Source organism: Acomys minous (genome assembly GCF_964271855.1).
Source record: "Acomys minous genome assembly, chromosome: 8".
Taxonomy (NCBI): domain Eukaryota; kingdom Metazoa; phylum Chordata; class Mammalia; order Rodentia; family Muridae; genus Acomys; species Acomys minous.
The window spans coordinates 32414327-32536197 of record NC_140489.1 but is presented as its reverse complement, the minus strand read 5'-3'; the positions used below and the strand labels follow the sequence as shown (position 1 = coordinate 32536197).

At 42.3% G+C, this 121871-nt stretch overlaps 2 protein-coding genes and 2 long non-coding RNA genes across 13 annotated transcripts; 1 reads left to right on the top strand and 3 right to left on the bottom strand.

Moving 5' to 3' along the window:
• Window positions 1-1514: 1514 nt before the first annotated feature.
• On the bottom strand, window positions 1515-20331 carry LOC311602860. Its single transcript, XR_014780881.1, has 3 exons — window positions 19901-20331; window positions 7547-7685; window positions 1515-2175 (listed from the first exon to the last, which is right to left on the bottom strand). It is a non-coding gene; the product is annotated as an uncharacterized lncRNA (long non-coding RNA).
• On the top strand, window positions 18733-92324 carry YLPM1 (YLP motif containing 1). 9 transcript variants are annotated; one of them, XM_084791456.1, is made up of 22 exons: window positions 21370-21500; window positions 23702-23783; window positions 37175-37411; window positions 38271-38450; window positions 39904-40880; window positions 54992-57085; window positions 60286-60403; window positions 64399-64816; window positions 65647-65739; window positions 65958-66147; window positions 66796-66914; window positions 68064-68218; window positions 70228-70290; window positions 70560-70679; window positions 71275-71451; window positions 71532-71615; window positions 71887-71970; window positions 78747-78827; window positions 81786-81837; window positions 86550-86680; window positions 91438-91620; window positions 91929-92324. In XM_084791456.1, the coding sequence occupies exons 4-21, from the start codon at window positions 38376-38378 to the stop codon at window positions 91582-91584; spliced, it is 5178 nt and encodes a 1725-aa protein (XP_084647582.1). In that variant the 5' UTR covers window positions 21370-21500; window positions 23702-23783; window positions 37175-37411; window positions 38271-38375; the 3' UTR covers window positions 91585-91620; window positions 91929-92324. The 9 variants fall into 9 exon arrangements, with proteins under 9 accessions (XP_084647581.1, XP_084647576.1, XP_084647575.1 ...); XM_084791454.1 differs by lacking the exon at window positions 23702-23783 and adding an exon at window positions 31401-31503 and having other exon boundaries at window positions 21428-21500; XM_084791455.1 differs by lacking the exons at window positions 21370-21500; window positions 23702-23783 and adding an exon at window positions 18733-18848.
• Window positions 46803-60263, bottom strand: LOC311602858. 2 transcript variants are annotated; one of them, XR_014780878.1, is made up of 3 exons: window positions 58471-60263; window positions 46956-51658; window positions 46803-46835 (listed from the first exon to the last, which is right to left on the bottom strand). It is a non-coding gene; the product is annotated as an uncharacterized lncRNA (long non-coding RNA). The 2 variants fall into 2 exon arrangements; XR_014780879.1 differs by lacking the exon at window positions 46803-46835 and having other exon boundaries at window positions 50897-51033; window positions 51553-51658.
• Window positions 92325-109608: 17284 nt separating the features above from the next.
• On the bottom strand, window positions 109609-120512 carry PROX2 (prospero homeobox 2; the record flags this gene model as incomplete). Its single annotated transcript, XM_084791471.1, has 4 exons — window positions 109609-110245; window positions 111627-111821; window positions 113287-113388; window positions 119217-120512. 4 exons carry the CDS (start codon window positions 120510-120512, stop codon window positions 110060-110062), a joined length of 1779 nt encoding a protein of 592 aa, XP_084647597.1. The 3' UTR covers window positions 109609-110059.
• Between the last annotated feature and the right edge of the window lie 1359 nt (window positions 120513-121871).

Below are 121871 nucleotides of genomic sequence, written 5' to 3'. Positions count from 1 at the left end.
GCACTTGAAAGGCAGTGGATCTCTGTGGGTTTCAAGGCCGTTCTGGTCTGTATAGTGTCTAGAACAGCTAAGGCTACATAGGAAGCCCCTGTAGTTTTTTTGTTGTTGATTGGTTGGTTGAGGGTTTTTTGTTTGTTTGTTTTTCTTTGGTTTTGTTTTAGTTAGTTTGTTGGTTAGTTGGTTGGTTGGTTTGTTGGTTTTCCAAGACAAGGTTTCTCTGTGTATCCTTGGCTGTCATGGATTCACTTTGTAGACCAGGCTGGCCTTGAACTCACAGTGATCCTCCTGCCTCTGCCTCCCAAGTGCTGGGATTAAAGGTGTGTGCCACCACCGCCCAACTGGTTTTGTTTGTTTGGGGGGGGGGTTGTTTTTTTGTTGTTGTTTTGGTTTTGGTTTTTCGAGACAGGGGCTTCTCTGTGTATCCTTGGCTGTCCTGGACTCACTGTGTAGACCAGGCTGGCCTCGAACTCACAGCGATCGCTTGCCTCTGCCTCCCAAGTGCTGGGATTAAAGGTGTGCGCCACCAGGCCTGGCTTGTTTTTTGTTTTTTTAAGTAATTTCTTTTTACTCCATTTGGTTAGAAAGGAAGGAAAAGATGTTTGAGTAATTTTGGGGTTTTTTGTTGTTGTTGTTACCTAGTTTAGTTTTGGTTTTTCCAAGTGTCATGTATGCTAGACAGGCCACGAACTCCTGTGTACCTGAAGATTATGCTTAAACTCCACATCCTCCTGCCTCTACCCGCTTCATTGGGATTATGGGCACACACCACCACAGCCGTGTGAATGTGGTGCTAAAGACCAAACCCAGTGCTTCTTGCTTTCCTGGCAAGCACTCCTACCAACTGAGCTCCATCTTCAGCTCCTGTTTGGGTGAGTCTTAAAAGTCAGTGAGGCAAAGCAGGTGAGACACAGGGGGCAGGTTGGGCAAAAGCTTGGAGACATGGCACTGGAGGACATGAGAAGAGAATTTTTACAACTAGGTGTTTTCAGATAAGACTTCCCCCCGGGGAGCTGAAACACACATGTCTACTCCCCCCAGATAAGGAATGTTGGGGACAGTAGGCCATATGGCCCATGTTCAGCCATCTTGTCAGAGCCTGTACCTTTAAGTCTCTGTTTTTCCTAGAGCTTGCCTTTCACCAGAAACTAGCTGACCCTGTTGTGGTAAGACTAAAGACAGATAGAGATGGAGCAACCCTGTTATGGGTCAGCAGTTAGACTAGACAAAGAGGGAGCCAGATACCCTGTATGGCAGGACATTATGACTCTGCCTGGAATTCCCTATGTTTTGAGAAAAGCCTGCGGCTAGGTTGCCATAGCAATATGCTTCCCTGCCTTCTGACTATAAAAGCTGCTGCCTGATTAATAAAGATTGAGAGTTTGATCAATCAGACTTGCTCTACTTTCTTGTGTCTTGAATTCTCAACAGGTGACCTCTCTCCCGAGTTTTAGTCGAACCCCGCAGGTTGGGTCAACCCACAACGGACCAAAGTATGGATGACACCAAGGACCGACTTGATCAAACTATGAGTTTTATTGGGGTTACTTGCAAGAATATGGGTGAGGGGTTACAGGAGCAGAGGGCTTCCAGCTACATCACCAAAGCCTGTCCCAACATGGCTGACAGCTCCCAAAAGCTGGGACCATGGAGCACACTGTATACACATCCTGCAGGCAACTCAACAGACTGGAGAGGGTACTTTCATGGTGCCTGTGTTAGTTTCCACTTTCGGTTTTTTTGGTTTCTGTTTTCTTGCTTTTTCAACACAGGGTTTCTCTGTGTAGCCATGGCTGTCCCGGACTCACTTTGTAGACCAGGTTGTACTTTCGATTTTTTCATGACATGGTTTCTCTGTGTATTCCTGGCTGTAGTGGAACTTGCTCTGTAGACCGACCTACAGATTCAAAGATCTGCTTTCCTCTGCTTTCTGAGAGCGAGAATTGAAGGCATGTGCCACAATGCACTGCTGGTTTGTACTTCTTTAGGGGTGCTTGCCTGGTCTCTGCTTCTGATGACTGGGTTTGTCTGAGAGTAGCTTTCATCAGTCTTTTATTCAAGGGAAGGGGCCTTGTGAATCTGACCACTTCCTGAAGCTATTTTGAATTGTTCTTAAAGAACTTCCCTGAAGGATGGAATGTTTCAATGTTGGAGAAAACTGTTACACGATACTAGTACCTAGAAAAATTACAGGGGATGAGACAGGTAGCCATTATCTGAGATCCCAGAGATGACATGGAGGAGCCTTTGTGTGGCATGCCAGAGGGTTTGGCTTGAGTCTGAGGTCAGCAAAGTATTATTAAAATTTCAGGCAGGATGGATAACATGATCAGTGTAGATTTTTATTTTTTTTCAGAGTAGATTTTTAAAATATGAATAGATGAACTTGGTCAAGCTTAGTGGCCTTTATCTGTTATTCCAGCACTTGGGAAGCCAAATGCACAGGTTAAGAAAAAAATAAAAACCCTGTCTCGAAAAACAAAACAAAAAAAAACCCTTAAACTCTTTGAGAGCCGGGCGTGGTGGTGCACGCCTTTAATCTCAGCACTCGGGAGGCAGAGGCGGGTGGATCGCCGTGAGTTCGAGGCCAGCCTGGTCTACAAAGTGAGTCCAGGACAGCCAAGGCTACACAGAAACCTTGTCTCGAAAAACAAAAAACAAAATGAAACAAAACAAAACAAAACAAAAAACCCTAAAGGTGTGTCTTCCCACCTCAAATATCAGGATAAGAAGTGGATCTTCCTACTTAAAAAAAAAAAAGCAAAAATCCTTCACAGATATGCCCAGCCATTTTGAGGTTTTTAGTTAATTACAGATGTAACCAAATTGACAAATCAAGAATAGCCACCCCAGGGTGTAAGGGGGAAAAAGCTGAGCCATTTCCATAGCCCAACATTTCCATTTTGTAACTTCTTTGGTAGGAGGAGGCAGTACTAGGATCAAACCCCTGGGACCTTGCACGTGCTAAAGATGTGCTGGGGGTGGGGATGAGGCGTGCACGGCTTTAATTGGGTGGATCGCTGTGAGTTCAAGACCAGCCTGGTCGACAAAGCAAGTCCAGGATATCCAGGACTGTTACACAGAGAAACCCTGTCTAAAAAAAAAAAAAAAAAAAGACATGCTCAAAGACTGAATTGTACCCCCATCTCACCGCTTTTTGACATTAAGGCTCTGGGAATTCAGCTCAGATCCTTGAGCACAGAGGTGGGGGTTCTACCTCTGAGCTACACCCTGAGTCTTTCTGGGGATTTTTGCTTTGTTTTTGAGACAGGTCCTTACTCTGTAGCCCAGGCTAGCCTCTAACTCTTGATTCTCCTACCTGCCTCTAAGTGCTGGGATTGGGGTATACTCCACCACACCTACCTCATTTTAATTATTTTTAAGTACAGATTTAGTAGCTTGACGTCATGGGGATGAAGATGCTCATTAAATAATAATTCATTCCCTTGCCCTTGACAACTAATTCTGCTTTGTCTCAATGCGCTTCACTATTATAGATGTAAGTGAAAGTAAAATTATAGACTATAATGCACCAATCTTTGGTTTTAGACAAGGTCTCCTGTAGACCCACCAGGACACACTGTGAAGCCAAATATGAGCTTGAACTCCTAATCTTCCTACTTCTATCCCACAGTGCCGAAGTATAGGCATGTTCCATCATGTACTCAACATGATTACCAGGGCTTTTGTTTGTTTGGTTGGTTTGTTTTGTGTTTTGAAGTAGTGTCAAACTATCCTGGAATTTTGCTATAGACCAGGCTGGCCTCAAACTCACAGAGATCTGCCTGCCTCTGCCTTCTGAGTGCTGAGATTAAAGCATGCACCACCATGACATAACACACACACACACACACACACACACACACACACACACCATGTGTTCTGATAGTTGTGATTATGATTTTTTGTTGTTGTTTGGTTTGGTTCTTTCAAGACAGGGTTTCTCTGCATCCTAGAGTCCTAGAGTCCCTTTGTAGACCAGGCTGGCCTCAAACTTACAGAGATCCTCCTGCCTCTGCCTCCCAAGTGCTGCTGAGTGCTGAGATTAACGGGGTGCACCACCACGCTCAGCCATAGTTGTGATTTTTGAAAAGTAACTGTATAAGCTAGAAACTTTGCCTTAATATATTCTAACTCCCTGAGACCTACAATGTAGGGAATAAGATTCCATAGAACATAGCAGTATCTTAATTTGTCTTCAAGAATAAGGAGAATGTGAAAGGGCTTGTTTAAACAGTAGTGCGGGGAGAGGATGGCTCAGCGGTTAAAAAGCACTCGCCACAAACCGCTGATTCCATCCCCAGAACCTATGTAAAAGTGGAAGCAGAGAACTGGCTCAGCAAAGTCACCCTCTGACCTGACACTCACACAGTGATGTGCACATCTCTCTCTCTCTCTCTCTCTCTCTCTCTCTCTCTCTCTCTCTCTCTCTCTCTCTCTCTCACACACACACACACACACACACACACAAATAATAATATTTAAAGCATATAAACAATGGGTGCTAGAGCAGCAAGATGGCCACGAAGTCTGATAATCTCTCTCTCTGTTCAGTGCCCAGCAACCACATAATGAAAGAAGGGAACCAACTACTGAAAACTCTCCTCTGACCTCCAGACACACACACCATGGCATGTGTTACCACAGAAAATAAATAAAATGTATTAAACAAAATTAAATAGCACTGTCCCCTAGTAGGTGCTGGAAAAGGCCTCTTAGGTTGAGGGATGTTCTGGTAGAGAGCTGGACAGAAAGAAGGAAAAGGGAGAAGCATAAGAAGCTGATTTCTATGCCCCCCCATACCTGGTTGCAATCTCCTGTTTCAATGTTATGAAAACACTACTCTCCAATAGTCCCCTGATGTACCAATAAAGTAGCTTATAGCCAATCACCGAGCAGGGAAGAGAATAGGACTTCCTGCCTTCCAGTGGGGAGGAGTTAGAGGTGGAAGTAAAGGATTCAGCCACAGGCAGAGGTCCAGGAGACGGCAGGAAAGGGGAGCTGCAGCAAGGAAAGCCATAAAGTGCAAGTATCTCTGTAGGCTTTCAACCTTTATTTGGGGTTCTTTAATGCTTATACCGCCCTTCCCCTTCCCATCTACCTACCCTAAATAGGAGAGAAAGGAGGTTAATGGGAACAGGAGAAGTAGACCTTTTTAGACTCAGATTCCATTCTTTGAAGTCAGGATTTCAGCAGATCCGTTAAACAGCAAACCAGCAATTCACCAAAGGTGACTGCAAGTGCAGCAGCTGGAATCTGGAGCAGCAGCCAGAGCCTGGAACCTCAAAAGTTCTCTGGGACATTGCTCTCTAGGAGTGTCTTGAAGCAGATAGACAAACAACCAAATGATAAGAAACGATGCCAAGACCAAAAAGCCCAAACTCTCTTGTTTTGGGACTCATATATATATACCCATCCTCTCAGAGTCAACACTAGGATGTGTATCAGTTGGCAAGGACCATGCCCCGGCAAGAGGCAGTTCCTCTTCTAGTGGACAAACACCACATGTTCTCTCACAAGTCTGTTTCACATCCCACACTTGGAATCAAAACAAAAACATGTTTACATCCACTACATAGCTCAGGGATTTACGCTGGGAGAAAGCCAAACTAGCTTAAAGGGATAAGAACAAATTAAAACTGCTCAGTATTGTGCTGTAAAGCTTGACAAACAAATAACATAATAGAGTCTCAATTATTTGGGTGATAGCTGGGTTCAGAGAGAAACTGAGAAACAAACACAATTTTATAAAAACTTTAATAACCTTCCTCTCCTAATCTGCTTCATTTATTTCCACTATCATCTTTTTTTCTACCCTACTTTGTTTTACAAACAAGAAGGCATAAGCCATAAATGTGTACCTCCATAAATTCCACATAGTAAATATCTATGAAATTACCACTTGGTACAAGAAATAGAATGTGTCAATTGGGCGTGGTAGTGTGGACCTGTACTCCCAGCACTTGGGAGGCAGAGGCAGGGGGATCACTATGAATTTGAGGCCAGCCTGCTCTACCAAGCAAGTCCAGTACAGCCAAGGCTATACAAAGAAACCCTGTCTCATAAACAAAAAACAAAAATGAAAGAAAGAAAGAGAACATGTCAGCATCACAGAACCCTGACTAGTCTCTTTCTTCCTCTGGAAAGGCAGCTTGAAACACTGCATTTCCCTCTACCATAATTTCTCAGCTGGGCAAGGTGGCTCACACATTTAATTCCAGCACTCCAGAGGGCAGCTGGAAGAGGATCTCTGACTACAAAGTCAGCCTGGTCTACAAACTTAAGTTCTAGGATAGCCAGGGCTACACAGAGAAACTCTGTTTGGAAAAACCAAATTAACTAATTCTCTATTGCAACAAAGTCTCATGCGCTACATCTGCCATCAAATCTGCTGTATGTCCAAGGATGAACTAACTGGAAGGCCTGATCCTTTTTTCGATTTTACCTTCTACACACTGGGATTGTAGGCATGCGTCACCACAACCAGCTGTATGCAGCGCTGGGGATCAAATAGCTTCTTCATTCATGTTAGGCAAGATTTTTTTTTTCCTGAGACAGGTTTCTCTGTGTAATATCCCTGGCTGTCCTGGGCTAGCTTTGTAGACCAGGCTGTCCTCGAACTCACAGCGATCCACCTGCCTCTGGCTCCCAAGTGCTGAGATTAAAGGTGTACACCACCACACCTGGCCCTCCAAGCTTTTATTTAATTCCTTTTCATAAAATGGAAACTGAGCTGGGTGGGATCTTGCCCAAAAGTCACCACTCCCTTAATTCCATTTAGTAATCTTGAATACAAGATTGAGTTCCATTACACTTTGATCATTGAACCACACATTCTTGCTTTTTTTTTCCCCCCAGACAGGGTTTCTCTGTGTAACCTTGGCTGTCCTGGACTCACTTTGTAGTACAAGTTGGCCTCAAACTCACAGAGATCCATCTGCCTCTGCTTCTTGAGTGCTGGGACTGGCTGAACCACATATTCTTTGTTTGTCTATTTCTTGTGCAACTTGCTCCATTTGTCAAGCAGTCTTCATGAGAGGAAACCACAGGACAGAGTCTATACTAGGATGTTTTGAGATTTCCTTTGCCACAGGACAGAGTCTATGATAAGCTGTTTTCAGATTTCCTTTGCCAATGCATTTAATCTAAATCTCTTCACCTTAACCTCAGGCAGACTTCTCAGACAAGGACAAAAAGCAGCCACAATTGTCACCAAAATATCACAAGAATGATCTCTAGAAAACATACTAAAATTCTTCTCCTCTGAAACCTCTTGAGCCAGGCCCCCACAGTTCAAATCACCCTCAGCACCGCTGCCTTCCGTGTCCCTCCTAGTATCGTCCTTTAAGCCCTGATTAAATCATTCCACTGCTTTCCTAATCCAAAGTCCCTAAATCCATATTCCTGCAAACCAAACCACGGTCAGGCCTTACAGCAATACCCTGGTCCCTGGTTCAAACTTCTGTCTTAGGGTTTCCATTGCTATGAAGGGATAGCATGACCAAGACAAACACTTATAAAGAAGATCATTTCATTGGGAGTGGCTTACAGTTTCAGAGGTTTAGTCCATTATCATCATGGTGGGAAGCATGGCAGCATCCAGGCAGGCATGGTGCTACAGTGACATACTTGCTCCAACAAGGCCACATCTACTCCAACAAGGCCACACCTCCTAATAGCGCAACTCCCTGTAGGCCAAGCATTCAAACACATGAGTCTATTGTGGGAGGCCATACCTACTCAAACCACCACAGCCCCTTATACGCAGCCTTCCTCAGTGGATTCCTGTAGTCCTGGCATCACCATCATTCTGGGTTTGTGCTGACTTGTGCTTTGTCAACTTGACACAAGCTAGTCAATGGGACCATGGGAACCTCAGTTGAAAAAAAATGCCTCCACCAGATTGATCTGTGGGAAAGAAAGACTGTGGGGCTGCAGGTTCCTGGCCTGCTTTAGTCCCCCAGTGCTGGGCTATTCTAGAGGTGTAAGCTGAAAGAATCCCCTTTCCTCCTCAGGGTACTTTTGGTCATGGTGTTTTGTCACAGCAATAGAACCCCTAATAAAGACGGGCCCTAGCATCTGAGGAGGTGGATCTCTGTGAGTTCGAGGCCATCCTGGTCTCCAGGCGTGTCTAGGACAGCTAAGGCTACACAGAGAAACTCTGTCTTGAAAACTCAAAACTCAACCCCCCTTCCCCTCCCCACAAAAAAAAAGGACCAGTCTCCTTTAAGCTTCACACATTGGCCTCTGAAGCCCTCCTTGCAGGGACTCAGACCCTACTGCACATTGCTTGACTTCTGGCTTTCTAGAACTGTAGCACAAATCCCTGTAACTTCTTCAATGCTGTACTTTTCATGCATGAAAAAATCTAGTACTAAGTGGACAACCCTGCGAACTTCTGCTGTCAGTTCACGATGGAGCCTGTCCTACTGGGCGGGGCTTTAGCGTCTGTGTACTGTCCTTGGGTAACCAATTCCCAAGGCAGCTTTTTTCCTAGTAATAGCGGGTCCCTCTCAATGGCATTCTCAGTTTAGGCCCTTTCCTTTTAAATGAACTTTCACTTGTATAGGATGCAGACTTTGATGAGTGGGGCCTTACACTCAGGACAGCTTTGTTCCAGTTCAACGAATCAGGCTTCTCTTTAATGGAGATAATCTATTCAACAATAATTACACATGCTTTCAAACTTGCCCGTCTTTAAGATTGAACTTAATTTTTTTCCATTCGAAGCTGCATACTTTTCATATCTCCGGCTCTGGTAAACAATAGCTCTAACGAAGCCTGAATGCTATCCTGGCTTGTAATTTCCTCCACTAAGCAAATTGGTCCGTTACCTGTAACTGAATCGTCACTCAAACTGGCAGAACACAAGCATACTAGAGACAGATTGCTGGGCAGTGGTGGCCCACACCTTTAATCTCAGCACTCGGGAGGCCAAGGCAGGTAAATCTCTGAGTTTGAGGCCAGCCTGGTCTAGAGAGTAAGTTCCAGTACAGCCAGAGTTACAGAGAGGAAACCCTGTCTGGGAAAACAAAAACAAAACAAAAAGAATACAGCCAGACTGTAACAAGAAGGGCCTCTCGCCTGGTCCCCAAGTCTTGTGCCGCCCCCCTTTTTTTGTTTTGTTTTGTTTTGTTTTTTGTTTTTCTGTTTTGTTTTTTGAGACAGGGTCTCTCTGTGTTAGCCTTGGATGTCCTGGACTTACTTTGTAGACCAGGCTGGCCTCGAACTCACAGTGATCTACCTGCCTCTGCCTCCTGAGTGCTAGGATTAAAGGTGTGCGCCACCACGCCCGGCCAGTCTTGTTCCTCTTTAAAATCTCATGAGCCTGGCCTGGACTATGGTTTTTTTGGCATTCTGCTTAGAGCTTTCAAGAGCTTTTCTAGGCTAACATTTTAAATTCTACAACCCCTCTCACAAAGCTGTTCCAATGCATGTTTGGGTTTATCGCTGCCAAATTTCTAAATTACTTTCGTGCCTTGCTGTGACTAGATGCACCTTCAGGGAAGAGTAGTTTGTTTCAACTGAGCATTCGTTACTGTGTCGAAGGCATGGTGGCAGGAAGGGGAGTAGGCTGGTCACTCTGCATCTGTCACCAGGAAGCAGAGATCCTCCTAGAGGGTGGGCCCTTCGCACCTCAATTCACCTGGTCTAGAAACTTTCACAGAACTAATCCCAAGTTCTCAACCAAGCTCAACCGTCACAAACACAAACCAAAGTGCATAACTTGTAAGTCCTTTCGCCTGTTGGATTTTTCTAAACTAAACTTAGCTATGTAAATAACTTCCCCAGAGTAAGACGCAAACATGTACCTGAGCATGATAACACACATCTACACTCCCAGAACTTGGGAGGTAGACATAGGGAGACTAGAAGTTCGGGGTCATCTTTGACTACATAGCAAGTTCCAGGCCCAGCCTGGGATACATGAACCCTTGTCTCAACAAACAGAGTGAGGGGGGTGGGGGTGAATAAAAAAAAAAAAGCTCCTTTTGTTATTCCCCCATCATTGTTATGTTAGTCAGCATTGTCTAAGATTGTGTGTGAGTGGGTGTGGGTGAGAGAGAGAGAGAGAGAGAGAGAGAGAGAGAGAGAGAGAGAGTGTGTGTGTGTGTGTGTGTGTGTGTAATATAAAAGGAGGTGGTTGACTTTACGGTGGCACTCCACCATTCTCTGTGTTGTCTCAGGCCCCTTCATACGGCCGTATTAGTATGAGAACTCCCATTGGAGGAGATTACGTGCTCATTAGTCTCCCGTTTCACCTCATCTGTAACTATCCTATTTCCAAATACAGTCACATTCTGGGGTACTGGAGTTAGGACTTCAGTTGTTTGTTTGTTGGGTTGGTTTTGGTATTTTTCCAGTGCTGGGGCCCGGCCTTCAATATGTCTTTTTAGGGAGTACAAAATTCAACTAATCTCAAATGTGATTGCCATGGTTGTCTGCTCTTGGTCTTAGTGAGAAAACTAAACCTTAAACCGTTCAGACTGGGGTCTGCTGTAGGTTTTCGTGTTTGTTTTGGTTTTGGTTTTGAGATCTTGGAGACAAGTTCTTGAAGGGACTGCACCCAGCCCAAGCATGGCAAACATGGGTCTGGCAGGCCTTGCTCTTTCTCCCCCTTTCCCATATCCCTTGCTAAAAACCATTAGATCACATTCCTAAAGCTAGCTCCTAAGGTCTATTCCCTTATCTGGCCACTTCCTCCTCCTAAGACTGACTACCAAGCTCCACCTATCAAAAGCCCCCCTGGGCTCACCCTAATTAACATGCCCAATTAAAATTAAACACCTCATGCTAACTTGGGGTTTCCCTTTTTACCTTTATAAGCAGCCATTTGTCGGGCCGGGCGTGGTGGCGCACGCCTTTAATCCCAGCACTCGGGAGGCAGAGTTGGGTGGATCGCTGTGAGTTCGAGGCCAGCCTGGTCTACAAAGTGAGTCCAGAACAGCCAAGGCTACAAAGAGACCCTGACTCGAAAAACCAAAAAAAAAAAAAAAAAAAAAAGCAGCCATTTGCCTATGGGCCATGTCTAGCTTCTCTCTATCCAGAGAAAGTCCTTTGCCCTCCCCCCCCATTGTTCCTTTCCCCTCCACCTCTATCTCCTGTCCTTGTCTCTTATTCCCTGCCTTTTGTCCCTCTGGGACCAATAAATCAATCTCCTTTGAGCTGAGAACTTCCTGAACTTCAGAAGACCTGGAACTTTCTAGGTCTCACTATGTAGCCCAGGTTAGACTCCCAAGGGCTGAGATTTCAAGTGAAGAGATAAAAAAGTTGTTTTTCAACCCTGGCTACTCGTACTTTCCAAGATGGCCTCAGGGCTGTTGTATTCTATCCAGAAAAAACACATCCTTACACCTATCCTGAGCACCTGACAACAAGTGATGTCCCACGCTGAGCTCTTGCCCCCTCAGCTAGTAACCAATCATTTTAAAGGTCAATTAAGCAATTATGTTCGTACTAAGTTCTGAGTCTGTAAGGGTATTTAAACCCTCTGCCATTACAGAACGGGGTCTTTCCATCTCCCCGGAGTATGGGGGGCCCTGAAGCGTCAGCTTAATAAATTCCTTTGCTTTTGCATCGACTCTGGACTCTGGCTCTCAATCGGGCTTCCAGGAATAGACTCTGGCGATCAGACAAATGGAGGTCCTACCGAGATGTGAAGCCCCTTGAGAATCAGACTCCTGTCTAGGAATAACAGGTACTATTACTGCTGCAGCTTGTGTCACTTTCTCCTTTACTCTGAATCTGGTTCGGGAACGATTGGTCTGGGTTGAGGAAGCAACGTAATCACGTTGCCTAGGATAAGGATGCAGCTTAATTGTCTCACCCTGGACTGAGGAAGCAACCACGTTGCTTTCAGTGTCCTCACAAAAGTTGGGGTCCCCAGCAAGAGCTATCCCCATCGGGGAATAGTGTCCCCGCCTGGATGGACTGAAAGGACGCTCTAAGTTCCAGGAGCATGGTGAAATAGTCCCTCTCCGACCTGTGCGTGAGCGCTTTGCTCTTGCCCAAGAGGATTCAAGAACTCCACTCAAGGTCCGGGCCACGTGGGGGCAGGAGCGTGGCCTGTGTGTGGTTTCCCTGTCTGTTCTGTGGTGTCTGTGGCAGAGGTGCTGGGGGGGTGTGTGCGCGCGCGCGTGTGCGTGTGTGTGTTTTGTCTCTGATTTCTGCTGTGCCCAAGGCAAGGGCGCTGGTTTATGAAGAATCTTTTGTAGGAATTCCAGACCAGGTCTGGTTTTCTGATTCAGGAAGAGCCCGGTTATGGATAGGCTGCTTGGAATTTGGTTTCTGGTAGAACGGAGCCTGGTGGCTCTCAGGACAGTGGCAGTTCTGAATTTTGGTCTTTTTTCTCACCGTACTGGTACATTTGTTTTGTCTTTCTGTTTGCTTGTAACATTCGGTTTGGAAATAGGCCCGGTCTCAAACATGGTGACTTGAGTCTAGTGCCGCCCACTTCCTGCTTGAACACTTGGCTGCTGCTGAGTGCTTGGTAGAGAAGCCCTCTGGGGACCCCTGGGGCTATGAGGTCCTTGCTAGATCCACCTGAGTCCTCAGCCAAGAGGCAGGCCCTGCTCCCCACCTGCTTACACTCTGGCTTGAGTGTGGAACCAGGATTGCTAAGGTCTGCCTACTTCCTCCTTGTCTTTTAAAATGTCCCACCACTTGCGCTGAACAAGCACCAAGATGACACTGGAAAACTGCAGGGTTTTGGGGGCGGCTGCTGTTTGGCCTTGGTGAAAGCTTTTTCCAGCTTGCAGTCTGGTCGCCAGCCTGGCCCTCCAAGCATGGTTTGTCTGCCTATCTTAAAGTGTATTCATGTGTGTGGCCACTATATGTTTGATTTTAAATGTACAAATTTATTATGTTCTGCACATCTTGTTTATAAATTGCTGGTTATTGAGGATGGTTAACAAAAAAAAAATTCTTTAACATTGGTAACCAAAGGTTAACTTAAACTTTTTAAAAAAAGATTTATTTATTATGTATACAGTATACATCAGATCACATTATAGATGGTTGTGAGCCACCATGTGGTTGCTGGGAATTGAACTCAGGACCTCTGGAAGAGCAGTCAGTGCTCTTAACTGCTGAGCCATCTCTCCAGCCCTGTTAACTTAAACTTTTAAGTTAGAGTTGGAGCCATTCTAAGCAGCAAAAGGCATAAGCCAACAGGTCTGTAAAGGTACTTTTAAATGAAGGTTTTTGTGTAATTATTGTGCTGATTTAAAACTAGACTTATAAAAGATAAGATTAATAAAGTATTAAAGCTGCATATCCAGACTATATACTGTGAACTTTTATCTAAAGATTTGTAATTCGCTTATTGGGTGTGGTGTTTAAATTTTAAGTTCAAATGCTTGTTTAGAACATATGTGTGCATATGTGTTTGAAACACAGATGTTTTTAAATAACCATGTGGTTCTATATCCTTCCATGTGATTCCACCATCTTGAGATAGCCACATGGTATACAGCAATAATTTTAGAACCTCTTGGTCCTAATGAGCTCTCTGCTTGTTATGAAGGTCTATTCAGGTGAACAGACTGCTGTAGTGCAGACTTTAAAAATGGTAAATTTTTTAAAAAGGGTAATTCTAAAAGATAGCTAATTTTAGAGCTATTCAACTGAATTGTTTACACTGTTAAGATTTGAGTTTTATCTTCTAAATTTATGGTTATTATGTTCTGCCTTCACTCAAAAAGTTAAAAATCGCTGCCTTAGGAATATGTTTGGCTTTATTTTCTAAATATGGCTAAGGGCAGTCATGTGGCTGGGATCCACCTTGCCGTAGCCTCACCACCATCTTGGCTAAGGGTAGCCACGTGGCTGGGATCCGCCTTGCTGTAGCTCCTTGCTGTATGTTTTAAGGTACATAAGTACAAGTTATAGATTTAAAATGAGATCAATAAGCTGGAAGAGTGAGTACTGGTTGCTTATTCATCAGTCCCATGCTCAAGATTCAATTTCCCTTTGGTTGTATTCTGAATATAGACGTATGGGTGCTTCTCGTCATGCTAAAAACGAGTCTGTCCAGTGTGTATATCAAGTCCTCTGGACTGAGAAAAAAGTGTTCATGCTTTTACTGGGTTTCAAAGGCACACAATTTTAACTTCTGTCCCTAGTCTGAATTTGTCTCAGCAGATTTTTACCTGGCTAACAGACTCCATCCAGAGCTGCTGAGATCTGGACTTGCTGGAAGCTGATGTAAACCAGTCCCATAGATATGACTACTCCCTGTTTCTTCAACTGGATCAGCTAAACAGATGCTTTTTTTTTTTTTTAAAGATTTATTTATTTATCATTATGTATACAATACTCTGCCTCCATGTTCACCTGCAGGCCAGAAGAGGGCATCAGAACTCATTATAGATGGTTGTGAGCCACCATGTGCTTGCTGGGAATTGAACTCAGGACTTCTGAGAAACCACATCCTCATACCTATCCCGAGCACCTGACAACAAGTGATGTCCCAAGCTGAGCTCTTGCCCCCTCAGGGATAAAATAACTAGTAACCAATCATTTTAAAGGTCAATTAACCAATCATGTTTGTACTAAGTTCTGAGTCTGTAAGGGTATTTAAACCCTCCACCATTACAGAACAGGGTCTTTCCATCTCCCCGGAGGATGGGGGGCCCTGATGCGTCAGCTTAATAAATTCCTTTGCTTTTGCATCGACTCTGGACTCTGGCTCTCAATCGGGCTTCCAGGAATAGACTCTGGCGATCAGAGTCTAACACAAGCACGTGCCACCACAAGAGCATCTAGGTGTTTTTCAAATACTCTAGTAGATGAAAGACATTCTCCTATGTCTTGTTTGCTTAGTGTATTAGCATTCTGTTACTGAGACAAATACTAAAGATAAAGCAAATTTAGCTGGTGGGGTAGCACATATCTTTAATCCCAGCACTTGAATGCAGAAGCAGGTGGATTTCTGAGTTCGAATCTAGTCTGATCTACAGAGTGAGCTCCAGGACCGCAAGAAGTACTCAGAGAAACCCTGTCTCAAAACAAAAAAAAAAAAAAAAAAAAAAACAAAAACAAACAAACAAACCAAACAAACCAAACAAACAAACAAACAAAAAAACCCCCCAAAACCAAGACAGGTGCTGGAGAGATGGCTCAGAGGTTAAGAGCACTGTCTGTTCTTCCAAAGGTCCTGAGTTCAATTCCCAGCAACCACATGGTGGCTCACAATCATCTACAATGAGATCTGGTGCCCTCTTCCGGTGGGCAGGCACACATGTGAGCAGAATGTATAAATAAATAAATAAATAAATATTTTTAAAAAACCAAAACAGTAGGGCATGGTGGTGCACACCTTGAATCCCAGCACTCTGGAGGCAGAGGCAGGAGGATCACTGAGTTCAAGGCCAGCCTGATCTACAAGTTAAGTCCAGAGGGGGTGGGGATTGAAAGTGGGGTACAGAGATGTGAGAAATAACAAGACAGGTCTGGAAATTTCTGGTCAAGACTCCCTTTAATGCTGACAAGTAAGACTTTTTATAGCAAGGTCAATAGGATCTATTCTGATCCCTCTCCCTAGCTCCCAAGGCAAGAAGAACACAATAGCCTGAGTAGCTCTCTGTAAGGACTTCCTTAATCCTCTGGGTGTCTCTCAGTAGGGACTTCCCTGCTTCTTTCAAAGATAAATAGTCCAAGGATGGCCTGGAACACAAAGACCTCCGGCAAAGCTCAGCAACTGGAAGCCTAAGCACGGGATTTCTGACATGGCAGAATTTAGCATGGCTCCCTACAACCCTGTCTCCAAAAACAAAACAAAACAAAAATCAAAACAAACAAGGCTGGGGCATGGTGGCGCACACCTTTAATCCCAGCACTCATACTTGGGAGGCAGAGGCAGGCCGATTTCTGTAAGCCTGGTCTACAAAGAGTTCCAGGACAGCCAGGGCTATTACACAGAGAAACCCTGTCTTAAAAAACCAAAAACCAAAACAGATAATCAAACAAGTAAATAAACTCATAGGGAATAAAGATTTATTTTAACTCACAGTTTTAGAGGTTTCTGTCTATGGGCCTTGTTGCTTTGGGCAGACATCTGTTCATTGTGGCTGCCAAGAAGCAAAAAGGGAGGGCCAGGGTCCCGATCTCCCCTTAAAGAGTAAGTTCCCAGTCACCTAATTTTACTTACTGTTCTCATTGTTGAGACAAACACCTGACCAAAGTAACCTAAAGAAGCAAGGATGGCTTTCCTCTGGGACATGCTTTATGAATATAGTCCATAGAGACAGCATGGCAGCAGGACCGCCAGGGGGCAGCAGTCAAGGATCAGAGAGAGAAGGCGGCTTACACTCACTCAACTGTTTGCTTTAGTCAGGGACTCCAGCCTGTGAAGGATGCCAGCTGGGGTTGACCTTTTTACTTAAGTAAACCTTTCTGGAAACACCTAACAAATGCTTAGAGCTGTGGCTTCTACGCGATCCTAAACCCTGGCAAGTTGACAGCCAAGAGTCATCATCCCAAGTCTCACCTCTGGAAGTCCCACCACTTCCTACTGCTCACAAGATGACTACCAAGTCTTCAGCATCTGGGCCTTTGGGAGATACCTCACATCAAAGTGACAACCTGAGCTTTTACAAAAAGTCATGAAAACTTAATCTTAACTTTATTGAAGTCTTCTTCTGTGTCTAAGATGGCAATTATGTGATTTTTCTATTAACTACCATAAATTATATATTTCCAAAAGAGAACTTTAGTAGAAAATACTAAGAGTACAATTAACTGTGTAGTGGTCTAGCTTTTTTTTTTAAGACATGGTTTCTCTATGTAGCCTTGGCTATACTGGAACTCTCTTTGTAGACTACTATGATCTAGCTTTTATTTTTGTTTTTCACCATTATACAAAAGCCAGCCATGGTGACACTTGCTGTTTTTTCTTTTCTTAATTCTGAGACAGGGTTTTTCTGTATAACCGTGGCTATTCTGGACTTGCTTTGTAGACCAGGCTGGCCTCGAACTCACAGTGATCCACCTGCCTCTGCCTCCTGTTTGTCTGACTGATTGTTTTTTGAGACGTGTGTCACTCGCTTTTAATCCTAGTACAATGGATCTCTCAGTTTGAGGCTAGCCTGTCCTACCTAGCAGGTTTCAGGCTAGCGAGGGCTACACAGTGAGAACCTATTTAAAAACCAAACCAGGAGCCAGGAGGCATTTAAACCAAGCACCCAGAATGCTAGCACATGCATCTTCAGGTCAGGATCTGGCCAGCATGCCTGGAATCAATGTTCTGGGTTGTTTTGTTTTTATTTTTCTGCAGTCTTTGCTTTCTTGGTGGTATCCTGTTATGTAACACAGGCTGGCCTAGAGAATACTTTGTAGGCTACATTCAACTTGGAATTGTTCTGCCTCAGCCTCCTGAATGCTGGGATTATAGACATATGCTACCAAGTCCATTTCTGTAGCTGTTTTGTTTGTTTTGAAGCAGGGTCTAATGTAGCTCATGCAACTACTATGTAGCAGAGGATGACCTTGAACTTCTGATCCTTCTGCTTCCACTTGCAGACGGCTGGGAAGGGATTGCACTTGTGTACCATGACACCCAGTTCTATGTGATGCTGAGGAACTGAACCCAGGATATCACGCATAGTAGACAAAGCACTCTACCAACTGAACTACGTCCCAAGGTGTTGTGTAGCAGTTTTCCTAAATAAACCACACAAAATAGCTTCCGGAAGTCCCTGATACTGACCAGATTCACTAAGCTCCTCCCTCCCATGAGTAAACACTAAAGACTTTGGAGAGTCACTCTCAGACAAGCCTAACCGAGCCTGAACACTAAGAAGACTCAGACAAGAAAAGCAGCCTGGAAGAAGAGAAACCAGCTAAGTTGTCTGGAAGAAGAATAGACCAAGTGTTGGAGGTTGACACTCTCTGGCCTGTTGAGTAGCCTGCAGGCTGTGCTCTGGGTTTTCCAGCTCTTGGGAGCTGTTACCCATGCTGGGGTGAGCCTCGGTGATGCAGTTGTCTTTGCTCCTGAACCTCCTCACCAATATTTCTTTAAGTAACTCCAATAAAACTCATTTTATTGGACTTTGGCGTTATCCACACTTGGTTCTATTGTGGACTCCCTCTCTGAGCTGAGTAGATGTGTGTTGTATCCCCCTAGGAAAAGACTTGTCAAAAAACACATGGCTGTTTCTTCAGCTGGGGCAAATTATTTCTGTGCTACTTCAGTAAAAATGTCAAAAGAACAAAATTCCTAGTCCGATACCTACCACCCATACCTACCCAAGACAGGTGACGATCTGGTTGCTAGGAAGAAAGCAAGGTCACGTCTTCAAAATTGACATGTTGATACATTCTTTAAAAAATGTATACAGTACTCTGCCTGCCTGTACACCTGCAGGCCAGAGAAGGGTATCAGATCACATTACAGATGGTTGTGAGCCACCATGTGGTTGCTGGGAATTGAACTCAGGACCTCTAGAAGAGCAGTCAGTGCTCTTAACCTCTGAGCCATCTCTCCAGCCTCATGTTGCTACATTTAATAGTCTTAAAATTAGGTCTACATGTTGCTACATTTAATAGTCTTAAAATCAGGTCTTTCTGTGGAAAGGATTGTAAGTTTTGTCACAGGTGAAAGCTGTCTTGGCGGGCTTTGCACTTGCACACACCACGGATAATCCCTGAGATTAACCTTGAGATAGACTGGGTGGGGCCATCCTGGGCCTGGAATTCAGGAAGTGGACCAGGGGACTCCACCAGGATTACTGTGTTTCTAATCGACCCTCAGTGGGAGGAGGAGATCGGCCCTTGCACGTGAGAGACAGAGAAGACTGGCAGGTTCAGACTGGGCTCCAGGGCACATGGCTCGGGAAAGGATCAGCCTACAGGTGAGACCAGCGTGCAATCCAGAGAGACACCTAGGGACCTATGCCGTGGAACAGATACCAGAAGGTTCACTCTTGTTTTCATTTAACCTTTTTTCCCTCTTGTGTAAGATATTGGGTTGTATAATAAGGTTTAATTGTTAAGAAACAGAGCCAACACATGCTTTCCCTTCCTCTTCTAATCCAATTAGCTTTTAAGTTACCTTTCTCTGGCTTTGCCTTAGGTTCTTTTGTTTCGGTTTGGTTTTGGTTTGGTTTTTTGAGATAGGGTTTCTCTGTGTTAACCCTAGCTGTCCTGGACTCGCTTTGTAGACCAGGCTGGCCTTGAACTCCCAGAGATCCGCCTGCCTCTGCCTCCTTAGTGCTGGGATTAAAGGCGTGCACCACCACCCCCAGCTCTGCTTTACGCCTTTAATCCCAGCACTCGGGAGGCAGAGGCAGGCAGATCGCTGGGAGTTCGAGGCCAGGCTGGTCTACAAAGTGAGTCCAGGATGGCCAAGGCTACACAGAGAAACCCTGTCTCGAAAAACAAACAAACAAACAAACAAAAAAAGAATTCTCCAACAAGAAAAATTCCCGGGTTAAAAGATTCAGTCTAAGAGCTGGAGAGATGGCTCAGTGGATAAGAGTACTGTCTGCTCTTGCAGAGGTCCTGAGTTCAAATCCCAGTAACCACATGGTGGCTCACAACTACCTATAATGCAATTGATACCCTCTTCTGGCATGCAGGTGTACATGTAGATAGAGCACTCATACATTAAAAAAAAAAAAAAAAAGATTCAATCTAAGCCAGGCAGTGGCTACACAGAGAAATCTTTTCTCAAAAAACTAAACGATTCAATCTAAGGTGGGCGTGGTGGTGTATGCCTTTAATCCCAGCTCTGGGGAGGCATAGTCCGGAGGACATCTGTGAGTTCGAGGCCAGCCTGGTCTACAAAGTGAGTTCCAGGATAGCCAGGAAGGTTACACAGAGAAACCCTGTTTCGAAAAACCAAAAATTAAGGGATTCCCTCCCCTTCAATCTAAACAATTCCATTTCCTTCCTTTTATAGTACCTGTAGATGTTATCTGAAGGAAAGAACCAGGGTCGTTTTCACATTCTTCCTTCAGAATGCATTTTCATTCTTCATACCTTTGTTCCCAGACGGACTGTGGGTTGGCTTTGTTAAATCAATTTATTTAACTTGAAAGAACTGTCATTTTTACAGAATTACCTCTTTTTCACTCAGGACTTCGGTAAGCCTGCCTCTCCGTTATTTCAAGTTTAATTTTATTCTCAGATGTGACTCTGCAGCTTTTTTTCATATAATTTCTAGATTTTTCTTACTGGAGCTATTATTTGTTGTTTTATGTTCTTGCGGCTACTGTGAATGGAATCGTTCCTTTTTGCTCCTATTCAAAACTGAACCCGTAGGACGATAGGCTCTCTACCACTCCTTTTGGCTGTGATACTCTATGGTTTCTTGGTTCTATGACAACATTCTATTCCCGCCTACATTTCCCGAGCCTGACGGAAGGCGGCAACAGCGAGTAGCCATGCACCGGTCCTCTCTATCTAGCCTTTGTTCGCTTCTCGGTGCTACAGCGCAGGCGCAGTTGCCTCAGGAAGGTCCCCGCCTTCGCGACCGCGGGCCCCGCTCCGTAGCGCCGGCGCAGTGGCGCGCTCCGTTCACACGCTCCGCGGCCTGTAGGCGCCGCGAGTTCCGGCTGTCGCCGTCACCGCCGGGGCTCCTGGAGGTCGGTTGCGACGAGTAACGGCGCCGGGACGAGCCCCGAGCTTTTGTTTCCGATATGTACCCGAATTGGGGCCGGTATGGCGGGAACAGCCACTATCCGCCGCCGCCAGTCCCGCCGCCGCCGCCGCCGGTGGCGCTTCCTGAGGCCTCCCCGGGGCCGGGGTACTCCAGTTCGACGGCTCCCGCGGCCCCTTCCTCTTCGGGCTTCATGAGCTTCCGAGAGCAACACTTGGCGCAGCTCCAGCAGCTGCAGCAGATGCACCAGAAGCAAATGCAGTGCGTTCTCCAGCCCCACCACCTTCCTCCGCCCCCGCTGCCGCCCCCGCCGGTGATGCCCGGGGGCGGCTACGGAGACTGGCAGCCGCCACCGCCACCGATGCCCCCGCCACCCGGGCCAGCCCCCAGCTATCAGAAGCAGCAGCAGTACAAACACCAGATGCTCCACCACCAACGAGATGGGCCTCCTGGTTTGGTTCCAATGGAGCTGGAGTCACCTCCTGAATCTCCCCCTGTACCTCCAGGACCCTATATGCCCCCGTCTCAGCCGTACATCCCTCCACCTCAGCCCTCGTACTATCCCCCTTCCTCCGCTCAGCCCTACCTGCCTCCTGCTCAGCCGTCCCCTTCACAGTCCCCACCTTCCCAATCCTATCTGGCGCCCAACCCTTCTTATTCTTCCTCCTCTTCCTCCTCGCAACCCTATTTGAGCCATTCCCAGCCCTACTTACCCCCTTCTCAGGCATCTCCTTCCCGCTCCTCCCAGGGCCATTCTAAATCCCAGCTACCACCACCATCGTCTGTCCCTTCTGGGAATAAGACAAGTGTCCAGCAAGAGCCTTTGGAGAGTGGGTCCAAGAGCAAGAGTGCTGAACAGAAGCAAGCTGCTCCTGAGCCAGACCCCTCTACAATGACTCCACAGGTAAGAAATCAACCTGCCGGAGTCAACATCTTTCACTTAGGCCTTACTTGAGCGGGTCTTGGGGCTTTAACCAGCTAGTGCCTGTCCTAATTCCAGCACACAACGACTAGCTCATTCTTAACTCCAAGAGATCCCTTAAGGATCAGGCCCGAAAGCCAGGTTTTTAATTAACTGTGGATTCCTAAAAGAACAGTAAAGGTAAGACTAGACACTTGAAGAGTAGTGGGTTGGTACTAGATTGATTTCTCAGATGCATGCCTTGTGTGTGTGTGTGTGTGTGTGTGTGTTTTGCTTGTTTGTTTTTACCAGCACTCTACATTTATTGCAAAGAGCTCTGTTTTAAAATTGATTTTAAAGTAAGCTTTTCCTAGGCGAGGCAGTATAAAAAGGAAAATTAGCAAAGAGCTAATGTTTAAATGCATGTAAATTATGACCAATTAATTTTTTAAAACAAACAAAACATGCAGGTGTCAGAGAGAGCTGTGAGTTTCCAGAATTGAGTTGTCAACATATGCAGGATGGAAGTCTCATCATGAGCATCCTAATTGGTGTTCTGAGTTCATAGGTCTCTAGATACTTGGTCCTTTGGAATCTGTTGGTATATTTTAGGAATCCATTCATAGATCACCATCTCCTAAAGATAATTTTAACACATGGTTAATTTGTTACATTTCATCTTTATTACCATTAACTCCAAAAGAATAGCCTTGGAATTTGGCTGAGGTTTAAAAGGGAAAGTTCTGTGATAGATGCACCTGCAAGAGCCATCCCTTTAGATAGCTCTTTGAAGAGACTGCTTTGAATAGAACAGTAGGAGGTTGACAGGGTTGCAAGAACATGTGACTTTTTCTTAGGAGGGAAGATGAAGGGACATAGAAGCTGGACGTGGTAACCTGTGCCTACATTCCAGGATTTGGGTGACGGAAGCAAGAGGATGGAGAATTTGAAGCCAGCCTGGGCTACATAGTGAGACCCTGTCTCAAAAATAAATACATAAATAATTATCTGTTATGGTTCGGATACACAATAATTACTTATCTACCTTAGGTTCACTAAGAAAAAACCTGTAACCTTATGATATGCAAACCCGGGTAATAAGATTCCAAAAGTTAAGCATATATTATTCTAATTGTGTGGTGGTTTGGTATTGAAGAGAAGTGGGTTCTGCACAGGAGACACTGATAGAACAGTAGGAAAAGTGATTTTGCTATCTTACACCAAATTTGCACTAGCTCATCAGGATTATTTCCTCCAATTGCCCAGTTAATTCAAGCCAAACTATGACCTCAGTCTGACTTTTTCTGGCCATGTAGAAAAACAAATGAATAGTATATTTGGCTTGTTGTTGTTCTTGAGATTGAACTCATTTGGTTAAGTGTTTGCTTGGCATCCCCAAAACCCTGGATTACATTTCTAGCACTGCATAAACTGGGCATAGTAATTCAAACCTGCAATCCCAACACGTAGGTGGTAGAGGCAGGAGGATCAGGAGTTCAAGGCCGGCCTGGGATGCAGAGAGAGAGGTGGGGCTTTGCATGCCCTTGGCTTTCTTAACTCCATGGAGCTTATCGCAATGTCCTTAACTTCTCTCTTCCCTTTAAATTGGGTACTTTGAAGGCACATTTCCATGAGCCATACATGCGTTCACCCATGTGATTTGGTGCTGTTTGTCTTAATGCTCTGCAGCACCTAGGACAGTGCCTTGCAGTTTCTAGGCTCACTTTAAAGATTTGTTGCATAAGAGTCAAGAGTTAATGATTCTTTAAACCTAAGGTATTTAGTTGATAAGATGATAAGCATTGTATATGCTTCTGAATATTTAGCATTCATATTTTAGTTTTGGAAAATGTTATTAAATATATTATGATTGTATATTTTGGGAGTGTGGACTTGCACATCCCATAGTGTGCATGTAGAGGTCAGGAGATGAGAGGACAAGTTTTGGGAGTTAGTTGGTGTTCAGTGGATTGATTGCATTCAGGTCATTAGGATTGTTTGTCATGTGCTGTTACCCACTGCCCCTAAAACTTTGTTGGTGAAGGGTTTAAGCATTAAGTAGAGAAAACATCATGAATACCCATCATTCAGGTTGCTATTGCAATTTTGATGTAGTCTTTAAAATGTTTTAAAGCAAATCTTACATCTTCTATTTCATCATAGTTTTTCTTTCTTTCTTTTTTTTTTTTCCTACTGGGATCAAGCCCCAAGGCCTTGTGCATGCTAGTTAAGTATTCTACTACAAAGCCACAGCCTCATCGACATTGTTCCTGCAATCTTAATTAGGTACCTAATTGTTTTTCTTTTTTTTAACATTTTTCTACCACATTTTATCAATGTGTGTATGTGTGTGTGTGTGTGTGTGTGTGTGTGTGTGTGTGTGTGTGTCAGGGGCAGAGGGTGCAAATTTGCTGCTGTGTGCATACGGAGGAGATTAGAGGACCACCTGTGGGTGTCTGGCTCTCTCAAACAAATGCCTTTACCTGCTGAGCCATCTCTCAGGCCTCAGCTACCTAGTTTTAAAAAGACAGAGAAGAAGGGGATAGAGGCGTCCTTACTGTCCTTAAAAAATCAAACAGCCTCAGTGTGTAGCCCTGGCAGGCCTGAGACTTGCTATATAAACAGGCTGGTCTCCAGCTTGCAGAGATCTACCTGCCTCTGTTTACCTCCAAGGCATGCACCATCATGCTAGGCCAAGATCTTAAGTACATTATACAAACTTAGGTTTTTGTAGAATCTAGTTCTCAATCCCTTTAGATTTCCCTCTTGTCTCATACTGGCAGAATTTAGAGGAATTCCTTGTGAAGTTCTCCAATTTTTTCAGTAATAATTTGTTGATTTGTTCAAATTAAGATCCAACATAGAGGAGCTAGAGAGATGGCTCAGTGGTTAAGAGCACTGTCTGTTCTTCCAGAGGTCCTAAGTTCAATTCCCAGCAAGCACATGGTGGCTCACAACCATCTATAATGAGATCTTGTGGACAGTCACACATGCAGACAGAACATTGTATACATAATAAAATAAATAAATTAGGATGAGTAGAAGATTCTTTTTTTTTTTAAATCTTTAATTTTAACTTATGTGCATTGGTGTGAGGGTGTCAGATCTTGGCGTTACAGACAGTTGTGAGCTGCCACGTGGATGCTGGGAATTGAACCCAGGTCCTTTGGAAGAGCAGGCAGTGCTCTTAACCACTGAGCCATCTCTCCAGCCCGAGTAGAAGATTCTTACTGTGTAGAATAGGGTTTCTGAGTCTGAGCACTATAAAGGTTGGCAATCTTTTTGTTATGGGATGTTTTTTCCTTTGCATTGCAGGGTGGTTATTAGTGTCTGTAAGAACGGCCTATTAGGTCCCAGTAGTGATCTCCCAGTTGTGAGAGCCAGAAATGTTTTTAGATATTTCGAGGTGCACCACCATAACTCCTGGAGGAAAGAGCCACCCTTCTTTGAGAACCCCTGGTCTACGTCACTATTTCCTATTTTCTTCTTTCTACCTTAAGCCCTGAATTGATGAGTCTGTCGTTCTGTAGAATATCCCACATTCTAACTCTGCTTCTATCTTGATATTATGTCATTTTACTTGCTCCCTAGTGTTCTATTTCCTTTTTACAAACCAGAAGTTAACTCCAAAACACTAGACTGAAGTTCACAGTTGTTATTTGTCAAGTGTAGTGTACAGGTGTTATTTATCTTTATTTGCACCTTTCCCGAGTGTCTGGTTGCCCCACTGTTGCTGATCAGTGGACTTAGGTGGGGGCAGTCTGGTCCCCTCACTGTTAAGCTCCTGTCAGTCTTGCATCTAGTGTTTCATCCAGTGACTCACTCATGGATAGTCTTTGTATGAGTAAATCATTTCATTGGAGTTTTCAGCAAATGTGATTTTAAATCTCCTCTGCAGTTTCTAACTTAGTATGTGGAATTATATAAAGAAAACTTACACTTCTGAAATAGAGCTGTTTGATTGGAAATACAGTTAGCATAGGAAAATAGGACAAATACATCACTATTTTCCCATTTAGTCTCTGTATACCGGAGTAAAGCATTGGTAACTTAATGGAATAGTCTTCTTGGAGAGTTAGTTTTTCTGTGTTTAAAGGGTTGACTAGTTAAAGTGTATAGTAGTCTTTCAATGAATTGTAGTTTTGTTTCCTTCATTCTCCAAATAACTCATAAAATATTGACATTAAGTATAGCCTTTAGAGGTATCATTTAATGTGAAATACTGTGCTTAGTACTATAGATAAAATGGTGAGCAACATAGATACGGTGCTTGGTACTTTTTAAAAAATTTTTATTTCTTTTTTAAAAATTTATATATTCACCTTACATTCCAATAGTATATCCTTCTCTTCCCTCTTGGCCTCACCTTCCTACCTCCCTCACCCCCTTCTCAGAAAAGGGGAGCCACCTACCTCAGCACATCAAGTCACATCAGGATTGAGTTCATCCTCAACCACTGAAGCCAAGCAAGGCAGCCCTGTTAGGGAGAAGTAATTGAAAAGATCACAACAGAGTTCGTGCCATAAGGCAACACCTGCCTGCCTTACTAGGGGACCCACATGAAAACCAAGCTGCCCATCAGTTACATATGTATAAGGGGCCTAGGTCTAGTCCGTGCATGCTCTTTGGTTGGTGCTTCCATCTCTGTAAGCCCCCATGGGCCTAGGTTAGTTGACTTTGTTGATCTTTTTTGTGGTGTTCTCGTCTTGTTCCTCTATCCTTTAACAGAGTCTCCCAGTTCCACCTAATGCTTGGCTGTGAGTCTCAGCATCTAATTTGATCCACTGCTGAATGGGGCCTCTCAGAGGGCAGTTATGCTAGGCTCCTGTCTATAAACATAGCAGAGTCTCTTTAATGGTGTCAGGGGTTGGCTCTCTCCCATGAAGTGGGTCTCAGGTTAGGCCAGGCATTGGTTGGACATTCCCTCTCTGCTCTGTCTTTATCTCTGCACATTTATAGGCAGGGTAAATTTTAGGTAGAAGGTTTTGTGGGTGGATTGGTGTTCCCCTCCCACCTCTGTAAGTCCTGCCTGGCTAGAAGGTGGCATCCACCTGCCTCTGCCTCCCTGAGTGCTGCGATTAAAGGTGTGCACCACCCTACCTGGCTGGTTTAAAGTTTTCTTGTTGGCTTTTTGCGATAGTGTCTCTTGTAGCCCAAGAGTTTGGCTTGGGTTTTAAACTTGTTATGTAGGCAAGAATGACCCTGAACTCTAGGTCCTGCTGTGTTATCTTCCTGAGAATTGGAATTACAGGAGTCCACTAATACAAACACACCCCACTGTATTCACAGTGCTTTGTATGCATTGGAAGTGAAAAATAGATAGGTACCTTTTAAATAATTGACTGTTGCTAAGAGCTCTAGCCTAAGTAAAGAGACCACTTTTATAAGGTCATATTTAGCTGGTCTTGGTGGCATACCTCCTTATTCCAACAATTAGAAGGGTCAGAGTTCAGGGCTATATAGAGAGCTTGAGGCCAGCTTGAGCTACATGAGACCCTGTTTCAGAGGGGGAGGGGAGGAAGGGGAGGGAAGAGAGGAAGAGGGAGAAATGAAACCTAAAAAGTAGATAGGAATTATCCAAAACAAGTTCAATAAGGGTCTCTGACAGCACAGGTTGAAAATAATAGGCATGTAATAGAAGTGGGGGAGCTTTAAAGACTTTCTATTAAAGATAGTATTTAGCCATTGAGGGATTTTATAAAGGCAAGTGTGATAAATTGATCATTTTCCACTGAGCTACTCCTCCCATCCTAGGTTGGCATTTATAATTTTATTAATTTTTGTTTTACACATATATGAGTGTCTTACCTGCATATGTATCTGTTTGCTACCTATATACCTATCACCTGTGGAGCTAGAAGAGGGTGTCAGATCTGTTGTGAGCCATCATGGCTGCTGGGAATGGAACCTGGGTTTAATGCAAGAGCAGCCAGTGCTCTTAACCACTGAGTTATCACTCTATCTCTAGCATAAAAAAAAAAAGATTTCTTTTTATTTTATGTGTATAACACGTATGCACTCCCTGCAGAGGCCAGAATTAGGTATCAGATTATGTGAGTGCCGGAAACCAGCCCCAGGTCCTCTGCAAGTGCAACAGGTACTCTTAACTTCTGAGCCATTTCTCTAGCCCCTAGATTGGCATTTTTGAAAGCTTGCCCTGCTTTCAGTGTGGAGAGTGAAATTAAAAAGCAAATGATTTAGGATAAGCAGTTGTTAAGTAATTCAGGCAAGAGATATTGGTGGCTTGGACATGGATGGTATTAGCGGAGATGGAAAAAAGTAGAAGGCCAGGTGTGGTGGCGCACGCCTTTAATCCCAGCACTTGGGAGGCAGAGGCAGGCGGATCGCTGTGAGTTCAAGGCCAGCCTGGTCTACAAAGCAAGTCCAGGACAGCCAAGGCTACACAGAGAGACCCTGTCTCGAAAAACCAAAAAAAAAAAAAAAAAAAGAAAAAAAAGAAAAAAAGAAAAAAGTAGAAGGACTGAAGACATGTTTAGCTGCTAGAATTCACCCAGTTGGAGATTACTCACATAGTCATGGCAAAGGAGGCATCAAGGATTTGTGGGCTTGGGAGCAGGCTGCTGAGTGCTTAATAGTACCTCTTACTAAAATAGGAAAGCCTAGGGGAAGAGAAGGAAGAAAAGACTTAGGGGTGATGAGGAAGGTAGGAGTTAAGTTGTATGTATATTTAGTTTGAGGTCTTCTTTGGCCATAAATTCCAAATGTAGATATCCATGTAGAAGTTAGATTCAGGTGTAGAGTCTAGAAGCAAGATCTGGTGAATTACTAGTATAAAAATGGTAATCTAAGACATATTAATAGATAAACTTTTCTGGGGAAGGTAAGAATGGAGGCTAAAAGACCTTATGGCTAGCCCCAGAATCACCCAGTTCAAATAACCAGTGGAGGAAAGGCCAAAATTAGGTGGATGGAAAATCAAAACAGAGCAGTGCTACCAATTGTTAAGGGAAGACACTTCTGGAGCAAGGAGTAGCCAGCTGTGTCAGGTACTGCTAAGTGGTCAAGCAAGATAAAGTTGGTGACCTTAGTTTCTAAAGGAGAATGTGAACCTTAATGATATGTAGTCATTTTAAATCAATTTCAAAAATCAGTATCTGATTCCTCCAACATTTAAGATCTACACTGAGGACATGCAGCTATTGTTACTGGTGTTGATAATAACCTAGACAGGGACAGTAACTTTGCATTATTAGTCTTTAGAATTCACACATGGACACACTTTGTAACATTTCCCTTCTTGCAAAATCATTTAGTCTGGTTTTATGGCTGTGCCAGTAGCAGGTAGTAAAGTGCTGCCTGAATAAATTAGTGTCTTAATTAGAAACAATATTTGTGGCAAATAGTTCTGGAGTTGTTTATGTCTCAGATCCCTTCATTCAATTTCTTTGTGTTGAATGGTGGTGGTGGTAGTGTGTGTGCACTTGTGTGCATGCATGGTGCAGGCTAGAGGTTGACGTTGGCTGTCTTCTTAATTGTTCTCCACCACATATATAGATAGAGGCAGGATCCCTTACTGAACCAAGAATTGTGATGTGGCTAGTCTAGCTAGCTAGCTTGTTCCTTGTTTTCCAAGGGCTGGGATGGCAGGCAAGTCATCATGCCCATCCTCATTTACATGAGTGCTGGCAAGCGAGCGCAGGCCCTTGTGTTTCTACAGCAAGTGCTTTACTTGCTGAACCATCTCTCTGGCTCCCATTCAGTCTCTTAAAGGTAGCGTGTGCTCTGATTTTCCTCCCAAGCCATAATGAATGTTGGGACATTCAGAAGAACTGGCTCATAGTCTGTTGTTAGCAAGTTCAGACTTTTTCTTTCTAATATAGAGATACTCACTCTTGAGGCACTGAGGGCGTTTCTGAGTGATGCCATCCTTATTCACTGCAGAGCTTCAGAGGCATGCTGAAGCCTAATGGTAAGACTGAATTAGTTGTGTCTCTTGCCTACAGGGTTCTTAATAAATAGGAAATGACCTACAAAGCATACTGTCAGTGAGTCAACGTCTACTTCAGCCCTTACAAAGCTTATATACTGGATTAGATCTAAGATAAAGATGGGAGGCGTAAGAAGAGGCGGCTGTGGTCTTTATTAGAGAATCTGAACCTGTGTTGTGGGCCGCTGGCTTAGTAGGTAAAGCGTGAGGACCTTCCTCCAGAGTCCATGTAAAAGCCAGGGTGGAGGACCCCAGTGATCCCAGTTACTGCTGTGATTCTGCCTCCTCCTGTTGAGGTTTGCTACTCAGCCAACCAGACACAGCTTAGCCGAGTTGGCTTGCTCTAGGTTCAGTAAGGGACCCTGTTTTAAAAAAAGTGGTTTGGAGAGATATGGCCCCGTAAACTCATGTGTTTGAATGTTTGGCCCACAGGGAATGGCACTATTAGGGGGTGTGGCCTTGTTGGAGGAAGTGTGTCACTGTGGGGGTGGGCTTGGAGGTCTCTGATGCTTAATCTCTGCCTAATACAGAAGGCAATTTCCTGGTTGCCTTCAGATCAAGATCTAGAACTCTCAGCTCCTTCAGCACCATGTCTGCCTACATGCTGCCATGCTTCTCGCCATGATGATAATTGACAGAACCTCAATAACTGTAAGACAGCCCCCATTAAATGTTTTCCTTTGTCAGAGTTGCCTTGGTCATGGTGTTTCTTGACAGCAATAAAACCCTAATAAGACTTTATCTGACATTAACCTCTGCCATGTTCCTCTGTATCTGTTAATCTTCCTCTTTGTAGCCACTATCTTTTAATTTGTGAAAGAGTTGGCATCTTTGTGTCTTTTAGTGCTCCTTTAAGCAACTGAAAGAGCCACACACGGCAGTCCAGTCTCCAATGCCAGTATTAGGAGACAGGCGAGAGTCTGAGGCCAATTTCTCACAAACAAAAAATGAAGAGTGTCCTTGGTTTCAGTTGCTTTTCTCTCTTTCCCCCTTCCTCCTCTTTTTCCGAGACAGAGTTTCTCTGTGTAGCCTTGGCTGTCCTGCACTCATTTTGTAGACCATGCTGGCCTCAAACTCACAGAGATCCGCCTGCCTCTGCCTCCTGAGTGCTGGGGTTAAAGGCGTGTGCCACCATGCCCAGCCTTTCTCATATTTTTGTTCTTCTTTTTTTTTTTTTTTTTCCTGGGACAGTTTCTCTTTGTTATAGCCCTGGTTGTTCTGGAACTTGCTCTGTAGACCAGGCTGGGCTTGAACTCAAAGATTCCTGCCTGCCTCTGCTTCCCAAGTGCTGGGATTAAAGGCGTGCACCACCACTGCCCAGCTTTGTTGTTGTTGTTGTTAAAGATTTATTTGTTTATGTATGTATTTAATGTATGAGTGCTCTGTCTGCATGTATCATGTCAAAAGAGGGCACCAGATCCTAGCATAGATGGTTGTGAGCCACCATGTGGTTGCTGGGAATTGAACTCAGGATCTTTGGAAGAGCAGCCAGTGATCTTAACCTCTCAGCCATCTCTCCAGCTCATATATCTTTATTCTTTTAAAAATATTAATTTATGTGTATGGGTGTTTTGGCTGCATGCATATCTGTGAACTGTGGCCATGCCTGATGCTTACAGAGGCCAGAAGAGAGTGTCAGATCCCTTGGAACTGGCGTTACAGATGGTTATGAGCCACCATGTGTGTGTACTGGGAACTTAATCCAGGTCTACTGGAACAGTAACTAGTATTCTTAACCACTGAGCAATCTCTCTAGCCCCCATGCCCCATTGGAGGCACATTCTCCATGTAGACCTGGTTAGCCTTGGCTATTAAGCTTAGGATGACCCACGACCTTTTAAAAAATTGTCTGTGTCTTGTGTGTGTGTCTGTCTGGATATGGGCACATGCTCTGTGGTGCATGTGGATGTTGAAAGACAATTTCCTGGAGTCAGTTTTTTCCTGTTTACATGTAGGTTCCTGGGATCAAACTTAAGTCCCTAGTTTTTGCTCAGCAAGCACCTTTATCCTATTTGCTGTCTCATGACCTTGAACTTCACATTCTTCTACCTCCACTTGGTAAGTGCCGATCATAGGCCAGCACCCTGCTTTATCTCATCCTGTGCCACCAATAGAATTCGGGACTTGATGCATGCTTAGCAAGCAAATACTCTATTAACTGATGAGTTACATTATCAGACCCTGATTTAGTTTTTTGGTTTTTTTTGTTTTTCGAGACAGGGTTTCTCTGTGTAGCCTTGGCTATCCTGAACTTCTTTTGTAGACTGTGCTGGCCTCGAACTCACAGTGATCCACCTGCCTGGGCCTCCCGAGTTCTGGGATTAAAGGTGTGTGCCACCATGCCGTTCTCTTAGTGTTTTCTTAAAGAAGAGAAAGTCTTTCTCTTGTTTTTCTGTGATTTGGATTTGTGTAGCTAAGGCTGATAGTGAACTGACTGTATAATAAAAATGGCCTTGAACTCCTCATCCTTTTGCCTCTTCTACCACATGCATGGTACCATGCCTGACCCCCCTCTCCAAGTTTTAATATTACACTATTGCTAACTTGTAAGTTCTTTTCTTTTATTATTATTAGTAGTAGTATTTTGAGACAGGGCTTCTCTATGTAGTTTTGGCTGGCCTGGAATTGGGTATGTAGACCAGAGTGATCTGGAACTCAGAAGAGACCTGCCTGCCTCTGTCTCTAATAACTTTGTTGTTGTTGTTTGTTTGTTTGTTTGTTTTTTGAAACAGGGTTTCTCTGTGTAGCCTTGGCTGTCTTGCACTCACTTTGTAGACCGGGCTGGCCTTGAACTCACAGAGATCCGCTTGCCTCTGCCTCCCAAGTGCTGCAATTAAAGGCATGAGCCATCACTGCCCAGCTCTTTTTTAATGTTGGATAGTAAAAGTAATCTTGTTTGGGGGACAGATGGTTATATCTATGATAATAAGAGCCAAAACAGAGTTAGTAAGATAAATTTTTTGTTTTTTGTTTTTGGAGACAGGGTTTCTCTGTATAGCCTTGGCTATCCTGAACTCTCTTTGTAGACCAGGCTGGCCTAAAACTCACAGATATCCACCTGCCTCTGCATCCCAAGTTTTGGGTGGGATTAAAGGTGTGTGCTATCAACTCTAAGCTGTAAGATAAAATTTATTCTTGCCAATAAATTAGAAAAGTTTTAGGTCAAAATGAGTGGTTTATGCTAGCCAGTATCATTTATTGATATCCTATCATGTCCTTTAGCACTTTGCCAAAGTTATAAGATTAGATAAAAGTAGCAGATGATGATCCTGGGTCATAGTGACGCAGGTCTTTAATCCCAGCACATGGGAAGCAGAGGCAGGCAGGTCTCCGTGAGTTCAAGGCTACAGAGTGAGACCCTGTCTCAAAGGAAACAAAACAAAACAAAGCAAAAACAGATGTCTTTTCCCTAAGAAAATTACACTCTGTAAGTGAACAGGTAACAAATCAGTCTTTTTGGGGAAAAAAATAAGAATATATAATATGTATATTTTATACATCTCATTACACACAGAAAATTGGAAGAGATTATAAAATAAAATATTAACAATATAGGAAGTTGAAAGAGAAGGTAATTGGATTACAAAATGGGCATGTAGCCAGGTGTGGCAGCACTGGAAAGCAGAAGCAGGTGGATCTCTCTCTTCAGTTGGAGGCCAGCCTGTTCTATAGAACTAGTTTCAGGATACCTAGGACTATGTAGGGACCCTGCCTCAAAAGAAAGCAAACCCTGGCTGGAGAGATGGCTCAGAGGTTAAGACCACTGTCTGTTGTTCCAGAGGTCCTGAGTTCCAATTCCCAGCAACCACAGGGTGGCTCACAACCACCTGTAATGAGATCTGGTACCTTCTTCTGGCCTTCAGGTATACATATTGCAGACAGAGCACTGTATACTTAATAAATAAATACATCTTAAAAAAATAAACAAATAAATCTTTAAAGAAAAGATGAACCCATAAAGTTTCCAAAATAAGTGGATTGATAAATAAGTAAATAACTAGATAAAAATTTTAAAAATAATAAATAAGCAAATAAATAACTAAATTTGGTTAATCTAGATAAACAAGGTTCAAAATTATAACAATGATAGATTGCTTTTTAATGGGTTTGTTTTCTTTTTTTAATTTATTGTCATATTATAGATGGCTGTGAGCCACCATGTGGTTCCTGGGAATTGAACTCAGGACCTCTGGAAGAGCAGTCAGTTCTCTCCAGCCCTGTATTTATTTATTTATTTATTTATTTATTTATTTATTTATTTATAGACTGGGATGTAATGCCCAAGTTGTGAAACCCTGAAAGACTCCCAGGAATCAGCTAGATGCAAATTACACAGGGTCTTGTTTACCTCAAGCACAGAGCTTGGACAGGCAGCCCTCTTGCTAGGGGGGAAGATGGCGAGCCCCTAGTTCTCGGGGAACAGGGTTTTCAAAGGAAAAAACTACAGGTGGGGAAATGAAGGGATGGGGAAATAGGAGGGGGTGGGTTTCCAAGCCTTGCTGTTACATGATAGGCTAGAGGGGTACAGGAAAGTTGCCCTTTGAGCTGATTGGCTAGGGGACCAGGGCCAAACCGCAGGAGGAAACTTTTCATTTGTCCTGGTCTCAGTGACCTATAGCTCTGATTGGTTGGCCCCAGCTTAGGAACAGTTACTAGCTGTATGTTTGTGGCTCTCCCTGGAAACTCAGGCGGGGGTCAAGTTCTCAGGCCCTGAACACAAAAATGACGTTGCTTTGGTCTCTACAGGGTCTCTCTGTGTTAGCCTTGGCTGTCCCAGACTCACTTTGTAGACCAGGCTGGCCTCGAACTCACAGCGATCCTCCAGCCTCAGCCTCCCAAGTGTTGGGATTACAGGCATGCGCCACCACGCCCAGCTTATTTATGTATTTATTTAGTGTTTGGTTTTTCAAGAAAGGGTCTCTCTTTCTAGCCCTGGTTGTCCTGGAACTCACTCTGTACACCATGCTGGCCTTGAAATCAGATCTGATGTCCTCTGCCTTCCTAGTGCTGGGATTAAAGGTGTATACCACCACCACCTGGCTAAAATGTTTTATTTTATTTATGTTTTTCAACACAGGGTCTTTCTGAATAGCCCTAATTGTTCTGCAACTCACTTTGTAGTCCAGGCTAGTCTTAAACTCTGCCTGCCTCTGCCTACCAAAGGCGTAAAGGCTTTGATCCTACAATTTCATGACAAATATTTACATCAGCATAGCCTATTATCTTTAATCTTTAGCATATTTTAAAGATTTTTCAGCTTTCCTTAACCATTGTATGTAGATTGTATCCTTTTTTGTTTTGTTTTGTTTGTTTTTGGTTATTTGAGACAGAGTTTCTGTGTAGCTTTGGCTGTCCTGGACTCAGGCTGGCCTCGAACTCACAGCAACATGCCTACCTCTGCCTCCCAAGTGCTAGGATTACAGGCGTGCACCACCATGCCACATGGTGTGCCTTTTGTTGTTGTTGTTTGTTTGAGACAAGGTCTTACCATGCAACTTTGGCTTGCTTGAAACTTAACTTTTCTTTCATAAAAATCTTTCTTATAATTATAGGGCAAATATGTACTAATGTTAATCATAAAAGTATACAGAGTAGTTCTTTAGTGTATCTTTCAATACTGTGAAAACAATTTTTTGGAGAGTGACAGAGTCCAGTGTAGCCTAGACTAGTCTCTAACTCACTATTTAGGTGAGGATGACTTTGAGCTCCTGTTTGGCCTGTTCCACCTCCAGGGCTACTATACAGCGGTGTGCCAGCACATACAGCGTATTGGTTTTCTTTATTGAGCCTTGTAGTCTATGGGAGATTATATAATAAAATAGTAGGGTGTGAAAAAATTTCAGCTAAATAGTGAACTTTTTAAAAATTAATTTTCAATTGTACAGCTTAATTTTTATTTCTACATGTACAGTTAGTTCTCTCTCTCTCTCTCTCTCTCTCTCTCTCTCTCTCTCTCTCTCTCTCTCTCCTTGGTTTTTCAAGGCAGGGTTTTCCTGTGTGGCCTTGGCTGTCCTGGAACTTACTCTGTTTACCAAGCTGCCTTAAAATGAGAGATCTGCCTGCCTCTGCCTTCCCAGCGTTGGGATTAAAGGTGTGTGCCACCACCAATATCAGAGCTTTGCTCTAAGGAAAGCACAGATGGATCTGAGTTTCTGATCATATTTTTATCAACATATAACCATGTATATGTGTCCTGTTTTCCCTTTATAGACACTTTATTTTATTGTTAATTCATTAGTATTCAGCTCTTGGTAAACAGAGTAATGGAACATATATTTTCTTTGTAAGGGCAATCATAGCCTCCTTATGAATAGTGGACAGCACTCAATATTATGACTGGGGAGCTTTGCACTTTTTTCTTTTTTCTGTCTGTCTTTCTTGGTTTTTCATCCCAGGGTCTGTCTTGTAGTCCTGGCTGTCTTGCACTTGCTTTGTAGACCAGTTGGTCTCGAACTCAGAGATCTGCTACCCTCTGCCTCCCAAGTGCAGGGATTCCAGGCCTGCGTCACCACGCCCAGCTCTACTTCTTCTTTGTTGGGTTTTGAGATGGGGTCTCACTGTAGACCAGGCTGGGCTGGTCACCTGCCAACATTCCTGAATGATTGGTGGGGAGGTGATGAAATGACAAAATAACAAAAATTAGTTGGAGTTTGTGGCACTAACTACAATGTGCAGATGGCACTATAGCCTAAGGCAGAATACCACCTTGTTCTACTTCAACAGGGACACACCTATCAAGCCACTCAGATTTTTCTCTGTTCTTTACCTGTTTGTAAATGACTGGAAAAACTCAGCAAGTACTGTTACTGGAGTTGGAAATAAATTTTAGCAGATGAGCAAATTTACATATGTAGAATCTACACATAATGAGAATTAACTTTATTCTATTTCTATATGGATGTGCATGTATTCAGAGGGACCTGATGGCAAAGGGTTGGTTGATATTAGTCTGTTTTTGTTTGTTTGTTGAGGCAGGGTTTCTTTGTGTAATAGCCTTGGCTGTCCTGGAGCTCTCTTTTTTCACCTCTTTTTTTTTTTTTTTTTGGTTTTTCGAGACAGGGTTTCTCTGTGTAGTTTTGCCTGTCCTGGACTCACTTTGTAGACCAGGCTGGCCTCGAACTCACAGCGATCCGCCTGCCTCTGCCTCCCAAGTGCTGGGATTAAAGGCGTGTGCCACCACACCCGGTCCTTTTCACCTCATTTTTGAGACAGGGCCTCTCACTGAACCTGCAGCTGGGAATTCTAGTTACACTGATTTGCTAGAGTGCTTCCAGGGACCCTCTTGTCTGTGCCTCCAGCGGTCAGGTTGCAGACCAGCACTGCAATGCCTGCCTTGTTTGTGAGTCTAGGGATCCAAACCCAGGTCGCCATTCTTCATAGCAAACATTTTCCACACTAAACTATCTCCCCAGTCCCTTTCTCTCCTGGGTTTTGCTTTGTTTTGTTTGACATACTCATAGATCAATCTGACACACCCTTCTAAATTCTGGGATTTAAGAGTTGTGCCACCACACTCCTCCTCAGAAGCATAGATTTCTTTTACTTGATGTGTATCCGTGATTTGCCTGGATGTATGTGTGTGTACCAAGTGCTTGCCTGGTGTCAAAGGAGGTCAGCATAGAGCATCAGATCCCCTGGAGCTGGAGGTAAAGATGGTTGTGAGCTACCATGTGTAGCTCACACACACACACAGAATAAACAAAATTCTTAAAAATGGCTTTTATTGTAGGAACAACAACAATATTGGTATCGACAGCATCTGCTTAGTTTACAGCAGAGGACAAAAGTACATTTGCCAGGACACAAAAAGGGTCTTGTCACAGCAAAGGACGCACCAGAACCCCTAAAAGAAGAAGTCCCAGTGCCTGCTACCAGCCAGATTTCAGAACCTCTTGCACCCGAGGAACCCCCATTGCCACCTCCAAATGAAGAGGCACCACCTCCGCTCCCACCCGAGGAACCCCAGGTAGTTGTTTATGTTTATTCAGTCATCTAAGTTTTGTCTAATTTTTTTTTGTGTGTGTGTGAACACTGTTGTTATAAATGGATGTATATTTTCTTGTGCTCCAGTACATGTAAAATTCTACTTTTGAACACTTCTGTTGTAAATGGACGTATATTTTCTTGTGCTCCGGTACCCGTCAAATTCTGTTTTTGAAGTAACTAGATGTCAGTTGATCAGGGTTATTTAGCACAGGAATATTGGGGAGGTTGACTGAAAGTGAAGAATTACATGATCTTTTCAATGGAGTGTCTCAGCACAGAAGAAAGATGCCCAGCTGTGTTTATAATCACAGCACAGTTTAGATCTTAGCTTTTACGGTTGAGTGCACAAACATTGCCACCTATGATGGTGACTTAACACAGATTAGCTAATCATTCTCTACTGATTTACTCATCTTACAGCGTTGAAGCATTAGAAATGGCCATCTCTGACACATAGCGTATAGATACTGTTCTCACGACCATACTGAACTGCAATTATAGTATAGTCCACTAGGAAAAGTAACAGGAAGAAGAAAGAAAGGGAGAGGGAAGGAGGGAAGGTTTTCTACTCTCTAGGAGGCTGAAAAGTACTCTAATTTTAGATTCATTTCCTGCTGGGGAAATGGTTGTCCTTTTTAAGAAGAATGAGATTATTATTCTAGTGAAGATGGTGGCATTTAAACCCCTTTGTCCTTCTGTCTGTGATAAGATGTAGATAGGGATTTGTGTTAGGTCTAAATGTAAGATAACTCTTCTCAGTCAGCCTGGGGGATTCCAGACTTAATTGATCTGGTTGCTGTTTTATGACTTACAAAGCGTGTATTTTCTTTTACCTTTAGTCTGAAGACCCAGAAGAAGATGCTAGGTTAAAACAGTTGCAGGCCGCAGCAGCACATTGGCAACAGCACCAGCAACATCGAGTCGGCTTTCAGTACCAGGGAATAATGCAGAAGCATGCTCAGTTACAACAGATCCTACAGCAGTACCAGCAAATTATCCAACATTCACCACATATACAAGTGAGTGTTTCCAAAATAAGTAAGTAGGAAGCTTCCCCAGGGATGTGTAAAGGAGTTGTTCCTAAAAGAGATTTGAGTATGAAAAACTAAAGATAAAGTAGTATTTTTTTCATTTTTTTTTTTTATTAATTTACTCTTGTTACATCTCAATGGTTATCCCCTCCCTTGTATCCTCCCATTCCTCCCTCCCTCCCTCCCGTTTTCTCCTTACTCCCCTCTCCTATGACTGTGCCTGAGAGGAACTTCCTAGGGTATCAAGTCTCTTCTTGGTAGGATAAAGAAGTATTAATAAGTAGATGCTTCAAAGAGTACTCAAGTGGTTATGTGCTGTATTACTGAGGGAATGGGAAATTGTGGTATTATAATGGAATCTCTTGAAGAGAGAGGTTAGTTACAGTGAGTCTCTTAGAATACTGTTGCTAAGTTTAAGGCCTGCAGTGTTTCCTCATAACTAGAAGTTAAGTAACAGATAAGCATGTAACTCACTGAAATGGCCAAGGCAATCAACGCGCTCCTGCCTCCCCCCCCCCCCCCCCAGTATACCATAAGTGATTAAGTGACTTAGGTATTTGTCTTACATGTTAGAGGTATAATCTTGTGTCTATGTTACAGTAATGGATTTCTTTTTTGTTTTGTTTTGATTTTTAAGACAGGGCTTCTCTCTGTAGTCATGGTTGGTCTGGACTTGCTGTGTGGACCAAACTGGCCTTGAACTAGAGATCCGCTTGCCTCTGCCTCCTGAGTGCTGAGATTAAAGTTGTCTACCACCACCGCCTGGCTGGATTTTTAAATTTTTTAAATGATCCTTACTAACATTGAAACCTTGAAAAATATTCCTTGCTGAAATAACTATTTGCCTTAGGGTTTGGCTGGTTTTTCCAGTTGTGTGATGTTACTTAAATAGCCAAAGGGAAGAAAAATGATTATCACTGAAAGGATCTAGTATTTTCTTTCCCCTTGGAAAATTTTAAAATTATGTACTCTTTGTTTTTGTTTTGTTTTTTGTTTTTTTTAGACAGGGTTTCTTGGCTATCTTGGATTCTTTTTGTAGATCAGGCTGGCCTCGAACTCAAAGCAATCCCCTTGCCTCTGTCTCCCTTAAGTGCTGGGATTAAAGGCGTGTGCCACCATGCCCAGCACAAATTATGTACTCTGTTTTTTTTTAAAGTATTTATTTATTTATTTATTTATTTATTTATTTATTTATTATGTATATAGTGCTCTGCCTGCATGTATACTTGCAGGTCAGAAGAGGTCACCAGATCTCCTTATAGATGGTTGTGAGCCACCGTGATGTGGTTGCTGGGAATTGAACTCAGGACCTCTGGAAGAGCAGTCAGTGCCCTTAACCTCTGAGCCATCTCCCCAGCTCCAAATTATGTATTCTTGATTCATTAATGTAAGAACTAATTCTTACATGGCTGTCTTGAAAGAATTTGTTCTTTATTTATAGACCATGTCTCTAGATGTGCAACTGCGACATTATGAGATGCAGCAGCAACAGTTTCAACACCTCTACCAAGAATGGGAGCGAGAGTTTCAGCTGTGGGAGGAACAGCTCCATTCCTATCCTCATAAAGATCAGCTTCAGGAGTATGAGAAGCAGTGGAAAACATGGCAAGGACATATGAAAGCCACACAGACCTATCTCCAGGAAAAAGTCAATTCATTTCAGAATGTGAAGAACCAGTATATGGGCAACATGTCAATGCCACCTCCGTTTGTCCCATATTCTCAAATGCCTCCACCTCTACCAACAATGCCCCCTCCAGTATTACCTCCATCCTTGCCACCACCAGTGATGCCCCCAGCTCTGCCTACTACCGTACCACCACCTGGCATGCCCCCACCTGTGATGCCACCTTCTCTACCAACCTCTGTTCCCCCACCAGGAATGCCTCCATCTCTTTCTTCAGCAGGGCCACCACCAGTTCTTCCCCCACCTTCCCTCTCTTCAGCAGGGCCACCACCAGTCCTTCCCCCACCATCTCTCTCTTCTGGGGCGCCTCCACCTGTCCTGCCCCTTCCACCATTATCTTCAGCCACACCTCCTCCAGGACTACCTCCCCCTGGAGTTCCACAGGGGCTGCCTCCTCAGTTAACAGGAGCCCCAGTTCCACCAGCCTCCAGTTCTCAGAGCTCACAGGTCCCAGAGACATCGAGACAAGCACTGCTTCCCACACCTGTGTCTTTTGGTTCAACCCCACCATCACCTTATCATCCTCCACCTCAGTCAGAACAAATGAATTCCAAACCTCTGAACAAAGCTGCTCTGCCATTTAGTTCGTTCTCATCTGAGCAAGGACTTGGCGAATCTTTGGCTGCTCCATCTCAATCTGTCACTGCAACTAAGGACATGCCAGTGAGGTCAGATGGGCTGCTTCCAGATCCTCCGAGAAGCAGTTTCTTGGAAGGTCCAAAAGGTCCAAGGTAGGTCAGCGTTCTTATTTTGGCTAATTTTATATAAGTTGTAGTGGAATCTAAAAATTAAACAATTTTTGTGTTTCCTTTGTACTTTATTATATATACATTCATGGTTTTTATAGTTAAAAATGTTCCACTTATATTTGCTAATTCAACCTGACATAACTTAGAAAAGATTGTGTACCCCTTTCCTTTGATGTAACTACTTTTATCTATCTGTGGCTAGACAAGTCTAGAACGAATGTGTCTTAGAGTAGTGCTGACCACTCCTTACTGACTTTATAGCTTTAGAAATAATTTAAGACAGGTCTAGTGGCACACTCTAATCCTAGCACTTGAGAAGTAGAGGCAGGAGAATAGGAGTTCAGGGCTATCCTGAACTATATGTGAAGTCAAGCCCAGGCCCAGCCTGGGCTATATGATGTATGACATACTGTCTCATAAAACAAAAAAGAAAACAACAGAGTCAGAGAGAATGGGAACTTACCTGTTTTCCTTTTGTTTGCTTGACAAATAATTGAATAAGCTAATATCATTTGCTAGATTAGTTTAAGGGTAAATAGAACCTTTTAGAAAACCATTTGTTCTGCAGACAGAAAGTTCGTTCCTGCTTTGTATTCAAAATAGTTAAGAGAACGAAAGTTACAAAATCCCTGCTGCCCCTCCAGCCCCACCCCCAGAATCTTGCATCCTTTATATTTTCCTTAGTTAGGGAGATGTCTGTCTTTTTTTTAGACCACATATATCGTTAGAAAAGGGAAAAAAACTAGTGGTTGCTGTTTTGTTTTTCTTAAAAGCATTAAATACCACAGGGCATGGTAGTGTATTCCTGTAACCCTAGTATTTAAGAGGCTAAGCCATGAGCGTGGTTAAGCCTCCTGCTATTGTGTGTGGTGACCTGAGTGCTAGGCCTACATCCACGCAATGGGCAAAGAGAACTGTCTGCTGCAAGGTGTCCTCTGAGCTCCATGTGGACCGAGGTGTGTTTGCACTCACGTACATACAGAAAATAATTTTTAAAAAAGAAGAAAGAAGAAAGAAACGGATCATAAACCTGGGCTACATGTTGAGGCAAGCTTGTTCTACATATCATGTCTCTTAAAACAAATGTGTTAAATTGATATTTTTAAGCTTAGAAGAATCTAATTTTCTCCCAGGTTTTCTGTGGGAACTTTTATTTTAAGACAAGGTCTTGCTTTGTAACTCTGACTGGCCTGGGCTATGTAGACTAGACCAGGCTGGTTTTCATCTATCGGCCTCTGCTTCCCTAGTTCTGGAGTTAAAGGTGTCCACTGCTACATCCAGCTGGAAAAATATTTTGATCAGGGTTTTTTCCCTCCAAGTCAGAAATTATAGTAGAAATGCATACTCCTTATACCAAATTCATAGCATATAGAAAAGATATATATAACTTATTATTGGGAGATTTAAACTCGTAAATACAGGATTATACTGAATGTTTTATACTTTGCCTTTTGCTACTTATCTCTACATTACTTAGTTTTTTGTTTCAGTGTCAATGAATTAAGGTCATTTTAAATTTAAACTTTTAACATTTAAAAAGAAAAATATATGATCTGGGTTTGTAGCTCAGTTAGTGGAATGGTTGCCTGGTCTTTACAAAGCCCAGGTTTGGTCCCTGCCACCACATTAGCTAAGGACATGCCTATTTCCCTAGACCTTGGGAGGTGGAGGTAGGGGGATCAGAAGCTAGTCCTTGGTTAAAGGGTAAGTTTGAGGACAGCCTGGACTACATGAGACCCTGTCTCAAAAGAAGACCAAAAAATATGTCCTATTTTGTTTGTTCCCCAATTGAAAGTTCTGAAATTAACATGAACAAAACTCCATTCAGGATTGAAGCTGAGAAACCAGGCACAGTGATGCACTCCTGTAATCCCAGCACTCAGAGGAGCAGAGGCAGCCAGATCTCTGTGAGTGAGTTGAGGTCAGCCTGGTCTACAAAGCAAGTCTGGGATAGCCAGGGCTACGCAGAGAGACCCTGTCTCAAAAAAAGCAGCAGCAGCAGCAACTCTGTGCTCTGAAGCTATGTTAGAGACTTTATATCTACTTTTATCGCAGGTAGTCTTCTAAATAGGCTGCGCTAGTAGGCGGGTTACTTCCCATTACCCTCTACAAACTGGAGCTGAGAAGATAACTAACTTGCTAAGTCAGGATGGCATTGCTAGGAGACTAGAGCTAAGACACTACCCATCGCACTGTGTGAAGGGCCACCGTGCTGTTCTGACTGCATTTGTGGTGTTCATTCATTTATTTGCAGTCAAGCTCATCCTGTTGATTTGAACTCATGTCTGTCTCTTGGATTGAACTTTGCCTTTTAGCAACTTGTTATCAGAGAAGTGTACTCTTACCACAGCATAAAATGTGTTTCCAGCTCCCATGATTTCTCTCATACTATTTTCTTTCTTTGCCTACCAAATATAGGAACTATTTTAAATGTTTTCTTGCCTCAAAGGTACAATTAATAATCATAGTGCTAGAAATTGTTTAGGAAATATCTACTGTATTCCCTCTCTGGCAGTTCAACATGCATGTTGTATTTTAGCTTGCTATGATAGGTCTTGTATGCATCACCTTACTTATTATATAAGTCATCTCAGTGATTTCTTGACTGTAAATAGTAAAGAATGCCAAAATTTGAGCTGATTATAAGTGAATTACCAGAGTCAATGAGAAGGTGGTAAAAGTGCTTGCCAGCAAGCATGATGACCAGAGTTTAATCAGCAGAACCAACATAGATAAGAAAGAACTGGTTCCCACAGGTTGTTCTTCCACATGCGTTCTGTGACTTGCATATACTGGCACACATACACAGAAATACAAATAAATGATAAGATGTATAAAAATCTTCTAAAAATAATAAGATAATTCTAATTGAGGTGAGGTTAGAATCCACAGCCTTCTGGTTCATTGTTTGTTTTTGATGGCAAGAAGTTGATGGGCAGCACTTGAATATTGGCATGTTAATAAAGGAACATTGGCTCTTTTTTTAAAAAATTTTATTTATTATTATGTATATATAGTGCATCAGATCATATTATAGATGGTTGTGAGCCACCATGTGGTTTCTGGGAATTGAACTCACGACCTCGGGAAGAGCAGTCTATGTTCTTAACCATTGAGCCATCTCTCCAGCCCCAGAACATTGGCTCTTAAAACATTGAGTGTTTTAGAAAGGTTTTTAAACATTAGATCTAAGTGTGTTTCTATAACATCTACCTGTTGGTTAGATTTGCCTCTGTAGAGCAACAGAGTGGGTTATCTGATTCCTTTTCTACAGCGACTTAAAAACTGCTCTTATATCTCACTGTCTTAGCTTACCTGTTCTGTTCTGCCAGCCATATAAACACAAATTCTTTTCACATTCTCATTGGTTCTAGTCTTTTCCTGCTACTCTTTCAGGGGCTGGTGATGGTTGGGCTCCTTCAGAATGAACACTTAATCAGGCCCTGAAGGATCGTGGGCCTGATTACAACCTAATTCTACATGAACACATTTTTTTTATTGTTTCATAAATTATATTATTCATATAAATTATTTCATTTATATTTATTTATTTATATTTTTATGCATGTTTACATGCATATAGGTGTCCGAGGTTGCCAGAAAAAGCTGTTAGCCACCTGCTATAGGTGCTGAGAATCAAACTCTGGTCTTCTGTCAACTGCAACTTAGTTTCTTTTTTTTTTTTTTTTTTGATTGGCTTAGTTTGATTTGATGTCATCTCTTGAGACAGAGACAGGATCTTGCTACTTAGCTCAGGTTGACCTGGAACTCATTATGTAGCCCAGTAGTTGCAAACTCATAATCCTCTTGCTTTAGCCTCTTGAGTGCTAAGGTTGTAGGCATGTATCACCATGCTGCAACTTTGACATCGTTGGCTTTTTTAAGTCTAAAGTTGAATTCCACTTATATTTTCTTTCTTCCATGCTAGTTTGTTTCATTTATATTTCTCCACATCTACTTCTTTTACTCATACATTCTTATGTTTTGTTAGACAAGGTTTCTCTTTGTAGCCCTGGCTATCATGGAACTTACTTTGTACATCATGCTAGCCTTAAAATCAGTTCTTCCTCCTCCTGCATCCTGAGTACTGGGATAAAGTTGTGCACCACCTGGCCCAGCATACTCATACAATTCTTTTGTTGTTATTGTTTTGTTGTTTTTCAAGACAGGGTTTCTCTGTAGCCTTGGCTGGCCTGGACTTGCTTTTGTAGACCAGGCTGGCCTTGAAATCACAGCAATCGATCCGCCTGCCTCTGCTCTGCCTCTGCCTCCCCAATTGCTGGGATTAAAGGTGTGCACCATCCCCACTTGGCTCCTACAAGTCTTAAAGAGACTACTTAGTGACTGTTATTCGGAAACATCTTTTTTCTCCTTTATAACTGAGTTAAAAATAAAATCAACGAGAAGCTGACTAGTCAAGGAGATTGTTAGAGCAATTTATACTCTTAAGGAAACTCAACTTTTTTTATTATTTCAAGTTTTGTTATAAATACATAGAGGAGGGGCAGGGGCCCTGCCTAGCATGGTGGTGCATGCCTTTAATCCCAGCACCCAGGGAGGCAGAGACAGAGGCAGGCTGATCGATCGATGTGAGTTCAAGGGCAGCCTGGTCTACAAAGTGAGTCTAGGACAGCCAAGGCTACACAGGGAAACGGTCTCGAAAAACAAAACAAAACAAAACAAAGGATATGGGAAGCCACACTGGAAAATGTTCTATGACAAAATGGATAGAAAGACAAGCTTTTAGAGTGGAGCTAAACTGGTTGACTAAAAAACATGACAGTAGAATATTTATAGGTTCTGTAAAATGCATTGAAGATTTGCAGGAATCCAGATTGAGGCAGCTTTCTAAACTCTGAAGGTTTCTCAATGTGAAGTGACAAAACCGTATCACAGTATATTGTGTTGTTGCACACCGAGGGTGGTAGTATTGACACTGCGTGTGTGCTCACTTCTTTGGTTCTTGTAGATGAGTGTCCTTGTGCTTGTTAGCTGCCACATAAGTGGAATTTAGTTTCCCAGATCTTGTATTTTCAAATATGTATGTATTTATATATTTTATATATATGAGTACCCTATTTGCATATATGCCTTTATGACAGAAGAGGGCATCAGATCCCATTACAGATGGTTGGGAGCCACCATGTGGTTGTGGGAATCAATCTCAGGACTTCTGGAAGAGCAGTCAGTGCTCTTAACAGCTGAAACATCTCTCCAGTCCAGAACTTGTATTTTTCAATAATGAAATTTTATATTGGAAGTAAATATAGAAAGGTACCAGGTTATTGTATACAGCACTATGAGTTTTCACAAAGACATGCTCATGTCATCACTACAAGTCAAGAAATAAAAATGACTCGTGTTTAAGTAGCCCTCCTCAGTGGGCTGGAGAGATGGCTCAGGAGCTGAGAGCACTTGTTGCTCTTGTAGAGGACCTGGGCTCTAGTCCCAAAACTCATGGTGGTTCATAGCCATTCCTAACTCCAGTTCCAGGTGACCCAGTGCCCCTGTCTGACTTCCGTGGGCACAAAACCTGGACATGGCATACAAACATACGTGCAGGTAAAACACACATAAAAAGAACACATTTTTTAAAAATCCTTTTTAACCCCCTGCTTAGTCTCTTCCCCCAACCCAAAGATGACCATTGTACTGTCTTTACACCACAGGTTGCCTATTTTTGAGCTTTATTATTAACAGGATAATACTTTACACATTCCTTTGAATATGGTATATTTTGCTTGATATTATATTGTGAAATTGTGTCATTTGTAACAGTCATTTCTGGGGAATAATCCATTAATATGATTTTATCATAATCTGTTTATTCTAATATTGATTATGTTTAAAACTCTGAAATGTGTTTTTGTTGCATTTATTAGTGTAATTATATATCTGTTTATCTTATGTGTATGAATATGCACTTGCTGCAGTCTGCTGTGCGGGCCAGATGACAACTTGTAGGAGTTGGCTCTCTTTTTCTCTCATAGGGACCCCAGGGATGGCATTTAGGCCATAAGGCTTGGCAGCAAGTGCCCACTGAGCCATCTCACTGGCCTGCAGTATATCATTTGGTGCAGTGTATATCTTGACATGTGTCTGCTTTTGTTTAGATATTCTGTATGTGTAGCTCGGTTTCACACTGTTTGTACTTTTTAAGTTTCTCATTTTTATGTGACTTGTTACTATCAAGATTCATCCATGTTGTGTGTTCATTCTTGTTCAGTTTTCCATTGTGTTGCTATATCACAGTTTACTTAAAGGATTGGAATGCTTGGTTGTAGAGTCTGGTCTGTACATGTTCTACACTGATAGATATTGTTAAATTGTTTTTTTCAGAAAGGTGTTTTCAATTTATCCTTTCAACTGTATTATTTCAGAGTATTTTGTTTTAGTATTTTTTTTTTTTAATCTCCATGTCAACTCTTACTACTGTTACACTTCTGAGATGCTAACTACCGTGGAGGATGGTTGTTGCAGTTGTGATAGTAGTTGGAGTTTTGCAGTTCTTATACTAGGAGAGCCATACTACTTTGCATTTGATGATCACTGGGTTAAACCTTCTCTCTATGAAATGCTAATTCAGGGGACTTTTTTTTTTAGACTGCATTTTTTGTTTTGTTTTGGTTTGGTTTTTTGAGACAGGGTTTCTCTGTGTAGGCTTGGCTGTCGTAGACTTGCTTTGTAGACCAGGCTGGCCTCAAACTCACAGTGATCCATGTGCCTCTGCCTCCCAAGTGCTGGGATTAAAGGCGTGCGCCACCATGCCCGGCTAGACTGCTTTTTTACTTAATGACTTACAGAAGTTTAAAAAATATATTCTAGGAACCAGTTCTTCATCTATCATATGTATTACAGGTTTCTCAGTAGGTAGCATTTATTTACTTTAACCCCTAGTTATAGCAGGAAAGGTGACATTGTTGACAATCTAGGTTTAGTGATCCCTTTTTAGTTTAAGTTTTACAGTGTTTTATAGAAGAATTTGAAAGGATGGTGGAAAACATTTGAAGTTTTAACAAGCATTTTAAGTGTAAATTTACTTTATCAAATAGTTTGACACATAAAATCATAGAAGAAAATTGTCATGTGTCCTTTTAGTAAATCAGGATGGTCCAAATTCTTGTGACAAAATGTGTGTTAAATGTCTTTCTGAGGGAGGGGGGCCAGAATAAAAAAAAAGCCAGGTGTTGTGACACATGGCTGTAATCATAGCACTCTGGGAGGCAGAGGCAGGCGAATCTCTTGAGTTCGAGGCCAACCTGGTCTATAGAGTGAGTCCAGGACAGCCAAGGCTACACAGAGAAACAACAACAACAATAGTCTTTCCTGAGGGCTGGAGGGATGGTTCAGAGGTTAAGAGCTGCTCTTCTGAAGATTCTAGGTTCAATTCCTAGCAACCACATGGTGGCTCACAATCATAGAGAAATGTGATCTGGTGCCCTCTTCTGGTGTGTAGGTGTACATGCAGGCAGAATACTGTATACATAATAAATAAATCTCTTTTTAAAAAGTTTTTTTCTGAGCCGATGTGGGGGGGTGTGGTGATGGTGGTGCATGCTTTTAATCCCAACAGAGGCAGAAGCAGAGGCAGAGGCAGCTTTATCTGTCAGTTTCCTTCCCTTTATTACTATACTTAGGAAATGGACATTTTGAGTTCACATTGTGCTTAATGAAGCCTCAAAGCAGAGTGTGATATTTTGGACAGTTCTTAAGTAATGTTTATTTTACCCTAGTTCCATTCTCTTTGGTGATTCTTTTTGCTGTTGTAGTTGTCTGTTTATTTTTATTTTTTAAGATTTATTTATTAAGTATACAGTGTTCTGCCCGCATGTATGCCTGCATGCCAGAAGAGGGCACCAGATCATATTACAGATGATTGTGAGTCACCATGTGGTTGCTAGGACTTAAACTCAGAATCATTGGAAGAGCAGCTCTTAACCTCTGAATCATGTCTCTAGCCCTTACTTTGGTCTTTTAAAGCATAATTAATGAAAATTAATCTTAATGTGAATAATCAGACCTAGTATAAGGAAATTATGAAGTGTTTCAAATATGAGGGAAAATCATTAAGATTTCAATTTTTGTAAACTTAAATGATAGTTCATGATAATATACAACATTGCTGTTTTTTCTTGTACTTATTGTGTCTATGTGTAGGATTGGAGGTTAGAGGACAATGTGCTGAAATTGGGTCTTTTCTTCCATCATATAAGTCCCAAGGATAACATGCAGGGTCATTAGCACCACATTTACCTACTGAGCTGATTTGCTGTCCCTATTCTATTTTTTTTTTTTTCACTTAAAAATTTTGTTTGTTCATAGGTAGGCCAGAAGAAAAACTTATGGAATATGTTTTTTATATAGCTAGAACTATTAAATTTTTTTTTCTAAAACTAAAACCCTATACCTGATTGAACCCTAAGGGCTAATGATGTCCTTTGCTTTTGGTCCATTTAAAATTATATATATATATATATATGTATGCTTTGCCTGCATTTAGGCATACTACATGGTGCCTGGTACTTCCTGGAGGTGGGAGGGGCATTGATTCAGTGTCTCTCTGGCTGGCCTGGAACTCAGAGCCTGACTCTGACTCCCAAGGGCTGGGATGAAAGGCATGTGCCACCTGACCCACTGTGCCTGGTACTCTCAGAGTTCAGAAGATGGTGTCAGACTCCCAGTATGTGTTCTGGTAACCGATCATGTCTCCTTTGCAAGAGCAACAAGTTCTCTTAACTGAATCTCTAGCCCAGTGGTTCTCAACTTCCCTAATGCTTCAGTGGTTTAGTTCAGTTCATGTTGTGGTTCCCTTAATCATAAAATTATCTCATTGCTATTTCAAAACTGTAACTTTGCTACTATTAGGATATGTAGAGTATCAAAGGGGAAGAACTGCTGCGCTAGCTCTTGTGGCTACACCACTGTTCAATTGTCAACATTCTGATAATAACCCTCAATGTATGCTTGTCCAAGAAGTCTTAATTAAACTCAATAGGATGCACACATGGCTATGAAGGAACAGGTAATGGATGGTTAGAAAGAAGGGGTTCACTGGAAGCAGGTGGGGCAAGAGAAGGTAATGGGAGGTTATGTTGGGTTTTTGTTTTTTGTTTTAGTTTGGGTTTTTGTTGTTGCTGTTGTTTGCTTTTTTTTCCGACTCAGGGTTTCTCTGTGTAGCCTTGGCTGTCCTGGACTCGAGTTGTAGACCAGGCTGGCCTTGAACTCACAGTGATCCACCTGCTTCTGCCTCCTGAGTGCTGGGATTAAAGGTGTGCGCCACCACACCCTGTGTGTGTGTGGTTTTTTTTTTTTTTTTTTTTTTTTTTTTTTTTAGGGTATACGGTCTTTTAAAAGATGCATGTCCCATCGTTGGTGATCTCTTAGCCATCTAGTAGTTGAGTAGAGTTTCCCTACTGGGCCATATTGGTCTAAATTTAAAACTGAGTTGAGGAAACAGGTTTTATCAGTGCTTTTTTGGTACAGAGCTCGGCCCTTTCAACTATTTTCATTGCCATAAACTTGTTTCCCTGAATGTCATGTGATAACCACACTATTAAAGTTTGTTTCCAGTCCAACTCTAGGATGGTATGCTGTCTCTGATGAGTAAACCTCTTTTTATAAGGTGGTAATTTCTGGTACAGAATGACTGGCTCTTCCTGCTCTGAGCAGTCCCTCATGGGGAGCAGGGCTTGGGTGCTATGTTTCAGGTTTTCCCTCAGCTTTGTCTACCTTGGCCTCGGTTCTTTCTTCCAGGCCTGGATTATGAGCACTTTCCATTCCAAGACCACTACACACTTGAATGGCTTGTTGCACCTTTTATTTTGGAAAACTGAATAAACATTTTCACTTCTGTCTTCCCTTCACATCTTTGATACTTAGGAATCTTGACCCTTTGGGGTTCCGGAGGCAGCTGTCACAATGTCACTTTATCCTCTTCCAGTACCAGCACAGTTCTTTTGAAAGTTGTTGCTTGTAACATTTTGTTGTTGTTCTTTCTCTTCCAGAGTTTAACAACAAGGGCCAAGGATATAGCTCAGTTGGCAGCATATTTCTCTAGCATGTAGAGGCTCTGTTGATTCTCAGCAACTCCACAAACTGGAATGATGGTGGACTCTGCCTGTTTATAGTCCCTGCACTGGGAAGGTGGAGGCAAGAGGATCAAGTTATTCTTGACTACATAAGGAGTTTAAGGTCAGCCTAGGCTAGAGACTCTGTCTGTAAAGACAAAGCAATACAGACATTTAAAAATGCATCAATCCTAAGACTCTGGTTGACTACCTATTGTGGGTTTATGTATGTTCTACTTTCTTGTGATAGGTTTATAAAGTATCAGCCAGGTAAGATGAACTTCATTTCTCAGAATTCTTTTTCATGTTTCTGATTACACTGGTCCACAGGGAAATTTTTATACCTAGTATGACAACCAAAATCACTTAAATCCTTTTCCCAAAAAGAGGTCTTTGGCATAGTGTTCACTTATTGCTGATCACATTCTTTGATGCCCTGTAGCTTTAATACTAGCATATAAAGCTTATTGCTAACACATCTTCTAGTAGGTGACGTAAAAGAAAACAAATGAACCAAATATACTTGGTTCATACCTTTACATATATTCCAATACATATTGTTGAACTATGAACTAAGAAATACTCACGTATGTGCATGGTTATATGCATATGAGGCCAAAGGATATCTTGGGGTTCGAGTTATCGGCATTTGTGAGTTGTAGATATGGATTCTGTGAACTGTACTCAGGTTCTCTGCAAAAACAGCACATGCTTTTAACTGCTGAGCCATCTCTTCAACCCCTAGAGTTCTTTTTCTTCTTACTCTACAGGACAGGGTTTCTCTGTGTAGCCCTGGCTGTCCTGGACCTTTTTTGTAGACCAGACTGGCCTCAAACTCAGAGATCCATCTGCCTCTGCCTTTGTGAGTGGTGGGATTACAGGCTGCACCACTGTGCCTGGCGCCCCTAGAGTTCTTATTTCTACAATTGGTCATATGGTCTTAATTCTTGTCCTTATACCTAGTTTCTTTTGGCCACCATTTCTTTACTATGCTTACTCTCAGAAGGCATCTTAGCTGATCCTGATTCTTTGTTGACCCACAGAGAGGGTCAAGACTTCTGTCATTCTATTATTGTTGTTGTTGTATATTTTATTTTTATTTATATGTATGTGTGTGCCTGTGGAGGCCAGACGAGGATTTCTTGGAACTGGAATTACAGGTGGCTGTGAGTTACCTGATATGGGCGCTGGGAACTAACTCTGGTTCTCTGTAAGAGCAGCTGCCACTCTTAACTGCTAAGCCATCTTCCAAGCCTATTTTGTTTTATTTTGTGGGTGCGTCTTTGAATGATGTGTGATGTATATGTGGATGCACACGTATGGGTATATATGTGGTATGTGTGTGGAAGCTGATAGCTTTCTTTCATATTTGTATTTACTGAGACAGGATCTCTCCCCGAGCCCAGAGCTGGCTAATCTGGCTAAGTTCGCTAGCCATTTTGTCCCAGAGATTCCTGACTATACCTCCTGTGCACAAGTAGACTGCCATATCCACTCATCATTTATTTGTTGTTTGTTTGTTTTATGTGTATGAATGTTTGCCTACATAGATGTATGTGGACCTCGTGCCTGCCTTTTACTGCAGAGGTCAGAAGAAGCTATCAGATCCCCTAGAACTGAAGTTACAGGTAGTTCTGAGCCACCATGTAGATGCTGGGATCTGAACTCAAATCCTCTGCCAGAGCAAGTCCTAAAACCCTGAGCTATCTCTAGCTCCCAATCCAGTTTGTATGTGGGTGCTTTATACTTGGACAACAAATGTTTAGCCATCTCTATAGCCCCTCCATTGACTTTAATAGTGGGGCATAGAAGTAGTAACAGCTGTCTTGAAGAATCTGTTACATTTCAAACTTACTCTTTACTCAGGTGGCCCAGTGTCCTCCCAGAAGCTAGGATTAGTTGAATGTAGTGGTACACACCTGTAATCTCAGAATTTACACTGATTAGCACGGTCATGGCTTCTAGGCCAGCTTGGACTACATGGTAAGACCCTATCTCAGACAGGATCAGTTACTCCCAACCCATGCAATACACTCCATTTTTGTTGACTCAGAACCTCAAAGTAAAACTGTAGTCTCAGCTTCCACTTCTTAGAATTAGTGTTCGTTTCCTGCTGTAGAAGTAGTTCCTCCCTTTGAAACCAAGACTTCTACATTGGCAAAGTCCAAAGTGACAGAGATTGAGAGCTAAATATTTTGCTGAAATTACTTTTAATACTCATTTGTTTCCCACACAGTGAAAGAAGAACCCTTCATTACAGGCATAAAAAGTGTCCATTGCCCCTTAGTCACCTAAACCATAAACTTTGCCTTCTTCCTAAGTGTTTCTTTTTCCATACTTACTTAATTCCCACTTGCTACAAAATGTTGCCAGTTCTAACTTACTTTATGTCACTCACTGATCTCTTTTACATTTTCTTATTAGTCGTTATATTGCTGTTACTTTCTTCTTTCCAAATTGTTGATGATGAGTTCTGTAGGCCACCTGTGGTTACATAGTGAGGCCCTATTACTCTGGAAACTTGCTTTCCCTTTATTTATTTTTCGAAACTAATCTTTTAAAAGTTGGGCTGTATTAAGTCACTTTTTAAAAATATATTAAGTCACTCTTAAGCAGTTATAAAGTAATTCTAAACTCTGTATTAACCAGTTGTATTAATCAACCTTACAGAGATCCAAAGGCAGAGGTCTTTAACAGATTAGAAACGTGTTCTCTCAGGATTATACAGTGCTTAGGAACTGGGGTTCTTTATTGTTTGCTTCACCATCCTTTTGTGCATTGCCCATAGTTACATAGTGCAGTGTAGTTAATTTGAAAGCATTAAAAGGGAAGTGTGAAGAAGAGGGACAACCCAGAGGGATGTCATTTTCAGGCCCTTTGCTAGAGCTTGGTGCAAGTTCTAGCTACAAGAGAGGTTGAAAAAGTTTACTGTAAGCCTGAAAGTGGGGAGGTTGGATTACAGTTGGAAAGGGGGCGTGAGTATTGGAGATTGACACATGGTAGTGCCTTCCGTACAAGGCAAACAAACAAGCTCTTCTGGCGACTGACAGTTGCCCGCCTCTTTGCCTTAATTTTTTGCATGCTGTCTTTCTACTTATCCTTTTCCAGCTCCCTCTGCTTCAGCCACACTAAACTATTTGCATTTCTAAAGATGATAGGTGTTTCTCTGCCTTTTTCCCTCCTACAGTGCTTGCATCCTTGCCATACTATTTCTGTCATCATTAACAGTGACATCTCAGAAGTTGCCTTTCAAGTCTGAAGTGAAGCATCTCTGCCCTGTAAGCCCTTTGTAGGGCAGTGCTTCTCTCGCCTGGGTATTCTCTGCCTACTGCCTTTTAACCTGTTGACATTTTATCTACGCTTATATTTTTTATTTGATTGTTGATTCTGAGGGCCCCAACGACATTTTATTATGTCTTATGTGTAACATACTTCCTATTGGAAGTAATGTTTCTTTAAAAAGTGGTCTATAGAAAACAAATTTCTGTCCAGACTTTTAAAAACTTCAAAGATCACTTTCAAAATATGGGGTGTGTGTGTGTGTGTGTGTGTGTGTGTTTATGACATTTGTTACTCAAGATTTTAGTGCCAACTGCAACAATATTTATAATTATATTGTACTTTCCTGTTATTTGTTCCATTCATGGTTTTTAGTATAATTTGATTCTAAAAGTACTCATGGTTATGGAATTATTATTTTTTTTTCTGTTAAAAAGGAGTGGACTATTCCATGTATCAAAGCACAGTACTTAAAATTGCTTTTTAACATTTCAGTAGATCAGTACCTGCTGCATATTGGTTGAAGTAGGTTAGATAATGCTGACATGATTTCTAAATCTAGACCTAACATCTTCCAAGCACTGCTGCCTTAACATTCAGCTTCTGATAGGTGACGTGGGATTTACTAATTGACTGAGTCACTGCTGTAAACAAAGTCTTAAGGCAAGAGTGCCTTAAATAATCTACATGGAGAATTTTCTTTTCCTGCTTTACTGTCTTGAGTAATATCTTTTGTTTTACTTGTAGATTTGATGGTCCTCGAAGATTTGAGGATTTAGGGTCAAGGTGTGAAGGACCGAGACCCAAAGGGCCTCGTTTTGAAGGAATTCGCCCCGATGGGCCAAGACCCAGATATGAAAGTCACCCAGCAGAGGGCACTAAAAGCAAATGGGGAAGGATTCCCCGGGGTCCAGCATCTCAATTTTATATAACTCCCAATACATCCCTAAGTCCTCGACAGAGTGGACCACAGTGGAAATGCCCCAAAACAACTGTTGGACAGCAGCATCAGCAGCAACCTAAGCCACAAGCAGAATCTCTTTCAGGAAACAAAGAACAATTAGCAGACACAAGTAGTAACCAGCAGAAGAATTTTAAAATGCAATCAGCTGCATTTTCCTTTGCTGCAGATGTCAAGGATACCAAGGCGGCTCAGTCAAATGAGAATCTAAGCAACTCTCAACAAGAGCCACCTGAAAGCCAAGTCTCGGAAGGGCCTATAGAGCCCTCTATTTGGAACCAGAATTCTCAAAGTATGGAACCTGAAATGGACAAAGCCCAAGGTGTTATTCAGCCTGTATCCCTTGCAAATAAACCTGTACCTACTCAATCTACCTTTTCCTCAAAAGTAGGGAGCATGAAGGGGAGAGCAGCAGCATTGACTGCAGACAGTGATTTCAAACCTTTGGCTGCTGGTTTGCCCCACTCAGAACACATCCAAGAGAAAGAGCTTTCGCAGTCAGACAGCAGAGAAATTAGATTAGAAGGCAATAAAAGCTCATCCTACAGAGGCCCTGGGCAAAACAGAGTGGAAGATACACGGGATAAAGGACTGGTGAACAGAGGTCGTGGACAGACAATTAGTAGAGGTCCAGGGCTGGTCAAGCAGGAAGATTTCCATGATAAGATAATGGGTAGAAGAGAAGACAGTCGTGAGAAAACGAGCAGAGGAGAAGGCAGCCGGGACAGGGTTTTGATGAGGTCTGGAAGCAGTCGGGATAAAGTACCAGGTGGCCTACAAGATAGCCAGGACAACAGAGCCAGCAGCCGAGAAAGGGGGCCACCTCGCAGTGCTGGCAGTCAGGAGAGAGGACCTCCTCGAAGGGCTAGAAGTAGAGAGAGAATACCCCCGCAAAGATCTGGGAGCAGGGAGAGGGGACCACCTCGGGGGTCAGGCAGTCGAGAGAGGGGTCTAGGGAGGCCAGATTTTGGTCATGATAGAGTTCCATTTAGGCCAGAATCAGGAGATGGTGAGGAGAAAATGTATCCTTATCACCGAGATGAACCTTCTAGGGCTCCATGGAATCGAGAAGAGAGAGGACATGAAGAGTTCCCGTTAGATGGTAGAAATGCTCCAATTGAGCGAGAAAGACTTGATGACTGGGATAGGAAGAGATACTGGAGAGAGTGTGAACGTGACTATCAAGATGACACCCTAGATCCGTACAGCAGAGAGGACAGGTTCTCAGCGCCACCTTCTCGGTCTCATGATGGAGACAGGCGAGGCCCTTGGTGGGATGATTGGGAAAGAGATCAGGATATGGATGAGGGGTATGGTAGGGAAATGGACAGGGACTTAGACAGAGATGTGGATCGGATTAGAAGACCCATGGATATATATGATAGAAATGTGGATAATGAGTGGGACAGAGATTATGGGAGACCACTGGATGAACAAGAACCACAGTTTCGTGAACGGGATATTCCATCTCTTCCACCTTTACCACCCCTCCCACCTCTTCCACCTTTGGATAGATATCGGGATGATAGGTGGAGAGAAGAAAGAAATCGAGACCATGGGTATGACCGAGATTTCCGTGATAGGGGTGAGTTGAGGATTCGAGAGTATCCGGAAAGAGGAGATACATGGCGGGAAAAGCGAGATTATGTTCCTGACAAAATGGACTGGGAAAGAGAACGGTTGTCAGACAGATGGTACCCTTCTGATGTGGATAGACATTCCCCCATGGCGGAGCATATGCCATCCTCACATCATTCCTCTGAAATGATGGGTTCCGATACAAACTTAGACTCTGACCAAGGCCTTGGAGGGGTAATGGTTCTCAGTCAGAGGCAGCACGAAATCATTTTGAAAGCTGCACAAGAATTGAAAATGCTTCGGTAAGTTCACTCCTTAAGATCGTTTCTTTTAGTTGAAACATTTTCATACTGCTCTTTTGTAAATGAAGTGGTGTTTTGTTGTTTGTTTGTTTGTTTTTTCAAGACAGGGTTTCTCTGTGTAGTCCTGGCTGTCCTGGAACTCACTCTATAGACCAGGCTGGCTTCAAACTCAGCGATCCACCTGCCTCTGCCTCCCGAGTGCTGGGACTAAAGGTGTGCGCCACCACTGCCTGCCTAAAGGAGGTGATTTAATGGAATCCTTTAAACCCTATTTCTTATACTTTGAATTTGTATTTCTAGTTATTCAATGTTGTTTTGTGGCTAGGATGGATGTTTGGAAACTGTTAATTATACACATATGTCCTAGGATGTGCAAATTGATTGCTGTTCTTGGCCGTCGTAGGTATGTTGCTGGCATGCTCTGAGTGTGCATGTCTCAAGTGTTAAGCCTCAACCTTTCAGGACTCTGGATTTCATGGGGCTTTGTATATTGAGCCCTCATTGTTTTCAGTAGGCAGCTCCTGTTCTTTGGCATTGGATCTGGTTGGCTTCACAGTCTCTAGTCTTTGATGTACTGGTGGAAGGTGCTTTATTTTTCTCTGCTGGAGTTACAAATGGTTTAGCTGGGAGCATCTTCAGATTTTTCTGACTGATACTGTGTTTTGGGGATGTTCACCTTTGATTTTAACTGGAAGCAGGTTTTTCTTCCCATATTTTCATAGTGAAGTTGAATTTTTTTTTTAAACCTAAAGTCAACAGTGTGGGCATTATATGTTCCTCATATAGCTACAATAGTAAGGTTTCTTTATTTTATTTTATTTTTTTTCCAACAAGTTTTTGAGAAAATAAATGGTTAAGTTGTGGTAGATTCTATCTAATGTGTTTGCTTCATCTTTCAGTTCTGGTCTCTATTTGTGGGTTATACCAACTGCAGTGGTAACTGAAACATTAGTACTAGCAAAATGTGATGGCCGAGCATACCTGTAGGTAAAAGTGAAAGACACAAGGCTCCAGACGGTGGAACAGGGTCTCTGGGCTGTACAAGAGTCTGAGGCAGTCCCCTAGATGACTCGGGAGCATGATGTGAGGCTTGCTGAGGACACTGAGCTACTTGCTTTAAATTGTGGGCACTTTTAATTCATATCAACTCTGTGCTGGATACTGCATTGATCCTTCCATCCTAACCTTGTCTGTCCAAAGGCTTGAAAAAAAAAATCATTCCCATTTCACAAACAGCACTAAGACTTGTGAAGTCCACTTGACTATTAAGTATGACTCAGAATTTGAACTTTGACTCTGAAATTATGTTATGATGGAGAACATAAAATTGGTTGGTGATTGGTTACTAAACTGCCAGTTTCTTTCCTTTCCTTATTTAAAATTACCTTTTCATGCATTGTTGCTTTGCATAGAATTGCTGGATGAAAGGTGCTGCTTACTTATTCATTCTCTCATTTTTTTTCTTCAGCCTCTTCTAGGCAACAAAATCTAATGAAAACATATGGAATGGTGGATAATAATGATCATAGTTGAGGACATATAGGTTATATTATGCTTTATAAAGACAAGGAATACCATAAGCAAAATTTATATGAGCCAGTAACCAGCCCTATATATTTTGTGTCCATTTGGGTCACAATACTGTATATAAAGAGACATTTGTAAAAATTCTGGGGAGGTTGTACTGGATATTGTAAATATTAAAGGTGAGAATTGTAAGAAAAAATAAAGGGACTTTAGCTAAGGCTTAAAATAAAAGAATGAATGCATAATTAATCTTTAGTGTTTTTAAGCGTATAGAGTGGTGAGTGTTCTCATCATCTAAAGCACGTAGTAAACTAAAGGCTCTTAAGAGTCAGGCAAGTGGGGCTGCAGAGATGGCTCTGTGGTTAAGAGCACTGCTCCTCTTCCAGAGGAGTCAGGCTCCATACCCAACAGATACAATTGTCTGTAGCTCCAGTTCCAAGAGGATCCACAGCCCTCTTCTGGTCTCCATGGGTATTGCATGCACATGTTACACAGACTTACTTGCAGGCAAAACATACAAAATAAAAAATAATGTAAAAAGAAAGTTTTTGGGTTTTTGTTTGGTGGGGTTTTGTTTGTTTGTTTGTTTGGTTTGTTTGTTTGTTTTTTTTTTTGAGACAGGGTTTCTCTGTGTATCCCTGGTTGTCCTGGACTTGCTTTGTAGACCAGGCTGGCCTTGAACTCACAGTGATTCACCTGCCTCTGCCTTTCCAGTGCTGGGATTAAAGGTGTACCAAGCCCAGCTGTTTGTTTGTTGAGACAGTGTTTCTTTGAGGAGTCCTGGCTGTCCTGGAACTTACTTTGTAGACCAGGCTGTCCTCGAACTCACAGAGATCTACCTGTTCCAACCTCCCAAGTGCTGGGATTAAAGGTGTGCACAGCCACCACCACCCAAAATAGAACTGTTTTTTGTTTTTTGTTTTTTGAAGAAAAAAATTTTTAAGGGTCAATCGAGTAACAAAAATAAATGAAAGTGGGCCAGGAGGAACTTTGGAGTGTGGTGAGGACTGTGATGAACTGCTCCATTTAACATGGTCAGCCATGGCTCCACATGGCTACCTGTTGACTTGGGAGAATCCAGACTTAAAACGTATTAAAATGCTTTAAAAACTCAGTTTCTACGTAAAATATTTCCTTTGTAAATAATGATAGCTAATTCAAGTTTTAAGAACCCTGATGTGAGAGTGGTACATACCTTGTAGTCCAAGTATGCGGGAAGTGGACGCAAGCAAGACAGGGATGGCCTCAGGCCATGTGGCCAGATCGAGCCCAGCTGGGTACCTGGAGCTATTTCACCACTCCCCACAAACAACACAAGCCTCTTGTGAAACCTAAAACAAGACTGTATTTCACACACAGTCCATTTTGCAACTTAGAGTATTGAGAAAATTAGCAAGAAAAAAATTGGGATTGGTTAAAAGAGAAATTCCAAGGCAGGTTGTAGAATCAGTCTTTGAAGATAATTGATAATTTATGATTTTTAGGTCTTAGATGGCTGATGGGTTAGTTGTGTAAAAGCAAGAGAGTGTTACACAGGGTGCTTTACGGGCTCTATAGAGTTTTAGGTTTTTAGGTGTTTTTCTCATGTATTTTTAAAATTTGGTTTTAATCATAGTTGTTTAGGGATGTTATAAACATGCTTTAAGTACAATGGCAGTTTTATTTGTTTACAGAGAACAGAAAGAACAGCTTCAAAAATTGAAAGACTTTGGGTCTGAGCCACAGGTGGCTGATCATCTACCGCCCCAGGACTCACGACTGCAGAGTACACCACGTCCTGGGATCTATCCGGTATGGGAAACTCATGCTCAGAGAATGGGATGCTTTTGCTGTGTATATTCAGATGATGTTGGATTTTTTGTTTTTGTTTTTGAAACCAGGTTTCTCTTGTAGCTCTGTCTGTACTGGAACTTGCTCTATTGATCAGAGTGGCCTCAAACTCAGAGATCTGCCTACCTCTGCCTCCAGAGTGCTGGGATTAAAGGCATGGGTAACCAGCATCTGGCGATGATGTTGGATTTTTAAAATTCCAATAAGCATGAATTTTCATTGTTAAAAACATAAATTTTGGAAAAGTGAAAGCTTTGAACATCTTTAAAAGTACACATATGCAACAATTACTCCTTTCCCTAGACTTTCTCGACAGATCAACCAAACTCACCTGAACTATGTGGCTTTGTGTTCACTGGATTCAATCCTAGGTACTGCAGTCTTCTCAAAACCCCTACAGTTTTAAAGTACAAGGGCAGGCAAGATGGTGCTACTGCCAAGTTAATAACCTGAGTGGGATTGTAAGATTTTCTGAATATGTGTGTGTGAGTCCAGCGGTCAACTTGAGTTGTCTTCCTCTATCTTTTAAAATTCCACATTTACCTATTTTGTGTGTCTGGGATGGAAGTGCATGCCATATTGTCCACGGGGAAAATCAGAAGATAGCATTTAAGAGGTGATTCCTTCCTTGTACCATGTAGGTCCCTGGGGATCAAACTCCAGTTATTAGCTTGGCAGCAGGTATCATCTTGCTTGCCCTTGTTCTTTAAAAATGTGTGTGTGTGTTGAGGGGGGGCGGGTGTTGGGAAAGAGTGCAGTACTGAGGACCAAATTCAGTGTATTGCTCCCAGAGTGTCGTCATGTAGGTAAGTGATGTACCACTGAGTTACTTTTTAAATTATTACTGTTTTTAGATTTGTTTAATATGTGTGTGAATGTTTTGCCTGCATATTTGTATGTATACCATGAGCTTGCCTGGTGCCCATGAAGGTTAGAAGAGGGCTTTAGATTCCCTGATGGTTATGAGCCTCTGTAAGAGTAACAAGTGCTTGTAACCACTGAGCCAGCTCTCCAGCCCCACTGTTTAACAACTGTATTGAAATAATAGATTTTGATCACATCAAAAAAGTTCTCTTATGCTGTTATATTTTGGGCAGTGCCTACCCTCTATTCCACTTTAGGCAGTACTAATTTGTATTTAGCCAAACAGACATTTTATTTAAAAGATTTCTATATGTGAGGGTATATCTTTGTGTGTTGAAGTTTATGTACATGCTCTGGGTGCCTTCAGAGCTCAGAATATGGTGTCAGATGCCTGGAAGCCAGAGTTACAGGTGGTTGTGAGCCTGGTGGTGGCTGGAATAGACCAAACTCTAGTCCTCTGCAAAACAACAAGCACTCCTAACTTCCGAGCCATCTCTCCAGCCCCAATTTCTATTTATTTTCCCTTCCTTCCTTCCTTCCTTCCTTCCTTCCCTCCTTCCTTTCTTCCTGTCTTTCTAGCTATGGGCGGCAATCCATGCTGTAGCATGTGTGAGGAGGTTAGAGAACAACTCGTAGAGTTAAGTGTTCTCCAAATGATTTCTTTTTTGTTTGGTTGGTTTTTGTGTTTTGAGACAGGGTTACTCTGTGTAGCCTTGGCTGTCCTTGACCTCACACAGTTCTATCTGCCTCTGCCTCCTGTGTGCTAGGACCGAAGGCGTGTGCCAAGCAGGGGTTCACTTTGGAACTTGCTGCCTGGATTAGGCTGACCTCAAACTCACAGAAATCCGCTTGCCTCTGCTTAATATCATACCTGACCTTCCAAACTTTTTAAAACATCAACTTTACCATGTTGCTCTCTAGCTTATAACTGCTGAAGCCATGAAGCCGTGGATTCAATCTGCAGTACCACATAGAATTGGGCGTGGTAGCACATGCCTGTAATCCCAGTTCTTGGGAGGCAGAGATCACTGTAAGTTTGAGGCCAGCCTGGTCTACCAAGCAAGTCCAGGACAGTCAAGGCTACACACAGGGGGCGGGGAGGATCTCAGAGAGAGGGGGAGGGATCTCAGTAAATACAATCTACTTCTCAGTGACGTTTTATGTTTTCCATGTACTGGCCTGACTTGTGCTGTCCACTGCTTGTCCACTACTCTTTTGGGACACGGGCCCACTTCACTGCTCTGTGAATGCTGTGCTCCTCCACTTGGCAGACACCTATGTGCACGTGTGCGTTGTTCTCTCACCCCGTCTCCATTTGGTTTTGGTTTGTTCTCATTTATCTTTTAGGAGTCAGCTCTCCCACTTTCTTTTCCACATCTAACTGGTCCCTCTCAGCATTTAGCATACTGTTTGTTCATTTTACAGTGGGCCCCATCAGTATTCATCATACTGTTCTTTGATTTGTTTTATGTCTTGTCATTATATTTCCTTTCTAAACTGAGCCCCTATAAAAATCGTCTTTCATCTTCATGTCTTGTAGCAAGGAGTAGAGTCTCCAGATCAGCGGTTCTCAACCTGTGGGCCGCAGCTCCTTTGGGGGTTGCACATGAGATCTCAGGCATGCCAGATATTTACATTACTATTCAGAAAAGTAGCAAAATTACACTGTGAAGTAGCAACGAAAATAATTGTATGGTTGGGGTTACCACAACATGAAGAACTGTATTAAAGGGTCAAACATTAGGAAGGTTGAGAGTCACCTCTCTAGATTATAGATCCACATAGCTGTTTTGTTCATATGACAAATCACACTTTCCCAGATTGCTACACATTATTTTAATGCACAGGGACTCATTGAACTGTTTACTTGTGTTGGATATTTTCTTCTAATCTTCCACTTATTAATGCAACTTAAATGAGTTTCTCTGTATCGGGTTTTATTTTGGATATCTTTAATTCCTTAAGTGGGAAGCTTCAGTCAAAAACAAGACATTCTCTCTACTCAAATAATGTTGCTTTTTTTACTCTATACCTCAGGTCATAGCTAGAAATAATTGGTCTTATATTTGTGAATAAATATTAACCTAACAAACAAATAAATAAATAATAAAGGGGTTTAAAACTTACTCTTAATACATTCAAACAACTCTCTTATATAGATGTATAACAGCAATACCATATCCATGCTGCTTTATATTTTTGATAAATATAATACCTGCCCCCCCCCTTCTTTTTAAGGTGTTTCAAGACAGAGTTTCTCTGTGTAATAGTCCTGACTCACTTTGTAGACCAGGCTGGCCTCAAACTCACAGCGATCTGCCTGCCTCTGCCTTCTTGAGTGCTACCACTCCTGGCCCTAAAATTTTTTTTAAAAAGATTTATTTACTTTTAGTTTTATTAGTATGAATGTTGTCCTGCATTTATGTAAGTGTATCCCGTAATGAGCCACCCTGCCCAGCCCCTCACTGATTTTTAAACTAAATTAACTGAGCACCTGTCACTGTAATCTAATTTTAAAACACCTTATTTTAGTAAAATATCTGTGCTAGTTTATAGTTCTTTCTTAACCCCAAGCAGCCGATAGTACATTTTCTGTCTCTGTAGTTTTGCCTTTCTGGGCATTTCATATAAATTGAATCTATGTAACCTCTGATCCTGTATTTCTGGCTTCTTTCACTTAGCATAACATTTTTGAGTTCATGTTATAGCATAAGTTGGTACTTCATTTCTTTTTATTGCTAGGTAATATTCATTATATAGATACATACCATGTACAGTCTATTCATTTACCAGTCTCCAGACATCTGGATTGTTGACTTATGCTTCTGTGGATATTTATGTGCTTTTTTAGGTAGAACAGGCTGGTCTTCAACTTAGAGCTCCGTGTAGCTTTACTGCCTGAGCGCTGGGATTATCAGTGGTGCAGCATTTGCTGGGGGTTTTGTTTTTCTTTGAGATAAGGCTATCATAGTCCAGATTGACTTCAAACTCTTATGTAGCTGAAGATGGCCTTGAAGCCAGGTTTTAATTTTTACTACTCTGTGACAATGTGACAACTAGCTTACTAAGCCAATTATCCTCTATTTCTCTAGCCTCCAGGATCCTATAGACCACCCCCTCCTATGAGTAAGCCGCCTGGGTCAATTGTAAGACCCTCTGCTCCACCAGCAAGATCATCTGTTCCTATGACTAGGCCTCCTGTGCCAGTACCACCACCACCTCCTCCACCTCCTCCACCTCCACCACCTCCTCCGGTTATAAAGCCAAAAACATCTGTGAAACAGGAACGCTGGGATGAAGATTCTTTCTATGGGCTCTGGGATACAAATGATAATCAAGGAATGAATTCAGAATTTAAGCGAGACACTGCAGCAATTCCATCTGCTCCACCGGTATTACCCCCGCCTGTTCATTCTTCCATTCCTCCTCCTGGCCCAATGTCTATGGGTATGCCACCAATGGCCAAGCCACCACCAGTACAGCATACAGTTGACTATGGCCATGGCCGAGGTGAGTAATGGTGGTGAATTTATGGTTGGGGTTCTATAGGAATAACAGTGGCGGCGGTGATGTTTTGGTTTTGTGACATAGGATCTCTTAGGCAAGATTGGCTTCAAATTCACTATATAGCAGAGAATTTACGTCCTAGTTATAGTTACTATTGCTGCGATCAAACACTAAAAAGCAAAGTTTACCAAAAGCAAGTTGGAGAGGAAAGAGTTTAATTGGCTTACACTTCCATATTGTAGTCCATCACTGAAGGAAGTCAGGAACTCAAGCAGGGCTGGAGCCTGGAGGCAGGAGCTGAGGCAGAGGCCATGGAGAGGTGCTGCTTACTGGCTTCCTCATGGCTTGCTTTCATATAGAATCCAGGACCACCAGCCCAGGAATCCACCACCCACAGTGGGCTGGGCCTTCTTCCCCAATAATTACCAGTTAAGAAAATTCCCTGAAGTTGGATCTTATGGAGACATTTTCTCAATCGAGATCCCTTATTTCAGATGACTCTAGCTTTTGTGTCAAGTTGATATAAAACTAGCCAGGACGATGACCTTAAACTCCTAACCTCCCAAGTTCTGGGATTACAGGTGTATATCACAGCACCTGGCAGGAATTGGTTTTCCAGAGAAGGGATTTTCAAGAAACACTCTTGCTGCCCTGGAACTCATAATATAGTCCATACTCACCTCAAGCTCTGGGTCCCTTTGCCTTAGCGTCCTGAGTGCTGGGATGATAGGCACATACTGCACCAGGCCAGGCTTGTACAGGGATTACTAATTTGAAGTTTAGTTTTTTTTAAAGAATCATGCTTATATTTCGTCCCTGGTTTTCTTTGACAGATATGCCTACTAATAAAGTTGAACAGATACCATATGGAGAAAGAATAACTCTTCGCCCAGACCCATTACCTGAAAGGTCAACCTTTGATGCAGGTAGGGTTCCCAGAGAGAAGAATAATTTTAAGCTTAATTTTAGGGCCAAATTATTACAAGATTTTTCCTTTTAGAATGATTAGTCTAGGCTTTTCTTTTAATGTCACTGGCAATTCTTAAATTTAAGATATTGATTTATACTGCTTCTCAAGTTAAAATCATATTTCTTTATTTAACTTCTGAAAATGCTTTCAGTTCTTACTGTGTTTTTTTTATAGAGCATGCAGGCCAGCATGACCGATATGATAGAGACAGAGACCGGGAACCTTACTTTGACCGTCAGAGTAATATAACAGATCATCGAGATTTTAAGAGGGACCGAGACACGCACAGAGAGAGGGACCGGGACCGTGTTCTTGACTATGAGCGGGATCGATTTGACAGAGAGCGCAGACCCCGAGATGACAGGTATGCTCTGAAAAATACCTTTGTGTACATTCAACAAAAGTCAGTTTTTTGGTTTTTAGATTTGGGGGGGCAGGGGAGAACTGTTGTTATTGTTGTTGGTTGGTGTTGTGATTTGTTTGTTTTATGATAGGGTCTCTATTATATAGCACTGACTTTCCTGGAACTTGCTATGATGACCAGGCTGGCTTCAAACTCACAGAGACCCACTTGCCTCTGTCTCTTGAAGGCTGGGAGTAAAAGCATGCCTGGCCAAAAGTTAGTATGTCGAAAAGAGATGTAGTGAATAATGTACTCTTTTCATTATATGTATAATTTGGAAAAGGAAGAGCAGTTTCTAGGCAAGTACATGCTTATGTCCTGTTAGCTTGAATTCCAGAGACTTCAGTGGAAATGAAGAGAGCCAAAATGAAAGGAAGGAATATTATTGATAAAAATTTAGCCAGGACTTAATGTGTAGGCAAGCAGTTTATTTTTACAATTCTTGAGACTTTTAAGTAGATATAAGTGAAAGAGCAAATTTAAAATTTAACTGTAGAGTATGGGGTTACTGCCTATTGAGACAATGGGAAGATAGTAATTGTTGCATTATAAAGTAGAGACCTTCCAAATACTTGCATATTTCCTAAAAACTCTTGTTACACTTTGTAGGAATCAGTCATATCGAGACAAAAAAGATCATTCCTCATCCAGAAGAGGAGGATTTGATAGACCATCCTATGACCGGAAGTCTGATAGACCACCCTATGAAGGCCCAACCATGTTTGGAGGTTGAGTAATACTTTAATAACAAAAACAATGTTGAAATGTAAACAAATGGAAAGTGTTTTTAGTTGTAGCTGTGGATTTAAACTGTACTTGAGTTCTTATGAGATGGTAACATTTTTTTTTTTAAAAAGGTAATGTAATTAATGAAATAAACTTTACTCCCTTTACTGTTAAAAAAAATTTGAAAAACAGAAACAAAGTCACTGATAACCCCACCACATACCATTTTTGAAACTTATTTCTCTTGTTTTCTGTTTTAAAAGTTATTCTTATTTATTTGTATGGGTACTTTCCCTGTAGCACATGCATGCTTGGTGCCCAGGGAACATCTTGAAGTGGAATTACAGACAGTTACAATCCACCACGTGGGTACTGGTAATTGAACCTTGGTCTTCTGAAAGAGCAGCCAGTGCTTTTAACTGCTGAATCATCACTCCAGCCTTACTTTCTCTTCATGTACTTATTTATGAAGTTATAACAAAGAATAAAAGCCAGGAGTTGTCTTGAGTTTTGTTTGTTTGTTTTTGTTTCCCTGTGCCAGGCATCACATCCAGAGTCTCACACATGCTAGACAAGTACTACAGTGCTAAGCTGTATTGCAGCTCTAAGTAAAGTGCTCTTTATTGTCCTTCTTCCATTTAATAACTGCATCATATTCGTTTTCCCATAATTTAGACCTCCTACTGGGCCCATGACATTTCATGGAATTGAAAAAGTATTAAGGCCCTTACATTGAATTTACTTTTATCTCTTTGTTACCGTGAGTTGCACTCTTTCTAGAAGCTTCCACCTATTCATAGGAATAAGCTTTCCTAGTTGATGACTCTTGCTCTTAAACCATAAAGCAAAAATTATCAGTCATGCTTCAATTTATTCAGTAAAATATCTCTCCCTTTATGTCCTGTTGCTGAATGGTTTCCTATACTCAATATGAGTGAAGGTGAATTAGTATTTTACAGAACATTTCCCCCAAAATGCCAGGCTTTTCATTTTTTTGATTGCAGTAGATCAATTTATGTTATTAGTTAAATTGAAAAGTGACCCTCAACTCATTAGACCTGATTAAACTGTAATTAGGAGAACAGAAAGTTACTCCCTTTCACAACGATTACTGTGTAAATAATAATGTTATTCAACTGCTGGAACTCTAGGAGAACGAAGAACTTACCCAGAGGAGCGAATGCCTCTGCCGGCGCCTTCCCTGGGCCACCAGCCACCGCCAGCTCCACGTGTTGAGAAGAAGCCTGAGTCTAAGAATGTGGATGACATTCTAAAACCACCAGGACGTGAGAGCAGACCTGAAAGAGTGAGTCCTATCTTATTTTTGGCTTGCTCATTTTAGGTATAGAAATACACGTTGTTATGTGCTTTTGATATAAATACAGGTTATTTATCTTGTGCTTGATAACATTGCTGAACTTTTCATTTCCAAAGCTTTTTAGCAAATTATTAGAATTTCCTGTGTTTTAGATTATGTCATCTGTAAAATACTTTCGCTTTTTCCGTTTTAAGTTGAATGCCTTGTATTTTTCTTGCCTAACAACTGTAGTACCTTCTTGAGTAGATGTCTTTAAAGTTGATATCTTAGGCCAGGCGTGGTGACACACACCGTTAATCCCAGCACTCGGGAGGCAAAGGCCAGCCTGGTCTACAGAGTGAGTCCAGGAGAGCCAAGGCTATACAGAGAAATCCTGTTTCTACCACCCCCACGCCCCAATTGACGTCTTTGCATTATTTTTGTCTTAGAAAATAGTCAGTCTTTTACCATTGAACATATTTTTAGCTATGGATTTTATTATTTGTGTATGTGGGGAGGCACATGTGCCATAACACAATTATGAAGGTCACAGGGAAGCTTGCAGGAGTTGGTTCTCTTCCACCATGTAAGTACCAGGGATCAAACGTACGTACTAAGGCTTGGGGCCAAATGCCTTTACCATCTGAGCCATCTTGATGCTCTGTTGTTTGTTTTCTTCCCCCGGAGGACCAGCTTTTGGTTTTATAGACACGGGGTGAGGAGTGTGTTTTTCCTTTTGCAGTTTAGTTCTAATTAAATACCTGAGACTGGGTTCTTTTTAAGGAAAAGATGTTTATTTTAGCCTATGGTGTAGGAGATGCAAGAGTGCACCATCAAGATTTGCTTGGCTGTGGTGAGGGCTTTCTGGTACCTCAAAGCATGGTGGATGTATCATGGTAGGAACATGTGTGAGAAAGAAAAAAAAACAATCACCTGATGAAACATGAAGCCAGAGAGATTCAAGGGCCAGGCTTACCATTTATAACATCTCACTATCAAGGCAGCGGTCCAGGGTCCCTCAAAAAGTATCCGCATGACCTAATTAACTTCCCACCCAATAAAAACTCCACTATCTCCACTCTGTCAGGCTGGAGACCACATTTCCAACATCTGTACTGTTGAGGAAAACACTATTTCTAAACCATAAAGTGTTAACTGACTTTTCTCTACTTTATTAGTATCTGTTCTAATCTTTGTTATTTTCCTTCTGTTTTGTTAGTTTTAGCTTCTTCTTTCCTAATGTTTAAGGTAGAAAAATAGGCTTGCAATGTTAGATCATTTTTCTTAATTCTTTAAAAAGATTTATTTGATTTTTGTGTGATGTTTTGTCTGATGTATGTATGTACAACACATGTGCTCTGGTGCCCACAGAGGTCAGAAGATGTTGGGCTAGCCAGCTTTGAGCCACCATGTGGTTGCTGATAGCTGAACCCAGTGCCCTTAACTGCTGAGCCATTTCTCAAGTCCACAGAAACATGTGTTTTAAAGAAAGCTTTTAAAGGGTGGTGGTGGTAGTGTAATTCTGGCTGAGTGTGCTAGCAGGTGTGAAATCCCAGCTAAGCCATCTCTGCCGCCCCTAAATCTTTTAATTCTCAATATAGACATCTACACCTAAAATTTCCCTTCAAAGAGTTGTTTAGTTTTATCCCATGAGCTGTGGTATAGTGTGTGTTTATTTTCATTCATGTCAGAGTATTTTCTGATCTTTGGTATGATTACTTTGAGCCCTTGGTTTTTTAGTAGTTTGTTCCACATATTTCTGCGTTTCCTTTGTTATGTTTTGTTTTGCTTTGTCTGTGTTGAGACAGGGTCCTCAGGTATCACAGGCTAGTCTCTAGTCCTTGTACATTCGAGCGTGACCTTGTTCTTCTGACCTTCTTCCTCTACCGCCTGAGTGCTGGGATTACAGGCATGTGCCATGTGCTGGAGTGCACGATAGGCAAGCAGTATGCCAATTCAGCTACGTCCGCAACCCCTCAGAAAACAAAATCTCCCCCCCCCCCCCCATTGTGTTTCAGATTGTTGTTATAATGAGAGGATTGCCTGGCAGTGGAAAAACACATGTTGCAAAACTTATTCGGGTGAGTATGGGGAAGTTACTAAAAGGAAAAAATGAGCTGCTGTGTTAGTGGGCAGTATTTTATTCATACAGGTACCTCCCATTTGATCAGTTATAGAGGCCCATAGGTCCTTAGTAGATGTTTCCCTTTTTCCATTTAGACAAATAATTTTGCCTCTGGTTGAATTGAAACTCCACAAATTCTTATTTTATTTAGTCACAAGTGGGAACTTTAGTGTTTGTCAGTTTGGTTTGTAATATTTTTTAAACCTTCTTGACTTACATTCTTAGGATAAGGAAGTAGAATTTGGAGGACCTGCACCCCGGGTGTTAAGTCTTGATGATTATTTCATCACTGAAGTAGAAAAAGAAGAAAAAGATCCAGATTCTGGAAAGAAAATAAAAAAGAAGGTATGATGTAATCCTCCTAAGCCCACTGGTGGGACTTTAAGGAAAATGTGTTTAGGGAGAGATGGCGGCAGGCTGTTTTTTGAGACAGGGTTGGTTTGTTGTTCAGTTGTTTGTTTGGGATTTTGTTGCTTTCTTTTGTTTTTGTTTTTGAGGTCTTACTGTGTAGCTCTTACTGACCTGGAACTTGCCAGGTACAACAAGTTGGCCTTGAATTTACAGGCTCTGCCTACCTCACCTGCTGGGATTCAAGGTGTGCACCTCCACCCCTGGCTTGCACTGTTTGTCATCCCTGTTGTCCCTGTCCAACTGTAGCCCCCACCACCTCCACCACACCCTGAGACTCACATCATCCACCTGCCTCTGCCTCGCTGGGTGCTGGGATTAAAGGCGGGTGCCACCGAGCCCAGGTGCATTGGATTTTTGGTTTTTTCTTTGTTTTTGTTTTTTAAAGATAACTATGTATTTCCTTTTTTTCTGGACACAAACTTTGATGTTTAGGTGTGAAGGAAAGAGTGCAGAATCCTCCTGTTTCAGTTAATCAAACTGAGACTTTATTTCTCACTTCTGCTTACACCTTTTCTCTGTGGGGTTTCAGGTAATGGAATATGAATATGAAGCCGAGATGGAGGAGACTTACCGCACCAGCATGTTCAAAACTTTCAAAAAGACTTTGGATGATGGCTTTTTCCCCTTCATCATTCTGGATGCTATCAATGACAGGGTTAGACATTTTGACCAGTTTTGGAGTGCAGCAAAAACCAAGGGGTTTGAGGTATAGTCCTAAAGAACTTTAAAGCACTTTTAGTGTAAGTTTTATATTTCTTGGGCTAATCATTACTTGTTTTCATTTAGGTGTATTTGGCTGAAATGAGTGTCGATAACCAGACTTGTGGCAAGAGAAATATTCATGGAAGAAAGCTTAAAGAAATAAATAAGGTGATTTTTAAGAAACATAGGGTGCTAAAGTACTCCAAACATCATTCTTTCAACATCAGCATTGTTGTCTTAAGCTCTGACTTACCTCATTTTCTTTCTGGAGTCTTTTATACCCACTTTAGTAATTGTTTTCTGAATTTAAGTGGAAAGTGTTACCTAGCTCTTCTTGGAACTAGTCTGTTAAAGTTACAGCATTAATTGTGTTTATCTTGACGGCTTTCTTGGTCTTTATTGAAGTAGTCTGAGATAACTGTCCTGGATATCTCAATAGATGGCTGATCATTGGGAAACTGCACCTCGTCACATGATGCGTCTAGACATTCGGTCCTTACTACAAGATGCTGCAATTGAAGAAGTAAGTGTGCATATTTGCCTCAAGTACAGTTCAAATTAAGCAGCATGTTCTTCATCTTCTTTACCTTGAAAATTTTGAAACTTCCAAAAAAGTTACATGAGCACTATAAGAACACATATATACCTTTTAATGATCTTAACCAATCTAATTGTTAATATTTTGCCACATTTTTCTTTATACTCAGTAACATTATTTTATACTACTATTGTAGAATCATATCAAAGTGAGTTGAAAAACCTAGTAACCCATCACTCCTATGGCTACCATCTATTAAGAACAGGAACATTCTCCAATAAAAGCAGTTAATTATAAAATTTAAGAAAGTTAGCATTGGCCAGGCTGATAGCCCATACCTTTAATCCCAGAAGGAAGAGGCTGGTAGATCTCTATACGTTCCAGGATAGCCAGGACTACATAGATCCTATCTCAAAAAACTAAAGGGGAAAAAAAAGTCAACATTGCTACGCTACTATTTTAAGTAAAGTAAATTTCCTTTTTTATTTTGAAGACCCACTATCCGCTTCCTTAATTCAGTCTCTGAATTTCCTTGAGTGTACAGCGATCCCCACCAGAGGAAACCTCCATTTGCCCCTCCTGATCTTTCATCTCGGTTAAGAGGCCTGGCAGTCTGTTTCTTCCTTCTCTCTTACTTTCAGTTTGCACCAACATGAGGGATCAAGGGCAATTGATACCCTCTGGGTTTGTGGAAGGCTTCCAGCCCTCTGTCTGAACCTCTGCCCTGTTTGGGTGTCAACCTTAATGTTCTATCTTTTTTCCCCTCCTTTTTAAAAGAAAAAAAGCCTAGTTATACAGTGACCATTAGAAATACAAATACCATTAGGGTGGTTGCAGGTTTCTCTGAAATTTGCAGAAAGGCTTGCTTGCGCCTCTGGGACTTTGGGGAGTTCCCACCAAAGATGAAAGGCTTTCTGGGAAAGTTCCTTTATGACCTCAGCATTTGTAAACTTTTTCTATTGTGGGAAACTAGGATTCGCAAAACAGTTGCTATCTCAGTCTTTGGCCCCGCCCGTTACGCCCCTCCTAATACTACCCAGCAGCTCTGTAAGCTCCAGGACTCCACTGAGGGCCTGGACATCCAGGCATTCCCGGGTAATGTCCACCACACACAGGCTGGATCACCTCCAAAGTTGAATCGCCACTTTAAAAAGGGAATTTTCTCCACGGGAGCCCATCAAGCAGCCAAGCCAACAGGATGTTAGGATCAGGTGCACCTCTGCATGCTTCAAGTCTGGGACAGAATCACCTCTGCCAATTTGTGCCTGCCGCTGGATTCCTCAACACCCCTGGAGAGGGAGGGGGTGAAGCATGTGGAGGGGTCGGGAGAAATGGTTAACAAAAAAAATCTACTGGGACCACCAGCACAGCTTGACATGCGCCGCCAGGTTAAATCCCTCCAAGTTGACTGGGCAGGACTCACCAGTTTATTTTTGTTTGGGTGTTTTTTATTTTATCCTAAAAGCAGAAATAGCTCAATATTAAAGGTTCCCTTGTGGGAAATGTGTCATGCCTCCCTTCCCTTCCCCCCACCCCCAATAGCGGGAATAACTATCATCATGGTCCCTTAATGGGAGAAAAAAATTTGGTCGAGCTAAACTTCAGTACAAAACCAAACACAATGGCAAAAACACTAAGCCAATGTTGTTTCAATTTCCAAAGGTGGTATTCATTATATGGATGATACCTTACTTGCTGATTCAGATGTGCTTACCTTAGAAAAATGTTTGATGAAATAAAAAGGAAGTTTTCCTTGTTGGGGATTGCAGGTTGCTCCTAAAGAAATACAGGAATTGGGGCCTGGAAAGATGGCTGCTCTTCCAGAGGTCCTGAGTTCAATTCCCAGCACCCACATGTTGGCTTGCACCCATCTATAATGAGATTTGGTACCCTCTTCTGGCATGCAAGTGTACATGCAGGCAAACACTATACTTAATAAATAAATAAATCTTGAGAAGAAAGAAAGAAAGAAAAAAACCCGGAAGGGAAATCTGCTGATTATCTGTGATATAGAATAGTCCTATGAGGAATCCAACCATGAAAGGTACAGATCAAAAAAGATCATTTACAAACTCTTGGTTACTTTCAGAAATTGCTAGGAGATAGTAACTGGCCAAGACCCACAATTGGATTAACTGCTCAAGAGCTAAGCAATTTTTTTCCAAACCGTACAAGGTGATTCAGACTTAAATAGTCCAAGAAAATTATCAGCTGAGGCTGAAAGAGAATTGACTCTGATGGAAAAGAAATTACACGATACACATATGAATCACTTGAATCCAAAGCTTTATTATATTTTAGTTATTTTGCCTTCTATTCATTCTCCCACAGGAATTCTTTTGCAGAGAAAAGATATCTTAGAATGGATGCTGTTAGCACATAATAGTTTAAAAAAAAAAACTATATAAGAAAGGTTTCTAAATTCTAAATTGATTATAAAAGAAAGAACAGGACTTTGTCAGTTAACAAAAATGTACCCATTAGAGTGCCTTATGCTAATGCCGGGATTATTACCTCATTATGTGCAGCTGATAAAGATTGGCAAAGAGGTTGCAATAAATTTTTGGAAGAAATTAGCAACAAATACCCCAAAAGCAAACAACTTAAATTTATAGAAAGAACTAATTGGATTATTCCTCCTATAGTTAGAGGAACACCAATTTCTAAAGCTCCTACCTTTTATAAAGATGCCAATAAATCAGGAATGGCAGATTATAAATCAGAAAATATAAGTAAAATAATTCAAAGTCTGTATGCTTCAGTTTGAAAATAAGAGCTATATGCTAGTCTCATGGTTCTATTAGATTTTCCATAATCTCTTTTTATAATTACTGACTGTCAGTATGCAGAAAGAATTGTTTTGCATATAAAAACTGCTAAATTAATTCCAGACGATTCAAAATTAACTTTGTTATTTATAATCAAGCTCCATTACCTACTGGAAGTAACCCTAAAGGTACCCAAAGAAATGAAATTTGGCAGATGGATGTGTTTCATTTTGCAGACTTTGGACAGTCTTAGAAGTCAAGCAATTGTGGAAAGATCTGACACACTTTAAAGGAAATGCTCATAAAACAAAAGGGGATATAAGGTCTCACAGATAGATTAAATAATGCTTTATTGACATTGTTTTTTAAATGTCAATGAAACAGGTAGCACAGCTGCTAAAAAACACTGGATTTTAGAAGGGACTGCTGAATTAAATCCTATATACTTTAAAAATGTGATAACCTCAGAATGGAGGTCAGGAGATGTGTTGCGTTGGGGAAGAGGTTTTGCTCTTGTTTCAACAGGAAGCAAAAAGCTGTGGACTCCTTCAAAGTTAAGATTAGGTTTGACCAGGAAAGACCTCCTAAAAATCTTGACTGCGGACATGAAAAAAAGAGACCCAAAACCCAACAAAACAGGTGACATAATTGCTGATTACAACTCTGGAGACTGGCTGAGACATGAATGTCTTCGCAGAAGCCAATGAATCTTTTGGGCTATTTATTACATGCTATCCTCATATATCATGGAACCATCATATCTCATGTAGATGGATATTTATATTACAGTTTGCTTATATAATCCAAACTGGTTGACAGTTGCCTCTCACCTGTTCAAACATAGAGCAGAGAACCATCTTTAGCTGATTTGTGCACACTGCACATTCCATACATGTGTTAATACAAAAATGTCCCTACAATGTTACCTTTAAAAGTTTGTGTGTTTTCAGACCAAAAGGACCAACGGAGGCCTATCTGGGTCCCTGCCAGAAATGTCCGATATCACCCCACCAACCAAGAAGATGGCCTGCATCTCGCTGCCGGGTCAGGGAAAGAGGAGACGGAGGAAACGCCACCCCAACCCCCGGTGGTGGCGTCAACGGAAAAAACAAGGGGGGACTTGTGTTGTGCCAGGGGAGGAAAGTTGATTTTAATTGCTTGGTTCCTTCCCTTCCTTTGCCCCATCCTAGCTATTGGGACCCGCCTTGTCCTAGCCCCTGCCTTATTCAATTCCTACATCAACAGATAACCAGGATTGCTACTGATCAGGTCCTGGTCCAATACCAGACCCTCCTACAAATGGAGACTGACAACTATGATGATATAAAACAAAAAGTGGGAAATGTGGGGCCAGGGAGCTGAGGGACCAGGAGGAGGCAGTCCGGAGCAAGAGTGGGGTTGAGGCGTGTCCAAACCCCGGAAATCTCACCCTGAGATCGGCAGGAGTAGGACCACTCGCCCCGCTGCCCCGGGCCTGCATGTCCCAGCACATGTCCTGGCCCCCACCTTTGCTCTACCAGAGGAGGTCATATAGCCAGAAGGCAGGTTTAACTTCCTCTCCTTATAAGGTCATGTCCTTGTGTAAAAGAGGCATGCCTAGCACTCTGTCCTCAACCAATGATGTACACCCCAGTAGCCCTTACTTACTCCCCAGAGGTTTAAAAGGCCTTTGTTCACCCGATTAAATGAGCTGCCTCACTGAAGCCTGTCTCCCGAGAGTCTGTTCTCGTTGCGCTCATTGCCTCCCGAGGACTCTGTCCCGTTGCCATTCCCACTTTGCTCCACCTGATCATAGGGCTGGTTACACCCCATGATGACCTGGGGAGCAAAGCCAGGAACGGCACTTGAGCTAGCTTCAAAATAGCCTGTATTCATCTCTTGTCCTCATGATGTACTCTATAACACCTCTTTTTCATGGTGGTGGTGGTGGTAGCGGAAGCATAGCATGAAGCATTGTGTGCCCTGGCTGACCTGGAATTCCATTTGTAGATCAGGCTGGCCTTGAGTTCACAGAAAAGGCATGCACCACCATGCCTAGCTTTTGTAGCACTTATATAATTGGAAAAATGGCTCATTCCGTAAAGGGCTTGCCATAAAAACGTGTGACCTAAGTTTTGATTCCCAACCTCATAAAAACTGGGCGCATTGGCTATTGCCTGTAATCTCAGCACTTTGGAGGGGAGGATAAGAGATCCCTGGGGCTCACTGGCTAGCTAGTCTAACCAGATTGGTGTACTCCAGGTTCAGTGAGAAACCTTGTCTCAGAAAGTAAGGCAGGATGCACCTCTAATTCCACTAGTAGTATAGGTTTAAATAAATAACAGAAGGATCTGCGATGGCTGAGTGGGTAATAGCATCATCGAGGGGAATTACCTCCTGCAACTTGCTCTCAGACCGATGGGCACATGGACACACACACACACACACACACACACACACACACACACACACACACACAGAGTGAATGACTGAATGAACAAATAGATGTGTAAAAACAAGCAAAACCGTGGCAGGGACGCTACATGAATTATGTGTTCTCAGTTCATCACATTTGGTTCCCGTCGTTTGAGATGTCAATTTACCTCACTGTGATTTAGGCATTGATCTAAACCTTGGTACCAGGGTCAGATGTATTGTTTTTAAAACTTTTTTTCAATTTGTAATAAGTGATCTGTAAGTATCATCAATTTCTTGTTCCCCACAAATTTTCTCTTTTTGCCAACTCTTGCATGGTAGTTATTACTTTGGTGGAAGAAAATATCATAAAAGAAAAGTGAATTTCTATTTCAGTTGTTTGTGTACTTCTGTTTTGTTTGACCTCATTCTTTAAATGGTGCTGTCTTTACTGAGTGTGATTCTGTGGCTCAGACACAGACACTTCTGTTGTTCAAATTTTATAGCCACACGTGAGCATTCATGCCACCTTCCTGAAAATACATCTTTTCTCCTTTGCTTTCCTGAACCCACATTCTGCTCTCTTTACCTCCACAGCTGCTCAGTACAGTGTGCTTTTCTGACTTGTGCTTTCCAGACCTTAAAAAGTCACTTAGAGTGCTATCCTTAGCTCAGTTTTTACTTTGTACGTGTAAAACAAGCTAATTCTGAGAGTGTAGATTTGCCAGTTTTAAGAGTGCCTCTTATGTAGGTTATAAAGACTGGCTTATATTAAAGCGCTACCTTAAAAGTAACGATTTTGATGAGGCCTGATGGTGCCATCTTTAATCCCAGTGCTTAGGAGGGAGAGACAGGCAGATCTCTGTGAGTTTGGAGATTAGCCTGGCCTACACAGCCAGATCCTGTTGGGGAAAAAGAAATAACAGTTTTAAGTGGAGTGCTTTAAATTCTTGGTACGCTTATTTTCTGAAGTCTCCCTGAAACATGCCATGTTAGTATATATAGCCATAATGTAATTAATTAATCTGCACTTGCTGCTCTTCTGCATTCTCTGTTCTTTAGTAGGAACCACCATGCTGGAAACAGTAATCTGTTCTTCCTTAAGCCAGCTTTAGATGACTCCCACCACTGTGTTAGTTATGCTATCCTTTTACTGTCTCAGTATTTGTCACACCCCTGTGCTCCCATTTGCCTTGAAGTCATTCTGGGCCAGCCTCTACCGCTGTTTGCTCTGTCTTGTCTTATATTTGTTGTTGAAGTCCCCTTCCCTCCTTTTCTCTCATTTTGAAATTTGATTAGAGAAATATTTTGTTGAAAGTTTTTTTTAAAAGACTATAATCTCGAGTATTAAAAATTAATCTGCTTGAAGTAAAAGAGTCTATCTAAAATTACAGGGATAAAGATGAAAATTCCAGGCAACCTTGCAGAAATTCCTTTATGTGGTCTTTTCCTCCCGTTTCAAGGTTCAGGCTGTTAGAACCTCGTGTGTGGCAGAGGAGAACTTGTGCTGTCTTGTGCTCATACCAGATCTTAGTGAGTCGACATTTTGTTAAATGCTAATGCAATTCTTTTTTAAAAATGACTATTGGCATATTGTAGGTAGAAATGGAAGATTTTGATGCAAATATTGAAGACCAGAAGGAAGAAAAGAAAGATGCAGAAGAAGAGGAAAGCGAACTGGTAGGAGACAGACCAACCACTTTGAGCAAAGTGTCTCTTTGTTATTCTTAAGGATTATTTATATTCAGATCTGTAGTTAGATTGCTAGTGTTCATTGACACTTTTACAGTAAAAGTTTCCGTAATCATCTTCATGGAGACTATGGGTTCTTTTTATTTTTCCCTAATCCAAAAAAAGAAAAGAAAAAAAGTCTAATGTTGTTTAAAAAAAAAAATTGGAGAGTACTAAGCAACTCATCTTTGTACTCATCTAGCTGTGGGTGGTTGTAGGGAGTTTACTTTACAAGAAAGGACATTTTCCATTCCAGCAGGTATGTGGTATGCCTAACCAACGTGTGCATACTTGTCTCTTCTTTGCTGTAAGATCTCAAAATTGTGTTCTGTTATCTGAGGCAGAAGAACTTAATGAAGAAGAAAGGGCGGCCACTGGCTGCTCGGCTTGCTCTTGTTATATCTTGTTAGTGATGACAAAAATGACTGTCTAGGTAGTGGACTTTTACCCAGGCTGATGAGAAACTTAATGCTGTGAGTTTAAAGTTCTGTGTACCTCCTGTGTTTTGATTACACCTCTGTGGAGATGTTTGCCTTCCCTGTCACTCAAGAAGTGAAACCTATAAAACTACTGACATTTCAGTGTTGGCTAACGAGACACAGAAATGAACACTGCCTTTGAATAGTATTGCTTTTAAAACCACAGTATTGGCTTATTTGATATTTCAGCTCTTGCTAAAGTTGCTTCTCATACTTCTCTTAATGAAAATGTACAAACCGAGATCCCTGTTTCCTATTCCCTAAAACATAGTCTACAAGGAGTGGTGTCTCCAAACCCATGTGTGACATAGAAGAGTCTTGATATAAACTGTGTTTTATATAGCGTTGGTGTCGACCTCTACATTCCTAGATTTTTTTTTAATGTGGATTAAAAATAAGCTTTAAAGTTAATGATATTTGAGTCTCAGTATGTTTTTTAATAGTCTTACTTTTCTTAACCAGGTTGCATTTTAACATACATGAAATTTACTTAAAGCCCACACTGTTAACAGTTAATAATGTCACTAGCTACTTGTAGCCTATACAGTAGAAAGTGACTGTGAGAAATCCACAGTGTTTTGACAGCTCCATCTTTTGTGGCAGTTTTGCTTTAGGATATGCTTTATCTCACTTGATTAAATGTAGTCAACTTGGAGCATTTAATTAAATGTACACTTTGTAAAGGGAAACCTGTTGTAGCACTCTAGTTTTACATCAGAAAACTAGTAAGGAAGTCTTAAAATTGTCCTCTGCTGGGCTCTTTACTTCCGAGTGGCTTGCTACTTAAGAAGCAGAAGGATGGTAGTGTTAAGAATGAATAGAGTGGTTCCAGCAGTGGGTAATGAATACTTTTTTTTTTTTACTTTAATCTAAAGCTTCTTTAACCCAATCACATAGCAGAACCTAGCTCTTTTATTCTTGGGAATCTGTCTCAAGGGTAAAAGATTCCTGGGGAATATTAACCAAGGTGATATGAACAAGCTTCGAGTTTCGTGTCATTCAGACCAATTTAGCAGAATTCTCAGTATACTTTGCATTTTCAGTTCTGTATTGGATGAAATACAGGCTTTTCTTGGGTAAAAGAATCCTTAGGGATTATTATTGGTGAGGTAGCTTCCTGCCTTATGTGCTTCTGCAAACCTAGTATATATGATTCAGAATCTATAAATGTATTATATATATAATATATATGATGCTTAGGGTTTTCAGGTGTTTAGGTAACACTTGGGCAAGATTCTCAGTATTCAACTCTTAAAACCATCACTTCAGCACAGCTTTTCTTGAGTTGGTCTAAAAGTGTTTTTTGAAAAGATGATGTAATTTATAATCTGAAGTACTACCTACTACTTCCTAGTTCTGGTGTAAAGACTAGGGATGTGTAAATCCAAAGGTTTCCTGGAATAAGGATGCTCACAAAAACTCTGCTGTAGAGATTGTTACACTGTCTCCAGCATGTTTTCCAACTCAGATGTGTTGGTCTGTTTATGACCTCGAACATTCTCAACAGTAGAGAGAGGACTCCTAAAAGAAAAGTACCTTCAATCAATTTGTCTGGTTTACTAGGTCCTAATATTATTGTTTCTATATAATAGGATCTAATCAAAAACACTCCAAAAAAAGGAATAGGGGAATCATAATAAGTCGATATGGAATAAACTGGCTAGGAGAATAAACAGAAGGGATCACTACATAGTTGTAGGCACCCTGGGACATTGGAAAATGGGGAATTCGTTTAAAATAAAGTACTCGGTTATCTTATATAAACTATAAATTGCCTGTGGTAATTTCTGGTTCATCACATAATAGGAAAACATAATATTAGAAGATATCAAAAATAACTTAATTTTCATCTGGTGAAAGAGAACTACTCTGAAATAAAATTAACCTTTGTAAGCTCTAACTGGTCTGGTACACAATTGAATCATTTTAAATGAGTGTGAGCTTTATAACATGGTAGTTGGGTCAGATACCAGTCTTTCTTCTCAAGTACAAAAAGTGACACTGGAATATCAAGAAACTATCTTGAACACTTTTGGACATCGTGGCTTCAGTTCCTTGAGAAAGTACCTAGCTAGTTTATAAATTCTCTGAATGATGTTAATCACAGCTCAGTAACTGTACGATCTTACCGTAATTGCTTGTACATCTGCTGTTGGGGCTACAGTTGTGATCTTCAACTGTACCTGCCTCAAAGCACCTTCATGATCCTATCCTGACGACTGCTCTGAAATCTGCAGTGAAGTTTGGTGAATTTGATTACTTACTTTCTTCAAGGATAATAAAATTGTGTTTTCCATAAGGATATATTTATAACTAGTGCGTGGAAACTTGATTCCATTCCCAGTTTTAATGCTTTTCCAATTCAAACGTGTTATGCATGTATGTGTCTCTTTCTAACCCTTCGAGCTTCTCTCTGTGTACAATTTAGGGTTACATTCCGAAAAGCAAATGGGAGATGGACACTTCTGAGGCAAAGCTAGGTGGGTATTTTCTTTTTTCCTGTTTTTATATGTGGTACCTGATGGTAATGGTCATAAAGTTTTCCATTGCACAAGGAGTAAAGGGCCAGAAACTTCTGCTTAAAGCAAGATTTTGGCCAGCCCACATCATCTAGTCATTTCACTAGCTTTTGCCTTAACTACTTATATCTGTGACAGATTAAAAAGAATAATTTTTACAAAAAATGCTTTTGCTATTATTGGAAGTTTTTAGAGATTAGTAATTAGAAATATTTGATAAGCGTAGTAACATACTGTCACTTCTAACATGTTTTTAGTATTAAATCAGAAATGATCTCCTAACATTTTTTTTTTTTAAGAATATTTACTCGTAACTCACAGTTGAGCTTGTTTGTGAGTACTTTAATAATAATCCTAATAAGTGTTAGGGTTAGAAAGTAACTAAAAAGAAGATACCTTGGATAATAAATTTGAGTTTCTGTAGTGAGGGAAGTAAGTAAGTAGAGTCCATTTAAACTTTCCTTCAGGCTGTCTTTAGTGCCAGGTTAATATGATTGTTTAAATCAAACCTTAGAGTTGCTTGATTTAGTCAAGTTTAACAACAACAACAAAAAGTATGTATTAAATGGATTCTTTCAGTATTTTAGTGTGATACTGTAAGTTTTTCTTTTTCCTCAATTTTTTTTTTAACTTCACTTAAAGAGACTAATTTAACATGCCAATTAAGATTCGTCAATAAAAATTTAAGGAGCCATGCCAGGCCTCCCTGATTATGATAGGTAACTCTCAGTGTTTCTCTTCTTCATATACTGTAACTCCAGCACCAAGCAACCGTCTAAACATCCCAAGTCTGCAGAAGTATTCCGGCCACTCAGCAGTCTTGCTGCTTAGGTCATGTGCTTTATTACATCAGAGGGGATACATTGTATACACACTTGCATGGGTCCTCTCTCGCATTGTGCCCAAGCACTTGGGTTAGAGATAGCAGTTGGTATTGAGTAGGTTATATCTTAAAAGATAAGTACACAAACGGTAGTAGTATTGTATTGTGGGAATAGGTGATTGCTATAAAGTCTAAAAAGTTTTAGCATGTGTCAGGTGAAAATTATTTGTGGTTTATTGGCATATTTGTCTATGAATCTTTCCTCTGTGTGAAATCTTAATAATAGTCACTGTCTCCTTCCATGTACTATAACCACTTATTTGCTCAAATACAGTTAAACATTTAAGGAAGTAATAGCTACAACTTACTTTTTAAAAAGGGTGATAATTTTAGTTTTGCTTTTCTAAAATTAGGTTAACCCTGTTTGAAATTCTGTACTTTTAAAATAACCTAAGACTATAAGCTTATTTGTTTCTGCCGGTGCTTTAGCTATTACTTTTGTAGCAAAAAATGATCATAAAAACAAGGGGCTTGTCAGAGGGGTGCATATTTTAACAAATACTCTTCCAGGACATCATGTAATACATGATTTGGGATTGTGCTTTTGAGCCATCACATTTTCTATTTTCCTTTCTAGTTTCAGAGGAGAAAAGAAAATGGAACATAACCATGATAACTGGTCAAGAAAGATGTTACTAATATTTGTATTGATTTCTGGGAAATATGACTTATCTATTACTTATTTTTCAGAAATACGTCTTGTACAGTCTGTCAGTTTTAAAGACATTACACAGTGAATTGCAGGTGTACGTTTGTCATAAATTCTTCTAGTAATGGCACTGCTGGTCTGGTGATGAATCTAGAAAGGGGAATTTTTACTTGGTTTGAATAGGAGTGACAATAATGCTTGTGCAGTGACCTAGCATCTGGCACTACTGGATTATCTTGAGAGTAAATCCAGCCTTGGAAGAAGAACAATTGAGTGGAAGCTTTATCAAAGTATTTACTTCTTTGAGGTTGGGCCAGTTGATCTGAGGATTGGCCTATTTATGTTGCCTTTCATATCTCATCAAATTTAATGTTTAGTAGAGCTTACTTCCCAGAGTACTCCACCAGCATTCTTAGTTTTCTCTTAACAGTGTGGTTATGCTGAGGTGGGAACACACTGTGTGGCCAATTGAACTGAAACTGGAGCTGAAGGGCCCTGATCATAGAGGAGTTCTTCCAGTAAGAAAATACTTCTAGACTCTTTCAAGCAGCTCATCAGAGTTCATTGCAGAATCTTGATTTGTGCTTAAAATACTACAGGTCAGCCCTTTCCTCTTAAATCAGAAGCAGCATCAATTTCAAACGGTTTAACACTCTCTGGCATGGTATTATGGTGTGATAGACGGCTGCCTGGCCAGTGTTAGTTACACCTGCCTGCTCTTTCCTAACTGGGAGATAGATGTGGTAATGCACGAGTTGGATTTTACACACATCTATTGGGATTTAATACTGAGGCTACTTAAATTCCAGTGATGTGATTTTAGTTTCTCACGCTTGTAAGACCTAGAGTATTGGAGACTATTACCATCCTAATAGGTCTCTCCATATAAAGTACTCTACTGCTGTCAACGCTGTCACTTGTCTGTACGTAGGAGGTGTATTCTAGTCTTCCAGTCATCAGACAGATGGAATCATCTTTCACAGTGGAGATGTAATTGTTACTTAATGTAGGCACATAACTCTTGTATGTTCACTTTGGACAAATTTTCAAATACTATTTACATTTAGAAGTTATATAGACGTATCTACGGAGTTCATCTGTCGTGATATAGTAGTATGCTGTGTTAAAGATGTGGTAAATTCTGTGACCGCCGAAGTTGGGTCAAAAACTTCATCCTCTTAAAACTTCATCTTTTGCAACCCAGGCCTCCAAAAGTGTGAGTGGATTGGACACTGGTCTTTCTTCTGTAACCAACACCCACATTCCTCTTCCCTTACTTTATACCATCTGAGCATTCTGGTATTTGTATGGATGAGGTGTTCAGCCTTTCTCAGCACTCAAATGAGACTTTAAACATGAATGCACAATATAATTTCAAATTAAATGTTTCAAATAAGGGTGCTCTGACTGGAAATGCAGGCTTTGGGGCTTTGTGTTGCAAATACAGACCACCTGATCTGTGCCTTCTACCATTACCTAGTGTACAAGGAAATACTCTTGCAGCTTCCACCCTGCCTTTCTGTATCGCTCGCTACCCGGCCATGCTCTGTTGTTAGAATTGAAATGCGAAACCTTTCCTTAGAGTTTGTTCATGCAAAATCGATTGTACTAAGTTTGGGAATCCTTGAACTGTATTTAATGAGTATGCTGGAGCTTCTTATTTGTGGTAACACTGTACACTGTTGAACTAAGATCAACTTTACTGCTTATGGAATGGCATGGGTTTTCTGATACCATGTATGTGTCCCTATGTAGTCAAGGATCCTGTACAATATGGCCTGTCAGTAGAGCCATATTGGTACAGCACTTAATCAACAGAAGAGGTAGAAGATTGGTTCTTTGCAGCCCATCACAGGAAAATTGTTTTGAAACAAGATGATACAATTTTCTTGAGTTTTGTTAACTGTTGTCATTAACATTACTGATTTTTCAGTGATAATTGCTTTTGTGAGGGAAGGGTATGGGAACTAAAACCTTTCCAGTTATTCAAAATCTTTATGGCTCTCCCCCCCACCCCCTTTACGGCTTTTAAAAGCTTGTATACAGTTGTGTGTGGAGTTTGTATATTTGAAAGCATAACTTCTCCCTCCTTGCCACTGTTTCCAATGCACATTCCATATAAAATTCCCTCCGACTCTGTGCCTTAAGGATTTCTACGTACACATTCTGCATCCTTTATGGAGCTGAATGTTTGTTACTGTCTGAAGCAGTTAAGATTTCTTTTATTAGCCTACTTTAACAATAGTGTGTTCAGATAACTTCAGGGCATGCAAGTGCTTCATTGTAGCTATAACGTATATAGCATAATATTTCACATCTGTGTTCACAGTTAATACTAACAGCCACTTAAAAAGGCACAACACATTTTCATTGTGTGTTATTTAAGACACCTAATCTCATACCTCACAATTTCTGAATGTGCTGTTTACTTGATAATAGTAAGCTATTGGGAGGCCAACTCTTTCCAAATTTATGATTCAGAAAGAAATACCAGATCTGGTCACTTGGGCTGACTTCCCAGCTTTTAGCATTGTGAGTCAATAGTACTTTACAGTGTACTCCAAGTACAAGCGTGGTCATCAGTACTTTATAGCGTACTCAAAGAAAGTAGAGGGTCTCATATGGTCGTCTTACTCATAAATATTAACTCATGAGTGCTCTTAGGCAAAATCATAATTAAACACATCCTTAAACATGATCTTGTTACTATCTTGCTCCTATCTGACTTTCGTATGACACAGTATCTCACATCATTGTAGATCAACTGAGTAATATTAACATGGTTAAAGAAAAAAGCAACAATTGTCTTTAAAGATACCTGTTTTTCTTTCTTTCAGAGCATGAGAGCTAAAGTGTGATTCCCTCCTACACAAGGGTGGGAAGCCAGGAGACAGGGTCTTTTATTGCCTTGCCCATAGTCATTACTAAATTACCAAAATATAAACATAATGACTACCAGTACAGACACCAGACACACGGTGGAATCACATAACGTGACATTTTCTTAGCCAAGGATCTGAAAATGATGCTGCACTGGGAAATGTGGATCTGTCCTCTGGAAACAATCCAGCCCTCCTTTTCCTTTGTGTGTTGTGTGCAGATTCACACTCTTGATGCTGTGGCTCTGTGTTTATCCCTTAGACAAGTTGGATGGCTTGAGGACTGGAACTAAAAGGAAGCGTGACTGGGAGGCAATCGCCAGCAGAATGGAGGATTACCTTCAGCTCCCTGATGATTATGAAACCCGCGCTTCTGAGCCTGGGAAGAAGAGGGTAAGAGACTTCTGTCTTTAACTACCGTAACATAAAGGGCTTGTCCAAGTAGCACTTGGTTTTTGGAAAGTTGGAGTTTGAGGAATGGCTGTCCATAAAGTACTTGCCATGCAAGTAGAAGCATTGAAGTTTAGCCTCTGCTCCCAGGAAACCATGGCAACAAAGCCCTACAATTACAGGCATGCCTACCCTGTTCAGCACACATGAGTCAAACTTTAAGGTTTACTTGCTTGTATTTTATTGGTATGGTCGTTAACCTGCATTTATGTTATATGTATCATGTGCATGCCTTGTGCCTACAGAGACTAGAAGGAATATTAGATTCCCTGGAATTGGAGTTACAGATGGGTGTAAGCGGCCATATACTTACTAGACCACACCTGGGCCCTCTGCAAGAGCAACAAGTGCCCTTAACTCCTGAGTTATCTCTGGGACCTCTTTTTTATTTCATTTAAATTAATTTTCTTAGTGCTTGAATATTAAGACAATATTTTAGTATGAGAGAATGAAAATGTTAGTAGATTGTTGTTGTGGTGGGTATTGCAAATAATCCTCAAGTTAGGTATGATGGTACACCCTTAATCCTATCACTAGCGAGGCAGAGGCAGGTGAATTTCTGTGAGTTCAAGGTCAGCCTACTCTGCCTAGTGGGTTCCTCTGTATTGGGAAACAAAAAAGTTCAAACATGAAGACCTGCGGTAAACCCACTCTTGTGTGAGTAGTTTGAGGGGCTGAGGAAGGGAAATCCCATTAATGGTCTTCACCTATGCCCAGCCACACACAAGGACTTTAAGGCAACATAGAATTGGCTTGAGCTAGGCATGATGGTGCAGCCCTGCAATCTTAGCACCTTAGAAATAAAGGCAGGAAGATCGTCCGTGACTTGAGGCCAGCTTGGCCTGCAGAGTGAGACCCAGTGTCACAAAACAACACGTAGAACAGTAGGTGTGGCTCTGCTTGGGAAGTGGCTTGTAAGATACAGTCCTGGTGACAGTGAATGATCTGAAATGAGAACTACAACTGTCTTCAAAAAGTGATTCCCTAGGGTTGGTCATGTTAGAAGTGACTAGGCTGGGGCTGAGGGGGGCTGGGGCTGAGGGGACGGCTCAGAGGGTAAGAGCTCTGGCTGCTCTTCCAGAGGTCCTGAGTTCAAGTCCCAGCAACCACATGGTGGCTCACAGCCATCTATAACGAGATCTGGTGCCCTCTTCTGACCTGCAGGTGTACAAGCAGGCAGAACACTGTATTCATAACAAATAAATAAATCTTAAAAAAAAAAAGAAAAAGAAAAAGAAATGACTAGGCTTTAAAATGTAACTTGTACTGGTAATGTAACTCAAGAGTTTGAGCATTTACCTTCTATGTCAGGCTCTGGGCTCCAGCCCCAGTATCACAAATAAATGAGTACAATTTTTGAAATTACTATTTATGATTGCTATCCTTAACTAGAAAGAACAGTCTCAAGAGGCAGCATTTAATACAACTTAAAACGATTAAAAAGCGATTAATCTTCAGTAAGTTTTAACTTTCTTAGAGATACATATACGACAATGGATAAAACACATTACTCAAACAATTAAGTGTTAGTCAAGTTTTTCTGTATAACTTTTCTTTGCAGTTAAGCCCCACTCCCCACCCCCACCTACCCAGAAAGTGACATAGTGTTGGAAATCTCAGAAGTACTTTTAGGAAAATCAGAAAGGACTTGGAGTTTTTAAGTTTTCCTAGACACAGTTTCTCTGTGTAGCCCTAGAACCCCGGGAACACCTTCCATCAATTAAAAAAAAATTTTTTTTAATGAGTCATTTATGCTTAATGTATTCTATTTTTTAATTTGATTATTTCTTGTGTGCGTGTGTGTGTGTGTGTGCTTGTAGCAGGCACTTTAACCCATTGTCTTAGTTAAGGTTTCTGTTGCTGTAATAAGTACCCTTAATAGTTCAACTTGGGGAGAATGGGACAGGATTTTCCTCTTACAATGCTCAGGTTCACTTCATCACAGGGCAGAAACCTGGACAGGAACTAAAGCAGAAATTGTATAAGAAGCTGCTTACTGGCTTCCCGTGCTCAGGCTTCCTTTCTACACAACTCAGAAGCCTGCCCAGGTGGCATTACTCCTGCGTGGTCTAGGCCCGCCCACATCAATCATTAATCAAGAAAATGCTTCACAGACTTGCCCGTAGGCTGATCTGGTGAGGGTCGTTTTCTCAGTTGAGGTTCTCTCTTCCCAAATGTTTCTAGTTGTGCCAGGTTGACAAAACAACAAAACCAAACCAGCACAGCCATCTTAGTGGCCACTAACATCAGTGTTTTCTTGAAAAATAATAAATAAGTAAAATAAATATATATATAAATTTTCTCTGTTTTAGAGTCAAAATGTTAGATTCAAAAGTAACAAGGTGGGAGCTGGAGATACGGCTCAGAGGTTAAGAGCACCAGCTGCTTTTCCAGTTCAATTCCCAGCAACCACATGGTGGCTCATAACCATCTGTGGTGAGGTCTGGTGTCCTCTTCTGTCAGGCAGGCGCACATGCAGGCAGAGCATTGTATATGTAATAAATAAATAAATCTTAAAAACAACAACAACAAAGTAGCAGGTTGTGGGACTAGAGGGATAGCTCAGTAGTTAAGAGTACGTGCTGCTCTTGAAGAGGACCCACGTTGGGTTCCTAACACCAACATGGTGACTTAGAACTTAATTCCAGTTCTGGCAAGTCTGCTACCCTCCTCTGGCCAGGGACACTGCACATATATACATACATGCAGGCAAAACACTCATACATAGGATAGAAAATAAGCCTCTAAAATAATTATTTTAAGTAGCTGGTTACAGTTTCAGTGTACTTAACTGTTGAGGGTGCTTTACGCATTTCAATTTACTGAGAGCTGAATTGTCACTGGATGTCTGCCCATTTGTCACCATTAACACTCGTAATATCTCAGTAAGTGTGCACCCTTGATCCCAAGACCTGAGAGTATGTATGAATTTTCATAGTGCATATTTTTTGGTAAGGCACTTACCTAACATATACAAGGCCCTGGTTCAATCTTCAATATCACAAAAAAAAAAGAAAAGAAACGTCTTAGTGGGAGTTGGAAATTCCCAGGGAGAAGAAAGCCACATTTGTTACAGATTCTACACGGTTAAGTCCCACCAGTACATCTGAAAAATTTATAATTTACTTTTGTTCCTTACCTATAAAACCTGATGAAACTGCTTCCACGTTGGAGCATGCTATTTGGTGCAACTGTAGTCTATATTTTCAGGCCATGGTCACTTATATTTGGCTCAAGAATAAACTATTTAGGAAGAGGCAAATGTGGACTAGGGAGATGGCCTAGTGAATGAAGTGGCTTGCCGAGCAAGTGTGAGGGCCAGAGCTCAGATCCCAGATCAAGTCAGGTGGGTGTGGTGGCCTGCTTGTCATCTCAGCGTATGGACAAGAAATCCCCAGAACAAGCTGTATAGCTGGGCTGATGGATTCTAGAGCTCTGGGTACAAGTCTGAAATTCTACCTCAATATATAATGTGGAGAGCAATGGAACAAGACACCTGGGGTTAGCTGTTAGCCTCCTCACGCACATGTATGCGCACACACCACACCCATGCATACATGCACAACAAAAGTGGAAGTAAAAGAGTCAAGTATTAACCAATTCTCCATACTGTTGCTCTATTATCTTCCCTCTGGCCGGATGTTAGAAGCCTAAGTATTTAACTGTCAGTCTTGCAAATGTTAAAAAGTGCACCTTAAAGTAATAATGCATTTTTATGACCAGTGTAAAGGACCCAGAATTCCAGTGTTCTATATTTGGGACATAATGAATCATAAGCAATATTAAAATATAGTGTATGCTTTGGTACTATGTGTGCAGTACTAGTAACAGTATCATAATCTCTCAAATATTTTTGCTACTAAAAAATACGAGATATAGCCGGGCATGGTGGCACACACTTTTAATCCCAGGACTCAGGAGGCAGAGGCAGGTGAGTTCCAGGCCAGCCTGGTCTACAAAGTGAGTCCAGGACAGCCAGGGCTACACAGAGAAACCCTGTCTCGAAAAACCAAAAAAGATATATGTGTGTATTTTAACAACTCAAAAAATCTGCTTTTTTTTTTTTAAATACCAATAGGAAATATTCCTGAATCCATATATCTGCAGATGAAATCTTATCATCATAACATTTGAAGCAGTGGCCTACACTACTAGCCCCCTGTTCTTTTCTCTGATTAAATTTCAAGTAATAGTTATTGTACAGAGATAAAGCTTCATCCTTGATCTAAGTCCAAATATATTTCTATTTATAGAAACATACTCATTATATAATAGAAATTCAAAAGTATGTCAAGCTTTAGACAAGCCTAGGGAAGCAATGGCTAATTACGTACAAAGGATAAAGTGGGGAACGAGGTCTGAGCTAACACTAGGTAGATAGGGCTCAGAGCTGTAAAATGAGAACTAGAAGAAAGTATATTGCATGTGGAAAATGCCATTGGTGCTGACCAGAGATGTCATGGAGGCCTTTAGTGGTAGAACTTTGTCTTGTAGTTGTGGGAAAATTTGAAACAGGTGAGACTCACAACTGTATTTTAAGAGGATCACACTGGCAAGGAATGGAAACAGTTTTTTTGACTTGTAATTATAAGTGTGTTAATCTAGCCAAATAATTTGGATAGCAAATTATCCAAAGAGGGTACTTTTGGGGTTCTCTCCCTCCTTTCAGACAACCCATTCTAACGCTTTTTTCCCTTTAGGTGAGATGGGCAGACCTAGAAGAAAAGAAGGATGCAGATAGGAAAAGGGCCATAGGTTTTGTGGTCGGACAGACTGACTGGGAGAAGATCACAGATGAAAGTGGTCACCTGGCTGAAAAAGCCCTCAATCGAACCAAATATATATGAGACTTAGTTTTTGAATGGAGTCATTGTTCCTCTAAGGTAAGGGTACCCAGCCACACGAGTAACCTGTTACATGGTTACTTCGAAAGTTTTGAAGACAGCATGCTTTACTAAAAATGATTTTTCTAGTTTTGAACGAGTAAGTATGTGCTAGTACTAACATTTACAGTACAGAATATTAGAAAAGAAAGCAGCTTTCTCTAAGCCAGTTCACTTGTAAAAGACTTGAGAAAAGCTTGGATTCTGTCTTCTTGGGGAGATTGGAGGCATGCTAGCATAGACACTGAAGTCTGCTGAGTCTTCTGTGTGTCCTTTCCTGGAGTGACCCCGTTTTCTTTCTTTTCCAGGTGGTTCGCTTTAAGGTGACCTGAAGCCAAGGCCTCATGAAGCTTCTTTGTGTTATGAAGCTTCTTGTGTTTCCACGTTTCAATTTTGTTTTGTTTCTACTACTTTCATTTTTAAAAGTTCTCCAGTATCCCCAAGAAATTTTAGAATCTTGCTATACCCAAGCAAGACATTAATTTTTCTTTTTAACTAATTGGGGAGGGAGGGTTAGCTTAACTGCTAAAGTCAGGTGGGGAATCCACAGGAGGATTCCAACAGAATATCTCCTCCACTGTACACTGTCCCAGACTGTCATCACTGCTTTGTGGCTGTTCTTGTTTTTTTACTGTATGTAACTAGTAGCTCATTGTACTACGATTAAAAACAATAAACTTTCACGATAAAGCCAGTGACATTCATAGGCTGTACAGTGTGGGCCCTTTTCTCTTATTTTCTTAAATTTATTTATTTTTATTGCTATTTAAATACAATATGCCCTGCTTGTTGAATACCCCTAAACCTCTTTCTTATTGAGTATTAGCACAGTTATTTGATAGCACATTATAAAACTCAAGGTTCAATGGTAATCAAAACATTCAACTTTGCTTTATAGCTGATTTCTTTCTCTAGCCTAACAGAGAGCAAGTCTAAATGCCCATCAGTTCCCTGGGGGCATGACTCTTCTGTACATTTTTTTTTAGGGAGGGGGAAGTAAGGTGTTACCTCGTTATTCTTCCTTCCTTTTATGTTTGATTCTCCCTGCCCCGTCCTCTCCCCTCCCCCGCCCCCGGGCTGGTTCTGAATGCAGATAAACAGAACTGCTATGCCCCACAGAACCCAAGCTGCTGCCTTACTTTGAACTGGAGTCATTGCTTTCTCAGTCAGGATCAAGGTGAAGGAGCATGGAAGTGCACAGCCTCTGGCACCCTGAACCTCTGAGCCTTCCAGCATTTTAGGTTCTTGCCAGATTGCTCTTTATTGGAAAGCTTGGTCTTCCGCACAGAATTTCGTCTCTGGTGGATAATCCCAGTCGGAGCCCAGAAGCAGAGCTTAAACCCAGATAGCATTCTTCTTTAAGTAGAGAATGGCTCTTTTCCTTTTATCAGTCTTCAAGTTAAAAAGTCATTTTCTGTCATGACGATGTAGGTGAACTTTCTTCTTCAAATGTCATTTCTTGTTGGTAAGCCAGCTCAACATCTTGTGAACATGGTCACCGAAGACCTCAGCATTGTGTCATGGATGGAAGTCTCCAATCCTCAATGGAAAAACACTGTGCCTGGAGATACTATTTCCTAACAGTTCAGAAATGGCACTTTGGGTTCTTACCAGACTGGAGGCACTAATGAAAACCCCAAAAACCTTCTTGTACTTTTATCTTTCCTGAAATTCTGAATGTTTAAGCCTAAAAGACTAGGTTCATTAACAAATTAATATTGAATGTATAGTTTGCTTCATTAAGTGATTGCCACTGTTTGTAGTGTTTAATAAGCTATTTTGGTGACTAAGACCTGTAATATATTCCTACATACTGATTCATCTCAGCTACCTTTATTGAAAAAAAAAATGCATGCCAAGATAGCCAGATAGAATTATTGTTTGTACAAAGACTTATTCACTACTTAGTAGAGCTTCCCCATGCTTTTCTCACCAAAGTAAGACTTGTAAAGTTCGCTCCCTGCTTGAGAAGAAGGAAAGGCCTCTTTGTTTCTCAGACACCTTTAACCTTGCTGTAGCGTTTGAAACATCCGAGAGATGAGTGGTGGTTACGCACGAACCATCAAGCCTCAGCAGCATTGGCCATGGCCTGTGCCAGTTTTCAGAAAGTAGTTAGTTCACTCCGTAGGGAGTGAACATAGAGCTGCCTGTGTTAGAGAATGCATATAGCAAGTGACCTCCGTGTAAAAAGAGTCATGAAAAGGCGAGGAGCCAGAAAGCAGTGCAAAAGAGAGCCAGTTAACACTTGATTCTGCTAGGCCAGAGGGAGACTGTTAGATTTTCAAAGTTTTTATTATCACCAAAAACAACAGAATAGAAAGTTCAGTGCTATCTTGGGAAATTTTTGGATTAGGTAAACATTGTGAAATAAGGCAGATCTTGTAAGTTACAGTACCAAACCTAGACTCCCTGTATTTGCTAGTATTTTTTAGCTTTATTAATGTTGTCTTTCTTATTTCAGAAAGTAATTGGATATGTTTTTGCATTTTTATTTAAATTTATTTTACTGCATTGTGGTTTCTTTTATCTTAATACAAAATGGTCTGTTAGAAAGTGTTCCAGATATTTTAAGCCATCTGTAACATTATTCATTTCAGTGATTCACATCCACTTGTAAAATTCCTGAATAAGGAACTTAGTAGTAGATGAGGTCCAGGAATTTTCCTGTTTGAGAATCATTTATTTAAAATTAAGGTGGCATGTTTCAAATATTCAGGTAGCTTCTCACAGAAATCATAAAATTCCAGCAGTATACAGAAGCTAGGCTTCTCCTACCTGCGATGCTGGGGATCAGTGCCAGAGCCTCCTGTACAGTGGACAAGTGTTCAGTCAGCTGAGCCGTATTCTCAGCCCATGAGATTTATTACTTTTGACTCATACAATTTTCTAGAATTTTGCATATTTGGTTTAGATATTAGTGAATAATCCAGAAAAGGCTCTTAAATTTTTCTCACTGGATTTATTTCTCTTGTGGCCTAAAGAGCAAGTCAAGGAATATGCCACCACATCCAGAGTTTAACTCTGCATTTCAACTTGGATTGACTAATACTTTTCCACTTAGTTTCCTTGGTTTGGAGGCCCTCTGTGTGTGTGTGTGTGTGTGTGTGTGTGTGTGTGTGTGTGTGTGTGTGTGTGTGTGTGTGTAGGTGTAGTGTTTTATTTTGGTAACTGCAAGTTGTAGATATTTGTTAATGGGCATCAAGAGCCTGGTTTAATTGCCAGGACTGTAAAAGCAACAGGTTCTCAGATACAAACAGACCACATAGCTGTTCTGGGTGGATTTTAGAATTTTAATTGAAGTGTTTTGGCAACCAAAGAATGATTTCTTGGTTTTTTTATTGATAGATTGTAATATGAACTCTGGTTCCTCTCTCAGAACCTGCGTGGCCTCAGTTGACTCTTTGAACCTGTTTGAGCACCAGTTCCTTCTATAGAGATGAAAACTGAATAAAAAACACCTGCTTACCTAAAGTGGATCATAAACACACACACACACACACACACACACACACACACACACACACACACACACACACACCTCAGAGTTGTTCTGAGGATTAAATCGGGATAATACAACTGCTGCTATCTATCATAGTACCAGTCACATAGTAAAAGTGGTGCTGGATGGTGGTGACGCACACCTCTAATCCCAGCACTCAGGAGGCAGAGGCAGGCAGGTCTCTGAGTTCTAGGACAGCCTGGTCTACAGAGTGAGTTCCAGGACAGCCAGGGCTACACAGAGAAACCTTGAAAAACAAATCAGTAGTAAATTGCCTAACTTATTCTCACATGCTTTTGAAAACTCTTAGTTTCTGACTGTCCTAAAGGTAGTTCTGCCACCTTACGTAGTCAGCTGCTATGGGTTGAACTGAGCCATATGAAATAGTGCAGGGTGTGGGAGGAAGAAGAGTGATCATTTCAAAACATTTTCAGGAAGCTGGTGGCTCCTGCCTTTAGGACCAGCATGGAGGCTTGAGAGGCTCAAGAGGGAAACCTAATTGGATCCCCACAAGGGCAGGAGTCGTGGCATGGAATTGCCAGACTGTAGGCATGAGCAAAGCATTACATATTCAAACAAAGTCATGGTGTTCATGAATATCTGTTAGGTATGGTATAAAATTGGGAACGGTCGAGAGTGTCTATAAAGTCATTACCACCTGTCCCCTCAGATTACCACTGCACACGTGTAAACAGCATAAGTGGCCATTCAAATCATACATAAAATACTTCTGTTGTAGCATCTATAAAGGGTGTTTTCTGGATACTTCAGAAACAGTTCCAACTATGTCACTGTTACCTTTGTGGCATTGAGTATATGGCACAGATGGTACACGGTTTCATCGCCTCAGGTTTAAATAGTCACCCCTAGAGCCCCTTCCACATTTCTGATTCTAGGTGACCACAGTTCTGTTTTCCATGTGTATAATCTTGTCACCTAGAGAATGTTATAAATGTGAAATACACTGTATAGTACTTTGAGATTGGTGTTTACCTTTGGTCATTTGGCATAGCTCCTTGGAGGCTCATTTCACACTGTCATGTATATCAGTTAATTGTTCCTTTTTTTTTTCTGACTAGCATATCCCATTCTTTCTTGTGGCTGTATCATATGATAGACATCATTATGAAATTTTACTTACCAGGTCTCTATTATTGGGTACTCCTGTTGTCTGTTGCTGTTACAATTTGAGAATTTCCTGTATACTCAAGACCTCTGCCTTCCTGCACCTACCTAATTTCTAGCAATGAAGGAATAATACCAACAGTATCCTTTGCTCAGATGTCCTCAAAAGGTGACACTCCTCACAAGCACAGCACAGTGGTGGACTGCTATCAAGAGATCATGACTATAACAAGGTGACAATGGCGGACTTTCTTTCCCAGAAAATCCTTCCTGTTGAATTGTGACCAAGCAATGAATTGGGACGTACCATGGAGGACCAGAATGGCCCAAGGCTCACGGCTCCCTGATCTGTACATGACTTGAGAGTTCAGACCCCAGGCTACTGTCCTTGGGATCTGGATGTTTATGTGCACCTGTACCTCAAGGAGTGAGCCTCATCTCGGTTCTGTGGTCCATTGCATTCAAGTCTAAAAGTCAGGAGCATCCCGGTGCCCTGCAGTGATGCATGGCTCTCTCTCTGCATGTCAGCAGTACTTGGCATTTGGGATTCCATAAGGAACCTGGCAACTTAACACTTCACAATGTAGGTAAAGCTTAACTTTGAGTATTCCACTTAAGAAATTTTAGTTTCCTGCCAGATATCCATACTCCCGTTTTTGATAGTAAATCATAGGTGGTATTTTTTTTTTTTTTAAATCTTACTATATTTGAGGAACAGAAACATTCCCTTTCAATTGTCATTTAAGATCTCACTCAGGTCTACTGTTGTGTTGAGAGTCTACTTCCTAGTTAGTAATGATGTTTGTGAAGAATTCTCCCTCTTCCCGGCCCTCTCTCCCTCCTTTCCTCATTTTCTTTTCTTAGAACCTTCATAACTCCATGAGGAAGACAAGGAGCCCAAAAAAGATCAGTAGTGCCTCTCGCCTTCCTCAAGAATCAGCAAAGTATTTTGGGTCCCTTTATGTGGTTGCCAGATTGTTGTAAGATTACCTCAAATTAAAGATATTATTTATTAATTTATTTATTTATTATTAGTTGCTGTGCCAGAGTTGGGCAACATCTCATTCCATAAAGTAGGCTGTGTTCTCTGGTGGTTATTTCTTTTAAAGCATTTAGCTCTATGGGCTGCTTCTTGTGTACATACAGGAATCACAAGTTCATGCAGAATTGGCAGGGGGCACCTGAGGCAGAGTTGCTGATTATAACCCACTGGCTATCATGGTAGATCTGGACACAAGTGGGCAGCTCTTTCCAAGCACTGAAAATTGTGGCTGAGGTGGGATTTGAATCTTGGGTTTGCCAGGTTTTCTAGAATACTTTCTGGGCATGGTGTCACCTGCCATAACTTCAGCACTTAGGAGGTGGAGTTAGGAGGATCAGGAACCCAAAGCCAGCCTTAGCTATGTAGACATCCTTTATTCTCTGATAATTCCCTATGTGTATACAATGTAGCTGTTTTGTTTTAGGTTTTGGTTTTGTTGGATGTTTTTTGAGACAGAGTTTTTCTGTGTAGCCTTGGCTGTCCTGGAACTCACTCTGTAGACCAAGCTGGCCTCAAATTTACAGAGACCTGCCTGCCTCTGCCTCCTGACTACTGAGGCTAAAGGCGTGTCCCACCACCGCCCAGTAGTAGCCTTTTTTTTTTTTTTTTTTTAGCTCTAGTAATTAGCATCTTCTTCACTTGGTAATTTCCCATTAAGCACCTTATTAAGGACAAGCGCATCCATTTTGCATGGAAGCCTGTTAGTAACCTGGTACCCGACACCAACTCCAGGTTCCTCCAGGCACTCTGTGCAGGGACACTGACTCAGGTCCCTGAATGTTCTCTTCTGGTTTTCTTGTGTTTCTTCTTTCTTTCTTTATGAAGTATGATTATCTGAAGGCCCAATTCACATGCTCCCTCCTCCCTGAAGCTGATCCTTGGCTTGGCTCTCCTCCCAGCTCACATGGATTTGTCCTACTGCCTTAATAGTTGAGTAACTAGGCACTTGTCTTTCACATTCTCTCCAGGTCCTAAGAGCAAGCTCTTAGAAGGTGAGAATGTTTACTCCTCCTCTGTCCTGGTGTCAGCCTCATATCTGGTAACTGCTCTTTACTGTTGGTGCTCAGCGTTAATGCCCAGAGAATTTAAACATGATATTAATTCATTAGGTCAATATATGTACAATTTACAAAACCAAGTTTGTGTTTGCCTTTTCACTGCCTCTGTGTGTTGCTGTTGATGGCATACCCATTCATATATAAATCAGGAATTGTAAATTCAAATGTCTTCAGAGAATAAGAAGATAATACAAATGAGAGATGTGGCCAGTACAACAGGATAGTTTTCAAATTAGCCATATAGGAATATTCTCATGGGAAATGCCCTCCCTTCCCCCCACCCTCGAAACAGTATAGACTGCCTTAGTTTTCTTATTTGAAGAAAGATATACAGGTATTGTCTGTCTCTACTGTGAGGAAAAGCATCACCTGAAGTAGAGTGCTCCATGGCAGTTGGGAGGGAAGAGGAAGGGCTTGGTGGATACAAAGTGTGTCCTATGGGACAGTAGTTGCCTTCAAGAAAAGTACCAGCATTACCAGATAATCATAATTGGAAATCTAGATTTTCATGTGAAGTGTTTTTTTGTTTTTGTTCTTTCAAAAATAATATGGAGACTAGTAGAGGCAAAAGAGATTATATTTGGCAGTCACATACTGCCTGTCATAATCTCAGGGTTTGTGATATCTATCCTAAGAGAGATGGTGACAATTCTGAAAGGCATTATTAGGAAAAGTTGTGTCATATGCTGCATATGTAAATGAATAATCACTTTTATCTGATATTTTGGAAAAGATCGTTTCCCCTGGAAGGCAATATAGTAAGTACACTAATAGTGGATTTGCAATAGGCCCTTTACCCAAGGCCCAGTTTCTCAAAATGGATGTAAGCGCTTTGCATGTCCTGTAGTAGTACGCCACAGAAAGAGGAGCCAGTGAGAGTGCCCTTGACTCAGTGGAGCTGCTCAGTGGCTGCACTGAACTGGAGAATTTGACCAGAATATCTGCTGTAAATACTGCTTTCTGTTTCCACTGTGGAAGGATGGGTTTCATTAACACTGCTTTGTTAGTGCCTGCCACCATCAAGGTGGGTATCATTTGATGTTTCATTCCTTAGTGCGTTGGGCATTATCCTTTTTTTCTATACTTATTCCAGGCACAATATATGACTTAATTTTCATTATTAAATTAAATATTACGGCCAAAACTTAAAAATACTCAACTCCACCACCACCACCCTTTCCAAATGTTTTTGTTTATACAAATGTATAGGTACATTAAATATATAGGGTGTGTTTTTTTTTATGTGTGATAATTCTTACACTTTCTGTATATCCACTATCTTGGATGCATATATATCTCTGTATGCATTCATTTTTGTTTGTTTGTTTGCCTGTTTTTTGAGACAGGGTCTCACTGTAGCCCTGGCTAACCTAGAACTTACAGTGTGAATCAGGCTGGCCTCAGACTCAGAGAGCTGCCTGCCTCTGCTTTTCTCTCAGGGTTAAAGGTAAAGATGTGTGCCTACATACACATACAGACACACACATTCCCTCACTCACACTCAGTTTGTCCTTTTTAGTGAGTCACTGCTCTGATTTTGCACTGCATATCCTTGCAAATGTTCCTTCAGTGTGTATGTTCTAATTTCCCCAGTGAATAGAGAAGAGTCTAAATCCTAGGCCACAGAGAAATAGTTTCTCATTATTCTTCCTAGTAATTACGGTGTTTTAGAAAAAGTCTTAACAGTGTTTGAGATGCCTGATTTTAATTGATTTTCTTCCCCCACAGTGGCACCTGTTTACTTTCTGGTCCCATACATTAGCTTAGAGCACTCCTTTTCATCCTTTTTAAAAATAATATACGACAATTTATATCATTGGTGGTGGTGGTGGTGGTGGTGGTGGTGGTGGTGTGTGTGTGTGTGTGTGTGTGTGTGTGTGTGTAGAGGTCACTGTCCCGGTTCTCTTGATATTTTGAAATTGAAGATTGGAGCTGGAGCCATGTAAAAGTGTGTAGTGCTCTTGCAGAGAACCTGGGTTGAGTTCTAACCCCCACATCAGGCAATTCTTAGCTGCCTGAACCTACAGCTGCAGGGGATTCAGCGTCTTCTGGACTCTTCAGGCACTGCACTCATGCACAGGCCCACACACAAATACACGTGATTTAAAAATTAAAATACAGCTGGGTGCTGGGTGTCGTACGTGTCGTGCTACATTTATGGGGAAAACAAAATGCCAGTTGAGAAATACTCTCTCATAATCATGAGCTGCTTTTCTCGATCGTTCTCCCTCCCTTTTGCACTCACAAGTGAATCTGCAAGTGCTATGAAAGTTTTTACACCAGTACCTCTTCAATATTAGTTTCACCCTGGATACCATCATTTTCATATAGTTTTAAATACTTGCAGGGACTGAAGATGTAGCTCAGTGGTAGAGCGTATTCCCCTAGGACCTTTCCACCTCATGCACTCAGTCCTGGAACACTGTGTGTATGTGTGTGCGTGTGTGCACGAGTATGTGTGTGGTTTTTAGAGACAGGCTTTCTCTGTAGCTTTGGCTGTCATGCACTCACTTTGTAGACCAAGCTGGCCTCAAACTCGCGGAGACAGGCAAGAAGCAAGCAGAGAGCTGGGATCACAGGTGTGCTCTGCCACACCTGGCTAATAATTGGAGGATGTGGATATAGATCCCGCTATGCCTTGCATGCTAAGTGATCGATCTACCATTTGAGCTAATCCCCTGATGTTGTGGAACACTTGTAAGTGGGGACTGTTCATTAAACATTTCCCCCCTTTGGTTTTTTTCAAGACAAGGTCTTTTTTAGCCCTGGCTGATCTGGAACTCAAAGTGATCTGCCTGCTTCTACCTCCCAAGTGCTGGGATTAAAGTTGTATACCACCACTGCCTGGCTCATTAAACTTTTTGGATTTTTTGAGACAGGGCTTCTCTGTGTAGCCTTGGCTATCCTGAACTCGCTTTGTAGACCAGACTGGCCTTGAACTCATAGAGACCTATCTGCCTGCCTCTGCCTCCCAGACTGTCATTAAACCTCTTATTAAGAGAACACACAGCCAGGCATAGTGGTGCATGCCTTTAATCCCAGCACTTGGGAGGCAGAGGCAGGTGGGTCTCTGTGAGTTCAAGGCCAGTGTTCCAGGACAGCCAGGCCTACTACACAGAGAAACCCTGTCTTGAAAGAGAGAGAGGGGGACGGGAGGGAGGGAGAGAGAATACACCAAGACAGTCTTGGTGGGTTGGCTGGAAAGTCACTGACAAATGAAGACTCAGTGTTGTGAATCCATTAGGTCATGATAGCACGCTTTATCAGAGTCACTAAACTTAAATACTTAACTACCCCTTTGTGTGTGCATATGTGGAAGGACGGTGAATTATGAAGAGTATGCTGTGTGAAGTCACGTGAAAGAAACTGGTTTTGGTTTCCTCCCAACTCTCAGGGAACATTTAAAACATTTAAGATTGGGTATACCTCTTAATTGTTTATCAGAACTTGGGGTGCAATTCAGATGTTTGTAATTTTTATTTACTTGATGGGTTTTTTGCTTGTTTGTTTTTTGTGTGGTTTTGCTTTGTTTTGGTTTTTGGTTTTTCTCTGTGTAGCCTTGGCTGTCCTGGACTCATTTTGTGGACGAGGCTGGCCTCGAACTCTCAGAGATCTGCCTGCCTCTGCCTCCCGAGTGCTGGGATTAAAGGCATGCGCCACCACACCTGGCTACTTGTTTGTTTTTTGAGAAAGAGTCTCCGTGTGTAGACGAGGCTGACTTCAGGGTTGTCCTGCTTCAACTCCCGGGCTTGGATTACAACCTTCCATTGCACATGTGGCCTCTGCTTTCGTAACTAAAAACTAATAATTTTATATTTATTGTGTGTTTGAGTGTTTGTATTTTCAGGTACATGTATGCCACAGTGAGTGTGTGAGGTCAGAGGACAATTTGTAGGTGTCGTTGCTCTCCATCGTGTTGGTTCTGAGGATCAAACTCATATCAGGCTACGTGGCAAACACCTTTGACCTTAACCCACTCACTCACCAGCCTCAGTTTTTTTGGTGGTGGGTTTTTGTTGTTGTTCGTTTGCGGGTTGGTTTGTTTTGGCTTTGTTGAGAATTTTACTTGCAGTCCAGCCTGGCCTCAGATTCACAACCATTCAACTTCGGTCCCCTGGTAAGGACTAGGTTTATAGGTTTATGTTATCATGCCTGGCACAGTAACAATTTTTTTAAAGACCCCAAGGGAGTTCTAAACTGTGGCTGGCCTTGAGGCTTGTGAAAGTTTTAATTAAAAAAAAAAAAAAACCAAAAACTTTTTGGGTTGAAATGTGCCAAAGCCAAGCTGTGGTGGCACACACCTTTAATCCCAGCACTTGGGAGGCAGAGTCAGGGGGAATCTCTGTGAGTATGAGGCCAGCCTGGTCTACAAAACAAGTCCAGGACAGCCAGGGCTACACAGAGAAACCCTGTCTTGGAAAAAAACAGAAAACAATTGCTAAAGGCCCAGATTTGTTGGAAGGATACCACTGACAAATTCCAAATATAAACCAAATTTGTGGTTTGGTGCACACCTACAATCTCAGTACTTGAGAGGCCACGGTAGGAGGATAAGGAGTTCAAGGCCAACCCTAACTACCTAGTAAATTTGAGGCCAGTCTGAGCTACATGAGTTCCTGTTTCAAGTAATAATAATAATAATAATAATAATAATAATAATAATAATAATAATAATAATAATAATTAGGGCCCGGTATGGTGGCACATGCCTCTAATCCCAGAACTCAAGAGACAGAAGCAGGTCTGCCTGGTCTACAAAGTGAGTCCAGGACAGCCAAGGCTACACAGAGAAATCCTATATCCAAAAAAAAGGGGGAGAGGGGACTAGAGAGATGGCTCAGAGGATAAGAGCACTGTCTGTTCTTCCAGAGGTCCTGAGTTCAATTCCCAGCAACCACATGGTGGCTCACGACCATCTATAATGAGATCTGGTGCCCTCTTTCGGGATGCAGGCTTACAGGCAGAACACTGTATAAATAATAAATAAATAAAATCTTCAAAAAAAAAAAGATATAGATATATAAATTTTTAAAATTCACCTGCCCCCAAAGAGTTAGTTTCTAGAGATCTTACACCCAGGGAAAATCAGGCTCAGAGGGAAAAACATAAAACCAAGATTAAAATTGCCTTCTATTAGCCAGGTGTGGTGGTACAAACCTTTAATCTCAGTACTCAGCAAATAGAGGCAGGCAGACCCCTGAGTTTGAAGCCAACCTGTTCTACATAGCAAGTACCAGGGCAGTCAGGACTATATTGAGAGACCTTGTCTCAAAAACAAAAAGTTTCCAGTCATCCATACCTTCATGGCAAGACCCTGTTTCAAAAGAAAAGAGAAGAAACAAAGATTCAACTGCTTTAAAAAAAAAAAAAGTGGAACAACTGTACACTTGTGAATAACTACAGAGGTTAATCAGGAAAACTCAAGTTAAAAAGTATTTTCGGTGGACCTATTAAAGATGGGAAATTATATAATTTTAGAAACATACTAAGTCGCTAGGCAGTGGTGGCACATGCCTTTAATCCCAGGACTTCGGGAGGCAGAGGCCAGCCTAGTCTAGAAAGTGAGTCCAGGACAGCCACAGCTACACAGAGAAACCCTGTCTCAAAAAAAGAACAAAAAGAAATATACTAAGGCTGTAATTTAAAGAATGTCAGAAGTGTAATGGATTATATTGTCTTGCAAAAGACAAGCAAGCTTTAGGAATGAACTAGCAAACATGACAAGCTCACCAACATAGGGATATAGTAAGTAAAAGCAAAGACATAAAGTTTACAATGCCTGGCTTTAGCGGAGTTTCCTCGTTCTGACAGTATCTGTTCAAAGCCAAGTTTCATTCTACATAGTACACCTTAGTAACATTAGTACATATTACTTCATAATTACAGTAAGACTGAAATTCAAGTGTTTTATATCAATGATGCCACATAGATGTTCCACTCAAGTCTTTCTCAATGGAAAGCAGTAGAAACGAATGACTTTGCTCACAGTTTGACAGCTAAATAACAACAGAGCTAACATTTATAGTGAATGTACCATGCACCAGTAAGGCTAAACAGTCCTGTGTGTTGTCTTCCCCAAACCTAGGGCTGTTGTAGGACACAGGTACTTTTTATACACAGTAAGATGAGGCCAAGACAGTAGGTAATCTACACAAGTCCGTAGCTGGTAAGTACCTGGGCACAGGCTTTTAGAAGAGATGCTGGGTGCACGAGAATGGAAGAAGTGGAGGACCAGCATTAAGTCAAACCCCTGGGGAGCAGAGCAGTTGGCAAAGGGAGAGACTTACGTTCTTGCATAAGGTGAGGAGAATGAACCACAGAGGCCAGAAAACGGAAGGAGAAAACACCTTTTCAAGAAAAAACTGGTATTTGATAGTACCATGCATTTGGACATAGTAAAACAGTTGTGGCCATTAAGAAGCCGGATAGTGGGGGAAAGTCCCTGAAAGACTTGGTTCAAGATAAGCCAGAGTATGGCCTTGTAAAGCCTCTGAGGTTTGGGGGACTAAGCCTCTTCAGTCTTCCTAGTTGGTGTGGCCCTTCTACCTTCACCAGAGGCCATCTATGTGTAGAGGCTGTACTTGTTTATGACTGAGCATTCAAACCAAGGCCAATGGTTCTCAACTGTCCTAATGCTGCAACCCTTTAGTACAGTTGCTCATGTTGTGGTGACTCCCAACCATAAAATCATTTCATTGCTACCTCATAACTAATTTTGCTAGTTATGAATCATAAATATCTGATATGCAGGGTGGTCTTAAGTGATCCCTGTGAAAGGGTCTTTTGATACGCATTCCCAAAGGGATCCCAACCTATAGGTTGCGAACCCCTGTTCTAGGCACTTGTACTTTCTATTCAGGTTTGTGTCATCCAATATAGAAGTTAGATAAACCCTGGAAAGTATTCTTTATGAATCACCTATAGGTGAACATTTTATAAATATATGTAAGCATGGGTACCCAGGTCTACTGCAGGGATTATAATCCTTGATCTTGATGGTCAACTCTACTGGACCCAGAATCACCTAGGAGACAGGTCCTTGGGCAGACATGTGAAAGATTATCAAGATTAAGGTTAGTCTCTGTGAATGTCTATGAAGATCCATCTTAATTTGGACTGCACCAGTCCATGGGCAGGGATCCCAGGACTATTAAGTAGAGAGACTGAGCTCAATACTAGAATTCATTACACTCGGCTTCCTGTTGTGGATGGGATGTGACCAGCTGCTTCAAGCTCCTGCTGCTTTGACTTCAGCTACAATGAACTAAACCCTTGAGTTGTGAGCCAGAATAAATCTTTTCCTTCTTACATTGCTTTTGTGAGGGTATTTTATTATAGAAACAGAAAAAAGAAGACAGACGGTGGCGTATTACTAGTTACTAATGTAGGTCACGCAAACCCTGCATTTGAGCCTGTGACTCAGGGTATATCTGATTGAGAATGTTGTTATGCTTTTATAAGAAATACCATCTTTGCTATATTGTTGTAAGCTTTACCCTAATCATTAAATCTGAAGACAGTAATGAACTATAGGGGGTGTAGCTCAGTGGTGGGCTGTATGTATGCTCAGCACATGTGATACCCTGGGTTCAGCCAGAGGGGAAAGGGGGGAGGAGAGCTAGAGAACACTTTTCAAATGTGGATATGCATCATTCAATCAGCCTGGTAGGGTGCTGCCTTACATACATTAAAGTGTTCTTTATCTCTGACTTGTCACACTATAGTTCTTACTATAGTGTTAAGAAATAATGTTGCAGTATGTGTAATCTATATAAATACTTTATAGCCTATATGAAAACATCAGAAGATTTTTAAATTTTGTTTGGGATTTATATATCTTGAAACATTTACCTGTTTTGTAGAACAAGTGGGTCAAGCCTCAAGGGGATAGGGACTAGAGTGGATAATTATGAAAAATCAGACTATATATCTATATACATTATACATATGAAAATATTCAGGAAACCACCATAATTACAGTTTGTTGAACCTTATTTATTTTGGAGACAAGATTTGTGTTGTTGTTTTTGGTTTTGTTTTCTTGGTTTTTGAGACAGGGTTTCTCTGTGTAGCCTTGACTGTCCTGGACCCGCTTTGTAGACCAGGCTGGCCTCAAACTCACAGAGATCCGCCTGTCTCTGACTCCCGAGTGCTGGGATTAAAGGCATGCACCACCACCACCCGGCTGGAGACAAGATCTTACATAGCCAAGAGTGGCCTTTTATTTATTCTGCTTCCCAAGTGCCAAGACTTCAGGGTGTGTACCACCACACTAGTGTTATGCAGTGCTGGAAACTGGGACTTTTGCATGCTAGACAAACACTCTTCAACTCAACTGTATCCTCATCCCTGGGACTATTTTGAAAACGGACTTCAAACTGGGCATGGTGGTGTACACCTTTAATCCCAGCACTTAGGAGGCATCCTAGTCTAAATAGTTCAAGGCCAGCCTGGGCTACACACAGACCTTTTCTGGAAAAAACATGTCCATGAGTAGAGCCAGGGTGTAGACCTTTATTGTTATTTTATCTCTGCCATTTATGTTTTACCCTTTCTTTTGTGAAGAGTAAATATGACTCAGGCACCTATATGCCCAGAAGGTGCCTTTGGCTTCCTGCTTGTGTGAGTCTGCTCTGAAAAATTTTAAAATAAAGGCTCTTATGCCAGGCAGGGTGGTGCATGCCTATGGTCTCAGCCCAGGAGAGACAGGAGGACCTCTGCATGTTTAAGGTCAGCTTGTTTTATATGGCTCATTCTAGGCTGGCCAGGGTTATATAGGCAGACTTGCACAAAAACAAGTTTTCTAATGTATCTCTTCTCCTGTAGAACAGCAGACAACTGCCTGCTTTTGGTAGGTAATTGAGCATAGCCCACAGCCCATGGCCGTCGTATGCCATTGAAGGATTGTAGCATTATGCAGCACCTGACTAGACTCTTGAGTATATATGATTGGGGAGAGATCAGCACCCACATATACCTTAATGGAAAAAAATGACTAGAGCACTGGGTGAGGTGGCACACCCCTGTAATCCCAGCACTCAGGGAGGCAAAGACAGGCAGACATCTGAGTTTGAGGCCAGCCTGGTCTACAGAGTGAGTCCAGGACAGTCAGGGCTACACAGAGAAACCCTGTCTTAGAAAAGAAAAGAAAAGCCCAGCCCTTTGACAGTGTTGGGACTGCTGAAGAAACACAATGGCTGGCTCAGCTCACGATCACTATAAGTTCCCAACATTGACAAAACATGCTTGACAGAAACAGAAAACTGGAATAAAATAGAATTCTCTGGCTGGCAGAGTGTACATATTCATACATTCTTCTGTGTTGAGCTCAGTGGTTAGAGAACGCTTCCTGGCAAGGCTGCAGTACACAAATGGTTTCAATTTGAACATGCACAATTTTCATCTAATTAGTATTCAGGATAAAGTTCTCTACTCTGGGGAATGGCTTGCCTCGAGTTTTTAATACATAGAAGTTCAGGTTTAGATTATAGATGCCTGAAGCTAAGACAGTGGAATTCAGGTTTGGGACAGAATACTTGTAGTTGTTTGCTATGAACATCATAATAGCTGTGTACTTCGCTCTGGAGGGTCATTCTGTTTCTAAGCAACCGATGCCTTGCACAGGCTACTCAGTGCTCGCTGGTGTTCAGAGTTAAGCTTGGCAAACTCCTTGGTTTTGATCAAGGGGAGACTTGTAATCACAGTAATAAATAATGATTGTACACAGTTAGGTACATTGGGGAGCATTTAATAAGGCTTGCTGGGTATAGTGGTGCACACCTTTAATCCCAGCACTCTGGAGACAGAGACAGGTGGAGTTTGAGGGCAGCCTGGTCTACATATCTCCAGGACTTCCTGGGCTACCATAGACCCTGTCTCAAAAGGCCACACACACAAAATTCTTAGCTGAGAGTGTAGTTCAGTGATAGACTATATGCTTAGGAAGAGGGGAAAAGTCACTATGTTCAATAATCAGTAAAACAAATACCCCAAAACCTTCAGTAAGGATAAATTTTGCTTAAGTATGTTTGGTTTCTTTTCTCTGCTATTTGAACAAAATTTCAGAAGAAAGTCATTGTTTATATCAGTGTATCTGACATGCCTAACAATAGCCAGTGCTACCACCCATAAAGTCACAAAAGTAGAGTAACTACATGTGAGATGTTCTATGTTGACGGCAGAGAAGGGAGCTATTGTAGGCACAGTTGCCCCTTACTTATCACTGTGAAATCTGAAGTACACTCCACCCTGCCCATTGTCAGCAGTGCTTACAGGCTTGGTTCTAACTAGAAGACACAGTTGGTCAGCTTTATGGGTACCTTGCCTCGGTGCTCAGAGTCTGTCAAAATTGTGTTAGACCCATAGGAAAAAATATGGATATCATTTGTTCATCTCTTCAGTCATAGACTGTAATCATTTTGGAGTAGAAAAACCTCCATTTCTGCATGTGTCCCAACCATGCTATTTGTGGCCAGTGAGTCCTCATGTGCCTACGCTAGCCTCAGTTTCCTCCACAAATTAAACAAGGTGGACCAGATGATCTCCAAGGGCCTTTCCTGGCTTTCTTGTCATGAAGTTCCATTTTACTTTCTTTTTATGCATAGGCAGCTGGGGCATCGTTACCTAGGTCAAGTATGACTGTTAGGACTGGCAGCTGATCTTGTGTCCCAGTAGACAGATACAAGCAACAGCAATGCCAAGGTCCTTTAGGAAGTTTGTGCTGGGTTTGCTGAAGTCATCAGTGAAAGTCTTGGATGACAAGGCGCTCCTGAGTGCCAGAGTTATCATATGGCAGTGCCACTTTGTGGGTGCCCTGTTGGCATGCTTCTTCCTTCCTGTTTGAGATCCTGAGTCACAGCATGAGTCCAGCTCACATAGTCAGTCATTGCTTCCTCCAGAGTCCTAACTGGTCCAGGATCCTGGCGTAAGGATGAGTGAGGTACCCACAGTTCAACATTTGTTTGTTTGTTTGTTTGTTATTTGAGACATGGTTTCTCTGTGCGGCCCTGGCTGTCCTGGAGCTCAGCTCTGTAGACCAGGCTGGCCTCAAACTCACAAAGATCCACCAGGGATTAAAGCTGTGCATCACCACCACTTGGCTCTGAATCTCCTTTTAAAGTTGTGGGAATACCAGGAAGTGATCAGTGTCACAGCACCTAATGATGATGGCCTTGACTTTTATTATTTTGCAGGGAGTGGGTGGGCTCGAGACAAGGTTTCTCTGTGTAGCCTTGACTATCCTGGACTCGCTTTGTAGACCAGAATAGCCTCAAACTCACAGCGGTCCACCTGCCTCTGCCTCCCAAGGGCTGGGATTGAAGGCGTGCACCACCACCACCTGGCTTATGGTCTTGACTTTTAAACCTCCTGATTCTAGACATGTGTTCCTTTGCCAATATACTACCAACACATTGATAGGCTTAGTTGATGTACTGTGGTTAAGGTTAATTCTCTGATGATTCTGAACAAGGAAACAAGTATTCAAAATGGCAGTTGTACCTATGGGGAAAGGTCCTCTTGTCCCCTCTTGATGTGACTACAGCAAAACCTCCGTTTATGACAAATCTTGGGCCATCCTGGGCCTGTCACTCATTTTGTTTGATCTTTTGTCTTTGTAGCCAAGACTGTCCTTAAACTCCTGATCCTCCTGCCTCCACCTCCCACGTATTGGAATTACAGCCCGCGCCATTGTACTTGATCTCATTTTGTTTGATCTTAACTTGGAAACAGTCCCTGGGGATAGTTGGAGGATTTGAGTATTTCTGGGATGTCACTGTCCAGTTTTGAAATAATTTTGTAAATGGGTTTCTTCCAGGAGGGATCCAAGTCTTTCCCTGTGGAGACAGCCCTGAAGAACTCCTGTAACGTTAAGGTGGCAATTTCCAAGAAGCAGTCAGGGACCTGCAACCCCAAAGACACCCAAGAATAGGAAGAAATGAGGCTGGAAGTGCTGGCACCGTGGAGAGCCCACTGACTGGCTGCTGCTGCCTCAGAGTATGTCTCCTGTGCTGCCCCAACGTCTGCAGCCCAGCACTGCCCTGTGCTCTGGTGAAGCACAGACCTTAAGTGACCAGTCAGCAACCTGAGTTGCTGATTCCACCACTTGGACTAAGTTGGTGACTAAGTTGGACATGAATTGCAGTTTATGACTGCTGTGCCTCATCCCATTGTCCTCTAGGGCTCGGAATCCTAAGGACTTAAATCTCTGTTTCCAAAGCCATCTTGAAGGGCTGGCTGGCCCAGGACCCTCACCCAAACCAGTACCATAGGTGATGGCATGTCCCTCAGGCCTTTCAGGTGCGGCTTGGGGCGGGGAGGGAACGGCTGCCACTGCCTACCAAAATGCCCATCCCCATGTGGAAGGTAGAACAGTGCTGCCACCTCACACTGGCTCTAAACCCCTTCCTCCCCAGAGATAGGCTTCCGTTTCCAAGCATGCTCTGCCTGTGGAGGCCAGCAGCCTTTACACGCTTAGAGAAATCAATAAACTCCTGTGACTACAGTGAGAATAGCAGGAAGAAAGAAATGTACCCCGTTAGCAGACACACTGGACACCTGAAGAGGAAGATGGCAGCCAATAGGTTATGCCACCTAAGAACCTATCTGTGCCACGTGACACTTAGGCTCTAAGGCACCACCATACACCTTCAAGGAGGCCCCAGGAGCTTGAAATTCTTTTGCCGTGTTGTATCCAGAAAGAATTTGAATTTATCACACAAACAGAACTGAGCTGCTGGGTGTGGTGGTGCACGCCTTTAATCCCAGCACTCAAGGCAGAAGCAGGTGGGTCTCTGTGAGGTCGAGGTCAGCCTGGTCTACAAAAGCGAGTCCAGGACAGCCAATACTACACAGAGAAACCCTGTCTCCAAAAATAAAAATAAAAAATAAAAAATAGACCTGAACAGGTGAAAATGCAAGAGCCAAATGTTAAGAAGAACAGAAGTTGCCAGGAAACCTAAGCAAAAAGTCTAGTAGATGCTACGACAGAGGCCAGCATTTGGTACTGAGCCGCCTGGCACTTGAGGTAAAACGGCCAACAGTCGCTGTAACTTGATAATTACAGAATAGTAAGTCTAGGTTGGTAAAAATACTAGCAAGCCAGGATGCCAGGATGTGATCAGGCTGGCTGTATTTGCTCTACCCACCTGTTGCCTGCAGGAAGATTTGGAGGCTGTAATCTTTATTGGTGACACAGAGATTGGCCAGAGGGGATGTTTTTAGAGTGCTGACCATTCTGAGAAAATCTGTCTCTGATCTCATGGGACCCAGTGCATCGGCTTACCTCAAAGTCATTTCCTTTGTTATAGTGTGTGTTGAGAACTCTAAAAAGCTCTGAGTCACGGAGAACCACCAGCATTTGGGGGTTTGTGACACCATCGGAAAGTGCTTGCCGGGCATACTTTTCAATTTGGATGTAGTAAAATTCACGGAAGTTGCTGAACCACTTGATCATCTGGGAGGTGATGCAGCGGTTGAACTGTGTGAACAAAGGGTTCATCAAGTCAGACATTTGCCACAGGGTGCTCAGAATCAGAACTGTCCGTCTCCGCTTCAACATGAGATTAATGTGAATGGACTTCAACCACTAACCATTTTTCCTCCAGAAAAAGAAGCCACAGGAACTGGCTAGTCCCGATCAGTTAGACTAAAAACTCCAGTGCTCACCAGAAAATAGATTTTATGCACTAGACGTCTAGGCTTCTGTTCGTGTGTCTAAGCATGGCTTTGGGTGGGCCCATGGAGCCAGGAGGGCCGAGGGGGATGGTAAGTGTGGGGCAGGGAACAGTTTCATGACAACTAGAGTTGCGGGATGAGTGAAAATCCAACTCAGTGTTTACTGTGGGGATCTACATGACTTAAAGACCTCGAAGACTCAGCTGAGGTATGTCCAAAGCATCAAGAGCCCCTACCTCACAACTCAGGGTGGTGGCCCTCAGAACCTGCCTTTGGGATGCTTGGGGTGTGGTTCCAACATTCAGGTGTGGTCACACTTGATTTGTGTGTAGTTCCACTCAGTTTTGAGACACAGTAGTCTAGATGTAAATTTGATGGTGTCTTATAAATATTTTGAGTGGGGATCAAACCCATGTCTTCATACACACTAGACATGTGCTGTACCACTAAGCTACATCCCTGGCCCCTTAACGTTTTATGTCTTTCTTTACTGTTTACACATTTTTTTTTTACACTTTTGGATTTTCAAGACAGGGTTTCTTTGTATAACCCTGGTTGTCCTAGAACTCACACTGTGGACCAGGCTGGCCTCAGACTCAGGTCTGCCTCTGCCTTCCAAGTGCTGGGATAGAGGCCTTAGCCCACCACCACCACCAGACAGCTCACATTCTTTTTTGTTTTTTTTTTTTGTTTTGTTTTGTTTTTTTTTAAATAATTAAATAAATAAAAGATTTGGGCTGGGCCGATAGCCATGATGTTTTACGTAAACCTCCATATATGTCTTCACACCACATGCATGCAGTGCCTGTAGAGGCCAGAGTAGGGCATCAGATCCCCTGGACTGGAGTTCGAGACGGTTGTGAGCCACCCTGTGGGTTCTGGAAACCAAATCTAGGTCCATACCAGGAGCAGCAAGTGCTCCTAACCACTGAGCCATCCCTATAGCCGCATTCATTCATTTTCATAAGATCCCCACCAAAAAGTAGTTACTGGACCAAAGAGTTCACTTACTACTATCTCTTTTCTGCCCTAAGCTTCCCATGTACCTCTGGGGTTATCCACTGCCCAAAGGCCTAAACAGTCTGAAACCTACCCTTTCCTAGTGGAAGGAGATTTTTTTTCTTTCAGGCTGTCTCAGAACAGGAGATTGTACCTGTTCCATCAATAATTCGAAGGACACATTAAGACCCAGGATTTGCCTCACACTGGGCAAAACACATAGCAACAGGGGAGTTATATAGAGGCTGAAACGCAACGTGTGGCTTTACCTGAACATCAGGGAAATAAGCTTTCAGGAGGCTGGAGCTGGGGTACCTCGTGAAGAAAAACATTAGTTTGGCCTTCTTCAAGTGGCCTGGGCTCAGGCCTTCCTGGATGTATTTTGGTGTCAAGGAAAAGATCATTTTAAAAACACGAGTTTGTAGCCGGGCATGGTGGCGCATGCCTTTAATCCCAGCACTTGGGAGGCAGAGTCCAGGACAGCCAAGGCTACACAGAGAAACTCTGTCTCGGGGGAAAAAAAAACAAACCACCACCACCAACAACAACAACAACAACAAAACCCACCAGCTTGCAAAAGAACAACAAAACACCAGCTTGCTTTCTGTGCTGTCAGCACTTTCACAAACATGGGGAACATTTCTAAAGCTCACCAGACTTTCTGCAAGATGTGGCAAGCACCAGCCCTACAAAGTGACATCGTATGAGACTCCCCATCTGCCCAGGAAAGCAGCCTTTATGACAGGAAGCAGAGGGCTTGGGGTGGGGCCTTTCCACTGCAACTCCTAAGAAGATTGTGCTGAGGAGGCCGAGCGCTCAGGCTAGCTGCAGAGCTAAGCCAATTCTGGATATTAAGACATGGGAGGTAATAAAGGGGCAAGTGATCCAGTCTAAGCCAATTTTGTTATAAAGACAATAAGATCATGAGGTTATATTTTAAGTTTTAAACTGTGGTGAGGCACACCTGTAATCCCAGTAATTGGGAGACAGAGGCAGGAGGATTGAAGTTCAAGGTCATCCAGCCTTGGAATTCATGAGACCCTATCACAAAAAAAAAAAAAAAAAAAGATAATGAACCAGTTTATCAAATAATTTTACCAGATTACCCAAGTAATGATTGTGTGTTCCTTGTGTTTTTTCCTTGACTGAATGGGGAATTTGCTGTGGTTTTCTTTTTCTTTTTTTAAAGATTTGTTTACATATTTTATGTATATGAGTGCTCTGTTTTTACATACATCTGCACACCAGAAGAGGACATCGGATCCCATTGTAAATGGTTGTGATGAGCCACCATGTAGGTGCTGGGAATTAAACTCAGGACCTCTGGAAGAGCAATCAATGTTCTTAACCACAGAGCCATTTCTCCAGGCCCCTGTATTTTTCTTTCTCTGGAAACTGATCAGGTGAGTTGGAAGCCATTCGCGTAGTTATGTTGCACAATTTTCAAGCATCTTAGTGTGTGAAAATCCCAAGGCTTGTCTGGCACTGATGCAGCTTCCTGGGGCCTGAGTGCTTTTTCAGAATGGGATAGGAGAAGAAAGCTCTGCCACAGACAATCCACTTGGAGACCTCAGGTAGAGACTTCCTTCCATTCCACCTCAGTTTCCTATAAAATGAGAGAGGAGTTGCTTCCCTGGTCTCCATTCTGGCCTTGGCAAGTGTGAGCCAGCAGACATATAGCCAGACAGATATCAGATCCCACCATGCTCTCTCTCTTGAGAAGTCTTTGTCCTGAGCTACATCTGTGCCACACCTGGCGCATGGCAGAACTTCCCCTCATTTGCTGAGCCACAGCTCCAAAGCTGGGTCTGCTGTGGTACCTACTTTTCCTTCCAGAGTTAGGCCTTGCTCAGCCAGGCTCCTTATACAAACATCTATTATGACATTAGTCTTACTGCAGCTTTTACTACAGGTGTCGTCTCCCCAGCTTAGACTGTGATCTCCCTGAGGGCAAGGGCTTGATTGCATCTCTGTGCTCCCCATACCCTTCCCAGTGCCAGGAACACAGCAGGCGTTCAATAATTGCACACTAAAGGAGTGAATGGATGGCCAGCATTAAGTCAAATATATATAGGAAGTTATCCTGTCTCAAAAATGAAGAAGGAAGAAAGAAAAAAGAGAAGAAAACGGGGCATGGTGGTGCACACCTGTAATCCCAGCACTCTGGGAGGCAGAGGCAGGTGGATTGCTATGAGTTCGAGGCCAGCCTGGTCTACAAAGTGAGTCCAGGACAACCAAGGCTACACAGAGAAACCCTGTCTCAAAAAAAAAAAAAGTTATCCTTCAAGCTACCCCTCTTCCTGAAGAGAGATTTGCTCCCTTTTCACAATAGCAGGGGTTCCGTGGTGCTGCCCCCTAGTGCACATGAATGTCTAGAGTCAGCAGGGGTGTCTGCTAAGGAGCATTCCACAGAGTAACCTTGGGTACCACATCTATTCATTGTAGCTGTAGGACAGTGATCCCAGTAAGAAAAATCCACTGAATGTAGCTGGGCCAGGTGACTAGGCTGCTGTGTGGAAGACCCTGCCCCCCTCCCCATTGGTTCATAAAGAACTGTGAAAATATAGATTTGGGAACTCAAAATTTTAAGTTAGGGTATTGATTTGATCACCTATTAGCTGTGTGAGCTGGGGCAAGTCATGCCACTTCTCTGGGGCTCCTTCTAAAATGTGGTATAGTGGTTAAAACTTGTGCTTGGGCCCTTTAATCCCAGCAAGCACTAGGGAGATCAGAGACAGGTGGATCTCTGAGTTCAAGGCCAGCCTGCTCTACAGAGTGAGTTCAGGACAGCTAAGGCTACACAAAGAGAAACCCTATCTCGAAAACAACAACAACAACAACAACAAAACAAAAAACTTGTGCTTGGCTATCAGATCCTGGGTTTGAATCCTGCATCCTTATTTGCCTGTTTTGTGACCTTGGACAAGTCACAAGTTAGTTTGCCTCTGCCTCTCAGATTCCTGATCCTCAACCATAGCCCTTATCTGAGACACTGAGCCAAAAGGAGTTCTGAGTTCAGAATTTCAGTTACTTTATAAACGGCTAATGTGGCAGCAGGGGTTGAGAAAGCGAATAGCATGCAATTAGTTGAACAACCGAAAAGATCTGAATTGATCTTGGAGCTTTTAGAGTGTAGTGCAGCGGGATGGCAGACATGTTTGTGTGATCCACCTGCCACAGAGAAAGCCCTCCATAAACACTGCCATCTTCATTACCCTGCCTGTCTTTTAGGGATTTTTTTGTGTGGCTTTCATGGCCCAGAAAGCAACCTTGCAGACTACAGCTAGCAGGGGGAGGGAATAGTTGGAGGGAAAGCTGGTTAAGATGCTCCCTGGGAGCCTCTGATCATTGCAAAGTGTGTCCACTGTACTCTGACAGAGGACGTGGAACCAGGCCCGGCCTAGGGCTCTCTTAGGATAGGCCCCCAGACCTGAAGCTCATCCTCTTTTCACAAAGCAAGGACTAGCATATACAGGCGCCTTCAAGTGTTAGCAAATTGAGGGCTGTCTTCTGTGGGGGTTGAAGCTCTCTCATTACATCAGAAACTCACCATTTCAGCTAGGCTAGCTGGCCAGCAAGCTCTCAAACAGCCTCCACCTCTCTCTGCCATGGGTTTACAGGCATGCCCACCCGTGCCTGGCTTTTTACGTGCATGCTGGAGGTTCCAACTTAGGCCCTCGGGCTTGAGGAGTGAACTCTTGCCCACAGAGCCATTTGCCTAGTCACCCACAGTGAGTCTTCTTAAGGAAGGTATTTCAATAGGGAGTCTAAGTCAGTGGTATCTTATGAAAGGCCCAGACAGGTAGCATTACCCCAAGCCTAGTGTGTAGAAAGGATATTCTTTTTGCCCACAGAGGGAGTGTTGGAGAAAAAATTTTTTCTTGGCATTGCTTTTTAGGTTTCACAGCCTTCCAGGGAAGCCTGAGCTTTGGGGGTGGTTTTACTACTATAGACCAGCAGGGGGCACTCATAGCCCTTAAGAAACAAGGACTGGCACTGACCCTCTGGGTTTAGAGCCTTGCAGCTGCCAGGCAGACAGGATTATTCACACCTGAGTTTAGGGCTTCAGCCACATGAATCTGCAGGCAGCCCCTACAGGGACAATGAAATGCCCCCCCCCCCCACTTGCTAAGGAACACAACATTCTACATTTGCTTTCAGGTACACTAGAAGACGCTGGTTGGAAGGTTCTTAGCCTTTAGGGTTTGGGCTCCCTATATTCTTCTGTTGAAACTTCACTTCTCACTTGAGCATACTAAGGCTCTGGGACCTTCCACAGGTAAGAAAGTAACCAAGCTACATTTCCTGACCCCTCCCTGCTAATTTAACAACTTTAAGCTGGGTGGTGGTGGTGGTGCATGCCCTTAATCTCAGCACTCTGGATAGGAGGCAAAAGCAAGTGCATCTCTGAGGTCCAGGCTAGCTTGGTCTATAGAGTTCCAAGACAGCAAGGGCTACAAAGAGAAATCCTGTCTCAAAAAAGAACAACAGAGCCAGAGCCTTGCCTCACACCTGTGATTCCAGCACTCTCGGAGGCAGAGGCAGGTGAATGTCTGTGAGTTTGAAACTAGCCTGGTCTACAAAGTGAGTCCAGGACAGCCAAGGCTACACAGAGAAACCTTGTCTCAAAAAACAAAAACTGAACAAAAAATTAATAAGCTAAGGATCATTATGAGGAACACTATTTAAGAGAGAGAGAGAGTTGGAGCCGGGTGTGGTGGTGCACACCTTTAATCCCAGCACTCAGGAGGCAGAGGCAGGTGGATCGCTGTGAGTTTGAGGCCAGCATGGTCTACAAAATGAGTTCAGGACAGCCAAGGCTACACAGAGAAATCCTGTCTCGGAAAAACAACGGGGGGGGGGGGGGAGATGGAGTGTAGTGGCGCACACCTGTAATTCTAGCACTTGGGAGGCAGAAGCAGGCAGATCGCTGTGAGTTCAATGCCAGCCTGGTCTACAGCCAGAGCTACTGTCTTGAAAAACAAACAAACAAACAAACAAACAGAAAGGCAGGGGGCTTTGCCTAATGACTGATTAAGAATGTAATAAAGTAAGATCTAGATTGCTGCAGGCCAACTTGGATGGCTTGGGCTTCCCCACGGGATGGGAAGGGTTTCATCTTTGTCTCTCTCTGTCTCTGTGTGTCTGCCTCTCTCTGTCTGTGTCTCTGTGTCTCTGTGCCTCTGTCTCTCTCTGTTTCTCTCTCTCTCTGTGTTTCTCTCTCTCTCTCTCTCTCTCTCTCTCTCTCTCTCTCTCTCTCTCTCTGTCTCTCTCTCTCTTTCTCTCTCCTTATTTTTTGTTTTTCTGGACAGGGTTTTCTCCATGCAGCCCCAGCTGTCCTGGAGCTCACTCTGTAGACCAGGCTGGCCTGGAACTCACTCTGTAGACCAGGCTGGCCTGGAACTCAGAGATCCGCCTGCCTCTGCCTCCCAAGTGCTGGGATTAAAAGTGTTTACCACTGCTGCTACTACCACCACCTAGATGAAAGCTTTCTCTTAACCTGAAGGCTTCTCACCCTTCCAGCTGCTTTTGGGGGAGTCAATTCTCTGAGGGAATCTACTCCTTCACCCCTTAGTTTTTTGATCCTTGTGTATTCATCATGACTATTTGGACTGTGCTAAACCTGTGTTTAGGGCTGTGAGGTTGGGGAGGCCAAACCTCAGATGAGGTCATTCCTTACACCCTCTCTGCCTGGGAAAATGGGCAGCTGGTAGCCCAATTATATACTGAGTTCTTCCTTCCATGGGGACATTTCTTTAATTTTTGGAAGCCCATTTGAATTTAAAAGCAAGCAAACAAAACCATTTTGGACCCAAAGAAACAACTCATTTATAGCAGAATTTGATGGGTCATAAAGTAAATGAATCTTCCTATGATACTTCAATCCTAGAACGTGTTTCCACTTGGTTATGAAATTAATATGCTTTGAGGCATGAGGAAGAAAGGCCAAAAGCCAGGCATGGTAGCTCATGTTTACAATCCCACCATGTTGGAGGCTGTAGCAGGAGAACGGCCAAGGGTCAAGACTGGAGTACAAAGTGAGTTCCAGGCCAATCTGGTCCCTACCCCCAAAAGACACTGGGAAATTAAAATTAAAGATATTTCCTGTATAACATAGATATTTGTCCCCACTTCTTCCTCACATTCTGGTTTTCCTGTTTCTCTGGGTGGTGACCATGACAAATCAATGACCAGTAAAGGATATGTGGATGGAAGAGAAAGTAAGTGTGTCAGCCATGCCCTGCAGCACACTGTGCTCCATCTTCACAGAGGGCAGGAGAGGCTGGCTTTCAAGGTGGACAGGGGTGAATGGCATGGGGAGCGGCTGCTGCCTCAGCCCCCAAGGTTGCTGGACAGACTCTAGGGAGGTATGACTTTGGGAAGATGAGTCCCGTGGAGGGCTGCCATCCCAGTGGTGATTAGGCCCACGACCCAGAAGCTGACTAAGAATCTGATTTTCCCAGATGTGGGAAGGCACAGCTGTTAAGGGACAATTTGATAGGGAACTTTGATAAGGTTTAGGGACTCCTCTAGGAGAGGCAGGACACGTAGGAGAATCTCGAGGCCTCGCCAGTGTTGAATTGCCCAAGGGAACCCCAGCTTGTGGCTGGACCCTCCTGGGAAGGGTGGCAAGAGCAAGGGGGTCCTTATAGGCACTTCTCCCTGTTAGCGAAGGCTGGCTTCTGCCCTCTGATGCTAGCCCCTGGCAGCTTTGGCCCTGCTGTGTGAGGTGGCCTGGTGGATCCAGTAGCACCTGTTGTAATACTGAGTCCACAGCCTGGGACACGGCCCTGTTCAGTTTTTTCCTCAGAGTCTCCATCAAAACACGTGGACCTGAAGGACCGAGCATGGGCTCCTCTGACTGCGGTTGAACCTCAGCAGTTCTGGTCTTTACTGCTGCTCCACAGAAATCCTTGCTAGAACTCCTGTGGGGTTTGCTCTCCATGGTCCTGGGGCTAGACGGGCAGCTGTTCCTTGCCTTTGCTTCCAGAAGATTTCTTTGTTCACTTCCTGTTTCCTGCGCTGGTGCTCGGGCCTCAGTGGCCTGTAGGACATGCTCCTGAAGATGTCTTAGCTGTTGCTTCAGTAGATGAAGCTGTTCTTTCACCCGGGCACCCCCCTTTCTGGGCCCTCGATCCCAGGCAGGACTAGATTTCAGGGGACCTTGGTGCATGGGAAGGCTCTGCTTTCTCTTCCGCTCCCGGGCCTTTTCTGGACAGCCTGAGCTCTCCCTGGCTCTGCCTAACACCAGGGAACCAGGAGAGAGACACATGCCTCGGACAATGGTCTCTACTCTGGCCCTCTTTGCCTGGATGTGCTCATCCCCAAACCAATCGACCTCAGTGAGGCTGGAGCTCGGCCGTGGACTACAGGGAAAGGAGGCATCTCTGCTCAGCTCTGCTGTGGGTGGGCTTCTCTCCTGTTCCAGGCATGTTTCTGCCAGGTGGGAGCAGGTCTGGGACTGAGGAGAAAGCAAGCCAGAGCGTGGATCCATCACCAGCCCCTCCAGGTACTTGTACAGACCTCCAGGAAGGAGCCAGGGGCCTTTGAGAGCCCTCCCTGCCAGTGAGCAGGCAGAGGTGTGGCCGACTGTGCTGGATAGTCCTCCTCACACTCAAAAGAGTGAAAATCAGCTACCTCGGGGATTCAGGAAGGCCAGGGTGATGGAACCTCTGGGTCAGACTCCTGAAATCAAAGACAAGAAGAAAACAATAGAAAACAATTGGAGCTATGCTTTTCAAACTTGAATATGCAAAGGAATCACCGTGGGAGCTTGAAAAAGTACAAATTTCAATTCAGCCAATCTGGAACAGGACAGAGATTTTGCATTTCCCTTTTCTTTCTTTCTTTCTTTCTTTCTTTCTTTCTTTCTTTCTTTTTTCTTTCTTTTTTTTTTCTTTTTTCCTTTTTCGGTTTTGGTTTTTGGTTTTTTGACTCACTTTGTAAACCAGGCTGGCCTCTAATTCACTGAGATCTACCTCCCTCTGCCTCCCTGAGTGCTGGGATTGCAGGTGGTGTCATCACTCCCCGCAAAATTCTGCATTTCCAACTAGCTCCCAAGCCATGCCATTGGGAGCTCACTTTGAGAAGCTTTAAAAAGTGAACCTCTGGCCGGGCATGGTGACACACGCCTTTAATCCCAGCACTTGGGAGGCAGAGGCAGGTGGATCTCTGTGAGTTCGAGGCCAGCCTGGTCTACAAAGAGAGTCCAGACCAACCAAGGCTACACAGAGAAATCCTGTCTCGGAAAAAAAAAAAAGGGAACCTCTGAGAAGAAAACTTTTGTTGAGGCAGAATAATAAATAATAACAATAGGATGTGGAGGTGCACATATTTAATACCAGCACTCATGATGCGTCTCTGGGAGTTAGAGGCCAGTCTGGTCTACATAATGAGTTCCAGGACAGCCAGAGCCACACAGCAAGACCCTGTGCCAAACAAAACACCAACTGATGATGATGGAGGCCCACTGAACAGCTTACCCAGCAACCCTGGACTCTGAGCAGTAAAGTGGCAGGCTGAAGTCAAACTAAGCCTGGTCAGATCCAGAATGAGTGAGAGCAACAGAGTCACCCAGATACTCATTTAAAATAGCAAAGTCCATTGGTCCAGTTAGAATAGATAGGACCCTGGTAGTGGGCCAGGAACTCCCCACCCTGGGCTGGGTCTTATGTCCCCCAGGCTAGCCTTGAACTGATTATATAGCTGAGAGTGGCCCTGAACTTCCCATCCCCCTGCCTCTACCTCCTTCGTGCTGAGATTACATATGCGCATTCTACCAACTGAGCTACATCCCCAGATTTATGTGGGTTTCAGACAGTGTCTCCCTGTGTAGTAGCTCATGCTGGCCTTG

Coding starts and splice junctions, on each gene's coding strand:
- YLPM1 (XM_084791449.1), top strand. CDS start 20,637: ATGTACCCGAATTGGGGCCGGTATGGCGGGAACAGCCACTATCCGCCG. Junction 21,501..37,174: donor CCTCTACAATGACTCCACAG/GTAAGAAATCAA, acceptor CTTTTATTGTAG/GAACAACAACAATATTGGTA. Junction 70,291..70,559: donor ATGTTGCAAAACTTATTCGG/GTGAGTATGGGG, acceptor TTACATTCTTAG/GATAAGGAAGTAGAATTTGG.